This window comes from Carassius auratus, unplaced genomic scaffold (genome assembly GCF_003368295.1).
Source record: "Carassius auratus strain Wakin unplaced genomic scaffold, ASM336829v1 scaf_tig00215781, whole genome shotgun sequence".
Lineage (NCBI taxonomy): Eukaryota > Metazoa > Chordata > Actinopteri > Cypriniformes > Cyprinidae > Carassius > Carassius auratus.
In genome coordinates this window covers 118,626-235,574 of record NW_020528242.1, presented here as the reverse complement: position 1 = coordinate 235,574, position 116,949 = coordinate 118,626, and the positions used below count along the sequence as shown (strand labels likewise).

At 37.0% G+C, this 116,949-nt stretch overlaps 11 protein-coding genes, 3 non-coding genes and 1 pseudogene across 23 annotated transcripts; 5 read left to right on the top strand and 10 right to left on the bottom strand.

Annotated features, from left to right (window-relative positions):
- Window positions 1–9,701: 9,701 nt before the first annotated feature.
- Window positions 9,702–15,082, bottom strand: LOC113095773 (mitochondrial fission regulator 1-like). Its single transcript, XM_026261145.1, has 9 exons — window positions 14,914–15,082; window positions 14,352–14,392; window positions 14,234–14,252; window positions 14,033–14,140; window positions 13,439–13,548; window positions 13,074–13,285; window positions 12,533–12,890; window positions 11,468–11,614; window positions 9,702–11,331 (listed from the first exon to the last, which is right to left on the bottom strand). Exons 2-8 carry the CDS (start codon window positions 14,369–14,371, stop codon window positions 11,503–11,505), a joined length of 939 nt encoding a protein of 312 aa, XP_026116930.1. The 5' UTR covers window positions 14,372–14,392; window positions 14,914–15,082; the 3' UTR covers window positions 9,702–11,331; window positions 11,468–11,502.
- A 299-nt stretch (window positions 15,083–15,381) lies between these two features.
- LOC113095748 (oxidation resistance protein 1-like) lies at window positions 15,382–27,912 on the top strand. Its single transcript, XM_026261109.1, has 15 exons — window positions 15,382–15,659; window positions 16,350–16,570; window positions 16,671–16,834; window positions 18,425–18,492; window positions 20,034–20,186; window positions 20,369–20,500; window positions 20,603–20,787; window positions 21,116–21,447; window positions 21,579–21,726; window positions 21,866–22,040; window positions 25,876–25,986; window positions 26,110–26,262; window positions 26,434–26,529; window positions 26,648–26,721; window positions 26,859–27,912. The coding sequence occupies exons 2-15, from the start codon at window positions 16,509–16,511 to the stop codon at window positions 26,992–26,994; spliced, it is 1,989 nt and encodes a 662-aa protein (XP_026116894.1). The 5' UTR covers window positions 15,382–15,659; window positions 16,350–16,508; the 3' UTR covers window positions 26,995–27,912.
- On the top strand, window positions 22,054–24,880 carry LOC113095750 (uncharacterized). The gene is made up of 2 exons (XM_026261110.1): window positions 22,054–23,637; window positions 24,349–24,880. The coding sequence occupies exons 1-2, from the start codon at window positions 23,350–23,352 to the stop codon at window positions 24,832–24,834; spliced, it is 774 nt and encodes a 257-aa protein (XP_026116895.1). The 5' UTR covers window positions 22,054–23,349; the 3' UTR covers window positions 24,835–24,880.
- Window positions 27,913–28,247: 335 nt separating the features above from the next.
- Window positions 28,248–31,780, bottom strand: LOC113095759 (selenoprotein N-like; annotated as a pseudogene).
- morn2 (MORN repeat containing 2) lies at window positions 31,724–33,887 on the top strand. Of its 4 annotated transcripts, none has more exons than XM_026261155.1 (6): window positions 31,724–31,969; window positions 32,134–32,184; window positions 32,283–32,389; window positions 32,815–32,951; window positions 33,055–33,145; window positions 33,572–33,885. In XM_026261155.1, exons 1-6 carry the CDS (start codon window positions 31,963–31,965, stop codon window positions 33,662–33,664), a joined length of 486 nt encoding a protein of 161 aa, XP_026116940.1. In that variant the 5' UTR covers window positions 31,724–31,962; the 3' UTR covers window positions 33,665–33,885. The 4 variants fall into 4 exon arrangements, with proteins under 4 accessions (XP_026116940.1, XP_026116944.1, XP_026116941.1 ...); XM_026261156.1 differs by having other exon boundaries at window positions 31,725–31,969; window positions 33,055–33,153; window positions 33,572–33,883; XM_026261159.1 differs by lacking the exon at window positions 32,134–32,184 and having other exon boundaries at window positions 32,241–32,389; window positions 33,572–33,887.
- Window positions 33,888–34,179: 292 nt separating this feature from the next.
- Window positions 34,180–41,536, top strand: LOC113095782 (rho guanine nucleotide exchange factor 33-like). 2 transcript variants are annotated; one of them, XM_026261153.1, is made up of 15 exons: window positions 34,184–34,388; window positions 34,584–34,612; window positions 34,951–35,115; window positions 35,828–35,925; window positions 36,102–36,208; window positions 36,337–36,432; window positions 36,574–36,700; window positions 36,913–37,045; window positions 37,138–37,239; window positions 37,632–37,724; window positions 37,904–38,115; window positions 38,201–38,269; window positions 39,074–39,680; window positions 39,809–39,945; window positions 40,035–41,536. In XM_026261153.1, exons 1-15 carry the CDS (start codon window positions 34,367–34,369, stop codon window positions 40,150–40,152), a joined length of 2,115 nt encoding a protein of 704 aa, XP_026116938.1. In that variant the 5' UTR covers window positions 34,184–34,366; the 3' UTR covers window positions 40,153–41,536. The 2 variants fall into 2 exon arrangements, with proteins under 2 accessions (XP_026116939.1, XP_026116938.1); XM_026261154.1 differs by lacking the exon at window positions 38,201–38,269 and having other exon boundaries at window positions 34,180–34,388.
- On the bottom strand, window positions 40,656–58,145 carry LOC113095780 (mitogen-activated protein kinase kinase kinase kinase 3-like). Of its 4 annotated transcripts, none has more exons than XM_026261149.1 (33): window positions 57,889–58,145; window positions 55,586–55,643; window positions 55,225–55,315; window positions 53,740–53,804; window positions 53,588–53,643; window positions 53,456–53,503; window positions 53,077–53,119; window positions 52,919–52,991; window positions 52,686–52,817; window positions 52,413–52,475; window positions 51,817–51,898; window positions 51,601–51,720; window positions 51,149–51,227; window positions 50,976–51,034; window positions 50,849–50,889; window positions 49,924–49,962; window positions 49,664–49,717; window positions 48,473–48,527; window positions 48,109–48,382; window positions 46,988–47,058; window positions 46,553–46,594; window positions 46,319–46,403; window positions 46,137–46,216; window positions 45,802–45,862; window positions 45,575–45,692; window positions 45,403–45,461; window positions 45,135–45,238; window positions 44,878–45,049; window positions 44,667–44,735; window positions 43,936–44,028; window positions 43,795–43,865; window positions 43,495–43,550; window positions 40,656–43,417 (listed from the first exon to the last, which is right to left on the bottom strand). In XM_026261149.1, exons 1-33 carry the CDS (start codon window positions 57,982–57,984, stop codon window positions 43,330–43,332), a joined length of 2,697 nt encoding a protein of 898 aa, XP_026116934.1. In that variant the 5' UTR covers window positions 57,985–58,145; the 3' UTR covers window positions 40,656–43,329. The 4 variants fall into 4 exon arrangements, with proteins under 4 accessions (XP_026116934.1, XP_026116937.1, XP_026116935.1 ...); XM_026261152.1 differs by having other exon boundaries at window positions 48,208–48,382; window positions 57,889–58,144; XM_026261150.1 differs by lacking the exon at window positions 49,664–49,717 and having other exon boundaries at window positions 57,889–58,144.
- A 3,260-nt stretch (window positions 58,146–61,405) lies between these two features.
- On the bottom strand, window positions 61,406–63,965 carry LOC113095769 (60S ribosomal protein L13a-like). Of its 2 annotated transcripts, none has more exons than XM_026261137.1 (7): window positions 63,875–63,965; window positions 63,168–63,240; window positions 62,608–62,673; window positions 62,430–62,531; window positions 62,144–62,229; window positions 61,913–61,972; window positions 61,406–61,658 (listed from the first exon to the last, which is right to left on the bottom strand). In XM_026261137.1, the coding sequence occupies exons 1-7, from the start codon at window positions 63,893–63,895 to the stop codon at window positions 61,449–61,451; spliced, it is 618 nt and encodes a 205-aa protein (XP_026116922.1). In that variant the 5' UTR covers window positions 63,896–63,965; the 3' UTR covers window positions 61,406–61,448. The 2 variants fall into 2 exon arrangements, with proteins under 2 accessions (XP_026116922.1, XP_026116923.1); XM_026261138.1 differs by lacking the exon at window positions 63,875–63,965 and adding an exon at window positions 63,617–63,868.
- LOC113095795 (small nucleolar RNA Z195/SNORD33/SNORD32 family) lies at window positions 61,792–61,868 on the bottom strand. Its single transcript, XR_003288416.1, has one exon. It is a non-coding gene; the product is annotated as a small nucleolar RNA Z195/SNORD33/SNORD32 family (small nucleolar RNA).
- LOC113095796 (small nucleolar RNA SNORD50) lies at window positions 62,301–62,376 on the bottom strand. Its single transcript, XR_003288417.1, has one exon. It is a non-coding gene; the product is annotated as a small nucleolar RNA SNORD50 (small nucleolar RNA).
- LOC113095794 (small nucleolar RNA Z195/SNORD33/SNORD32 family) lies at window positions 63,324–63,411 on the bottom strand. Its single transcript, XR_003288415.1, has one exon. It is a non-coding gene; the product is annotated as a small nucleolar RNA Z195/SNORD33/SNORD32 family (small nucleolar RNA).
- Window positions 63,966–64,346: 381 nt separating the features above from the next.
- LOC113095770 (ATPase inhibitor B, mitochondrial) lies at window positions 64,347–66,533 on the bottom strand. Its single transcript, XM_026261139.1, has 3 exons — window positions 66,400–66,533; window positions 65,836–65,948; window positions 64,347–64,702 (listed from the first exon to the last, which is right to left on the bottom strand). The coding sequence occupies exons 1-3, from the start codon at window positions 66,466–66,468 to the stop codon at window positions 64,561–64,563; spliced, it is 324 nt and encodes a 107-aa protein (XP_026116924.1). The 5' UTR covers window positions 66,469–66,533; the 3' UTR covers window positions 64,347–64,560.
- Window positions 66,534–67,290: 757 nt separating this feature from the next.
- LOC113095768 (CAAX prenyl protease 1 homolog) lies at window positions 67,291–72,627 on the bottom strand. Its single transcript, XM_026261136.1, has 10 exons — window positions 72,234–72,627; window positions 71,878–72,024; window positions 71,442–71,528; window positions 70,522–70,638; window positions 70,266–70,418; window positions 70,039–70,180; window positions 69,751–69,929; window positions 69,568–69,672; window positions 69,169–69,312; window positions 67,291–68,724 (listed from the first exon to the last, which is right to left on the bottom strand). Exons 1-10 carry the CDS (start codon window positions 72,339–72,341, stop codon window positions 68,500–68,502), a joined length of 1,407 nt encoding a protein of 468 aa, XP_026116921.1. The 5' UTR covers window positions 72,342–72,627; the 3' UTR covers window positions 67,291–68,499.
- A 1,289-nt stretch (window positions 72,628–73,916) lies between these two features.
- LOC113095735 (zinc finger protein Rlf-like) lies at window positions 73,917–85,472 on the bottom strand. The gene is made up of 8 exons (XM_026261088.1): window positions 85,143–85,472; window positions 81,505–81,659; window positions 81,234–81,315; window positions 80,118–80,253; window positions 79,662–79,864; window positions 79,424–79,560; window positions 79,109–79,250; window positions 73,917–79,022 (listed from the first exon to the last, which is right to left on the bottom strand). The coding sequence occupies exons 1-8, from the start codon at window positions 85,356–85,358 to the stop codon at window positions 74,094–74,096; spliced, it is 6,000 nt and encodes a 1,999-aa protein (XP_026116873.1). The 5' UTR covers window positions 85,359–85,472; the 3' UTR covers window positions 73,917–74,093.
- A 495-nt stretch (window positions 85,473–85,967) lies between these two features.
- On the top strand, window positions 85,968–97,001 carry LOC113095736 (aftiphilin-like). 2 transcript variants are annotated; one of them, XM_026261089.1, is made up of 10 exons: window positions 85,968–86,155; window positions 90,451–91,864; window positions 91,956–92,128; window positions 92,351–92,471; window positions 92,666–92,722; window positions 92,873–92,971; window positions 93,056–93,086; window positions 95,076–95,168; window positions 95,575–95,695; window positions 95,850–97,001. In XM_026261089.1, the coding sequence occupies exons 2-10, from the start codon at window positions 90,485–90,487 to the stop codon at window positions 95,983–95,985; spliced, it is 2,211 nt and encodes a 736-aa protein (XP_026116874.1). In that variant the 5' UTR covers window positions 85,968–86,155; window positions 90,451–90,484; the 3' UTR covers window positions 95,986–97,001. The 2 variants fall into 2 exon arrangements, with proteins under 2 accessions (XP_026116874.1, XP_026116876.1); XM_026261091.1 differs by lacking the exon at window positions 95,076–95,168 and having other exon boundaries at window positions 85,971–86,155.
- Window positions 97,002–116,949: the final 19,948 nt, after the last annotated feature.

Below are 116,949 nucleotides of genomic sequence, written 5' to 3'. Positions count from 1 at the left end.
TATAGGGGGTTTGGAGAGGATCTGGCTCCCAATTAAGGTTTAAACTTTGAAGAAATTCGAATCAAAAGATAAAGACTATTCTTAAGTTTGTGAGTGTCAAAAAAGGTGTATTCTTTTTGCTTATGTATGCTTATATGTGCATAGTGTACAATGTGTCATTTGGGATGGAACTTTTGATTGCAAGTTTATTCATTGTGAGGTAAATTGAGATTTTGTGTAAAAATATGCATTCAAGAGACAGAGGACCGACTAGTGTATCTGTGTATTGATGGAACTCTCAATTTCTTGTATCGGCTACATGGATCATTTATGGCATTCTGCTTTTATTTGGTAAATTGGCCTTGACTCTGCTGTGTAAACACACCAGATGCAACACAGTTTGGAGCATCCAGGAGTTTTGTGTATTGTAAATATCTTTTAAAACACATCACAGTCTGTTTAGTCAAGGTTCTTGGTCTGATTAATTCCTATCATTATTTAATTAGTCTCACCATATGTGAGAGATTCTTCTACATTAATATCATATGAGCTGTAGATCCAGGGCGTTTTCATGCATTCTAGAAATCTCCAGTCAAACTCATCATTTATTTTCACAGATTTGGTGAAAAAATAAGCAAGAATGACCAATGTAATGTGTTACAGTGACATCAGATGTAGAAAAATATATCCATCAGCTGTGATGGCAACAGATGGCATCTCATTTATATGAGAGAAAGAATACGAGAGCAGTGGAAGAAAGCGAGGAAGGGCTGTAATTTTCATCCCCAGCTGCAGGAGAGGAGTGAAGGCCACGGGAATGGAAATCAGGGTCTTAATTATGGAGGACAGAAGGGTTTTACTCTATTAGTTCAAGATCTCGCACAGTGACACCAGTATTATCTTCTCCTGGAAATTTTAAGTTTAATCTCTCTTAACCTGACTGCTGTTAAATCTCAAATATTTTAATAGTCCACATATGCCAGACACATTTTTATAAGCTGATTTGTAATAAAAGTAACAAGGTTGTCTAAGCCTGCAGATTTGCTTTATTCAACATCAAGAAGATCAGGCCATTTCTTTCAGATCATGCTGCACAACTCCTTGTTCAAGCTCTTGTTCTGTCCAGGCTGGACTATTGCAATGCTCTCTTGGCAGGTCTTCCAGTCAGTTCTATTAAACCTTTACAATTAATCCCGAGCGCGGCAGAAAGATACATTTATAATGAGCTGAAAGAATACGTCACACCTCTGTTTATCAATTTGCACTGGCTACCAATAGCTGCTCTTATAAAATTCAAGGCATTGATGTTTGCCTACAAAACCACCACTGGCTCTACACCTTTTTTACCTAAATGTATTACTTCAGACTTATGTGCCCTCTAGAAGCTTGCATTCTGCAAGTGAACGACGCTTGATTGTGCCATCCCAAAGAAGCACAAAGTCACTTTTACGGACTTTTAAATTAAATGTTCCCTCCTGGTGGAATGACCTCCCGAATTCAATCCGAGCAGCTGAGTCCTTAGCCATCTTCAAGAATCGGCTTAAAACACATCTCTTCCATCTTTATTTGACCCTCTAACTTTAACACTCACTATTCTAGTTATATTCTTTAAAAAAAATCTAACTACCTTTCTAATCTTTTTGTATTCTATTTTCTTTTCATTTATTATGCAATTGTATGTGTGTGTGTGTGTGTGTGAATGTATGCGTATGTATATATATATATATATATATATATATATATATATATATATATATATATAAGACCTCTAACACTAGCTTGCTCTATTCTTCTTTTATTCTATCCGTTTTCTTTTTATTTATTATATTATTGAAAAGCCCTTGCTACGTTTACTGTGTTAAGCTAACTGAGACTTGTTATAGCACTTGTTATATCATTGCTTTTTGTTGTTGTTGTTGTTGTTGATTCCACTATCCTCATTTGTAAGTCACTTTGGATAAAAGCGTCTGCTAAATGAATAAATGTAAATGTAAGGTTGCGAATTTATGTCAATCTAGAGGACGGTTAAATTATGGCTGTACTTGCCTCAGTACAACCATAACATGGTTAATGAATGGAAATGGTTATGAATGTCATGAATATTTGTATTTTAGTATTTTTATGTGAGATAATTAGTTTAGAGTCCTTCAAAGGTCCTTATTTCTCAAAAATGCATTACTCAGAAAATCATGATGTACTTTTCAGACTAATGAATTACTTGAACACGCTTCAGTGTCTCCTTCAGCTAATTTCTCCTTGATCTAAAATAAATGTTTCATTTGTTGGTTACAATATGACATAACTGCTCAAGCATTTCCCCAGTGATGAGTCTATACAAAGTGATCAGAGACCGATTTGGCATTGCTTTGAAAATTAAATGGCTTAGAATCAATCAGATATCCAAGCATAAATACAATTACTACTGAGCGGTTACCTTAAAATATCTGACTCTAAATATAACTAGGCTCATGTTATATATCAACAATAATTTTCTTGTCATCTGTTTTAATTCTGAACCCTGCTAAGTTTAGTGTCTGAATAATGGACTGAGGTTATTGCACTCGCTGCTTGTTTGTCAGATGACTCAACATAAACAGAGAGAGAGAGAGAGACAAACAGTTAGACAGAAATCCACTGTGACGCTGAATATTTAATGGCATCCCACATAAGGTGTGACCGCAGTATCACAAAAACAGGAGACGATCGGTACAGTGTTAGTCTGAGGAGTACAGTATCTTCATGTTCTGATCTGTTATCCTAATGACCTGAACACACTCTTGAATATCCTACTTGATGTTCCTCATCCTCAAATCAGTTTAATTTGACCTACAAAATGATGGTCATTTACTTGGATTTCATGCCAGTTCAGTGCACAGCCTCATTGAACCGTCACTCTCTCTCCATCTGTTGAAACAAAGACAGAGGGAGATGTTAAAGTCTCAGTAAAAGAGTGTGATGAAACTGCTTTCGGGATATTCCATCTGTTCTGTTCAAAGCTCCACATGAATCATGGAGTCACAAACATTTGTTAAAATGCCTTTAAGGGAAGGCACACACACACACACACACCTCTGCAAGTAATGACATTTTACTCTAATCATTTTCACCAGGGCTGAGAGATAAACAGGTCACTATGCTACAGTCCTAAACACTTCTGGATGAAACTACATCAAAGCAGAGAGCAGAAAATAAGACATTTTAAAGGTAAACTTACAAATATTAAATGCCACACACATATCCATATGCCAGCAGAGCACAAAAAAGCTATTTCTGTGTGCAACAGTTTGATATAGTTTTATGAAGGTAAACATAAGGGTAAAAACAAAAAAGCACAAAATTTTAAGATCCCGTTAGAAAAACACCAATACTTGCCGAAACAACAGCTGATCAGCCACAAACATCTCTACAACACAAGCCCAACACACAATCCAACGGCCTCAGTGCACAATGCAATAATGAATAATAAAAACCTACATAAACAACAAAACATTCCGACACACAGTTAAAGAAGCTGAACACACAATACAACATCCCCAACACACCATGTCCTCTAAAGCAGGTGATGGTCTGTCCTGTGAGTAGATGAGATCGTCTAATGAGAACAACAGTTAGAAGACAGAGCAGACATCGCTGGCTCCACCAGAGGGCGCTAGATCGGTGGACTCATTGGCTCACAACAGTGTGAGAGACAAAATTGTCAAAAGGTTTGTTGATTTGATGTACCATACAGTGATCCCTCCCTGCAGTCGTCAAAAATTCCCTTGCATAAATTGCTGTTTTTGGACATTATCAAAATAATGACATCACAAATGCAGTGAGCACTTTGTTTCACAAAGAACATGAAATTAAACAGCTTAGATGTTAAGCTGAACTCAATATGAACCCAAAACAAAGACGCCCACACAGTGAACAGGGTCCTCTAGCACCACTGTTAGAGAGTCAGAACAGCAGGAAAACTCTGGAATGTGCTAAATGGATTTCCTGAGAACTTCCCGAGAGCATTAGTACCAATTAAACCGCCCCCTAATGAGGGATTTAAGCCTGCATCCCAGCAGGAAAGAGAGCAAGAGAACAGGAGAGATGGGGGCTGAGAGTCATGACTAACACTGTAAAGATTCTTCAGGTAAAGTTCAATGCTTTCAACAGCCATCTCTGAGTCCTAATATGCTGGGGGGGGGGTCTTCTTTTTTGGGCAGGTTAATATATGTTTTGGGATAGCTTGCAGATACATCAGCCTGTGTTGTTTGTGCCCCGAGCCTTACATATTGGAGGTAAAATAGGGTGCAATAATTTGGATATGCATATGCATATTTTGCAATAAATGTAAAATATATTGTTTCGGTAGCACTTTATTTTACAGTCCTGTTCCTTATGTACATACTGTGTACTTATTATAGTAATTACAATAACTATGTAATAACTAGGTACTTACCCTAAACCTAACCCTACCCCATGTAGTTACCTTGTATTACCAGAACTTTCTTAGATAAGTACACTATAAGTACACATACTGTAAAATAATGTGCAACCATTGTTTCTTTATATAATCAAACATCTTTAAATGAATATTTTAATATTTACACATTGTTTTTAATTTATGTATTTCACAGTGCTTTATGTGATTGTAGTTATTTCCCTCAACAGAGCTGTTATGTACACAGTATTCTACCTTTATCTTTAATGTCAGATTTTCAAATCCTTTTTATTTAATTATCTATTTTTGCATCTACTCAAAGTTTTTAAATTGTTCATAATTTACCTCAAGTCTCTAAGCTGTTACCTTAGTACCTGTAGCTCAACTTTAATAGTAAAAATTAATCCATGATCTGCTGTTCCTGGAAGTGCATATTATTAGTGCATATCTCTAAACTGTTTTGTCATTTGTAACATCAAAGCACCTTAATGAAGCACCTTATTTTCTGTTCAGTGCATTGAGTCAGGGAGTGAAGAACGATATTTCCTCCCATCTGAGGAGCGTGAGCGGTTCTCTGACGCACAATGAACCCCTAAGACCGCTCCGCTTGTTCAGGACATCGCTAATGAGACTGGAGCTAAAAACAGCATGCTGTGTCTCTACCAGAGGGACATCCTTTCTGTCACACACATATGTTCTTGGCAGAGGCTTATTCACAAACTTGCATCCATGCACATATGCAACAGCTTAGAACCACCTGTGCAGTTTGGGCCTTACATATTGGTACATGTTCACATGTCACTTCTCCAAAATCATTATTTATCTGAATTAAATGTATTGGTTACGATTGACACAGCAGTTGTTGGAAAACTTTATGGAGTCCTAATGCAAGCTGAACCAGTGCCATAACAGTGTTAATCAGGTTTGAACTGTTGGTCTGGACTGTCTAGCTTCAGAGCAGATGCACTGCGACACAATTATATGTTGCATCTTAGCAGAGTTTTAGGTTTTGTATTACTTGACATGCTTGTGAAATTTCTGATTCGGTAAGTCAGTTTGCATTTGAAGCCTGGTTTACAGTTCACATTTCATAGGAGGATGCCATGTGAGTTTTCTAGAATGTACATAGACATGTAAATATTTCAAATGTTTTGCATCTATTTCATCACTGGTACAATAAAGACAGGGTAGCACTGTGAACTGCACATGTGAGTATATTATGGAAGTGAGTGGGTGACTCTGAGCACAATTACATAATGATTATGACTACTGCTTGAATTTTTTTGTTGCATTTTCAGTCTGATTTTTGATTTTCTTATTTATTTATTCAGAACAAAGCACAGCTGTCAGCTCTAATGGAAAGACTGACTCACGAACCAGTCTGTGATTTTATAGCACATTGAAAAATATATATCAGATGATGAAGTGTCACTAAGAATAAACTGCTTAAACAAACAAAGCTGACTTTTTTGCAATTAGCATTTTATTTCATACACATTTTTTATTTTTATTCTGTATTAATGTAGGTCCATATGGTCAAAATTTAGAGAACAAAATGAAAATTTGCTTTGCTAACCCCTTTCTTTATATGATTTGTTTGAGCGGCTGGACAGTTTATGCACATGCTTAAGTCAAATAAGTGTTGTGTTCTCATAGGGACATGGGATTATGGAAACCCTAAAAGGCCATTGATTATTATAGTTTTCTTGTTTTCTCATGATCATGACTTAAGTTGTTTTTCATTATCATGACTTGATTTTCTCGGGATCTCGACAAAACAAAGTAGTTTTCTTGACATATCCGACCCATAATCTGACAGCAGTACTACCGTAGATTAACAAAATAAAACAAGTTTCTGAAAAAATAAAGCAGTAGTTATGACATCAAATCAAAAAAGTTGTGATAATGAGAAAACTACTTTTTATATAGGTCTTAGCATATGGTTTTAATTCAACCTGCATTATGTTAAAATCCCAAATGAAAACCTCTTCTATTCACTCTGCGCTATTATGAAATGATGGCAATATCTCTCACCCTAATACACTGAAAGAGGGCAGATAAATGTGACACTTTCAGTAGGTACTTGATGAAACCATCCAAAGATCAGATCAGCTTGAAGCTTCACAGCATACTTTGATCTTCTGGAGCTGTTTTGTTGTTTTCAAAACTTGATCACGAACAATAAAAATCTTGAAGCCAGTAATTCATGATAACATGCCAAGAAAAATCACCTAGTTTGTTTTCACCCTCTCCGTCTGTCTCTCCTTCTTCCTCAGATGCATGGGTGGAGGCAGATGGCTGTATTCAAGAATGAAAGGAGGTTTAATCATGCAGCTGACTACAAAGGGTGTAAAAGTCAAATTTTCACTTATGTGTTTATTAAAGGCAAGAAAAAAAAACAGTATCAAGCTCAAAATACTGTCCAATAAATCAAAGACCTGTGAAACTAGGACATATAGTATGTTTTCCAAATACTGTCTGGGACTGCTGACGTCGCTTAATATAACACACACCTCCACATCAAACACATATCTGCTAACAAAGCACTAGGAATGCTTTGAAAGCAAAAGTATTTATCGTTTCTATTTTGTTCACAAGACAAACCCATCTTGAGACTGTTGATATCTCCCAATGTAACACACACCTCCGCATCAAACACATATCAGCTGAAACACACTTGGAAAGCTTTGAAAGACAAAGAGTGTTTATCCTTCTATTTAGAGCAGAAGACTAACCTCTTTATTATCATGTCTAGTGATGCATCATGAGAAACAAATACATCACATTTGTGCTTGGCAACAATTCTCTGCCAACTGACAAACAACATGTTTGCACTGATTGTGTACTGTGTTTTTGATGCACCAGTGTCTACAAGGCCATTCACAGTCAGAGATATAGACAAAACACATAGGATTCAAGCATACAAGGATTAAACCTTGTACAGCTGTAAGGATGCTGACAAGTGTATTTTGTGTGAATGTTAGTAGCAAAGAAAATTGCTTGTGCGGGTTACTGTAAATTTACAGTGTATGGAAACACAAAGATTACTTTGGGGTAGTAAAAAGTATGAGATCAAGTATGGGAAATTGCTTCTGTAAAAATGCTTTTATAATTAATTCATAAAAAAAAACATTTTTTTTAGGAATTAAGTATAATAAAATTATATTTAAATAAAAATAATATTGCAAATAAAATAAAAATTGTAAAATATTAATTGGTTTGTTTTCAACTTGCTTTAATGACATTTGCGCTCAAACTCAAAAGTCCCAGTGTTCTCCAGCTTGATTTGAGATGATCCAAACAACAAGAGTTTACTGTCAAGGAAATATACTTATTTGAATATAGAGACCTAGAAATATTGAAGAATCTTACATATTTTCTCATAATCATGAAATCTTCTGTTTATTTACAGATTCAAGACCCCTCTGTATATGCAAACATTATATTTTCAAACCCTTTTACTCTTCAACAGAAATCTTTTTGTAATTTCACAGACCATGAAAAATTAATCACTGTGTATGATGCAAGTCTTTGAAAAAAGAGAAACTGTGAAAAGAAAACAGACGAGAAGAGCACCATGGGAAAGTATAAAACTGACTTAATTTTTTGAGGCCTAATGGTCTCAACTGGTCCAGCGAAACTCTTCCACTGACGACATGTTGCAGTGTGCAACCATAAAAGAGCCTTTCTGACCTGTTCAAAAATGCAAAATGTATTATTGAAGACTAATAAATTTTTCATACAGAAGGCGCCTAGGAATATTTCTGTCTTTTATTCTGGGCCCATTACATTACTTACATAGGCCTCTGTGCCACTACTGCCACATTTAAATGCATAAAAGAAGCATGCCAGAATTCAGACCCTGTTTTGTCGCTAAGGAAATTTCTTTATTGGAAATTGGTTTGTATTCTTAGAGTCAAGCTCCAATTTAAACCATGGAGACTCTGTGCTTCAAGTATGTTTTAATGTTGAATCACCAGCTCATTGTGGGTGAAAATGACTCCATTGGTAACATGAGACTACTTCAGTCAAAAACTACATCTGACACTGAAGACAGGTTAGACATTAAGAACTCTGGTCTTGAAACGGATCACAAATGTGTTTCTGGTGACTGAAGTAAAGAAAAAAAGATGCTTTATTTGTTTATTGTTCACTAGATCTCATTAGAATCTTCCAGGAGCTGGTCTAACAACTTACAACATAACAAAACCTGAAATTCATTTAATCTGACCAGTAGGCTATATTAAAATGTAAACATGTTTCAGCACGTCGATTTAGCAGTCGGGATAAAATTCCCGGGTTAAACAAAAACAAAAAAAACGTTTGGTAAACTTTTGAGCAGCAGGCTAAATTACAGTCAATGTCACACAGAGGTCAATATTTATAGTCTCAAACAACGCCACGGTGTCACTGGACTCTATTAAACAAAACCTCCACAGACATCTAAAAATCCTTTCCGATCCAAAATAGACAGATTCTGCTTTCCAGAGGTGAGGTGTAATAAAGTAGGCCAAGGACTGCCACAGAAAATAGACTGAACACTGAAACTGGCCTGGATCAAATCAGGTCTTTGAGAAAAAATTAAAAAAGGAGGTTAACTACAATCTTCGAAGTCACGGGCATCCCTGGAGAGTAACGTGAGGCCCCACGAGCACTGATAAATCCAGGAGATTCAGCTGTAGAGGTGGAGCGATCTCATTATTTTACCTGACAGGACACCAAACTCAAATGCTTGCTGGCATATTGATCAGTGTCACTGTCACTGAAGAGAAACAGTTTGTCTTAACAGGAAATGTATCGTTTTGTGCTATCCTGTGGCATTGAGACTCGAGAAATTATTAAAAGTTCATTATAACCTTAAAAATGGTCTGTGAGCACTACCATAAATAATAACTATTTAAAAAATCAGTATTATGTTCCATCTAATATTTCCGGTTAAGTTTTTCCTAAAGCACATGCTAAATGGTTCAATAAAAATGCAAAATTATTGTACTTATAAATATATGTATAAAAAAAATTGCTGATTTGGTGCACAATCAATGTTGCAAACAGCTGTTCTGCTTAATATTTTTGTGGAAAACATAATAAACTTTAACAGTGATCCTTTAATAAATATAAAGTTCTTAATAACAGGATTTACTTGAAATCTTTCGTTACATTATATATATATAGTCATTATTAATCCATTTAATGTGTACTTGCTGAATACGAGTATTGAACGGTAGTATGCTTTATTTGATTTTAGACTGTAAAGAATACCGCCTCCATGTGGCCGATGATCGTCATTACATTGAACAAAATACAGGAGTTTTTTTATTCTTTCAAACCATTTATTTCCTGTCTGACGTATAAACAGTCAATATGATTTCCTTATTTGACAACAAGCAAACACACAAGTACACAAGTTTCTGTCTCTCCTAAAGGATACCATGGCTCTGCAAGACTGACCTGAATCAACTCAAACTTGCAGTGTTTACTATTGTTACAACTATAAATGAAACCCAGCTGTCAGAATGAAAGAGCAGCAGACAAACATTTTACCCGTTACTGACAGGTACAGGAACATTCGTTAGTATTAGTATTCAGCGCTTGATATATAACGGTTTATATTACAGCTCTATTCACTCATCAGCATTGATGGTAACAAGTCTCGTTTGAGAATATAACTCTTATTATAAAGACATTTGTACTGTAAACTAGCAAAACTAATTTAGGTAGTCATTGCTTTTAATGATGTTGTGAGAGTAACTATAAGTAATACTAAAAGCATTTCGCTGCACTGGAGCATTGTGGAGTTTGACAAGAAATGTTTTGGATTAAAAATACCAAAAGCTTCCAATGCAATGTGTCAGACAGATGAATACAAGCTGCTGCAGGCATGTCTAAACAAGAATGTGAAACAAATAAAAAATGGATTTTGGACTTAGATTCCCACTTTAGTGAGTGGTCATGGCACAAAAGCAGAGTATGCATTAAAATAGCTGCTTGTCAGAGTATGCAAAAGGAAAAAAGCATCCTTCATCATCATATAAAACATGAGGCGTCCTCAAAACTGGCTTACAGTCACACCCAACACCACATCACACACATGCGATTCAGATTTTACATAAACATTTACAACCTGCCTGACACAAGCAAAAACCAAAAAAAAAAAGGTATTTTCCCATGTGCTTCCTGAAGATAAACCACACGCATTATGAATTCAAACTTATGTTACACTATTTGCTGAACCACATCAGTTTTCTGCCACAATATACACTTCAAAATTCTGTAGGGTAGAAGGGAACATCACAGAGCGCTAATGACAAGTGAATGCAATCCAAAGTCTTCAGTGCACATGCACAAAAACCATTTAAATAGAAGAACTTCTTTTTGTTTAGTTTCTAAACCGAGGCAAATGCATGTCAGTATTTGAACATCAGATCACGCATTAAAACAGCTTCAAGTATTACAGGGTTTGTATGAGGGAACGTGTAAGGCAAGAGAAAGACTTCTACAGCTCCAAACTATACACATCTACAAGACGACAAACTGGAACTGGGCTCCTCCAGGAATCTTCTGTGGTTTCATGGCTTGAATAATATGGTGTGAAATGCACTTTTTGTTGATAAACTGTCCTACTGAAATTAACAAAAGGATGATGGTGAAACAGGAAGTAGTGCTTGGATTTCACAAAATATATGATGGAACAAGTGAAGGCTCAGTGATCACTGATTAAGGATATGCTTATGGACCCTTATGAGTACACACAGACATTACAAACTTGGCTGCTCACTGCAAGTTGGAGTGTGTATTTACTAATGAGAACTGCTTCTTTTTCTTCCATTCATGTCACAACAGCGCAGCATTGTGGGAGAGCTGAGGAACGCAGAAGATCTCCACTGAGTTTATTCTGAGGCTTTATGGGGTTTTCATGGCAATGGTCCACAGGCACAGGCCTATTGACCCAGTGGGAAAAATAAGATAAGACTTAAGTACATAAAAATTCACAGCCATGTTTTATTCTCTTGGTTCTGTATGTCAATCTCCAGCTTTAAACCAAAGAGAAAAGCACTCCATGCAATTTAGCCTTACATGGAGAGTCTGCTGCCAGGGTTTCGGATGATTGATTATTTCCTCACACTGATGTCATCATCCTTCAGAATGAATTTCTTCCTCAATGCTTCAGATATAAGAGACGCAGAATTTTCTTCCCTTAGTGAGATGCAACCACGGTTATATCTAGATAAGGTACACAAAAACATTATTTACTATATTTATTAATAATAACAAACAACAATAGGTATTTATATGCTGTGACTATTCATTAAAACAGTAATTATTAGTAGTATCAGTGTATCATCATAAATTTAATACAATAACATTAGTTACTATATTAATTCATAATAATAATATGAATCAACTGATCATTAGAGTAAAAAAAAAGGTAATGTCACTATTAATTTGTAATAATTATTGTTATTACCATTAATGTAACACTCAAAACACAATAACATTTACTATATTAATCATTAATGTCAACCAATCAAAAATAATAGGCATTAACACACCATTACTAACTACATATGTTATTATTTTTATATAATAAAAATAAAAAATAATAAACATTAATATAATAAATAATATGATAACTATTGATTTATAATGTGTCAATAGTAATAATATTAGTATAGCAATTTCTGATCAGTTATTATTAAAATCACCCAAAACAACAACATCATTAAATATATTAATAAAGAATATTAATAACAACAACAACAACAAAAAGCATATATTGATATATCATTACTATTTACTTAATTATTTTCTATATTATTTAGGGGTGCTCCGATCACGATCAGCCGATCGTTATCAACTGAGAAGATGCGCAAATAAATGCTGAAAATGAAGTGGATTTGCGCATCTTCTCTATTAACAACGGCTCTTGTGTAGTAACAGCTGCTCTATATGAAATCACGCACCTGAGGGTATTTACTGCTGATTAGAGAACCGGCTTTACTGACGAGATGCGCATTAACAATCGGCCGATCATGATCGGCGCACCCTTAATATTATTATTAGTAGTAATATAATATTAATACAATTTCCACTCATATACACTGTACAATGAAAAGGCCTTTACAGAAGAACTAAACTCACTTTTCCTTGCTCATCTTCATTCGGTTCATGTCTTTCAGGATGTCCATAACATCAGCGAAGCTTGTGGATTTTGAAAGAGACAAAGTGTCCTCCTCTGGCTCTCGGAAGTCCATCGTAGGGCGATCGAGATCAAAAGTTACAGATGCAGTCATGGAAACAGGTGGCACAGGATCAGGCACTAGCTCGGACACCTCCTCCTCTTCGTCCTCTTCCTCTTCTTCCTCCTCCTCTGTGACATCACTGATGACAAAGGAGGCTGGAGGGGCTGGCTGGTAAGCAGCTGCCTCAAAGTGAGCCATGGAGAAGCCCACACTAGTGTCATCAGGGGACAGCAGGTCAGGGGTTATGGGATTCGAATCTGAAACATTTTAAACATTTTTATGAGGGACTACAAGACAAAACCTTTACAAGCAAATACAGCAAATTGACTACATTTCTGGTGCCACTTGAGCCAAATTCCAATTTATTATTAACTTACCTTTGTCAGAGGTTTGTTTTGTAAATGACAGATAATTAAATGAGCTTTAGTCAACTACTAAACCTGATTCTGAAGCAACAATCTTGGCGATTTGGGCTCGGAGTCGACTTAGCTCATCTTGTAAAGCTGTAGTGCGGTTTAAAGCGGTTACTCCTGGTTTCCTCAGACCCTCGACTCGCCTGCCTTCTCGCCTGAAGTTTGGCACAGACGAGTTCCTGTGCATAACCAGCATTGGAGTTGGCCTCCACTCATGCCTCAGGGGACGCGTGTCACTCCTGACAAATAGCAGGACAGCATTGGTTTAAAATTAATTTTCATCTGAGGACCAAACACTTTCCAATTCTGCTCTATATCTTACATAATGCCATTTTTAAAACCCTGTCAACTACAAAATCAGAGGAAACTGCCCAGCACAACAAACCATTTACCTGACTCTGGCATAGGTCTCCTCCTCATCATCTGCAATCCAGGCAATATCTGCTAATGTAGGCACCAAAGGACCGTCCATAGAACGCATTGGTGGAAGGCCTGGGAGTTCCTGGAGAACACATGTACGCTATTCTGTCATTTTTTGTTATAGAAAGAGTTTGCTCAGTCTGACTTTTTGGGAAATCTTAGGAGGATTAGTTTACAACATCTGGGTGCATGAAAGTATGTGTGCGTTTATATGGGGACTTCCCCATATAAACGCACACATACTTTCATGCACCCACCGTGGCCTAATGGTTAGAGTTTGACTCCTAATCTTTAGATTGTGGGTTTGAGTCTCGGGCTGGCAATACCACGACTGAGGTGACCTTGAGCAAGGCACCAAACCCCTGACTGCTCCCCAGCCGCCGCAGCATAAATGGCTTCCCACTGCTCCGGGTCTGTGTTCACGGTGTATGTGTGTGTTCACTGCTGTGTGTGTGCACTTTGGATGGGTTAAATGCAGAGCACGAATTCTAGGTATGGCTCACCATACTTGGCTGTATGTCATGTCACTTCATTTCACTTATATGAACAATTTTTTATTCCCATACCTGGAAACATGCCCTGGGACAAGGTTTAAGAGGCAGCGTCGAGCCGATTCGTCTCACCACACTACGAGTTGATCCGTGTGGTTTATTTTGCCATATAGGGATTACCTCCTGGAGAGCAAGCAAACAAAATTTATATTCTAAAAATATATAAACATTGAGAGAACATGAATAAAACAGCTGTTTAGATGTTCATCTACTTACGGCTTCTGTTTCCATTTTGCTAAGAGTGAAGAAAGAAAGCACCACACCTTGGATTGTATAGTAGGGTTTCGATTATTATTATTATTAATAATAATAATATTATTATTATTATTATTACAGGACACTTAAGATGTTCATCTGGGAAGTGAGTTCCTTTGCCTTGGAAAAAAAAAGCGAAACATAAAGATATGATGTACAAAACGTGAATTTTTGTCAAGGAATAATGTATGGCATTACAGAGAACACTTAATGATGTTTTTGCAGTTACTGCATACTTAATTCTTCTTTTGTGATACAGTATGGAAATCAAATGATTAAAGAAGTCTTAAGCACAGCGTAAATTTTGTTTAATGACGCTCAACCGCTCTATTATATAATTGATCTATTTACGTAATCAAAACTTTAAATCAAGAAGTAACGTAAATATTCAGATATATTAATACAATTATATAAGAATAAACAAGAAAATGGGCAAGTAAATGAACAGGAAATTATGGTAGATATGGTATAAAAAACATTGCGAACTGGGAAAATAAATACAATAAAACCCATCATGTACGCAAGGTAAACAAACCAAAGGCGTCCTGTGACCCTAATTCCTATTTTTAGCATATTAGCTAACAAACGATCTAATAATGTGCATCTGCTAATTATACATTTGGAAGAAATATAAGCCATACCGTGCGTGGTCAGATTAGACGAATTTCTTTTCTGCACAGGTGCAGATTTCTCTGGTTTACTGGTATTGTGAATCGTCCGGGCTTCCTTTCTCCCCGTCCAGTTGATGTTAGCTGATTAGCTGTTAGCTCAGCGCGCCCCCGGCTGATTTGCAAGTAGTGCACGAGTAGAGGAGTCGGAAGTGCTAGTGGTAGCTTCGTCCTGTGATTGGTTCGAATTCTGCATTTATAATCTCACAGTCCAATAGAATATGGCCCTAATTGCAAAATAAAAGTCCACTTGCGCGTAAAAAGTTAAAATACAGCTTTTAAACAATTGGATAGTTTATATAAATCGCAATAGATTTAAGATTTAATGCTTAGAAAGTTTAAACACAGAAGGATTTGGTTTATGATTTTTATATATATACATATATCTATATATATATATATAACAATAATAATAATAAAATAAAATAAAAGTCACTGCAGATAAAGTTGATATACCTGTTTAGCTATACTACATCGAAACGTAGATATATAAATTCAACTCTGTTGAGAGAGAGATTTTCAGTCGGTGCATTCTACAACGACATTTCGATTGTAATTTGACCATTTAAGAGAAATTTCGAATGTAATCGGGCGGTCCTTGTTCCATTATGTATTGACTGGTGACAGATTCACTGCAGCAGCATCAAAACCAATTGACAAGCGAATGATGCGGATCGTCTCGATCAGCTGGGAGTCATATGGGATCATTAAATACCGAGGTAAGACAAGTGCATGTCATTAAATGATTTGAGATCATTATAACCCAAGTTTAATGCTAAGTTTAGAGAATAACAAACACCAGCACAATAAGTGGTCCGACGTTAGGATTACTGCTGAAGAATTATAATCAGGACTGATAACAATGATCTCTCAAGGATTCAGTAAAGTGAGTGACATCGGACATTAAGTGTTTATTAATAATGTATATATATATATATCTGTCAATAAGGATGCTAGACACAGAAGTGCGACATTGTGATGCAGCTCAGGCCTGCAGCAGCACATTAGATAATATCAACAACAATCCACAGTCTTGTGCTGGTTTGGGCCTGATTATTGCTTCGACATTGAATGACTGAATTAGCTTTAAGCATCTGTTTTCAGTTGCTTGTATATGTGAAATAAACCACATAATTACTGGACATGGTATTTGCTGTAATATTGGGCTCAAGTCGGCCTAAATCTGCCCACCTTTGCTTTTTGATAGACTGTAAGTATTTCTTGAACATTAAATGTATGTATATTGATATAAAGAGAAAATATCTTTCAGTCCACAAACCTTTATCTGCGTGTTTTTTTCTTACCCTTAACCAGACGTGTATATACTAATTAAATATAAAAATAGTATATACAATAGATAAGGTGAATCAAACCAAATGGTCATTGCCTTTCTTCCTCTTATATTGCAGGTTTTCTGTAGAATGCAGATAATGTTGATGAGGATGATGAGAAGGAAGGAAGATTTCCAGACGCTGACACAACAGTGGGCAATCGTTCTATCACTGATTCTTACACTGGAAGGGTAAACATTTTGACTGGCCATTTCTCATTTTCAGCAGTCAAACCTCATGGACCTCAGAGCTCAGAGAGACAAGAGCAGGGCCAGCTACTTTGGAAATGTTAAGAACAGGTAAGCTTTGGCTGGGTTTAAAGGAACAGATGAAAATAGAAATCAATCGATGTGTAGATCCAGCTCACAAAGAGACTCGTGTCATTTTTTTTTTCATTAGATTGGGATCAAAGCTGCCGGCTGGTATTTCTCAGCCTCCAGGCTTCATTACTGCTCAGTGTTCCATTGGTGCTCAGGGTGCACTGGGGAAGAGTGCTGGACAGGAATGTGTCAAAGGACATCACCAAATCCGGAACCCCAAACTAAGACAGTACTATCTAAAGGGTATATGAATGACCATTTAAAATGATTGACAATTAACTGATTTGTAAGGCACCTAACTACACACAGGGATGTGATTATTTTGGATGAACCCAGAAAAAATCATACCCCACGGGCTAAAGTTTTTTTGTGAGAATTTGAGATTGCTTAGTATTATAAAATTCACAACTGTTATGATGTAATTATATAAATACAGGCTATAGTCTGACACGCTACATGTATGCTGTAACAGTAGTGTGTTTTCAGTTTCTATTCACTGTAGATGCTAGTTGCATAGAATCGGTTTAAAGCTGCGATAGGGAACTTTTGACGCTCTAGCGGTTAATAAACAGAACTGCTTGCGTCTTGGGGAAGAACTTCGTAGCCGGAGCTACTTCTCTCTGTTTATGTCTATGAAGAATCACAAAGGTACTGGGTTACTCCGCCGCGGTACCCCCGAAGCAATCTAAAATAGTCCGAATATAAACACTTATTATAGGTGCACCCTAGTGATTCAGGACAAGCCAAAAACACGGTTTGGAAAATGGATTCATGGTGTACTCGCTTATTATGTACATTTTTCTACATTTTGAACACAAACAAAGTTACGGACCGCAGCTCTGATTGGAACGCAACATTCGTCACTAGAATCATTTATAAATCTGTTGCTGTTTACAAAGAGAAGTTTCAGAGTCACACGATTAATGTGAAATCTTCCTAATATGCTAATTTGCTGCTCAAGAAACATTTACTATTTACTATTATCAATATTAAATACTGTTTTTGCTGCTTAACTTTTTTGTGTAAACAATAGTCCCTTTCAAACAGTAATACCAGTAAATTGCTGTAACATTACCAGAATTGTTTTTAACTTATTTACCTCTAAAATTACTAAATTACTCCAAGGGCATTCATGTGTGTGTGTGTTTTTTTTTTTTACTTTAGTAAAAAAATTATTTTAGTAAGTTTAAATAAGCAAAACTCAAAATGTGGTATACTTGTTGGTATAAAAATAGCAAATACATGAAATAGGAATGGCCACTAGATGGCGGTAGTAGGACTACTCACTGACACCTATTTAGACCATGAGGCTTTGTTTCATAAATTCATTTTAAATGATCTGTTTAATAAAATCAGCAAAAAGTTGTGAACCGAGTAAGAACCGCTAGGGAAATATGGAATCCATGATTAAGATTTAAATCTGGGTGAGGTGCCAGCACGGAGTTTGAACAGTTACCATTGTAGTATAATGTCCTCTTAATGAAATGGTTATTTAAACAAAAATTTTATTGGGCAATTTTTTTTTTATTATGCCCAACAGTATCAAATGCCTTGGGAAAATCTAAACTAAACTGTAAAATGGCATTGTGCATTTAAGCCAACTTGCAGTTATATCACACAGTAAAAATTCCAATTTATATTATTTAAATGAATTATCGGTATTTTGAATACCATACTTTGATTCAACTGTGACTTTAGGTTTAAGTTAGTTACTGCTTCCTAAACATTCTCTGTGTCTTTAGTTTAAACAGCTGAGGAAAGTAACTGAGAAACAAACACAATCTGCTTTCACTCTAGTTGATGCAGCTTGTGTTTTGCATTTTATCTTCATAGAGGCGGCATTTCCAGCTAAAGATCCAGCAACGAAGGCTTTGGAGTCATGCAAAAAAATTCAACATGGAGTGAGTAAAGTTTTTAAGCTCATTCACACGCTCCATCACCTTCATAATCCTGCTGATATATGATGATAGAAGTCTCCATAAATCTAACAGCCAACATTATGTTATACATCACTGTCATCTACTGATAAGTTTAGAACAAAGGTTCCTGAAACACTCCACGCTGTCTAGTCATGCTGGAAATATCTCTGATGAAATGGTCTGAATGGATATTTCAAATAGAGCATGGAGATTTTACTGCAAATATAAAGGGAAAATATCGAATGCAAAGAATGTGGTAACTAATATTTCATTATTTAAAATGAATTTACTGAATAAACTAAAATGAATAAACTAGGTACAGTAAACTATGCTAAATCTGATGACCCAGCAAAATATTTCTCCTCTCCTCTTCGAATAGTGTTTCAGAGTTTAGAGTTTTCTGTGGTTATTAATGTACACCAGATGAGATGTGTTCCAACACTTCTCAGATTCTCAGTTTAACTTTTTGGAAACAAACTGACTTGCATTAGTGTGCTATGATGTGTGCCGGGTTTAAACAGTTTCAAGTCTAGAAATGATTGTCAAAGTGCTGAAGGTTTAAAGTTAAAACTATGCTAATCATTTGTGATTTACATGTTATCAACCAATATTTGCATGTCTGGGGACAGCGGTCTGTAGCAAAGCAACAGCGAATGGAAAATTAGAGTTCGGACAATCAGATATTGCACTGTGCACAGAGTTCATTGATTCGTGTAACAAAAAGAACTCCTCCTTTTAGTCTATGGAAAGAATAAAACCAGCATTGTTTAACACAGGTTTTCTTTTATATTGTCCCTGTGTACTTTATATAATGCACATTCAGACATATTTATTATATTTACTTTTGTTATACACTACTGTTCAAAGATTTGGGTTCAATGTTTTTTTATGTTTTTGAAAGAAATCTCTTATTCTCACCTAGGTTGCAATTGTTTGGTCAAAAATACAATAAACAGTAATATTATATAATATTATAACAATTACTGTACTATTACAGTTACCAAAGACTATTTCTATTTTAATGAATATAAAAATGTAATTTTATTCCTGGGATTCTATTACTCCAGTCTTCAGTGTCACATGATCCTTCAGATATCATTCTAATATTTCCCTTAGTTTAGTAAGCCTCCCCCACTCAACCTCACAGGCCAATAGGTTGTCTTTACGGTTCAGATTCTTAAAAAAAAAAAAAAATTGCATTCAAACCCATATTTTGTGTTTTATGTATGAGATCTGTCAGGGCAATTCTGCTGCTTACTTTCTATAAATGCACAGGGAGACAAACATAGCAAAGGAAAATAATCCAAGGCAGGAAGTAACAGTGTCCTATGATCCCATTTGCATGAATTCTTCTGCATCTGTGTGATTGGCTCATAGTTTCTGTCTGCTGTGACTCTGTCCAGTCATCTGATGTTAGAGGTCTATGAAAATGGAAATGAGGGGGCGCACAGGAGTGTGAAGGGAAGGGAAGTGAAACCGTTGTCAGTGTGACTATGTCTTTCCTTGTGAACCACCTCAAACAGTTACCCAAGAACAAGGCCCCAACCTCTACAGAGACGGCAATGGACCTGCATCCTAGACAAGAGCAAAGACTCAATCCTGCACTCGGCAGTGGTGTTGTGGGAGCAGCGACCCTTTTGTCCCCTTCCACAGATGCAGAATATGACAAGCTGATGGTGAGTGTAAAAGTTTGTTTGTTAATGCATTAGGGTGTAACTATAGTAAACAGAATGGTAAATCTCAATAGAGCTGGTCTGTAGCACTAATGGACAATTTAAGCTCTTTGTGATGCCATTCTGTAGTGGTTTACAATAGCTTTTTTCTATTGCATTGTTCGATGTTTATTAATCTCTTTTAGGATGTGGAGGCGGTTCCTTTACCTGATGGAAATGTATGTCTATTGGCTCTCCCATCTGAATGCTCTCAGGTGGACGGAGCAGCCGGCATGTCTTGCCTCAAACTGTTTTCTCGTTACATCACAGACAGAAAGGTGAGAATGTTGTGTTTATGCTATGCTGTCCTGTATTCCCATTACATTTCTTAAAATTCAGCATAGTCAACTTCAGACTGTCCTTTCTGTTTGTCGGACTAGGGTGTGGTGTCTGGAATATTGCTGGTGACGTCCAATAAGATCTTCTTCGATCCTCAAAAGTCTCACCCACTCGTTCAGGAGAATGGCTGTGAAGAATATGTATTTTCCTGCTCTGTGGATGATCTTGCCTCAATTTCCTTCTACACGGACATCTCTCACATTCACTTTAACAAGACAACATACAGGTGCTTCCTGCTTTACTCCTTGGATGCTGTTTCAGAAATTAAATAATTGTCATCTATTCTGCCATTTTATTAAATTAAGTAATTGAGTTTTACTGAGATTAACACTTAACACAGTATTTTAATGTTGTTGTGTTTTAACAAAATCTTTTAGTGTTTTTGTCATGTTGTTCTGTTACAGACTATTATTAGAATAAATATATCACAATAGTCCTCATGACAAAAATTGTTACATATTTCTTGAATATTATGTGCATTTCTTAGATGTGTATTAAAACGCTTTAAAATATATTTTGTAATATTATATATATACTCCATTAACCTCTTCCAGATTTAGCAGGTGTAAGCCATCAAAAACTAAAAAAGAGCACAAGAAAACCCATCAGGCAGCATTAGAGGCCGCTCCTGCTCCTCCCAAGTGCCCTGTTTCACATAATACGACAACAATTTCGGCTGTAAATCCTGAGAAAGAGGATGAGGAAGGTGGAGAGTCAAGGGACATGGCCAAAGCTGAGAGACAGGTGACTTTGGAGTCTGGTGGAATGCTAACAGCGGCTGCTACTTTCTGTTGTGGAGGACCAGACAGCGCTGAGAGAGGAAACAAAGCATATGAACACACAGACAGAACAGAACAGCAATCATATTTGGAAAGACAACTGTTGGGTAATCACTTTATTCAAGAACTTTGATATTTAACTTGTACTAAATAATATAAGCAAGGATTATGAATAAAAGTAAGCATTAGCTTCTTTTTTTATCACTAAATTCACTTAGTTATTACTTTAACTCATCAGGTACTTGTGGTGCTACATCCAGTAGTGGTATAAATGGATCTCTGATGTTTGTGAGAATTCGACACAAACTTCAGTATGTGAAAAAAAAGGTTTTCTCAAAACCTAAAATCCCCTCCAGAGACGCCTGGTTCACCCTGCATCAGGAAAGGTACTTAACCCTTTCCTATACTACACAGTGGTGAAATGAATGGAAAGACAGGGCAGAGATGTGGTGATAATGTCATAGCACAAGCTTCTTCATCTCACTTTGTTTCTTCTCTCTTTCTGTCTGACATTTTGTGCTGTAGATCAGATGAGCTTTACGCTTACCTCAGCCAGCATCGGCAAGATCTGTGCATTCTGGAGGGAGGTGAAGAGGATGAAGCAGAACGTGATGAAGAGGATTTTGTGCTTCTGGATGAGGAGGAGCAGGAGGAAGAGGAGGGGTCTCCACGCGAAGGCCAGGCCGGGGAGGACTGGGAGGTCAGTCATTTACTAAATGCTTGGATTGGGCAACTCATACTTTGCACTTTGCAAATATGTATATGTGTAAAGGTCATAACTCACTTGTTGTTCTCTTAAGATAATTGCGCAACCATGTTCATGGACTTGTAGTTTTGCTCCTATGACAACCAAGTCACAAAAAACTTGGATTAAAGTACATTTAAAAATACAAAACCGTTATTTTTAAATAATGTAGAAATATTCCATAATATTACTGTTTACTGTGATTTTGATCAAAATAAATGAAGCTTTGGTGAGGTTAACAGACTTCTTTCAAGAATATTAAAAAAATCTTACCAACTCTAAACTTTTGCACATTAGTTTAAGTCCGTATGTAAATAATTTGAGCTTTAACTGTAATGTTTTGGACCTTAAGTTAGCTCTTACAATGAACTTTTTACATGCTTAACATCTTACATGCTATACATTTTATTTTCACAAATAGAAATATTAATATGATATGAATTATTAATATGATCTTGTAAAATTACAGGAAATGTTTGTCTCCTCGGATCAGCTCTATTTATTGGCAGTAGGGTTGTTTTGGGGGCTTCTATAGCACACTGAACAGCTTTCTTTTTTCCTTACATGTTCTTAGCTTAAATTCTGTATCCGTTGACCAGAACACAGTCCACTTATCGAAAAACTTTTTTGTTGTTGTAGTTGGAACTTGGCTTAAATGTCAGGTCATACCGATCTTTTTAAGAATTTTTTTTTTTTTATAATAGAGCGCCAATAGTCGTGACTTTCCAGCACTGTCAACACTCGCGTCTACTCGGCCGACGCTGGTCTTTTAGTTGTTTCGGACTTTCGGTAACGCACCTAAAAACAAGGGGTGATAGGGCGTTCTCTTCTCTTCAGTTGCCCCAAAGTTATGGAATTCTCTGCCTTCCGAAATGAGAAATGCACCATCCTTGAAAATGTTTGAATCTTTACTTAAAACGTATTATTTTAAGGAAGCATTTGGGTGAAATATGATTTTTATGGTTGCTTATGTGATGTAGGCTATTGTATGGTTTTTTTATGCCTTGGATACTATTTAAATTGTTTTTAGGTTTGTAAAATTGTTTGTAATACTCTCTGTATTGTGTTTATCATGCTAATTTTATCTATCTTAATTTTGCTTATGCGAGCGCTCTGAAATTTTACTTTTAAAAGCGCTACAAGCGTTATTATTAATATTACTCTGCGCGCAGCTGTGACGTCAGAGCGTTATTGCGCGCGCTGTCTCCGAGTCCGCGAGGTTTCGCGCGTTCACACGTCTCACATTTTCGCAACTTCAGCAAAAATGAATAACTTCGAGAGAATATTAGCGGAAGGATCACTCTATGATCCGAGTGTGCGCGATCAAAGTGACCTCCAGTGTATTCAGAAAGCGTGGACCGAAGTCGCTGCTGGCGCGGGAAAAGACGAAGCAGAATGCCGTAAAGTGTGGAAGAGTTTAAGAGACAAGTTTGTGAGGATCAAGAAGAGGGTCCACGCAAGACGCAGTGATCCAAGTCCTTACACGATCATAACAGAGCTGGGATGGTTAACTCAATTTGTTAAACATCGGGGAACAGCCCCAAATGTGAAGGTAAGAAATACATTTTGTTATCGCTAGACAGCTGTCTGGATGGATAGTAGCATCCTAGCTACCTGGTCTGCTTGTATTGATTGAAAAAAAGTGTTCAATGTTGTCTTCTACATATTTCTGATTTTCTTGCATGATTGTTGCTATGAAGTCTCCAATAAGATTCATTTTGTAAGAGCAATGGAGACAAAATCATGTCATGTCAACAGAAAGTCACTCATGTAACGTTACCTCATTCATGGAAACTGTAAATCCGTTTCAGTTTACTAGAGTGTTGCACCGTGTATTGCACACATCGTAAGTCACTTTAGTAAGTTCAGTCACACGAGCTGTTTTAAAGCTTGTTCGAGTTAGCAACAGTAACCAAAGGGCGGGGCTTGATGAAACGTCTAATTTACTGTGCCATAAAAGCTGAAATTTACCACCCTTTGACAAATCATTTGATTGTTTTAAATGACTTCTGTGTCCCTTGAATATCATGCAGCAATATAGAAATGTACCCTTTTACCTTAATTTTTTTTTAAGATTATAAATGCCATTCATTCTGTTGACACATACCAGTCTTTTCCAATAATTTAGTCAGCTTAAACAGCACCTCTTTTTTAAAATCTGTTTCAAGCTTGCAATATGGAAGAAAATACCCGTTCGGTATGTTTATAACTTGTTTCTTTTATAACTAAATGTAATCACTTTTTTTTTTTTTTTTCAATCAAGGATTTCCGTAAAGTATTCTCCGTTGAGGAACTAGTGAAGACAAACAGTTTCCCAATCTCTCTGGCTTCAGGGACATCGGAGACTGTGACTTCCGGCAGCCCTTTACCTCTGTCCCTCAGGCCATCATCGCCTCTTCCACTCGCCCCATCTACTCCTCTTCGACCCTGTCCGTCACCCAAACGCAGCCCCTCGCCTTGTTCAATTTCAGTTTTCCCTGCCCCAAGCATCTCCCCCTGTTCCGATGCCTCGCCATCTTCCACTGACATAGTACCTCAGAGAAAGTCTGCCACTGAATATGCCTCGCTGAGGAGACTGGAGCAGCTGGACTGGGAGAAGGAGAGGGCCATGCAGCAGGACAGTGAGGATCTCAGATTCGCTGCTGTCATTGCAGACATGTTGGCAAAAATCAATCCTCAGCTGAAGTCTGAGGTTAAGTTCAAGATCTATCAAATACTGTATGAGGCTGGGCAAAAAAAACACACGTAACAGATCATTTTTTTACTGAGACTAACATTGACAATTGTTTATAGGAAATAATATTTTAAATATGTATTTTGCAAATATATGTATACTTTTTTGTGTGTGTTTATGCAAAGATTTAAATAAAAATTTGAAAATATTTTTAGTTTTATTTGTACATTTCAACAAGTATTTGTGTATTACATATTATTGCATATTGAATAAAAATTTAGTTAATTTTTTTTTTTTTAATAGAGAACAGTTTGGTCAATTTTTTTTTATTCTGTATAAATATACTAAAATATATAGTAGTATATATATATATATATTTTTTATTTATTTAAAATGTGAAGCCATAAAATGAACCCACATGTTAAAGAATTTTGAATATGTAGATTTTCATTTTGTGAGGTTTAGTGTATACTTTAGTCCTATGCCATAAAAATTAGAAAAATGGTACAAAGCAAACAGTACCACTAAGATTACCGAGAGCCAGCAAAATGGAAATTTATTGAATGCTTTTTTTTTTTCTTCTTTTTTTTTTACATAAACATTGCATTATTGAAAGTGTGTATAAAGATAATCTTTATTAGCACTTTTTGGTTCTGAATCAGAATTTCTTTTTCTTTTTTTAAAGATCAGATTATAGTTAAAACGGTTAAGTATTGTAGTTTAAATTAAAATTAATGTTTCTATTTTCAAATAATGTAAATGTAATTTATTATGATGGCTATTTCTCCAGTCTTCAGTGTTATATGATTCTCCAGAAATCATTCTAATATGCTGATTTGGTGCTCAAAAACATTTCTTATTATCAGTTATTAAGGTTTTAATGGGAATCTTGATACTTTTTTCAGGATTCTTTGATGAATAATTTGTTTTAAAAAATATTTATTTGAAATAGTCATTGTCATTACTATCTATGTCTTCATTATCAGTTTGATATATTACCATTGATCAATTTAATGCATTATTACTGAATAAAAGTATTCATGTATTTGAATCAAAAATTATTTTTACACCATAGTGTATGATTTAGTGAGTCATTCACATGTTGTTCCTGTACAGATGGTGTCAGTGGAGGAGAGTGGGCCGAAAGTTTCTGTCTCTACTGAACCAGATGGTTTGAGTCATATTCTGAACCAGAGTGTTATTCTGGATGCCCGACAAGTTAGAGAGGTCAGTACGCAATAACACACATGAACACTTATTTATAGTTTAAGTCATTCAGCTTTGCAAAATAAAGATCTGTCCTGATTCTGGAGGCCTGGTGTGTTTAAGTAGTAAAACAACTTCTCTCAGATCGCAAAAGAGCTGCCGCCTCGTACAATCGGACACACGTGGCAACTTTCCTACAGCACAGACAAACACGGGGCCAGTCTCAAGACTCTTTACAGGAAACTCAGCACCACTGACTCACCTGTGCTGATTCTCATCAAGGATCACAACCAGCAGGTCATAAAAAATTTTTTTACAGTTCTGATCAGAATGGACATCTGAAGGTCATTGGTCACTGTTCATGTGATTTTAATTCCCCACGATACATTGAAATACTTCTTCCACTTGTATTTTTTTTTAACCTAAAACAGATATTTTGCTGTTTTTTTGGATTTTACTACTCCACAGGTTTTTGGAAGCTTCCTCTCACATCCGCTGCATCCTAGTGATGCATTTTATGGCACTGGAGAGACCTTCCTGTTCCTGTCTCATCCACGCTTTAAGGTAAATTCCAATAAAAACATATTTGAGAATATTTTGTGTCACCGAGGGAAACAAATAGACAGGTTTACACGGATAATATCTTTTAAACACCTTCAACTTTAAATTTGTTTCCTTTAAGTGTTTCCATTGGACTGGGGAAAACTCTTTTTTTATCAAAGGAGATTTGGACTCTTTTGCCATTGGAGGAGGAAGGTACATATTACTTTTCTACAAAATGTGAATGTGCAAATCTGAATGCAGATCAGCGTATTTCTTATTCCTCATTTGAGATTTGGTAACACAAAAGCTTGTACATTTTTTTAAACGTAATTTGTCTCTTTTCATCCCAGTGGTCACTTTGGTTTGTGGGTGGACGAGAGGTTGTTCTTTGGCAGAAGCAGCCCCTGTTTCACCTTTAATAACTGCAGTTTGTCTGAGACCAACGACTTCACGATCCTGGAGTTGGAAGCCTGGACATTCGGCTGACACAACTAGCATTGTAAATAATCCAAAACATAATGATTTAGTGGAAATATGGCCATTAACAGAGAAACTAATTCTCCACAGTTTACTGACACCTGCAAATCAAAGGAAAGAGAGGATTCGAACTGTGAATGCTGAATATTCTGCCTGAAGGGAATGAAAGCTCACCTAACACTTTAACACCATGATGAAGAAAACCTGTTTAGTCTTATGATTAAGAGTCCAGTTCATTATTTGAATATGTGCACTTCATCGTACAAGATCATTTTTGTGTTCAGGAGAATTCTACGACAGAATGAAGGACTGTCTACCCAAATAACATGATCTAAACATTGTGTTTGTTCTAGTGGGGTTGATCGCAGATCCTGCATCATTACTGCAGCTCTGGTTACAGCTTGAATATTATTATGATGAGGAACTTTTTTTTATGTGTTAATTTAGGACTCAACACAAATACGCAACGCTATGACTTCACAACAGCACTAAATAAAGCCTCGTCTGCTGTTAGTAAGCACAGCATTGGCTATAAACACTGGTATAGGCATTAGCTTAAACCCACAGTTGTACTTTTTTACACATGGAGAAGGTTTCTCATTGCTCGAGCCAAAACAAAACCAAGATGACTTTGACTGGGTGGGTGGAATTCCACACAAACCTTAGAGTTACATGTTTCAAGTCTCGAGAGGCTTTTGGTGTCAAGGTCTTAAGTACCCGTGTGGATAGATTCCTAGCCTGTAGGAAAATCTTCTTTCTGTAGTTAACTTTTGCAATGGTAATTACATCCATACCATAAGTTATCTGTACAAAAAGTTCTTCTAAAAATTAAAAAAATTATAGTCTTACAAAACCAATGCAATATAATACATGTGAAAACACAATATTGAAGTGTTCATTGACTTGTGACCTAATAAAAAAATTAGATTAACAACTGTGTTTAATTTATATATTAAATAAAAAACCATTGTATTTATTTGACAGACACTGACAGAATTGAATTTACACAAACCTGCAGTTACAGGGATGTTGTTTCTTTCACTACCATTCAAAAGTTCAGTACAAAATTGTAGTTTTTATTCAGCAAGGACACATTAAATTGATCAAGTGACAGTAAAGACACTTTATTTTGAAAAATGTATCACAATGTCTTACAAAAAATATTAAGCAGCACAACTGTTTTCAAGGTTGACCTTTTTTTTTAGCAGCATTTTTTTAAATAATCATGTGACACTAAAGACTGGAGTAATGGCTGCTGAAAATTCAGTTTTTCCATTACAGGAAACATTACATTTAAAAACCTAAAGATAAATTGTAGTAATATTTTATCATACTATTGTATTTAGATCAAATTAATCTTGGTGAGCATAAGAGACTTGTGTCAAAAACTTTTTTTCTTCCGTGTACCTTCCTGTTTATACTCTGGTCTTCAGCTTAAATGTGGTAGAAAGAATCAGACATGAGTACATGTGAACGTTTTGCATTATAGAGAATTTATAAAAGACAAAAAAAAAAAAAATGCAGGTTTGATATATTAGAGCCCAAGGCAGCTTTCCTGCAGCTGTGTGGTTGAGCTAAACTCCAAGGCTTTGTGTGTGTTTTAGCATAGTCCCAGTATTCTGTTCGGACACAGAAAAGCAGACATTGCTTCCACACACTTAAACAACAACATCAGGCCTGGTCTCACCCTGACTGGGCTTTCAGACCAGACCATCACAAACTGTCTAAATGAGGAAACCACAGACAGGACCGTTCTGTGTCCTACAGAACTATATGGAATAACAAAAAAGAAAAAAAAATGCTGCAAAACATAAGTAACTTTGTACGCATGACACAAAAGTGGTTTTATCAGATCAATATACAACAATGCCATTTCAGTTCATTAGTCTGAACAATAAATTACATTTGTCACTCAGGAGGTTTGCACATAATGGCAAATTTTCTATATTAAAATATATGACTTAATTGATATTGTGTTGTTATGTCCGCCCTGAACCTAACACATAAGGAGCAAGAGATGTGTAAAGAACACAAATTAGAGTAACATCTGATGTAGCTGAAAGAATCCTAGATCTCTAGCTTTAAAACCCCTTCTGACCAATGATAAACACTGTCAGAAGATATCATGATACAGATAAAGTCATGCTGACCATTATGGCCAAACTTAACTTTTCCAGAATTTCTATTCCATGTTATGCCTGCTTCTGGGTGTATTACCTCAGCATGACTGGTCATCCAGGGCTCCACAGAGCAGGATGGAGTGAACCAGCTTCTTCTCTGCATCAGCTCTGCTAAAGGCCTCATTGAATGGTAAATATAGCGCCTTGCAGAAAGAAATCCCACTGATGAGATTGGAAATGATAATGACAACCCTGCAAACATTTCTACTTGTGTGTTAAACAACCAATATCACAAAAAAACTAAGACATCTCGAAAGAACATCTGTAGATTCTTAAGAACAGATTTTAAGTACGAATCTGTCATACAGGAAAAAGGTTGAGAATTGAGAGTAAGGGGAATCACCTTTTTAAATGGGTACATTGTGACCTCTAGGTGTCTGGACGCTGCTTCTCTGCTCAGCTCTGCACTCCAGACAATCTCCTCAAACACAAACTGAATGGGCTCTCCTCCCTCCCCTCGGCTGTCAATCATGTCCCCCTGCTCGTCATAGATCACTGAGGGAGTGGAGGGACCTTCTGCCCGGAGCTCCATCTAAAAACATATATATGGCCCATTTACTTTATGCATTAATGCCATGTATTGTTTTGATTCAGAAGCATAAATAAAAGCTATAAAGCATGCAACGAAATGTCAGGAGAAGCATTTTCAGCATTATGTATAAGACAAATCAAAATCCTCTGAAGATAAATATAAGCACTAACCTGGGACAGGACGGCAGGTATCCAATATCCACCTCCATGTTGCTGCTCTCACTAGCTACATAAAGCCACTCCATGTCCACATTCAGAGACCTGCCATATAAAACAATCAACTAAGGCTGCCGGATAATGTATAAACTGAAAATCTGAATTATTTTGCTCAGAAATTATAAATCGCAAGTATAAATCTCAAATATAGTCATTTGAGAAATGTCTTCTTACGTTTCATCTAAAAAATGATTGCCCTTACACAAATGAAGATAATGTCAAGTCATATGCATGGTTTATTTTATCTCATCTAATTTCCTTATTTTATTTATAATATTGTTTAAACATTCTCTAATCTCTATATTAAGAACTAAAATAGTTAAATTTCTAATTATTGCAAATATCTAATAATCTAATATATTTCTATTAATATGGAAACACGTGGAACCAGTGGGCAAATATTGCAGGCAATCATGCTAAAATAATTGAGAGAAACAGAAATCATGATCACTGTTAATTACCCAGCCCTACACTCAGCACCTTAAAAGTGTTAGAAAATCCAGTTAGGAATACTGGAGGGATGATGTTACCAGCACACTGCCCAGGACTGAACCAGAATAGAAAAGTCTTGAACATCATTCAGCTGGAGCTCAGCATGGATTCTGTAATTAGTAACACAATATGATCAGACTCTGCTGGAGGCTCACAATAAAACTAAAATTAAAACTGAAGTTACAATCAGATTTAAGCAACACACACAGTGCTTTTCTTCTGGATTTTAAGAAATCCCATTTATTCTTGATGACAAAAACTTTATCCAAGCATGGCAGCAGGTTTTTTTAACTCACCTGAAAACAACGTCCCTGTGGAGCTAAGCGAGATTTCACAAAGGGCCGTTGGTGGAACATAGCTACTCAGCACAGAGTGGATCAGTACCTGGAGACAAATTAAATAATCAAAAACTCTACCCACCAACTAAACAGAAAAGGACAACCTCGGATCATGTGATTCAGCTCAAACATCTAAACTAATCCAAACTCATTTAAAATCCTTAAAGGTATATTTGTACCTCTTTGCCTCGTGGTGTGGGAGGGTGATAGCGGTTGTTGGGAAGGTAGCCGGTGAAGATGTTCAGTTCGCTGGGAATGATTCACTAAGTGTCGACCAGGGCAGATTCATCACTGGGTGGCAGAAAGACCATGAACTGCCTGGCACCTAAAAAACACCTAAAGAAAGATGTCCAGGTTCTGTATTTACAGAGAATTGTCAATGAATAATCATCACCCTCTTTGAACTGTTGCCATCTGGTCGACGCTACAGAGCACTGAGCACTAGAACGACCAGACACAGGACCAGTTTCTTCCCTCAGGCAATCCATCTTATGAACAGCTGACAATAACGGCGAACACACTACACTTTATATTTATATACACACACACTTTATTTATCTAACACACATACTTAGTATACACTTAAATTTTGCACACAATATATATGTACATACATAATTTCACTTTGTAATATACCTGCCTACTATTGTCATTTGTATATTGTCATTCACTGTCTACATATTTGTATTTTTATTCTTTTATTATGTGTTTTATGTTCTGTCGCTGTCATTCTGTTGTACTGCAGAGCTTCTGTCACGAAAACAAATTCCTCGTATGTGTAAACATACCTGGCAATAAAGCTCATTCTGATTCTGATTCTGATTCTGATCAGTTATATCAACTCATTTTATATTTTACAACTTGCTTTCAATCTCCATAAATTAATTTCAGCTCTTAAACACGTTAAATTGTTGCTCTGAAATCAGAAGAGCAAGATTCCAAAGAGAGGCAGACTAAAAAAAAGTCCTCTTACAGTCCATATCTTCCTCGACCTGCTGCAGTGTGTGAACCGGTTTTGGATGGGATGTAGGATCCCATTCCTGCTACCCACGCTGGATAGTGCGCGCGAGGAGTGAGGTGCGCGTTCACCAGATGGCAGTACAGGCAGCGCGTGACTCAAAAACATTCAGACGAAGAAGAGTTGATGACTCGTTGCTATGGAGATTCTGTCGCAACCACCCTGTAAAGAGTTTCCACTAAAGCTAATTAAATAAAGCATCATGTCTGGTAAATATATTCATAACAAATATTTTTATAATTTATTATGTAACGTTATATTCTAAATATAAACACTTGTCACTTGTCAAATAACTTAAACTCTACTTAACTTAAGCTCTAACTTCAAAATATAAAAACCTCCTTGATTTAACATTACTGCTCTTTGTTTGTAGAGATTACAAGTCTTAAAATATCTTACATTTTTCCAAATGGAGACAAATATGGTGAGTTAGCTGACATCTTATAACTTCTCTATGAGTGTTTTGTTTTATTTATCCAGCCCACTAAACAGGTGTGTACCCGTGTGTTTGTGTGTGATCAGAGGGAGAATGCTGTCGTACTTCAGATGGTGTGGTGATGAGGAAAGGGTCTGGCACACAGACATCAGCCTCTGGAGTTACTTACACTGGAGAATGGGACAATGATAAGGTGTGTGTGGGATGTTTTTCTATCTATCTATCTATCTATCTATCTATCTATCTATCTATCTATCTATCTATCTATCTATCTATCTATCTATCTATCTATCTATCTCTCTCTCTCTCTCTCTCTCTCTCTCTCTCTCTCTCTATATATATATATATATATATATATATATATATATATAATTACAATATTTAAGTAACTCACATTAACTTTAATCTCATGTGCACTAAAGCTAACAAAGTCAGTAACATACTGGAGCTTTAGTTACCTAATCTCATGTCATAGCCTACTTTTCGATTTTTATCTCAGTTTTGAGTGCAACTAATTTTATGAAATCTAAATTCAGACATGCGACAACTACCTATTTTACTTATTTTATTATGCTTTTTGTAATTATATCTTGGTTACTGGTTTAATGTGGCCCTTAGATGAATGGCAGAGGAACTCTTACACACCCTTCAGGGGCGATTTACAGCGGCCTGTTCAGAGACAACATGTATCATGGCAAAGGAACATACCGATTTCCTGATGGGACAGAATACACAGGAACCTTTAACAACAACAGGTGATACAGTAAATAATCAGTTCTCCAAACATATGCAAAGCAGGATTCAGCATCATTGTCATAAGAAAGGCTTAAGTGTCATAAAATAAATTTGTTTTTGCAGATTTGAAGGTGAAGGGGAGTTCACAGATTCACAAGGACTTGTGTGGACTGGGATGTTCCGTAACAAAGCGGCACTGGGACTGAAGCTCAAAGTTAACATGTGACATGGACACAAACACACACCATTTATATGAATACAGCAACAAAAATAATAGTAATAATATATATTCTGTCCTTTTCTGATCTAGATGACATAGATTAAGTGCTATAATGTTAAGTATTTAATCACTTTACCAAACTGAACTTTAAGAAGTGATAGTACAATATGAGCATCTTATCAAGATTATGAAGCGAGCATTTGAGTAAACTTGATTTCTTAGAATTACCACCCGTGGAAGTACTGAAAAAGATCTTATATACACCGTGATGCATTATCACAGCTAGCGGCCCTGAGGCATTGATCAGATCTGGTATACCAATAAAATAACTTCAGTTCCAGCAGCATCCACTGAATATCCAGAACACGTGTTCCCACACACTACACTTCTGAAAGAATCACTACTTTGTTTTGTGCACAGGGTGAGAGGAATGTGATTCTCTGTGTACAGTTCAGCCATTGGTGGAGCGCATCTCCAAAATACATGAGCATGCATAAGCAGCAGAGCTCATGACTGCATGAGAAGTCAAGAGTTGTGTAAGACCGTGAAGCTCAATTTCCTGTCCTCTGGAGTGAGAACGTGTTTACTGTGGATCAGCACCTCGGCTGGAGATCCACCGCCTTTCATTTTGCTTCTAATTCTGCTTTAAATTAACATGAAGCCCTAGTGTTCAGTTAAATCTGTGTTATTTGTTTCAATGTTCTACCTCAATTAAATTTATGACTCAATGTTCACTTTTGAGTTTTTGACAATATTTTGGTGGGAGTTTTTGTTCATATGTCTAGCAGATCCTTTTCAGAGCTCATACAAAGTTCATTGCAAAATGGAAAATTGGTCTTAAAGGTTGAGGAGGAAATTTAATCGTCTGATTCTGAGCCATAAAAATGCTAATAGTCGTCTCTATCTTTCTCTCTCTCTCCCTTCATCCATCCACTTACTGTAAAACAAGGCCTCTTTTTGTTCTCAACTTCATCAGACTCACATGTTTCAAAGAGGAGGGGAAGAGATAGGAGGGACAGATGAGAGAGAGAAAGACAAAGTCACAGAATCAGAAAGCTCTCCTGTCATTTCTAACCATATCAAAACATAGAAGTGTGACATTTCATTGGCTTGTAAAACTATCAGTTTGAGCAAAGAAACTCTACTAGAAAGGATCCACACCACAGAAGAACTCAAACGACATTCCTGGATTTGGACCTGGAAGACCATCGGATCATGGAGAATGGCAAAATAGAGGGTAAACAATCTTTCTGTCATGTTTTCATCATTTCTTATTTACATGAATAATTGGTCATTAACAGTGAAGTCAACTTTCTATGGATGGCTTTTGAAAAGTTTTCTTTCTTGTACTTGTATGTTTCTGTCATTTTCTGTGTGATAAAAGTCTGGTTTCGGTATGAAATTGTGTTTTTGTGTGTTCTTGCATTTACAGGTAATGACATAGATGCCATAGACCTTCAGGTAATCTAAATTGCCCTCTCTTACTTCAAGTTTGTGAAAGCTTTCTCATGATTTGTATGAGTTTGAGTGTGTTTGCTTGTGACAAAAATAGGTATTCTGTTTTAAGCACACTGTTTCACTTAACACTAATTCTAATCACACACACTCATACAGTTACTGCTATTAAGATAATAAAAGTCATTGAGACAATGAATTGTTAATAGGAAGCGTGTGACTGAACACAGGCCACATTTAGCTTGACCCTACCTAAATGCTATTAAGACTGATCTGAAGCTCCTGTTTAATCTCTTGCTATCTGGGTTTGTTTCTTATTGAGTATTGGTGACCTTTGACTTCAGTTGCAGGCAATGTGGGTGGAGCTAAAATCAGGAGTTGGAAGTGTGGTTGAAGATTTTGCCAACCTACGGCAAACCTACAGCCGCCTGGAGGAGAAAGTCTCCACCTATCAACAAGAAACTAATGACAAGATGCTGTCTCTCAGAAACACACTTAACACATTACAGGTTCTAACAGTTTTATTATGTGATTTAAAATGAGTGGATAATCAATATCATTTAAATAATATAAGCAATTGCTTAAAAGTTTGGGGTCAGGTCGATTAAAAAAAAGGAAATAAATAAATACTCTTACTTAGGATACATTAATCTGGTCAGAAAAGACTTTTGAACTTTTTATTCATTAAAGAATCATTAAAGAGAAGATCATTGTTTCCACAACTGTTTTCAACACAATATGAAATGTTTCTTGAGCATCAAATCAGCATATTAGAATGATATCTGTTATGGATCATGTGACACTGAAGACTGGAGGAATGGCTGCTGAAAATGCAACTTTGCCATCACAGGAATAAATTACATTTTAAAATGTATTCAAATAAAGAACAGGTATTTTTAAATTGTAACAGTATTTCACAGTTTCATTGTTTTTACTCTTAAATGAATGCAGGATTGTTAAGATTTATTTCAAAAACAATAAAAACATCTCATCAACCCCAAACTATTAAATAGTTACTATAACTATTGGTAGTGTATATTATGTATAAATTAATATATTTTTTATATAAAAAAACTAAAATATAAATTGAAGTTTTGAAATTCAGTTTTTTGAAGATGTATTTCATGCATTTTTCTGCATAATCATTTCAAAATACTGCTTATATTTTGATGACATTGTGTATTCCATTTTTATTTTATTTTATTGTGTATGCATGTGCAGGAAGACATAAGCACTGCTCTAACGCAGCTCTCTGAGGTTAGGAGTAAACAAAAAGACCTGCAGGGGGACCTGGACCTCATGCAGAGCACTCAACACAGGTGATACACTGTGGCTGCTAAGTTCTTAATATGCTTAATGTTCTTCTAAAATTCTTCTTTTTTTAATTCATGGTACAGTGTTATTAAACATTAGATGCAATCTTAAATGCTTAAGTTTAAGACTGTTATGTACCTTTTTTGAAAATCAAAATATATAAACGTGGTATTATTGGCAGGAAAGGCTCAAGGGGGGAGGGATCAGTGGATGGCCACGCCTCTCTAAATAGCCAAACAGAACTCAGTCTCATTCAGCATTACATAAGCAGCCTTTCAGCCAATCAGAGTGAGTACAAATTTAGTTGGATGTCTAATGAATGATGTTTTGTACTATAAACACAAGTGTCTAACAAATGTAAGCTAGTCAGAAATGATAGCATGGTAGATGACAATAATTTGCTTTTTTGTGGTTAGACTCTTTTCCTGAGCATGACAGTCAAAAGAAGTCTCCATTGTGGAGGGAGAAAAAAAACAGCCAAGATCTGAAAGAACAAAACTACTCAACTATAAGTGAGTGGAGTGATATACAGCAGAATAAAAGTGAACATGCTTTTATTTTTCATTTATCATAATATTTTAAGTGAAAAAAACTGAAAAAACAAAAAAGAAAAATGAACAAACAGTTTAAAAATGATGCCTTTTTATTTTCAGCTCAGAGGCAGACTGCAGCTCTGGAGCTGTTGGAGTCTGAGAGAGTTTATGTGTCATATCTCTCACTCCTGTTAAAGGCCAACATCAGTTTTAACTCCTCGGAAAATGTCAGCCTCAAAGATAAACGGTAACTATGGATAACTTTCATACTTCAGTGCTAAACAGAGACTTTGTTTGTAATAGTCTGCTGTGGAACAGATATAATATAAAGCAGATCTTCTTTTCTTCCTCATCTCTTGTTGATTTTTGTAATTACATTTGATGAAGAAAATGTAACGCGAAACAGTGTTTTGATGTTCATGATGATACGTTTTTTTTCTTTTCTTTTCTTTCTCTCAGGCCTTTCCCTCCCTCTCTACGCTTCTTGATTCAGCAGCATCTGGAACTCCTTCACCTCCTGCAAGAGAGAGTTCTTAAGAGCCACTGGCAAGGAATCATGGGAGATGTATTTCTAAGACTCACTAGCAAAGAAGTAAAATATTCTAAAAAGTGAAATTAAGCTACAATCAATTATTCTATCATGTCCTAAAGTCCACTATTTAATCTCAAATGTTTGTTTTGCAGAGTGATTTTCTGGATCATTATGTATCATATTTACGGGACCTGCCAGAATGTTTGACCGTGGTTACTCTGTTCTCCTCTTCAAAATCAGGCAGCTTTCTAGAGGTATACATACACACATTATATATTTAATAAATACAAGATTGAAAACTTTATATAAGTGATTTATATATATATATATATATATATATATATATATATATATATATATATATATATATATATATATTTATATGAGGCATATAGATACAGTGTTATGCCACAGAAATGATAAGAAAAATAACAGTACATAATGTTTCTATGAATTACATCTCTGTTTCATTTTCACCATATTAATAAATAAGATTATTTAATATTTGTACATTTCTGTTAATATTATTATCAATAAACCCAGATCATTTAGTTATTACATAAAAAACAAGTTTAGGTTACCTGGCATACATTTGAGATTAATCCACATAATAGCTTTCTTATTTGTTGTATGTGTTCGAATCCAGAGTGACATCACAGGGGATGAGACACATCCGTCTCTACACTCTCTGCTTCTACAACCTGTCCAACGTATCCCAGAATACCATACGCTCCTCCAGGTAATCAAACACATCTTTATGGTCATACTAACAGCATATAGGCATGTTTATTAGTTGTGCATGTTTGATAAAGTGACTCTTGTGATGGTATCATACCTTGGTCAAGCAATGCTACATAAAAACTGTCTAATCAAGAAAATGCATGTATGTGTCCGTTTGTATACTGCTGTGTTTTACAGAGTCTTCTACAGCAGACAGAGTCAGAGCATCCAGACTATTACCTGTTACTGGTGTCTGTGCAACAACTCCGATATTTCATGACCCAGTACAGCCATCTGCTACAGCACAACCAGGAGCTCCTCACACACAGTCATGCCCTGCGAGAACACACACACAACCTGTGCACACACCAGCAGGAGTGGCCCCAACACACCCGAAAAGAGCTTAGCAGGTAAGTTCTAATGAAAAAATAATATGTTTGTTTTTGTGTGTGTGTGTGTATTGTAAGGTTTACTGACTCTTGTTTTTAATGTCAGGTCTACAGTGAGACAGCTGTATAAAGTCGACTATGAGAAAAATAAAAAAAACAACACCAGTGCACAAAAGTGAGTAGATAGATACACAAATCAAATACATCACAAAATGAGCTCATGGGTTTTACTCAAAGCACTTTTAAAGCTTTTTTTCAATGCCTTTATTATGCCCTTTATAATGTTTTTTTTTTTTTTGTCTTTTAACTCTTGGCCCAGAAATTCATTATTACAATATAAATAAGCCATCATAAAATACAACTAAACCAGAATTTAAACAAAAATTGAAAAAACATAAACTATTGTTATATTTATTGCATGAAAATCAACAGTGACAATTTTCCTGTAAACAGTGTCTTTAGTGAAGAGTGTTTGAGATGAAATTTGAGACACACAATACCATTCAAATTATTGTTTTTTTCAAGGAACTAATACTTGTATTCATCATGCATCCATTAATTAGATCAAACGTAAACAATAAAAACACATTTATAATGTTACAATTTCGATTTCAAATAAATGTTGCTCTTTTGAACTTTCAATTCATTATAGAATTCTGAACACATATAACCATTTCCACAAAAATATGAAGCAGTTTTCAGTATTAATAATAATATTAAATCCTCATATTAGAATGATTTTTGAATGAATGAAAATTCAGCTTTGCCATCACAGGAATTACATTTAAAAAATATTAAAATGGTAAAGTTATTCTAAATGTTAATAATATTTCACAATATTACTGTTTTGACTGTATTTTGATCAAATAGATGCAGCCTGGATAAGCAAAAGCGACTTTAATGTCCCTTTCAAAAACATTAAAAAAGTGCCCGTAATTAAACAAACACCCTTATACATGTTCTTTTTTTGTTTTGTAAGTGATCCTTCTCGACGTAACAAACACTACCCTGACTTCGAAGCAGCACCCTATCACTACGACCCAGAAATCCCGTCCCCTGACTCCTTCCTCTCCGACTCTGACTCTCGCCACAAAGCCATCTCAGTTCCTCTGCGCAGAATTCCAAAGACCGAGGGAGCGGGATCTGGCCTCTCTGATGCTCTGGGTGCGCTCTTTCCCTACAAAGCTGGAGGCTCTCGCTGCTCAAGCCCGTCTCATTCCTCTGACTCCAGCATTGATATCGCCTTTGTGCATTGTAGTCCTTCTCATAGTCCACCTATACAGTCCCACAGTAGAGGGCGAAGTGCTGGGGGTGTGGCTTATAGGTCCAATAGGGCCTGTGTGTCACCTGACTCAGCAGACATTGTGAGACCACACCCTCTACAGGCAGTGCAGAGAAAGAGCAAATCACTGAACGGCCTGCAGATGGACAGTATTGATACTCACGCCCACCAGACAAAAACTCCTGCCCACCCGAAGGTGGAGCGCCAGTCAAGTGGCAAATCAAGAAAGAGACCCAGTAGTCCAAAACACAGATATGAGACACACACTGACACAGAGGAGCAGCCGCAACTAATACATCAAAAGGTACACACACATACCACCCACTAAACATTAGAATTGTCCATAAAAGCTGAAAATTAAAAGCTAATTGATTTAGTATGCATATATTTACATGTGAGTGTGGGTGAAAGCTCATTATGCTTGTTCCTCAGGATCCTAGAGACCTGGTGTGGGAGGAGCTCAAATTGAGGGGTGTGTCTGATGACTATGACCACACCCCTTTGAGTGAACGCAGTAGGAAAGAAGGAAAAGGGTTTAGGAACTCCTTCAAAAAGCTTTTCAAGAAGAAGTGAGTTAATATGAGGAGACACACGGCTACTTTGCATGTACACAATGTCCTCACATTTTAAGTCATGATACTTTGTGTGTGTGTGTCAGGTCTAGTGGCGATGGAAAGGAGAAGACAACAGTAAAAGCTGAGTGTCAAAGCAGTGGAGAGCTGGAGACCACCAAAGCCCCTCACATAGGAGACATTGACAGAGGAACTGCTGTTTAAACTGTTTTACTAAGTGGTTCTCAACTGGTTTTGCTTCCGGGTACAGATATAAACTTCATGTGGTGATCCAACACAATACCACAAATGCTAAGACTTGTGTTTCGCTCTCTAAATATTTCTTGAAGGTTGAGGATTTCATGCTTTCGGACACAAAACATTTGCATGATAAATAAATGATTAATATCATTTTGGCCAGAAATGTGAAAACATTTGGTTCTTGGATTGTTTATGAAAATATATACTGACGCATATAAACAAACAGGCACACTTATCCATCTTTTGTTCAGTTTATGCTGACAGGATGCAAAACTATGTCTGATAAAACGTAGAATGTTAATCACTCATAAATAAAAATACTGTAATAAATACATTTTGTATACTTTACAAATAAAAATGTAAATACATTTGAATGTAAATGTAAATAGTTACAATTAAAATAAAACAATAATAAAGTGTGTGTGTATATATGACAAAAAAACAACATCATTCAGATGGATTTGATATTTTTTCACCTTGGTTTAATGTGTTAAATCTCATAAAAGAGTTCCACATTTGAAACAAAATATTGGCTTTATACAGTCTGTAAAACTCATTATTTACACTATATACAAGACGTGCATCACATCACACAAGAGACGCTGCTGTAGTGAACATGGAGTAGTTTGACACACATTTGTGATTCTTTCAAACATACAGAGTAAATGGAGATTAGGCTCAAACACAGTATATCTTAGGTCTTGACAAAAATGTGACAAGACCAGGGTTTAAAACTGCTATTAGGGAGATACTCTATTTGCAGTAGGGTTTTAATGGCGCATGATCTATGTAAGAAATTTTAATGCATTTTAGAGGTAGACTTGACATGCTAAATTTGAGCATTCAGCTTAACAGAACTTGATTTTGCAATTTTTACACAAAAATAACAGTATTCAGATATGATGCCATACAAAATGATGGAAATGTGAGAAATCTTCACTGACAGCTACATTCTAGAAAGAGCTCTTTTTCTGACTTCCCATTTCAATTTTTACACATACTGCATTCATAAGACATTATGTTGTCTCTATTCTGTTTTCAGTGAGCCTGATAAATAGGATTTCTTAGTTTGTTATACTTGTACTCTTGACATCAACTCACCCATTAACACACACACAGCACGCGGAGAAAAGCACACGTGAGCAAACGTATTGTGCAAACCTTCAATAACAGTGCTTGGTAATGAACTAAAACATGAAATATAAAAACTCTAAAAATTATTACATTCCCATTAAGTGGCTCGTGACTGCTTAATCTGGAAAGCATCTGTGGTATACAAACATCGTAAAGACGTCTTTCAGACATCGGTTTTACATACATTCTAAATCATAAACATCTTAAAAAAAAATCTAAACGTCTATTTGACATGTGATTGGAAACGTCGGACGTCCTATAGACATATTGCAGATGAGCAAACACTCTTAAAAAAATATGTCTTGCAGATGTCAAATAGACATCTCGGTGGTGTACGTGTGCTACCACGGACAGTATTGGGCAGCACAAATGGTCTTACTGTGGTATTATCATGGTTTCTTGGACATTACTACAGTAATACCGTGATATTGTTTGGAGTACCGTGTAAATACCATAGTGTGTGACTAAGGTAATCATTCAGAATATATATATATATATGGTATTGCCATCTTATACCAACACTATACCATGATAAAGACACAGTACTTTTATTAATAATGGAAATGAGGAATTAAGGATATTACTAATTAAATATGAATTATCATTATTAATGAATGATTATACTTTGATGAAAATATGTATATTGGCTGTTAATAATTCATTTCATCATTCAATGCTTAATCCACTGGATGTGGTACCAAAAAATCCTTCAGTACTTAACCTCAGTTTGAGTAACATGAGTGGTGGAATAATGACAAGATAACATGGCGCCCCCTAGTGTATATAACAAAATGATTTTTGTATTTAGCAACTAATAAGCAAAATATTTAGCTTCACTGCAGGCTTTTTTTTCATCTTCACAGAAACATTTTTGTATTTCTCTGTGCTGCTTTTTCATAGTTTTTGTATATAAATGTGCTAGACTGCTCTGACTTTTGCTCTAGCGTCTTTCATAGCATCTTGCAAATTACATGCCGTCCTAAAAACATGGTTCTTAAGAAGTTTAACTTTTAAAAAATGTGTCTCTAGAAGTTTTTTTCTTTGTTTTTTTTATTCCACTGCCCTGTTTCACATTTTTAGACACAAAAAAGTGCATTCTGTATGAATGTCCACTAAGATGATTAACATTAATAATTTATAATTTAATAGAATCGTCTGCCCTAAGATTAAATTTTGTCTGTTATTGTGCTGTTAATATCAAAATGTGAACCTAATGAGACTTACTGAATTGCCTTAAAGTGTAGTTACATTTACAGTTGTTTAGCAATTTTTCATAAGCAAAATCCAGTCATTTCAATAGGATTTCTCGTTAGGGTGAAAGACTTCCACACACAGATTTCTGTGATTAGACTTATGTATTCTGATTAGACTTACGTATTCTTGGTGAACTGTATTGGTATTTTAAAAGAGAAGAGCTGTTTACAGGGCAGTGTCACTTCAATACTGAAAGCTACAAAGCTTACAAGATGGTAAAACACCTGCAAATCATGGCAGATGTAAAAGCCATGTTATTTGTGTCCTCTTTTAGATAATTGTTGTACTAGACTGTTGTTTTCAAATGAGTTCTCTCAGTCTCACAGAACTGATGGTTGTGTATCAAGGTGTCTCTGAAGAGTTTAGTTTGCACTGTTTTTGTGTACTGAAATTAATCTATAGTAAGTTCACACAGTTTGCAAAAAAAAAGAAAAACTTTAAACTGGTACAATACCAAAAGATATCATGTATTAACTATAAATTAATTCAAATGATTGATTTGCCGTTACATCTGCTTGTACTGAGGTATCGATCTTATATCGATACGAGGTACCAAGGGCTGGTATCATGCCACACCAAAAAATTCTGGTCTTATAACGTATCTGTAGTGTTTAATTTCAACGGTCTTAGAGTATGTTTTTTTTTCTGTAGTGTTTTGTTCAGTAGCACTATAAATGAAAATGAGGTGTATAAGTCTCTGAAACATGTACTCTGTAGCGTGCATTATGTAGTGTGTGTTAAGGCAGTGTGTTGTCAGTAGCTGTTCTCGTGGCCCGCGAGGATGTAAAGATTACTTTGAGCTGTAGGGTCTTCAGTCGGTTTGCTTTCCAACACCACCACTCTGAGACAGAGAGAAAAATGTTTGTAAGAACAGTGCTGACCCATGGAGGTCCAATGTGTGTTCTGGTGAGCTCTCACCTGTCCGCACCCAGCAGCCTGTAGATTCGCGAGTTATCAGAGATCTCCTGAGTTATCTAAAGCAGAGAACATCAGCTACCATCAATCACTCTAATCACAAAAGATCTTGTTTTGCCCATAAAATGTGGCTAAAATGACTGCACCTTAAAGCTAAGAGCACTTGTTACTGACTATGGTACATCACAATGTCGGGAACATTAAACCATCAAAATTCACTTTTGCATAATCACCACTTTATGGTTCCTAAAGCAAAACTTGTTGAAAACCACCAATTTATAAAACCAAAGGCACAGCACACACCTCACTGTTTTTAAAGCTTCTTCCCTGCATTCCATGCTTCCAGAACGCTAAAACACTGTCCTGCAGACACACTTGAAAAAAGACAAATACATTATTATTAATCAAAGCTCACAAGCTCTCTTCTGTTACTTTAGTTCTTACCTATTGCCTCAATCTGGAAGTTAAAGGTGAGTTCAGTTGACAGCTTTCTGTTGGATTTTAACCTGCCCTGTAAATTCACCAATTTTATACACCCTGCAAAATACAGAAATAAATTATGAGTAATGGCTTCCATGAGCTGGAACTGCTGGATAAAGCAAAAATGCAAGAGCATGTGCAAATGCTTGTTTGAACATGAATCTGTGCTCCACGAATGTCAACTGAAAAAAGATCCTGTGTGAATTCAGAAACCATTCTAGTTTTATGAGGAGATTGTATCTGTGATTTTATCATATTGTATCATATTTCATCATGTATGATGTGATTTTATCATATTGTGACTAAAATTAGCTATAACTGTGGCAAAAATCACTGTAATGCACAGCTTTGGGTGTTTTTTAGGTTTTATAAAATGGCGAAAAGAACATTAAGTACAATTCATTTGTATTATATACTATTTATTAACGATAATAATGATAATAAAAAATGTAATCTATATCATTTATATTTGTAATATGTGTGTATTTATGTACATTAACTATATTTGAAAGAACTGATTATACTATTTTAATAATTACAACCAATTCATTCAAATAATATACTTAGTGTAAATATATATATAAAACAATAGTGAATATCATTATTATTTAAACTGGTCTAATATTTAATATCAGCAGAGTATTATATTAAATATCAACATAACATATTTATTATAAAACAAAGAATTGACTTACGATCTAGACACACTAGGACGGTATCTCTCTCCAGCTGAGTCACATGAATGACACATGTTTGAGGTGTTACTGGAAACACACAACACGACAAGCATTCACTCAAATCCCAAGAAAAACACTCTTAAAACTTCTTTTTGGCAATGCAAACCAAGTAAACTTGTAAGTAAAAGTTCCGTTTTGAACTGAGACACAGTGAAACTCTGATACTGACCAGGCTCTGTAAACACCGGGTTGGCAGCATTGGGATCAACAGAGCCAAACGTGACCACCTGATCAGGATGGCTTCCTTTACTGACCGCCACACAAACCAGTGGATAATGCTGCTCAGGAACCACCAACATCTCAAAGATTTCTAACGGGCACGGCAGGGTGAGGTCTATGCTCTGGACAGACAAAATCACACAGGATTATTCTCTTGTGCATGGACGGGCTTTGTGTTTCTCAGTGTGATTTCTCTTTCACCCTTACCTTTATCAGCATGAAGCGCTGCATGGCTTCCACCCATTCAAACAGCACTACGCTGGACTGGAACGCTCCACATAAGTACTTATGACCGGTGTACGGGTTTCGCACTAAAAACACAAATACACAAGTATGTTTCATTTTTGATTTTAGATATGCAAAAAAAATAAATGTGCAAGAAATCTTAAAACATGCAGTGTTCTGATCATACAATTTGGTATATGCATTTCAAAACATAAGAATATAAAGTGCATGTGAGCGCGTTTATACTGACCCACACAACATTTTTGACAACCCCTCGTATCTGGTATTTTATTGGACACAGCAAACTTCCTGAAAGAAAGGCATTAACGTGACAGCACTAAAATGCAAATGTTGTGATTTAATAGGACTTATTTAATAGACATATTTTTTTAAAGAAGTTAAAATATGAGCCTGGCTCGTACCGTGGGATGATTTTGTCAGGGAATTTGTATGTTGGTATGGCTACGGGTAACTTCTGCATTTGTCGAGCTTGCTCAAAAAGCATCGTCAGGTTGTACGAGTAGAGCTGAGATGCTTTACCTGTGGAAAACACATAAATATGTGCATAGAATTAAACTATGGTGAAGATAAAACATTCAAATATCCTTCAAACGCATGGTAATTCTTTTCCTTCTTGGTTTTCTCTCACCTGATATTGAAAGCAGCCAGTTGTTCATTACATAGACCCACGTGCACCTCCGTGGAACCAGCTGTGTGTGATTCAACAAAATCACATTTCAAATGATGACTCATTCATTTCCTTTTCTGAGCAAACATATTATCATAATGTACATATATAAAATCTATTTATAATTTTATTATACATTTTATAAATACTGATGACATTTTCATATTTATAGCTTTTTAAAATATAGATGTATATACGATTATATGATTTTTCATATCTATATTGCCAAACCTGCCTAAATTAATACTAATTTTGAACCTCCACGCCAAAAGAAAACCCTAATAAAAGGCTCTGACCTGTTCCATCGTGCTCTCATGGATTTCATTTAGATTGAGGGTATAAATTCCTTCCTCTGCACCAAAAATCAGATACTGATCTGAAAAAGAGTCATATGGGAAGCACATGAAGTTGAAAAAACATAATCATTATAAGTATGTTATTTAGGAGCATTTCATTTGAGAATGCATGAGTTTCTTACCCCTGGTGTTTGGGTTTATCCAGGAACAGGCACAGTGAATCTTTAGGGGACAGCCGTTAAACACTTTAGAGAAACAAGCTCCCATCTACAAAACAGAAACAAAAATCAACATCACAGCAGCACAGCTGAATTATGAATCCAAGTGTGTTGATGCATCTTTCATGAAAGAGAGAAAGAAGAAAAAATAGTGAAAGTTGGAGAGATAAAGAGAAAAGGGAGTGCTGGATGACTCACAAGTACTTTAGGGGTCGGTGGGAGGCCATTACTGAATGGAAGCTACAAAAAGAGAAACAGATCATCTCTGTAAGAGGCTTGTGTAACAATCTCAGTTGACCATTTCATCACTATTTTTGTTTTCCCATTTAATCAGGGAAGAGTATTAACACGGCAATAAATGTAAAGTCAGATCGCTCACACAAAATGTATATTATCTACTGCATCTCCTCCTGTCTGTAGCACAGACAATTTAATAATTTAATTACGTCTTAGAACAACCATATATGACAATAACATAATGAAAGAGGCAGAGATATTTTCTTTACTGGGCATCTGAAACATTTTGATGAATTACTATGCGTTTTATACAAAATAGGTAATACAAAAATAACAAATAAGGAAACATCATGTTGTATATATATATATATATATATATATATATATTAACAATACCTCTAGATTAGGTGAGGGAAGGGAGGCCAGTTTTTCTTTCTCTCCATTCCCCTGGACAGAAACTACATTACCTGCACATAAACACTCACATTATATCTGTCCTTTGAAAACTGAAACCACGAAAACAAAGACACTCCTATGTAAATCACGTTCTTTATAGATGCCCCAATTTAACATCAAAAACAAACAAACATGCTGTTTGCCTGATAATGTTTGCACTAATATTACCTGCAGAAAGCAAGCAGTACACAGAATTTGTGTATTTTTTTATTAATGCAGCTGTTATTGAGGTAATTCAGTAACTGAGTATTTCAGGCATCTAGAATTTGCAAGAGGCTGATTCATTTGCGGCTATATGTAAATAACTAGAGGAATAATAAAAGTAATTATTAAAACTCAAAGTTAAAAAGAAGTATGTTTATATTTATGGTAATAAATAAACTAAAATAATAATAAATATCATTCTGCAATATTACTATTCTCAAACCTGGTTGGCTTGTCTTCCAGCCTGGTCCTACCTGGTTTAGCAGGCTGGTTTTAGAGGAGTTTTTTTAGCTTGTCAGGCTAGCAGGCCATCAGCTACTTCCATCTTAAGACATTCTAGCCAACCAGTTTAAGCTGTTTTTTTTTTTTTGTAGTGCAAGCAGCATAAGAGACTTTTGTTTAGCTAAAATAACTGGAAGTGAATCAAACCATAAGCCTTGCACATTCAAATTAAAATAGGCCATGTCCATTCTAAAGCTAAAAATAAGGTGGATATTCCCATGTATGTCGGATTAAGATAGTCTGCTGCATCCTCAAAAACTAGGCAAAGAAAAGAAAAAAGACTTGTGCTGTTCAAGGTGTATTCTGTGCTACATTGTGGTGCACGTTTGTTACCTTATTTGCATAATTTATGACATGAATTGAGTTGTCAAACAACACAATCTCACCACTATACCACACACACCCATCTACAAAGCTCTCAACTAACCTACGGTAAAGCTACAGCTATCTATGTTAAGTGAAAAAACTAATGCCACATGAAAAAAGTATTAAAAAGCACAAGGAAGAGAGAAAGACTGGCAGGGCTGTCTACCAAGCACAGGAGAGCACGTTCAAGTGGGCGGTGCTTAGCTTACTTTGTTCTTCTTGTATTTCAGCATGAAGCCATTCCCAGAACCTATAAATCTCATCATCCAATGCTGGCTCTGTCTGATCGTGCTCAGATGGTTTGTTACCTAAACTACTACGCCTGTGTGCAGGCAGGCGTGGAGGTGGCGGCCTGGGAGGAACACAGGAAACCGTCCGAACAGGAGGGGTGGAGCTTGCAGAAGCTGGGGAACGTTTAATGGTCCCTTCTCCGGTATTTTCCTCTGAGACAGTACTGCTCTGACCGGGAGACAGAAGCTTTGGCTAGGAAGTGATAAAGGTGAAAAGAGACAGTGTGAGTTACACACTATGTCAAAAGGCACGTTTTGCATAGGAAAAGTGTGTAACTTTTACCTTGGGTGGCAGAGGAGGTGGTACTTTAGGTCTCATGGTTGAAGTGGAGTCACTGCTGTAAACGCAAACATACAAAATCATTGAAATGGTTTCTAGCCATGCTGCTAATTTGGATGTAACACTAAAGCAGGATGCAAGAACCAACAGCACAGTTTTCTTTAAAAGGTGGAAACATACAGAGATACAATCAGATGAAGAAAGAGACCTCATATGCAATGTCAAAAATGGTAAAGAAAGCAAGCAAGAATGATCTTGTGAACACAAGACACACAAGCTGGGTGTTAAATATGCTCACATACAACATAATCTAACCAATCCAGAGCAAAGCTTGGGAATATTTTGAACTTCTTAGTGTTTGAAGTTCCAGGAAACTCTGTAGGAGAAATACAATTCTCAGTTGTCCTCTGAAAGACTTTTTACATTTTCTAAAGAAAATGTGCTTGGTACTATAGTGAAAAAAAAAAAAGCAAGCACAATGCTACACCCTTCTGAGAAGTTGTCAGGCTGTTGCCATGTGGTTTCTATGGTGTCCTACGTGGTTGCATACTGTCCCAAATAAAAAAACTCCAGCACTAAGTCTCTATAATACTCTTCTCTCTAGATATGAACCAGGTTTCATCTGTTGGAAAAGTTATGTGAAAATCTTTGGGAATATCATATGGCAGACAAACATTGCACGTGTAATTTTATAGAAAAGTAGTAGCTTATACAATCGTATTAAAGTTGAGACATATTCTCCCCTGTTGTGATGTACATCCAAGTGAAAAAGCTTTTCAAACTAGCAAAAATGTAGGACTTGATTTTGTCCATCAGGAATTGATTGGATCATTGTCGTTTTTTTAATGTCTGTGGTTTCAAACGAGTGACAGTTTGCTGTAGAGGAGGCTTCATTGTAAAGACAGCATGCCAATGCACACATCAGAAGATAATGTTGTTTGCGAGGGTGAGGGGAGGTCAAGGTTTTTGAATAAAGGTTACAAAGGCACATGAATTTAAAAAACAATGATGTGCATTTCAATAATGATCATGCATTTGTGCACCAGCAAGCAACTTAAAACCAGACACACTACTAAATAAACAAGCACATCCTTCAATCTCACATCTGGTTGACACTAACAGACGGGGAGTCACGGATGACCACAGGCGTTTTTGGATGATACGTATCTCACATTACATCTTCCTCTCACTTACTGCAAATCATCACCTTCATCCTCCTCCTCATCCTCTAAATGTGTCACATGACCCCTGAGAGAGATGAAGAGGGTGAGGCTAAGAAGGTATAGCAGTCAGAGAAGAATGCAGAGAACACACACACAGAAACACCCCCCCCCCCCACACACACACACACACACACAGCAGTAAGAGCTTCTCAGTGCCAAGCAGAGGAGATGAGATTAGATTGCATGGAGGTTTGGCTGACCAATCAAAAAAGACAGGAGGAGGAGCTGTACCTTTGACTGAGCTCCTCAGCAACAGATTTTAATAGACTCCTACAAAAATAATGAATAAAAGACAGAACTAGTTTTACACATTGTATAAACTAAAGATGGATTGTGACACCAAAATATATTTATTCAAAAACAAAACTACTTGATTAGTGAAGTTGTTAGTGAAGAAGTTTTATAGTTTACTAGTGATGCTGGCTAGTTTTATACTTTCCTTAATTTCTTTATTTTTATTTTTGTTCAACTAGAGACAAAGATTATAGTATACTCAAGACATGTCACTCGTATATTTTTGAATGGGGAAAAATGCAATGCTCAATATGGCCGCTCAATCGCAGGACGCCCTGCCTTCTGAATGAAAGAGCGTGAGCGTGAGCATGAGCGGGTCACTACAGCTGCCGTTAGAAGTCCCGGCTGCTAGAGAAACAGTCAGCACTCTGAGACGTGCTCTTAGGACTGTGCATGGGCACTGGCTGATGTACGGTAACCTGAAAAATAAGCTTTTAATAGCGCTATTTGAACAAGAGTAACAGCATTTATGACACAGTTGTTGTCAGATTTCTTTGGTTATTTCAAATATGAAATTTGGCCGCTGAATGACAAGACTTTACTAGAGATGGGTCATGATGGATTCGTCTAGTAATCCAAAGACTGACTAGTTAATAAGTCAGGTTGATTAGTTTTAGACATTCCTTCATATTTTGTTAGTTTGAAATAGGGATGGGTCCCAAGTAGTAATCCAACAACCAACTAATTGATTTTTTTAAGGTTTAGACTTGGTTTTCGACAATCCATTTTATTCTTCAGTTTTGCTCCTTTAAACTAGGAATGGATCCAAACAGATGGCCTATCACCCATTTATCCATCAACTTTGCTTATTTCTTCATTCATTCCTTATTTTGAAAAACTCACAAAAGCATAACACACTCACTTGTTATTTCCCAGAATGCTTTGGGACTCTAATGGTAGATCCTACATGAATAAAAAAAAGACAGTCAGACAAGTTCTCCAAACAAACACACTAAATAGCAATAAATGAATGGCATAATGTCACAAACCATCTCATGATGCGGTTGGGTTTCTTTTCTCAGAGGTGGGTCGAACTTCACCTTATCAACTAGAAAAGGGACACACACATACTTCAGATTTCTAATTGTGCCTTTAAGTAGCCTGAGAATTCTTGTGCTTGTTTCAGTTCAGTGAGTCAAAAGCTAATTGAGACATGACTTACAGTTGATCTCAGAGAGAGTTTTTCCATCTCGTGAGCTCCTGCTAGTTGAGCGGATTCGATGTGGAACAGACACGGGAGACTGCCAACACAGAGACCACAAATAAAGTTTAAAAACTTGAAAGCTGAAAAAATCTTAGTTACATACATACCTTTTGGGAATATCTGTTACAAGACCCTAATCTGTCCTCAAGACAACACTGCAAGCCACTGCTGTTATGTTTCAAAACCAATAAACTCACATGCATTCATATACACACACAATCACATATGCACACTGCAGCATGGGTAACTGGACACACTAGTACCTGGCAGCTGGCAGAGCCAACTGTCTGCCCTCAATTAGGATCTACATCTAAAGAAACAACCAATTAGAGATCAGTGCTTCAGTTTAAAGCTGAACACGGTTTCCCACTTGTTAAAAGGTAAAGAGAGAGTCAGCTACATAACATCACCTCTGGGTCAATGTCATCCTCCTCTTCTGCATCACTGTGTGTGCTGTGGTCAGGGTTGTTGGCTTTGTCCAGTAGCTCAATGGCAAGAGTCCGGCTAAGCGGTTGAGTAACGAATGGGTCCTGCAAAAAGAGAAGTTATGCAACGAAAACCTACTGAATGATGGTGGATAACTGGAGCCAATCATAAATGTTCTCTAAAGGAAGGGCGGATCTTACTTGCAGTAATCTGTCGGCTGTTGGTCTCTTCTTGGGATTTTTGATCAAAGCCATTTTCACAAAGTGATGGAAATTATTTGTCCTTCATGAGCCAAAACAAAACAGGTGACTAAGTTTTTTTTTTTAAATACTGTAATTATAATCTAAATTTGAAATTATAATCACTGCCTCACAACTGAAATAGTGAGGTTTAAAAAGCAGAAATGTGAAGCTTCTCTTATGTTTAAATAATTTTAGTGAATCAGTAAAAAACTATTTATATTTTGAGCTATAAATCATCTTTTTGTGAAGTGGGAATAATTTTCTTTGTGAATGACCTTCTGGAATGACTTATTATTTCTGTGTGTGAAATTCACTCTATGTATGAAAGTACATGTATATATGTCAAAAAAAGTATATATATGTGGAATAATCGAAAGTTACAGTAAAGACATTTATAACGTTACTAATTATTTCTATTTCAAATAAATTCTGAATTTTCTGGTCATCAGAAAATATAAGAAGCATCTCTTACATTTTTAAAAACATCAAAAACATTTCGACAAAAATCTTAGCAACCCCACAATTTTGAATGAAATGAAAACATTTTCAAATACCATTTTACTTTGTCTTTCAGCTTAGGTGGTTGGAAACTGCCCTTGGTCATTAGGAAGAGTGCTCTGAGAAGGGGAAACACAGCAGAAAGGACTAAAATAAAACAAATGTTGAAACGCGGGAGAAAGCTAGACTGTTAACATACTAAAGGTGTCCTGTATAATATGTATTAAGTACAAAATTAATTCATTAGGCAGAATCTTGCATGTGCAGCAATGGATTGCTCATGCTGGAGCACACTGACATTAAATGAGTACAAGTTACAGGACACACACCTCATGGGGTGCAAGTCGAACATTGGCGGCTCCAACTCGGCCAGCTCAATTGCTGTGATGCCCACGGCCCAAATATCACACAGCTGATTGTAACCACCTTTCCTCTCAACTGCTGCTACCTCAGGTGCCATCCTGCAGAGAAAGACACATACAGAAATAAATTCATACAGTACAATGTCTACAATTATTAAAACAAGTCCTGCCACACGAGAGACAAAGGAAGACTGACATACCAATATGGAGTTCCAATGAAGGACTTTCTTTTTGCTAAAGTGGCTGATATCTGAGCTGAAACTCCAAAATCAGCTGAAGAGAGACAGACAGCAGTTGTGAGAGTGGAATTCCTAGTAAATGGCAACTCCAAAGGTGTTCAGAGAAAGTGTTTTCTTACCTAGCTTAACGTAGCCATTGTCTGTCAACAGTATATTTGCGCCCTATAAAACAAGAAGAAGAGCCACAGTGAGCAATTGTGAAATATAACAAACGAAATAAAACCCCCTTTAAAACAATCCTGGTCATTTATCATGGCTGGATAACTATTTGATTCAGACTACTTCACTAATGAATCACTTAAACCAATTTGTGAACAAACAAACAAAACTGGCTTAACAAGTCCATGACTTTCCATGAAATTCCCTGAAATTTCCATGTTATTATCAATTATTATTTTTGCATAAGTCAAGAGGGACATGAGGGCTAATTATGACAACATTGAGTGGAATAGCCTCCTTAAAGTGAGATTTTATTGTGTTTTGACGTCCACTTTGTACCTTTATATCTCTGTGGATCTTGCCTTTGTTATGGAGATAGTAAACACCCTGAAATGAACAGAACAATCCATATTACCACTTGAATCACTTGAAATGAGTACTTTTAACTGTACTAAATGTGTATGTATATACCTGCAGGGTCTCCCGACATACATACGCAATCTGGGATTCTGACAACGGCCCGGTAACTGTGAGATACAGATAGACGTGTATATGAGAGACAATGTTGAACAGATCAAGATGACAAATACATTGTAAACTCCTATTTTGATGGCAATAATTACCATGGTAAATATCCTGGAGTGAGCCTCCACCACAGTATTCCATGCTGATCCATAATTTATCTCTCCTGAAATATTAAGACATCAATTATCAAATCTTTGTCGTATCAATTCTGTCCACAAGAGATTAAAATAGGTGCACGTATAAATTGGGTTGTGGCGTGTATTTCAACAGGTAGTAAAAAATATCAACAAAGTTAAAAAGAAGGAAGTTTTTTTTTTTTTTTTTAAATCTTGGTCAAAGTCTCTTATGCAGCTTATGTGTGAAATATTATTACAATTTAAAATAACTGTGATGGTAAGGCTGAATTTTCAGCAGTCATTACTCTAATAATTAGTCTAATAATTAGTCTTTAGTGTCACATGATCCTTCAGAAAGGATTTCTAAAATTTCTAACTATTATTATCAGTGTTGAAAACAGTTAACAGTTGCTGCTTTATACTTCTGTGGAAGTCCGTTTTCAGGATTCTTTGATGAATATAAAGATCAAAAGCACGGCATTTATTTGAAATAGAAAACTTTTGTAACCTTATAAAATCTTTACTGTGACCCAAAACTTTTGAATTGTTATGTAGTAGACATGTGCTGGTATTCGATATGCGATATATCACGGTAATGAATATGCCCGATATTGTTACTGTGGGCACTTCTAAATACAGTGAATAATTATATATTACAAATTGTAATGGTCAAATGGTCAAAATGCACAACACTGCTGTATGCTGCTTGAAAGACGCATGAGCCGCTCTGATGTAAAAAAGCACGCATGAGAAGCACATGGAGGAACACGTGAGAGACGTGCTGTTGTTTTAAAGTGTTTTAATTCTTTATTGTTTATTCACACTTTATATCAGGGCCTCATTAGTCAACATTAGTTAATTCATTAGTTAACATTAACTGCCAATTAAATATTCTTAGGTATTACAGTATTTAAGAACACATTAAAATCGAAAGTTGCAACTGTGTTATTTAATGAGCTAACATCAACTAAGACTTGTATTTTTTAAACAAAGATTAATAAGTTCTGTAGCAAATGTAGCTATTGCTCATTGTGAATGTTAAAGGTTAACTAATGAGGTTTTATTGTAAAGTGATAACTATGGATCTTTATAGTTTAATCTTAACTTTTGCACTTTAATCTGTGTAAAACTTTTAACTTTATATATTTTCTGTATTGCTTTATCGTATTTAAATGTTTAGTTATTATTGTTATAAGAAAAAAGTTATTTAACCTGTTATACTATATTATGACCATTTTTTTAAACGAAATATATATACTGTAATAATACTGTATACCGTAATGAAAGCATTAGCAATTAATCCCAACAGGAAAATTTGATACCAGCATGTCCCTAGTTATATAGTGCTTGTAAAACCGTAAGTATTATTTTGCCCCCCCCCCAAAAAAAACAGATGCCTTTGTACTACACTATAAAATTTATGACACGAAACAAAACCGGTGTGTGATCGCATGCGTGTACATATACCTGAGGTAACTGCCAAAATATGCAACAATGTTTGAGTGTTTACAATCTTTCATCATAATAATCTCCTGCTGCACCACATCAAAGTCCTCTCCTGCAAAAATCGATTCACAAAATAATTCAGTAAAGAAACGTGTTAAGTGTTAACAGACCAGAAACCATGGGAACTGTGATTTTGTACTAAAATGTGCAGTATGAGAACATACTGCCTGAATTGAAAATGCATACACAATCACACCATTACAATGCATGAACACACCACAGTTGTAATATTTAACTATTCAAGTATAGATGGACGGTGATAGGGCACTATCTAGAGGTGGTTAAGCAGCACAGTGTGTGCAGCAGCATTGGGACGGCTCACCTGGCTCTAGTTTGATGACTTTGATAGCAGCCAGTTCTCCAGTGTTGACATTACGAGCCTGGAAATGGAAAGCATAAGAGTCCGTAAGCCCAAAAGCTGTGGAATAACATGATTACAGTAGTTGTATGGATCTGACTCCCATTAAAAGATCGATCTGCTCCAACAAATCATTAACACTGAGAGGCATTAAACAGGTTTCCAAAATATTCCCCTCATTTACCATTGTTTGGATATTGAAAGCTATGTTGTTTAGACTTCTTAGAAAAACTAAACCATACAGATGTCTGTGCACATTACACTCTTAAAAATAAAGGTGCTTCGAAAGGTTCTTCAAGCGATGCCACAGAAGAACCATTTTTGGGTTCTTCAGATGTTAATGGTTCTTTATGGAACCATTTAGACAAAAAGGTTCTTCTATCTATGGCATCGTGAAGCACCTTTATTTTCAAGAGTGTAAGATGGTATCTGGAAAAAGTATTTTAACCCACTGGTTAAAAAAATGTGGGCTAAATATGCTTCGAATATCTACAGAGCCATTCGGTGACATACAAAATAAAATTTAATGACAGCAAATGAGATTGCTAAATTTAAATGAACACTTGTTTTAGAAAATGTTTCCTCAAAAAATAATTTGAGAACAGAAATAGTTAAGTATACAATGACAAGTCTGTTGCAGACTAGTAAAGAAGTAAGAACGACTTCCGTTTTGAGTCCAAATGTATAAAATACACACACACACACACACACACACACACATAAAAGAAATACTTCTTAAGCATCTAATCACAACATTGAAATGTAATTTTTTTTTACAAATCTAACAGACTTCAAACTTTTAAACAGTAGTGTGTTTTTCAGGAATTTCTAGAAACACACACACACACACACACACACACACACACACAGAATTTTGCATATTCTCTAACAAGTTAAAGCACAAACACACTCACAAAAGCCTCATCTGAAAGACCGAACTGACGGACATCTGTCTACCAAACAGAAGTGAGGATGATTTCATCAGAGACACAAAGAGAAAAAGAGATATTTTCCAACACTTCATCTCAGTTTCATATGAAATTCCAATCAGCACTCCAAGTAATAAGGAAAAGAAGCAGCTGGTGAAATGTGTGTACTGATGTTCACAGAACTGTGATGGCTGTCAAAACTAGGACAAGGAGAATATCGGATAACTTTCACATGCACACACACACACACACACTCGCACAGTGCCTCACCGATCGCAGTGAGGCATTTCACTGTCCATTAATATACTCAGGGCTGTTTCTGCTTTATTATATTAAAAGAGCTAATTGATAAATGTAATCAGGAGGAACATATGTAAGCAATCAGAATTATATTGCATGAATAAACCAGATTTTATTACTGACTACTATAGAGGAAAACCTGGGCAAACGCTGCCAGAGAATTTGTGAAACCCCATCATATTTTCAAACCCCTGGGAATATGGGGCCCAATCTCAGGTCTACTCTCTGTAGAGCTGGCAGAAAAATATTTTGCTTGTTGGTTTAGTTATTCTGGTCTTACATTTCAGACATGTCAAAATGAACCCATTCCATTCTCCACCTACATCAAGCCTCTGATTGAGTGAACGTGTGTGAAAGGCATAAACCCAAAACACACTCTCACCCATGCACACTGTAAAACCCCAGGAAGAGGGAACAATTACAAACAAACAGGATGGACATGTGGGTAAACACACTCACACAGACCCACTTGCAATTTAAAGTTAAGCTACTTCCTGTCACCAAAGGAAGTCAGACTCATTAAATGTTTCTTAAGAACATGATTGCAATTGCTCTCCCCCTTAAATCCCAAACACCTCGCAACATCCCTCAGTAGTGACCATCTGCCACTGCACAGCATCTGCAACGTATTGGTCTATTCTTGCCTTTGTTTATGTTACAAAGAACATAAAGAGTTGCAGGACTTTGAGTTTGACAGCCCTGCTGGCTCCCTCTGGTTAAATAGACCTGCTAGGCCCTGTGCATTATGAAAACAAAAATTTCTACACCCTTTTAGGATATTACACCACATCCGAGTTGCAAAATTGCTACAAAACAGATACACTCTGGTCCAGCATAAACACACATCTGTTGTCTCCAGCATTCACTGGTTACACTGGTCAGTTAAGTGACTGTGTCTTAATCCCTAACGAGCTGTCTACCTAGAAAGAATTTTCTGAAAAACATAGGCGCATTCTGACAATTAGAAAACGTAAATGATGCCAAAAATACAGTCTAGGTAGGAAGCTCACTAAGTCCCGAGACCCAGTAGATCTTTACCTTGTACACATCCCCATAGGTTCCGCTCCCGATCCTCTGGATCAGCTCAAAGTCCTCCTGAGGGTTTCTTCGCGACAGACCCAGGCTTAAATTCATTGTGAGGGTCACCGTTTGAGCCCTCCGGTTTATTTACGTGTCCCTGATGTCAAAAACGGGAGGAGGTGATTATCGCAGAGACATACAGTAGCGGAGGGATACGACGGTCCAGTCCCAACGAACTACAACAACATGGCCTCCTGTGCGCATGCGCAACGCGACGGCCTGACAACATACACACTGAGGATGGAGACATTTCTACACGTAATAAACCGAGAAGTGAATATACACCAGAAACAATTTAAAAATCTTAGCCACGCTTAAAATGTATTATTATTATTTTAATAGACAGAATTGTATTTTTTGATTAAGATAACATTATTTCCAGGCAAAGCTAAACATTTCGTTGTTATTTTTTAACTAAGCTATACATAAATACAACTAAATAAGATTACATTTACATTTTATCATTAAGCAGACGCTTTATCCAAAGCGACTTACAAATGAGAACAATAGAAACAATCAGATCAACAAGAGAACAACAACAGTATAGTGTACAAGTGCCATGACAAGTTACAGTTAGTCTAGTACAGAACGCATAGCCAGGGTATATATATATATATACATAGGCCTATATATTTGTTGGTTAAGTGCTGGCGAAAAAGATGAATCTTTAGATGTTTCTTGTAAATGAGTAAAGACTCCACCAGCTGGGCACAGTCCGGGAAAAGGTCAGTGAGGCTGATTTGGAACTTCTTTCAAACCAAACCTACACCCTTGATATAGATCACCCTTGACAAATTTTAAGTTGGCTAAACGGTCAGAGATGATGAAAGAGGAGAGTCCAAAGTTTGTCTAAACCCATGGCAGAAGTAGCTGCACTCATCCTTCCATTCCAGATGCTTTATATGGATAAGTCTATATCCATACCTAGAAATATAGCATTCTGAACCCACATACAATGTGTACAGTTAGTCAGATGTGAATGGTGTGTGTGAAAAGTAGCATGTGGAGTTTAGAGTATGTGATGTGTGTTTACCTATTGAATTCTCCTGAGCTGCTTCCAACAGCACAACACCAACTCCACACATTGAGTCTAAAAATCACACAATCATTCAGCTGTGGACAGAGACAAGAAGACAAAAACTATGAAAAAGAAGCTGTTATTTTTCTTGTTTTGTTTTGTATGAGCTTTGTGTTGTTATTTTTTCCCCAGCTATTTTAAGTCATAAAGTTATTTTTAAATGAACACTTTTTTTCTCAATTATGCTGACTGTGGGGAAAAGGAATTTAAGATATAATGTAGTTTATGTGGAATCATTAGCCATCGTTTGGAATGTCCTCTCCAGAGGATGCTTGAGAATTCCACATACACTGCATTATATCTTAAACTGATAGAATTTCAAATGTTATATGTAGAGATACTTAGAGAGGGATGCCTACAATGCAATGATCATCAATAAATACACATTCACCCATTTACACAAAGAGGCAATCCACAAAGTAATTGTAAACATATCGGATCATAAACATTTGAATGCCTGGTTCAGTGTTTGTTAATGCATTTACTGTCTTTTTTATTTTATTATTTGAGTGGGCATAACGCAAAAACAGGCTCTCTTAGTTCTACCTTCCACCCAAGATCTTCTTTGATGACCATCCCAATGATTCGACTTGAGTCTCTAAACACAGAAACACATGTCAGGTTTATAAATGCACTAATATTTGTATCAAAATATAGTGGTGTCCAGATTTGACACCACCAATTAAAATGATTATTTTTAGCATCTAAAAAATCTGCTGCTTTTTGCGGATGATGTTGTCGTGTTGGCCTCCTCAGACCAGGACCTTCAGCGTGCACTGGGACGGTTTGCAGCCGAGTGTGAATCGGCTGGGATCAGAATCAGCACCTCCAAGTCCGAGGCCATGGTTCTCAGTCGGAAAAGGGTGGATTGCCCACTTCAGGTTGGTGGAGAGTTCCTGCCTCAAGTGGAGGAGTTCAGGTATTTCGGGGTCTAGTTCACGAGTGAGGGAAGGATGGAACGTGAGATTGACGGACGGATCGGTGCAGCTTCTGCAGTAATGCGGTCGCTGTACTGGTCTGTCGTGGTGAAGAAGGAGCTGAGCTGTAAGGCAAAGCTCTCGATTTACCGGTCAATCTACGTTCCTACTCTCACCTATGGTCATGAGCTGTGGGTCAAGACCGAAAGGACAAGATCCCGGAAACAGGCGGCCTAAATGAGCTTTCTCCATAGGGTGGCTGGGCGCTCCATTAGAGATAGGGTGAGAAGCTCGGTCACTCATGAGGAGCTCAGAGTAGGGCCGTTGCTCCTCCACATGGAGAGGAGCCAGCTGAGGTGGCTCGGGCATCTATTTCGGATGCCTCCTGGACGCCTTCCCAGGGAGGTGTTCCAGGCACGTCTCACCGGGAGGAGGCCCCGGGGAAGACCTAGGACACGCTGGAGGGACTATGTCTCCCGACTGGCCTTGGAACGCCTCGGGGTCCCCCCAGAAGAGCTGGAAGAAGTGGCTAGGGAGAGGGAAGTCTGGGCGTCTCTGCTTAAGACGGTTGCCCCCGCGACCCGGCCCCCGATAAGCGGAAGATGATGGATGGATCTAAAAAAATCCATGTAAGATGGACACGGGTTTCTTATCTACTGAATACCTAAATAGGTAAGTGATGCACTGAAAGCTTCTCACAACCTGCTGACTGACTAAAACCCAATGTGATTTCACTAATGCAAATGTGACTTGTTCATAGTACTCAAAGTACACTTTGCTCAAAAGGACAAACAGCCTCTTGTGTCATAGTGTTTAGATCAGCTAATTAGTAAATGTAAATTAGTAATTGGGTATATTCGGTAGTGGTACTCCACATTAAAGCTCGTCTCAGTCTTTAAGTGAAAGACATCTTTATAGGCCCAACTGGAGTTAGCCTGATTAAAATTTCAGGAAAAAAAACAAAAAAAAAAAACAAGGGGAAGCATCGAAACGCGAGTCTGATATTAGCGTTACATATTCAACATCAAAATAAGATTAAAGGCACACATAAACTCACGGAAAATACATGTTTTCCCCCTTTTGCATTTTTAAAGACTTCATTTGACAAATTTGTTTTCAATATTTCCCCCCTACACAATGTAGCTGAAACCGTTATATTTCTCACTTTCATGAAAGATTCAATGTTTACAGTGCCTATGCAGAAAACTAACAGGTTACATCGAAAGTCACTTTCTATTTAGAAGAGCAAATCTTACATGTAATAAAAACTGATTTAAAAAGATAAAAATAACCAGAGAACACATTACAGGATTAAGTATAAATTGACATTAAACCCAAGCTTAAAATAAACAATACTACATATGAATGTTGTATCAACCAAGCATAATTTAACACTTCCTTCCAGTCTAGTCAAACATAACCCATGCAGAAACCCAATATGCCATTTGAAAAACATTAAAGAAACAACTCACTCAAGACAATGGTTTCTATAAACATTTATTTGGACTGGCTGCAGGGACAGCTCAAACAAGGACACCATAATGTTTAAGAACTTTAGTATATTCTGCGATTTTGCCTTCAACGTTCTTTTCTGCCTGTTTGGTCAGCTTGATCGCAGTTTTTGTCTTTGTGTAGCGCAACTTGGCCTTCTCCTTCCTCTTCTCCTCCAGAGTGGCGGTGATAGCCTGGTACTTCCAACCAACTTCATGAGCCAAACGTCCAAGCAGGGCAAACTACAATTAACGAGAAATCAGAAAGAGGTTACTATGGGGCACAACATTGTCTTCAAATCAAAATCCAGAATTAAAAATGCAGGAAAATGCGTTTTGAATATTCTTGACATCTTAGGGTAAGTAGCTGCTGCTTTTTGTCTCAGTTGGTAGTGCATGAAGTGGACTCATGGTCGTTAAACTCATACTTACTGTGGAAACATCACTGACAAGCAGCAATTTCATATATTGAAAAAAAAAAATTCCACAAGACTTACTCTGCGAGTGGGCTTCAGACGCACAATCTTTAGGGCAGCTGGGACGACCATGCGTTTTCTCTGTGGAACACAAACACATGAGAAACCACAAGAAAAAAAACGACTTCTGACTACATAAGCAGAAATGTCTCAGTTTTAGATGGGTTTGTTCTCAGGTGATATTCAAACAAGGCGGTTTATGGTCATCATTGACTATGAATTTGTGAAATAAGCAGTGTCAGAATAAGCTACCTTGTCGTAAGGAGGAGGGATGCCATCAAACACTTTCAGCCTATCCAGAGCAGCCTGACCCCTCTTGGTTTTATGTGGAAGCATACCTGTTCAAGAAAGTCAACATTAAATCTACCCATCCACTGAAAGGGTGAAACATCACAAATGATTTGTGACAAACTCAGTAGTCAGATCCGTAGATTGGTATCATCAAACTTGGCTCAGATTCGGGATAATGGGGTTCATCATTGTTTGAAGTGCAGCCATTGTAATGCATCTGTGACAGCCAAAAAAATAATGATCTCACCTCTTACAGTCCTCCAGAAGATTCTGCTGGGGGCTCTGAAGTGATACGGTCCACGGGAAGGGTTGGTGTTCATCCTCTTGCGGAGAAAAGCCAAGTACTTCACTGCACACAAACCATCCCATTTACTACCGATGATCAACAGTTTCACATTAAATCAGTGCATTTAAAACATACTTACATTTGTTGCGGTAGAAGTTTCCAGAGATATTGATACCCTCACACCTCACCACCACAATTTTGTGGCCTGTAAATAAAGCATGGCTACTTAAAATTATATACACATACGAGACAAACAGCTGTTGAAACGCACACTTCATGCACATGACTGACAACTTTGTTAAAGTCTTAATGACACTTCACCCAACTTTAGCAAGAAATACTAAGTTACTATAGGCCATTTTGTTGGGCGAAGGCGCCTGGCCCAAAGTTAACTTCCAGCCTGTGTTGGTTTACCAGTCTGCCTACTGCGCCATCTACAAACACAAGTGACGAGTAACGCTAGACTGAACGCTTTAAAGCACCCCCTGCTGGCAGAGAATACATTTGACTTGCTTTTTACGCAGTAAAAGTATTTAGCTTATCAAAATAATCTACACTAGAGCGACTATTTAGCTGATGTTATTGCTTATTTGAAGGTCTACTGGAAGTTAAGTTAGGGCCACAGAAGCGCGCATGCGCAGTAACATGTGTTGCCGTTGAAACGGTTTATAAATTACATCTCAAAAAGCCTCAACTTACCCAGCAACACTTGCTTGGCCACAATAGCGGCAAGACGACCGAGTAGATGGCCCCTGCCATCAAGGATCAGAACCTAGGAGTTAAAACAACAAAACAGATTTTGTAAGCGCAGAGTAACGTTTCATAATTTCATATGCGTCCATCAGAACGTGGCTTTTTGTCTCAGATGGTAGTGCACGTAAAGTATTCTCATTGTCGTTAAACTCGAATACTAAACTGTGGATGCGAACTCATCACCGACAAGCACGTCTGACGCTAGCCTTGCGTTTTCCATCAGATAACCACGACACCAGCAATATTTCTACACATTTTACACAGCAAGACACCACATTGGACAACGTTGCAGTTTCTCAGCTCATTACAGTAAAATGCACTTCTTAACACAGATTACATACATTCTTAATTTACCTACATATCCTGAGGACACAAGTAGTTTAATTTTAGAGTACCTGAGCATGGACTGGAACTCTAATCTTGATTTTACAGACCCACGAGTGTTACGATCACTACAGGCCTGTTACTTGCAGCAAGACGGAACGCGCGTGTAGACACACTTCTCTCCAAAATGGTAATTCTACCGCGTATGACGGAATAACAAAGCGCAAATAGCGTCAGGTAACGTTACCTACACTTTAGCCCTCAAATACTACATTATCTCGCCAAAGAAAAGCGAGATGTTTGATGTAAATCGTGCCACTCGAACGCACCTTATTGAACCGGTCCGCCATGATGAGGGAAAAGAAAGACACGCGGGGCCGCCCGACGTAAAAGACAGGGGCAGGGGCGGGGCTTTACGCATCATCGGAAATGACGTGACAGTGAATAGTTTGAGATCTGATTATTATTTATACTGCCATTAGCTGGATCGCAAATGAGCTACAAGGGCTCTAGAAATGTTGTAATAATTATTAAAAGCGGACCCAGTCAAACTGCATATTTTAGATGTTCCTTAAATTTAACACAGCTGATTGGCTCATTATTAGCATAAATACCTGAAATGGGTCTGTCAGACAATACAAATTTCTGTTGCAAGACACCTCCAGGAATAGCGTTGAAAACTCTTGTATTTGGTACAGTTTGCCTTAAACAACTAAAGTATCTTATAATTTACAGATGAATATTTTCCAAAACCAAATGAATTGTTCACCAAACACATTACTGATACCAAGACACACATTCATATTTGGGACACAATTTAATATTTATTGTGAAGAGGAGAAACTGCACTGATTAAATACACATTTTATTTCAGTGTTCAAGTTCTATCTGTATTCCAATATGCTTAAATCTCAAATTCTTAATAAAAATAATGCATCTACAATTATTTAATCCCATTTGAAACATTCTGTGTGGGGCACTTGTTTATGAACTGTAATGTCTAGAGTAGCTAGTCTCAGTCATCTTTTTTAAGTTTTCTGATTTTGCCCTCATGGCGACTGATTTCATGTTGTAATCTCTCGATTTCCTTTTGGTGGTGGTCAATCTCTTCCTGGTGGTGTCTTCTAAGAGCAGCCAGTTGTTCTTGCTCTTTTCTCCTGTGAAGGTGATTGAGGAGAAATTAGACATGAAAAAAGTGGCTTTTTAGTGGCTTCATTTTGGTAAATAACTCCAAATAAATCCTTCTAAATAAACACTGTGTGATCTTTATAACTGCATATAGCAGAATCAAATACAGAGATGGCTGATTTAGCCAAGAGGGTGTGGCTGCAGACTTACACTTGAACTCTCAGACTTGCATTCTCAGACTCGCACTCTCAGACACTTGCACTTACGCTAGTGACATCACTTGCAGTCTTTATTTTTTATTGTATTGAATTTTTTTTACTTTTTGTTTGAATTTCCTAACATTTTATAACAGTAGCCAGGTGGCGAAGACAAGAAAAAAATAAACTAAATTACAATGTCACTTGCAATCGCTACTTGCACTCTCTGCGACACAAATCGTGCTTGTTGCCAATGGACACAAGAAGCTGTGGTGGTGAATAAATGCAACGCGAAAAGTTCTGGACTCGTCTGCTTGCCTGTACGGAGCTGATCCTTTTAAATTCACTTAATGCAATTCATAATGCACGTTGATATTTGCTGATCTGTACGTTGAGTCAACAACAAGACATATAGGCAAGGCCGACTGAATTGTCTTATTCATCTTAGTCTGTTATTAGGCCACATTAAGTGTTCACATTGTGTTCATAGCCATCTGCTTGCCTTGTAGTACATTAAATAATAACTATATATCGAATTTGGTCTTTTAATTGAACTTAACGTATCCTAATACATTATGCCATATTAATTGTTATATGCAAGTGACGTTGCTAGCGGAAGCACAAGTGTCTGAGAGTGCCAGTCTGAGAATGCAAGTAGCGATTGCAAGTGACATTGTAATTTAGTTTATTTTTTCTTGTCTTCACCACCTGGCTACTGTTGTAAAATGTTGAAAGATTCAAACAAAAAATTATCAATAAATAGAAAAAAAATAATAATAAAGACTGCAAGTGACGTCGCTAGCGGAAGCACAAGTGTCTGAGAGTGCAGCTCTGAGAATGCAAGTCTGAGAGTGCAAGTGCAAGTCTGCAACCAGAACCTTCTCGATTTAGCTAATAACCACATAAGCAGTAGAAATCTAGTGTGAGGGATGAAATTCACAATGGGATCATACAAAACCACTCACCTGAAGTACATCTCCTCCTCGGCTGCTTGTTTCCTGCCGAAAGCACCTCCTGCCTCCCTCACCGCTCCTCCTCCGCCACCTCCTTTCCCAGCACCTTTACCCAGTTCTCCTAGCTTTATAGGAGAGAGACACAGGCACAGATTGCACGAAACAGAATTGTTTATTATGCAACCTGGAAGTAGTAACATGCACAAATTTTGATATATATATATATATATATATATATATATATATATATATATGGATTTATTTAATACATAAATTTGTATGTGCTGTACTGCTACAGGGAGTTTGCAGTTGAAAGCTCAAAGAATGGAGAATGATCCTGAATGAAAACAAAGGGGTCATAACACAAGGGCATTCTGAAAGAGCTGCAGTTATTGCATAAAAAAAATGTTAATACTTTTAACCAACGCTGTATGATAAAAGTACATATGGCGTATTTAATAAACCAACACAGGTGACGAAATACGTAAACAGACTGATAATGCGTGATGAACGGGTTTTATTTTTTAATTTAGTATGTTAAAAATCACTGGGTCAAAATATTTTATACATATGTACCTGGTCGGAAGACATTCTGATGTGTGTGGTCAAAAAAGTCCTTATATTACGGGTGAGAAACCTCGCCATTCTCTTCAGACGCTCATGCACGCAGTGACATAAGCGTGCGCTCCTGACTCACGGGGGCTCATAACAGGAACCTACCATTATTAAAGCAAAAAGATACAATAAAATGGTCAGCGCCGTGTTAACTCATACACTTTACATACACTAATTCTAGTGTAATTTATAAAGTTAGCCTATTCTACTATTTTTTTTATATTGTACTAAACAACCCGAGAGATTACAGGATATTTTTAAATGCACCCAAAATGGTACAGTCGATAACCGCGGCCTGTAAATTGAGCTGACGTGCGCACTGACTGCAAACACGAATATCACATTATTTTATGCATCCATGTAACTCCGCAAACATTTACAGTTGGACTTAATTTCTCAACCCCTTTGACCGTCAAGACATTCTGCTGCAGTTAACCAAATTATGAATATAATCAAACCAAGGCATCAGTGAAATTTATTAATACCTTTATTAAAATTATTTGAACGATTGGGAGCAAAGAATAAGACTCTAAACATTCATGTACAGATGTATTAAACCCCCAAACATTAAATTCTGTACAGAATCTTTTATTCCCACAATTAACAGCACCTGAAGTGCTCACAAGCTCATAGGTTCAATAATAGTTATCCGTCTATGCAAATTAAAGGAGATCACATATAAATTTGATGAAAATACTACAAACAAAATTATATAAATCAAAACTTAATTTTATTTTTGCAGTGTAAATGTAAAAATGCGTTTCTCCTTGATCTTTCTGTCCCCTTAAGGATGTGAATAAAGCTGATTGGGGTAAAATTGACTGGAAACATTAAACAAGCTTACACCAAAGCTGTTGTGATCGGTTTTATTCATAGTGATGCAAAAGTTCATCTTTCCAGTCCAAACATTCCAGATGTCACAAGACATATTCCTTGTGGAACAAATTTGAACATACAGCCATATAACTCTCTCTAAGGATTTGCTATGGTTTAGAGTTTATTTTCAACAGGTGGACATTCCATTGACTCCACTCTGCATTAATCCATGAATGTGTCAGTTACTGTAAAAGCCTTGAGAGTTCAACATTTTGACAAGATCGCATGCCTAATTTAACATTCTTAACGTGAACAAGAATCCTCAAATGCAGTATTCACCGATATAACAGAACTCTGATATTATCAATGGTTTAAATTCTCTGAGGAAACGGGGGAAATGTGACCACATAACATAATCTACACATATTCTCATAGCAACATCTTGCACACTCAGGCACAGAGGGAAAATTAACTAAATAAAACAACATTTCGAACCACTCATTAAATATTTTTAAAGTCAACCATTCCCTTGTATGTTGCTCCTATGTCACAAAAAAATATATATTTACACAAACATTCAAACCCAATTAATTGGTAAAACAAATACTTTTTTTTTTTGAAAGAACTAAAATTGGAATAGACATTTTAATTGGCTTAACTGAGCCGTACAAGTTGAGAATAGCAGTCTCATTGGGTAGTACATATAATTTTTCATCTGATCAATTTAATTTCACCTGACTATACTGCAGACAAACCTCATTCCTGTTTCACCAGACAGACATTATTTAAAATAAACCAGCTGGCACTCAGTATTAAATGTAAGAATCTTTTGGTGTCATATGTTGCTGAGGGCCCCTCTGAGATGTTTTAACCTCCTCGCTCTCATGACTCAAGTGGAGGACACTAAATTAAAGTCGAAATACATGGATCTAAAGAACTTGTGGGGGCAAATCACAGTTAAAATGTCTAAACAAACGCATACTGTATGCATGCAAAAGGCATACTGGAGCACTCAAAACAAACATCTTGAACACAGAGTTGTATGAAGCAATCTAAAAACAATTTAGACTCCTTTCCAGGCGATAACAAACAAATGGAAAAAGTAAAATACTTAAGAAGAGGAATTGAAATAAAAGAAAGGGAAAGAGAGCGAAATAGGCATCAATATCAGATGGCCAATAGAGGCCGGCGGAGACCCTTTCTTGGGGGAGCGAGTGATGAATGTGGCACCCCCTTGCAAAGCCGTCAGTCTTGCTTGGGTCCAGTGAGGGCTCTGAGCCGCTCTAGCAGGGGAGGATGGGAGTAATGCCACATAGAGAAGAGCCAGTCTGCTACAGGGAAGCCTAGGTTGTCCTTATTGAGTTTGATGAGAGCAGAGTACAGCTCAGACGATCGGCCCATACCGCGCGCAAATGCATCTGCCTGAAACTCAAACCGCCGGCTCAACACCGTCAAACAGAACGACAGCAACTGAAGTAGGAAAAAGAAGATGAATTGGATCAGAAAATGGAATTTCCAGAAAATGGTTGGATTTAGATATACATACAACTTTATAAACAATTATTTAAATGTACATGCGATAAATACAGTGAAAGTTCTTTTTGTGTGTCCACCTTATAAAATAAGATCTAAAAATAATTTTCTCAAAAATCTGGCAGGCCAAAAACACACTTACAGACAGGTTAGTGTTACAGTATTGGCATTTTGGTGGTTCCTTGTCATTTAATAAATGCTAACGCCCTAGAATCAATCTTGTATGGCTATGTCACACTTTTCACATACCCCAGAAAATGACCATGCCTTTTACAAATGTACTGTAATGTCCTAAAAGTTTTTCTACACAGAATGTGCATAGTTAGAAAACAAATCCCTGTGTATTTTTCAAAAAGAAAAAAAGAGAAACGTAAGTTGTACCTCATTGTAAGGTGAGAAGATAAACTGAAAGATGATCATTAGCCCGATAAGAGTTGGTTGGGTGTCATGAAAACCAAATGCCATGAAGAGCTCTTTTCGTCCAATCAGGACAGCAAAAAGGAAGAAGCACAGGAAGGAGTTCATCTGTAAAGAAACAGGGAGTTAACATCCTCAAATTATGATCCACTGTTCAAGCACGCTTAAAATAATTTGCTTATGGTGCGTTATGTTTTCATCAGCTACTGTTCAACCTAATAAGATTCTACCTTCACAACATTGCAGAAATGTGCAGTGACAAAAACAGCTGATAGGAAGGGAATAAAATTCCAAATGTAATTTTAGGAATCTATAACACTGGAGTTGAAGCAGTAAAGCACAGTCACACAGCAAGCAACACACCTGGCTTATGACAATGTTCTTGACTGTATGGCCTAGTTTCCAGTGTCCCAGTTCATGCCCAAGAACTGCCAGAACCTCAGGGTTACTGCAGCCTTGTTTCTTGTTCTGAATACAGACAAAAATGTAAACAACAACAAAAACCTTTCATCTAATTCATTATTGATCTGGCTCGGACTCTCTGACCTTTGGTTTGGATTTGCTCTCATTGCTCGCCGCTTCATTCTCCTCTCCCGTTCCTGGCTCTTTCTCTCCAGCTTTGTTTAACGGGGAGTAATCCTCCAAAAGTGTGTCAAACAGCACAATGCGCTTGTTTTTGAAGAAACCATAGAAGTAGGCATTACTGTGGGAAGATCTCTTTGAACCTAAAAAAGTGAGCACAGATATATTATGGGAAGGGAGATTATATTCATGTACTATTAAAGTTCTATAGAAAAGTAATAAAAATTAAAAGATTAATACAGCTTTCTGTACCTTCCACTACATAGACCTTCGTGAGGGGGAAGCAGATGGACTTTGCCATGCTCTCGATCTCACTCTTCAGCTCTCCTTCTGGCAGTGGAGTGAATTTATCAAACAGTGGGGCGATGTAGTCTGCGTAGATAGTCACCAGAATCTGTGGAGCAAAATAAGAGGGACAGATCAATTCACTTCTTTTTCTCATAGACAACACATTCATCAAAAGCCAGGAAAAAACTGACCAGAGAGACAATGAGTGTGAAGAGCCAGGCATAGATGAAGAAGTAATCACCACCGATCTTGATGATGTAGAGAAGCAATGATGTCACTGGCAACAAGATACACTGAGTCACAGCAAACTTCTTGAGAGCGTCTTTCAGGAAGAAACCCAGTGTCTATAAAGAAGGGACAGAAGAGACATTTCAGTATATTTTATTTAGTTAGCTTTATTCCTGCTATGACAGAGAGAGCGAGAGATATGAGCAAGACTTTATCTACCTGCTGGTTGAATCCATGCTTCTCCTCAATAACAAATGTGCTGTAGAGGCTCCAGGGAAGGCCAGTGAAAGCACTGAAGAGAGTCGCCAACATCAGGAACACCAAAGACTGTGAGATCTGAAAGAAAGATGACCATTTTAAATAATGCAATGCCTTCTGGATGTGTTAACTATTTAGTATATATAGAATGCACAGTAAACAATTTATTTTTACTAATAAATTGATTGGATTGCCAAAGAAAGACATTTGCATATTAAATATCCTTCAAAATTAAAACAACCACTTACAAGCTACATGAGTTCATGTGATAACGGGACAATATCTACTTTTTCCAAACACACATTACACGACTTTTACGTAGATTCCTGCAGACTGGAGAAGTCAATGCTATGATTTTGGCCAGACAGAAAACTATTGCATGACAGGCGCAGACTTTTTTTTTCTTTAAGGTCCAAACTATGATTCCATTCAGTCTGAGAATATCACACGTTTGATATTTTTAGCCAGCTTTAGAACACATACAGTTTTCTTTAGCATCTGCTAGCAACAAGTCACATGTTTCTGTGTGAGGCTGTTGTGTTCAGAACAACTTAAAAGTCTGGTAGTGTGTGACCCTTAGTTGTTTAATGTGTGATGCCCAGATTTTTTCACCATTTAAAAAAAAAAATCGAAAAGCATATCATACCTAATATCTTAAAATTTGCTCGAAAAGCTGTGTATTGCATTCCAGGCTTCAGTTTCACAAAGTTTAATTCAGCTGACGTTTAACATTAAATTATACTGACATTTGAGAACAAAAGGGATTACCTGTTAGAACTAGCATCATATTAGTTGGGATAGATTTTGCGGTCCAAAATTCACACATAATGAGAACAAATTCTATATAATTCCACTAAAAAGGTTCCACAGAATATACCTACCTCATACTCTGGACCAAAACCAAACCGAGCTGTGAGAATCCCGGACACTTTCCAGAGGAATGGGATTCCTCCCAGGAGCAAAATCAGCTACAAAACAGAAGTAAATTAAACATGCTCATAGAGGAACAACCAAATGCAAATGGGGTGAAAAAAAAAAGAATCTTGATTGGAGTTCATTAAAAAGGAAAATAAAAGATATGCAGGCTTAATTCGAACGAAACCATAAGGTGCATTTTTTCCCTTCCCTGAGCACTCATGAGAAACTTGCAACTGAAACCTACAGATGTGGAGATATCTTCCTTATACTAGTTTAAAAAACAAGAACCAATCAATCAATCCAAAAAAAATAAATTATAAACAAAAAAAAATATTAAATAAACTTCACTATTTAGAAGTCTGTTTTCATTTAAAACTTTGAAATTGTCATGAAGCTCACCGTGCCCTCTGCCTCAGAGTAGAGTCCTGACCAGAAGCCAAAGTTGCTCTTGTCCAACTGATAGAGGCGAGACTTTTCAAAGGTCTCTGAATCCATTATCTTGCCCAGCTCAGTGGGCACATGCATTGTACTTCTGTAGATCCTCCTCTGTGACAGGCAAAACGTGAGTTGGTTTATACAGTGTCCAGAGTGGTTCATTGTTTCACTAAATCACAATGCATTTGTACAAAGCTCTAAAATGAGATTAATTTGGATTTAAACAAAGTCTACAAATTAGAATAGAACAAGGCATAAAGTGTCTGCCTTTTAATGTTTTCCGAAAACATAACCAAGATATGGAGTAAGCATATACTCACCTGCCTACATGCGAGGTAAGCCTCCCAAATATACACGGTCCATGAGAAAACAAGGACAGCGTAAAAGATTTTGTCTTCAACTGGTAATGCGAGAATTTCCTGCAGCATTATTACGGCTCGGTAGTTATTTTTTTTGCAGTGCACCGTTAATTATTATCTTCGGGATTTCCAGTAATTCTGTCTGATAGTCATTCAAAACAACAGATAATCTTCGTACCTATTCCAACCCAATACGAGACTAGAACCCTACAAAAATGTGTATGTGTTAAGCCCATATATTGGAAAACGACATAAAGGGATACACAAACCACGATTACTCATGCTCTATCACTTCCTTTCCCCATTCAAGGGAAATATGGTGCAACTAGAAACTGTGTTCGATCGCACACAACAGCACAACGAAACGAGTTCCTGGCTTATTTATACAAACAGATACAGGTTAATCAAACATTATGTTTAGATAAACAATTCCACAACAGTGAAATTTGATACTGACAAAAGTCAGGGCTAAATACACCAAATAAATAATTATCATAAAAATTACATGAGTTACTTTTGTAATTTAAACATATTTGAGTGACGTTCTTTTACTTTGTGCACCTTTATGCACGTGGGTTTCATAGTACTATATCTTAAAATAAGATGCAAGTTGAAGAAAAAACTAAAAAGCTAAATAAAACCTATAATTATATTTTATTGTGTTTCGTTTAAAAAAAGCACAATATCTTAGTTCATGCAACTCGTGTATACATCAAGGAGAGAGCTAACGAAAGATCAGGTGGAAAAAAGCTAAAAGGTAACTTCATGTAGATAAATAAATGTATTTCTCGATTATATTTTTTCATACTCGACAAAAAAACGCTTTGTGAGACGAAAATATGCAAAACAATGAAGAACAGCGAGTCTGTGGCAGTGATTACAATCCAGGCAGTGACCCTGGTCTGTCTCCATAGACACTACAAAACACTCAGTGGACGAGGACCAGTCTTCAGAGGAACTGACACAAAAATTATAATAACTACTAGGTAGTGGAGTTGTGATTTCTATTTCTAAATGTAGAAGAAATATATATTTTTTTTCATTCATACTGCAGAACTGCAATTATTATATTTTCATTCACAGACCAAAATTAACCAGGATATATATATATATATATATATATATATATATATATATATATAAACTACAATAATACAAATGTAAAGGTATGGTAGCTGTGATTTCCCTCCAAGTTCATGCTCCTGTTTGTTCACCAAGTGACATGCATCATACTACAAAAAAAATGGGGCAGGTTTGCACACTGCCAGCTCATGTTTCTGGGACAACATTACAGATGGTAAGACATTGGAAACTTGGCAATTATTTCATATTTGCTTTTCTTATTTGAAGCAAAAAGGTCCAAATCCAAGCATATTGGAGAATTTGCTTTAAATTACATTGATGTTTGTTTTTGAGTATGAATATCAGTATGTATGCCAGTCTCCTGTTCAAAGATTACCAAACTTTTTTGTAAGACTCATAAACAACCAATGGTGTTTCCATTTAATTTGTAAATTGAAGGAATGTATTTGCTATTCTAATTCTTAGTGTATATAAAACCAATTCAGTTTAACGTGGATCATTTGGAGTCATTTACAATGATTGGTCAGGTGTGTATACAAAACAGAATATGCATTTTCGAAGTAATTTGTTGTTCTTTTTATTTGTCCATATTTACAGATATAAACATTCACAACTTAAGGTACCTAATCCTGGCAGCAAAGAATCAAAACTGTATCAATGATATAAAAAAATACTATGAAAGTCTCAAATAAAAAAAAGTGGGCAAGAGCTTTAACTGCCTTGGTGCCAAACAGAACCTTATGCTTTAGTTTCAGAGGGTAAGAGATCGAGAATGGAGGCAAAGGACTTTGGCCTCTCTAGAACCACCACAGGCTTCAAGAACTGAAGTTGTTTTATAGCTTGGTCCCCACAGCCCCCTAAAGCTCTCTCCAAAATCAGACGAAGATTCTGGATAGAGGTACACTCTCCTTTAGACATCAAGTGCCTCAGAGGGGATGAGCGAATCTTGCGGCTTCGAGAGATTGGTGCTCCTCTTTGAGTATTCTCCTTAACAGAGCAGTTCCGTCTGAATAAATCATGGCGGCGAGGTGGATCAGGTCTGAGACAAGGATTAGTAACCACTGCAGTCCATGGATTTTCAAATTTAATCTCCTCCTCTTTATCTTTAATGAACTTCAAGAATGACGACTCAAAGCCCATAGGTTTGTAATTTCCAATGTCAAAAGCTCGTGGGGATAGACTGTGCATTACAGGATCCTTTGGGATGGGTGAAAGAGGAACTTGGGGTGGTTCAGAGAGTTCATTCTTCCGTCTGAGGGGCTGCCGAGTTGGGGTGGGAACTGATATGGAAACGGTAGAAGGAATGTTAATAGATTTACTGTCTTTGCCAGAGGGTTCAAGTGAGCTTTCATCAACAGCAATTCTGAGGGTAGATGGTGGAGAGAGGTCAAGGGGTGGAGGGCGAATAAGGGGAGGTGCTGTTAACTCCGACTCTGACCTGTCTTTGTGCCTAGGACTCTCCTCAGAAACGGGTTCTTCAGTCTGCCCACTTGACTTCGGAGAGCCATAGAGCAAATCCTCAGCACCAATAAGCAAACTTCTGTCGGGCAGTGGCTCCCCTGAAATCTCAATCACTTTCTGCCCCTTTGATTCGGTTTTGATAGAATGGAGACTCATTGGGAGTGATGGGCCACCTGAGGGCACAGGTTCAGACTGATACTCCATTTTGAGGACGCCATTTGGAATTCTGGTTAAATCAGGGATAGCAGACACAGCAGATTTCTTTTGTATTATCTCCTCTAACTTTTCAGCAGTGTAACATAATTTGTCCTTATTTTCAGTCAACTTTTTGCGTTTAAATTTGTGAACCCTAATATAATGTCGATTCAAACTATGCATGCTCATGACTACAGAGTCACAATTCTGTACCATGCAAGGGAATGCCACAGGAAGGCAGCGGTCCTGACACATCTGCAAAGCCTCCTCACGTGTTCGGAGGACAATCAGGTCAAATCCTTTTTTTCGTTTGATTTTTAGGTTCTTAGGCACTTCGTCCAGCTCCTCCTCTGCAGTTTCTTCAATTGACTGAAAGTTCTCATCAGACCCAGAAATTTCCTGATCCTTTAGGCAGCATCTCAAAGGTTGCTTGAGAGGCAACTTTTGAGAATCTTTCAATGACTGGGAAGAAGGGGAGATTATTAACTTTGTTTGACATCCACTGTTTGACTCATCTTTTTTAGGTGTACTCTGGAGACGCACCACAAGGGAATCAGAAGGATCACAGTGCCTATATAACACATGCTTTTTATAGCTTGATTTAAACTCATTTGCAGATGTAGCAGCTGGATTAAGAGGAGTCTGGTTCTGGTGAAACTGACTTGTGTGACGCAAGAGGCTGCTGTTGAGATGGTAGGACTCATTGCAGTTAGCATAGGTACACTTGAACCTCGGTATAGGCTCCTCTGATGAAGCCATCTGTCTTTTTGTAATGTTCTTAGACTTGCAGGGCATTTTTGATGTAATTTTCTTTTTGTTAAAGTTGTGCTCTCTACGGTAGTGTTTAGTAAGACTGGACAAGTTGTTAAACTGCTTACTGCATCCTTTGTGTTCACATGGGAAGCACAACTGTGAGCGGTTATAGTGATGCACCAACTGAAGGTGGCCAACAAGGGCATTCTGATTATTGAAGGCAGCATTGCAATTTTTATGGACGCAGTGAAAGGGTTTATTGTATTTAGTGAGAATGTAGCTCAGATTCCCTTTTGCTACCAAACGGCGACTTCCCCTAACATCAACATTTGAGTGTTTTACATCAGCATCAGTTTCAGAAGGGACTTGGATTTTCACTTCGGCTTTAGCTTGTCCATTTTTCCTACTAAGTTTGCTCTTCCATAACCGATAATCTTGTTTTTGGCATTTCAGTTGCCACATGTGTTTTTCTCGTCTTTGGGTTTTAGCATCATCCATCTTCAAAGACTTCTTCCTGTTCCTCACCTTAGATGATGACACCACAGATTCTTTATTAACTAGCCTTCTTTTAAAAAAGCAGCTCATCTGCTCAACAACAGATTTGTTTATGTGATGCATTTGTATATAGTGGATTCTCAATTCTTTTTTGTTTCTGTAGCTCTTGGAGCAGAGATGGCACTTGAAAGGCTTGAATGTTTGAGATTGAAACACCTCCATCTCTTTCACCTTTTCCTCAGAGTAAGCATGAATCTTAATGTAGTGCTGCATTAAAGCACGACTAGTAACACTCTGGTAGTGGCAACTTTTAGCTTCGCAGGTGTAAGGTTTCGTTGTGGCCTGCACAAGGAACTCGCTATGTGGTTGATTGTCCTTCAAGACAGAATTTTCAGTGTCTTTAGGATTGAACCTTTGAGACTGAAACACCTCCATCTGTTTAACCTTCTCCTCAGAGTAACCATGAATTTTAATGTAGTGCTGCATTAAAGCACAACTGGTATGGCTCTGGTAGTGACAGCTTTTGGCTTCGCAGGTGTAAGGCTTGGTTGAGGGCTCGCTTTGAAGTTGCACTTTCTCTGAGTCTTTAATGTTGTCACGTGTTTGTGGCGAATCCGGCTTGCTTGGCAGCTTCTTTGAATCACTACTTGATACTTGAGCTCTCACCTCATTTTTGTTGTTAGCTGCTTTGGCAGGTGACCTTGCTTTTAAGGTGGGTGTACAAGTGCTCTGTGAATTACGGATAGTATATCTGGTTCTTGGAGAATTAAGGCTTAGTTGATTCAATCCAAGCATGATCTCAGTCAGTGCTGCCCCAAGTTCCACATTTGAAATGGTTGCGTCACAATCTATGGACTCTGGAGCAGGTGAGGGAACCTTTTCGTGATTAGATTCCTCTGTAGATGACCTTCTTAGAGCGTTATCCTGACCACTTTTTTGCAATTCTTTGGCTTGAGTCTTAGAATGCTTTGCTTGTACTTTCTGATCCTCCTCATTTAATTCATCTGGATGAGCAATTCTCAAGTGCTTCTGAAGTTCTCTTGTGGTAGTAAAAGTCCTCCCACAACTTTTTAAGCCACACGTAAATTTTCTACCATCAAAGCAGACAGCGACACATGTCAACGAGACCTTAGAGTCACTGTTAACCAAAAGCTGTGAAGAACTTGAACCTTTTGTGATGCCCTTCTCTACTTCCACCTTTGACCCAGAGCTTTCCATAACTGGGAGCAAGAGTTTTCTTTTAATTTTTCTCTGTGTCTCAAAGTCTTTCTCTGTAAAGGTGATGCCATGGGTTGCCAAGTGCTGAAGAAATTCTTTGCGAGAGTAGAAAAAGTTCTTGCAACCTGGGCTGGTGCAAGTGTAAGCAGCATCACGGAAGTGCTGTGCCTCATGGTGGTAGAGCTGCCCAAGGTCACCATAGGAGAAACTGCAGCCTTTCAGCTCACAGCCATAGGACAAATGGAACCCATGGCTATGTTTATGTGATATAAGTTCATTGGTGGTGTCAAAACGGGCACCGCAACCTTTGACTACACAAATGTAGGGAAGATCTCCATAATGGACCCAGCGGTGCTGGCGATGGTGATAGGGAGTCATGAAGGTCTTCCGGCAGAAAGTGCACTTCTCCCGACGGTCTTTCATTTCAAGATAATGTTTCAAACTGGGATCTTCACTATCATGTTCATTTTTGATGTGCACACCCAAATATTTGAAGAGTTTAAAATTTCTTGAGCAGTTACTGGCTGGACACTGGTAAACATCACGATCCTGTAACTTATAGTGTGTTTTAATGTAGTCAAATGTAATGTAGTCATTTTCTACTTCATTATCAGGCACACTGGCAGCTTTTTCTAATATATGTTCTAATACAACAGGGTCATGGGTAGACTGATAGTACATGGCAAGAGAAGGGTCCAAAGGAATTTGACCCGGCTCTAACTCATCAAAACTATCCTCCTTGAAATATTGTTTTGGGTCCACCTTCTTCTTCACTTTTTTCTTTTTCCAGTGACCCTCTGCAGAAAATTGAATGTGTTTTTTGGAGTGTGGCTCAAACTCCTTTTTACTTTTAAACTTTTGTAGACACACAGGGCATGTCCACACATCATCTTTCATGTGTTTTCTGGCATGCTGACAGATTCGTGTCTCCACCACTTCTTTCTGGCATATCTGACAGACATATTTCTTCTTCTCATGCTCAGATCTCTTAGAGACATCTTCTGAGTCTTTTTGCCCCTTTCTGGTTTCTGTTTTTTCCACTGTCTGCTCTTGCTTATTAGTGCTAAATACATTAATCTCAGAATCACCTTCTTCCTCCTTCCCAACCTCTTCATTCAAAACTTCTCCAACATTACACAGCTCCTCAGGTACTGCTACATTCTCTACTTCTTCCTCAGGTTCCAGTCCCAGTAATTGAATGCAGGAGCGCTTCAATGTCTTCCAGTCCCAGAATTCAGGGTCAAAGGGCCAATGTGCTTTCAGAGAAAGTAGCAGCTCACAACGCAGGGAATTTGGGACAATGGCATTTTCCTCATCATATTTTTGATCAGGGCGTGTGTAGAGCTCCTCAAGAACATCAAAGGCTTCCTGAACAGGACATAAGAGGAATTCTGTGAGCTGACAAGCCCGTATAACCTCCAGATCATCAGGGAGGAGACAGGCAACAGCTTTGCAGACCATTGTTTTTGCATCTACATCTTGATTTGGAAGCCGAAGAGCCTTCACGCACAATTCAACTGAAACTGCTAGGCCAAGCAGCATTGCCTGAAAAAAAATGCAATAGACACAAAGTTAGGAACAGCTTAGCATACATTAAAAGAAATAACATGGGAGGAAACAGGTCTATTCACCTCTGTCTGAATTACACGAATGAGGAAAAGGAGATGGTAGATAGTCCTGGCAATGGCTCCAAACTGGAGGCACCGTTCAATAAATGATTCAAGGGACACATCAATTCTCCTCTGCAGTTTGCTCCAGACGAGGGTTAACTCCCTGAAAAAAAACCACAGGAAAAAATTAACTTCATTAGAGATGGCATTCACATGGAAATCTAGATCTCATTTACACATGGTATTAGCATTATCCCCAGTGATCACTTCACAAGTGAACAAAGCTAAATACAAGTACAAAGAAAGTCCAGTGTATTTTGATTATAACAGGTATACCAGGAACAGTCCAAGTTGTCCTGCTGTAGCTGCTGTGTAAAATAAGTGGTGCACAGAATGAAGGCTGTGCTCTCTTCTCCCTCAGCATCCATGTTACAAATAATGTCCAGGACATCTTTTGCATCTATTCTAGAAATCTTACAAAGCAAGGGAGATATAGAAAAAGAATGTAGTTTATTAACAAAACATATCATGTGTGATTTATCTGCCAATCGTTAAAGAAATCTGGGAACTTTACCTCTAAAATTGCTTCCTCACTAGGCAGCAGTTGGCACAGTTGAGAGACAAATGTTTGGCGAAAAGTAGACTGGTTAGGCAGGAGGCTACAGTTAGCACAGGCTTTGTTTAGGATCAGCGCTTTCTCTACCTCCCCTACTTTCTCCAGGTGTTTAATGCGCATTTCCATGAAACCTTCTCCCTCCAAAGAAAGATACGCATTCACTGTTTTAGAGGAAGACAATGATAAGTAAACAGCTGACCGTGTCTCACAGCAGATATCAACACTGTATTAATGTCGGTCTTTAGATAATACATACATTATCTGGTAAAAATTAATAAAATGTCAGCCTGTCAACATAGCGGATTAAACCAACAACAAAAGTTTCAATCAATCTCTATATGAAAGCAGTGACATGCAAAACTTGTTTACATTTATTGTGGGAATAAAGAGCAATATTAATATGGTGTTACTCACCTTCATCTGGGTCTGTTGACTGACAGGTAAGAAGTGAGACGAGGACAGGATTATTCCAAGCTCCACCTTCACCTGTGATGTTCAGCAGGGCATGCAAATCTGTGCTGCCATACTGCAGCATGGCCTCATGGGCCGCCTGAACAAAGAGTCAGACCACAACAGACCTGAATTAGATTCTCTATGAGGTATTGTCAAGAGGAAAATGAGAAACAAGAGACCAAAAAATGCAGATGAGCTGAAGACCGCTGTCAAAGAAACCTGGGCTTCCACACCACCTCAGCAGTGCCACGAACTGATCACCTCCATGTCACGCCGAATTGAGGGAGTAATTAAAGCAAAAGGAGCCCCTACCAAGTATTGAGTACATGTACAGTAAGTGAACATACTTTCAAGAAGGCCAACAACTCAAAAATGTTTTTTTTTTTTTTAAATTGGTCTTGTGAATTATTCTAATTTGTTGAGATTTAATTGAGAGTGAATTGGTGTTATTAAATGTGAGCCAAAATCATCACAATTAAAAGAACCAAAGACTTATTAAACTTCTTCAGTCTGTGTGCAATTAATTTATTTAATACAAGAGTTTCACAATTTGAGTTGAATTATTGAAATAAATGAACTTTTCCACGACATTCTAATTTATTGAGCTTTACCTGTATGTGCATCTGCGAGATAGAACAGGAGATAGAAAGCATGATTTCAATACATAAAAAAAGATGGAAAACATGGAAATAGTGTGTCATTTTCTTTGCCCTATTGTTTGTTATATTTATTTGCTCAATGTATTCTGGGGCTTTAGTTCTTTTAATGTTGTAGGTAGTCTAAAGTATAACAAAAATATACATCTCTTCATTGTGTTCAGGCCCCCCAGGATGAGCGAGCACATGTAAATCCGTCCCTGGTCCATGAACACCACTACAGACTGTCTTTCATCTGTGACAATGGTCTTCAATAGGGGGCCTGGCAATTATGGTTTGACCGCTAAAAAAAGATTCCCCTAATCTCCACAATAAGATTTTTTACCTCTTAGGATCCAGAAAATTTAATTATGCCTCTTTGGTTCAGTAAAAATGTAACTTTTGATCTATAATCACACAATAAATTCAACTTTGATCTTACCTGAACTGAACCATGGAACTGCAGCCATGCTTCCAAAGGTATATCATTTTGAGGCACTGATAACAACAATTCAAGGCAACTCCTGCAGACGATCGCAACATTTGGAAAAAATAAATCATTAAAAACTACATGATCAGTTGCAGCAGCAAAAAAACTGGACATAATTTTGTTTTTACAAATGTTTGTGTAAAGAATTAAATGACGGTTACAAATAAATTATGGATATTCATTTTATACCTTTATATATTAGCATTCTAAAAATAGCACTTACAATGCAAGTCTTTTGAGCACAAGGGCAACATTTGGGGAGTCGTCTGTGAGATGCGGCCTGGCAGCAGCAAAACAGTTAATTGACAGACAGTAGACCTCCAAAAGAGCCAATCCATGTTCCACTGAATTCCTGCTTCCAGCGTAATGCATTAGAGCCTACAAGAATAAGTGAAATTAACAAGATCATTAAAAAAAAAAAAAAAAAAAAGCTATTTTAACACCACACATATATGATCTCCTGTACTTTTATTTGCGAGTCAAGTGCAATTTACTGCTCTTTAGAGGTCTAACATATTTTAAAATACACTAACAAAGGGCTGCGCGTACTCTAACCATTTTACAAATTCTGAGCAGATGAACACTACCGTTCAAAAGTTTAGGGACAGTATGATTTTTATTATTATTCAAAAGGACCCATTACATTTTTCAAATGTAAAAGTTTTTAAAATATTACAATAGATTAACACATCACAATTTCCAAAGGAGCATGCGACTCTGAAGACTGGAGAGGATGTTTTTTTTTTTTTTTTTTTTTTTTTTTTTTAACAGTTATTTTAAATTGTATTAATATTCACAACATTATTGTTTTGCTGCATTTTGATCCCTGAATGCAGCTTTGGTGAGTAAGTATAAGAGACTTTGGTCAAAAACATAAAAAAAAAAAAAAAATCAAATAAAATCTTCTGAGGGCTGGTTAATTATGCTCAAGAAACAAGACAAAGGTGGATGAGGCTTGACTTCTGCAAAGAGTCGACAAGGGTCTTTTGAGAGCCTGGCTCTAACAGGTTAGCATGCTTTCTCTACCGCAAACCTACAGGTCCACACAAGGGAGGATGTGAGGAGAAACCCCTGATACATCACTTCCACAGTACTCCATCTGTGCTGAGGCGCACTGATTGGACCATAGGGATAACTACAGCACAGAGCAACTCCAGATAACCTCATATACACATGCAAACTCCCCGTTCACAAACCTCAAGCCTAGAGGATGTTAAATCCCAGCTGATATCTTATTATAGACAGAGGAAATGTCATGCCATATTTAACCTATAAAACTAAGATTAGGTGAGCTCCCTCTGGGTAATTGGGTATAGCCCTGTTAAGCAGATTTACCCTGGATCTTGAGGAAGAAATATTTATATATGCCTAGTCTAAATAATAAAACACACTGCAGGACATTGCAATCTGCAGTTTCGCAAGACTGTACTATTGACCTCACTGGGTCAACAGTACAGTAGCATATCAGTAGCAGTTCCGTTCAAGGTTTATAGCAAGCAGCAAACTTGTTTCAACTTGTTTTCAACCAAAACATGGCTGCTCTGGTGAAAACTAAGAACTCCTTCCCGCTTCACAAACATCTGTCCATGGGTTAAGTTTCAATCAGAAAGAAGAACCCATGATGCACACATAAGGAGTGAAAAACCAGTTTATTAATACAATTTTTAGAAAATTATCAAATATATTCCAAGGCGGGTTAAGGTAGGGTGTGGCATATGGCATCTGTCAGGATTGAGACTGGCTAGAGTGGTTGCCAGAGCAACACTGATGCTGAGGAAGGGGCAGAGCTGAGGTTTTAAATGTTGTCTGTCAAACCTAAATGGGTCCTTTAGGTTCCCAATGGGATATTGTTAATGTGCTTGTTATGACCAAATTACAAGTGCAGCACCAACACTGAAAGACAAGCATTATTATGGTGTTATGGGGACATAAAAATTGTCTTTGTTTAACTGATGTGTGTTGTCACAAATAACAGTTATTCACCGAACAATGATAAAAACCTCACCAAAATGCAGATAAAATGCAACAAAGTTACATTGCAAAAAAATGTACTTTCAAAGTGAAAAGAGGCCCCACACTTAACATTCCTGAAAAAGTTACACTTCTTTTTAGAATTTAGATCCAGATTGTTTGTGCTATACAAAGTTCGATTCAGGAGTCTGAAAGCAGTTCACATTGAATTTGTGAAATACATGCAAACATTCCAAAATTTCAAGGGCCATTTTAAAATGAATCGAACAGAGGCCAGTTCGATGGTAGTATGGCTTGTTTATAACACAAATTGGAACACAGTGCACTCTCATTAAACTTAAGAATTGTATCTAACAAATCTGCTGTAATGTACAATATAAACAATGACATATCTCCACCATGTGTCATTGTTAATATTGTATGAATATGACAGAACAAGGAGCATATACACTTACGTAAAAAAAAATGTAGGGCCATCAAATTTTAAAAAGGTCTCTTATGCGCACCAAGGCTGATCATAAGACAGTAAAAACAGTAATGCTGTAATAATTTCAAATAACTGTTTACCATTCTAATATTTTAAATATAATTTATTTCTGTGATGGCAAATCTGAACTTTCAGCAGCCATTACTGCAGTCTTCAGTGTCACAAGATCCTTCAGAAAGCATTCATATATGCTGATTTAGCACACAGAAACATTTATCATCAGTGTAACCATTTTTGAGTTTTTTAGGATTCTTTAATAAATATAAGAATATAATTTTTTGAATTTAATTGAATTAGTAATCTTTTGTAACACGGTAAATGGCTTTACTGTAACTTTTGATCAATTTAATGTGTCTTACTGGACACAAGTACTCATTTCTTTCAAAATAAAGGAACTGTACTACTACTACAGTCAAATGCAACTCAATGTGATTCCTTAAGCAGACAAAATGAAGGCTTGAGGGTTCAACGGGACTGTGATGAAAGTACAGTACAGTAGATTTAAAAAATGTGATTAATCTATTTTGTAGTAAAAAGATTAAATTAATAGGGCTGGAATTTCTCTCTCTCTCTATATACAAACTATTTATGTGTAGCTGAATTAAATCAATAATAATGTTTAGTGTTGCCATAAAGTTTACTGAACACAAACAAGTATTGTTCACTGGCTGTTAACTTTGACAGAAAATACAATTACTCTTAACATTCAAAACGGCCCTAACCATCATCAATACTACATGATTATATTCAAGTGGGCTGATTCCATAAAAACAACATGGTGTGAATGAAAATTAAACCCAATCATAACTAAAAATAGATCCGAGTGTGAATGCAACGAGAACTGGGTCTCTTAAAATGGGTCTGAGTTTGGATTCAAGCATGCAAACACTCCAAAGCTTGATTAGTAGTGACACGTGACCGAGGGGCATCAAAGTTAGTAGAGCCCGAGTACAGAACACAACCGAGCCCCACCCAACTAACGCACTGTGGACCCCCTCTTCAAGATATACCTGTTCCAAAAATGCATGGAAATCCCGTTCCAAAAAGGCCGTCTGAACCGATTCTTGAACGTGGTTTTAAAGACCACAGACACACACCATAAACTGAGGGCAAGGGAAGCCGTGCAACACGCTATACAGTATCAGCTAGCTAACACAACCAGCTTGCTACTTGAAATTGCCAACTTAAAGCTTGCAAAGCCTCAAAATTTGCTGGGTATAGGGCGTGCATGCCAACACAATTGGCTTTCGATAGTTTTGGGTTTGCATGGCTCACTAAACGGCCAACACGTCGAGAAAACATCCACGCATGGTTGGTCGCAGTCTCAACTTGCATCTTGGTCGGCTAACGCGAGCCACCACAGCTCGTTACATATAAACAATTCGCATACATGCTGCGCGTACCTGGCAGAAGTTATTGCAATACTCCGTAGACGATTCTTCAGAAACGTCTTGCTGCCGAAGCTCGGCTTCGAGTTGCTGAAAGGTGGCTTGCAGACCCTCCATGGCGAAAAATGTGTCCTCGTCGAGCAGCAGGCTCTGTCGGCCCCTTAAATCGAGCTCCGCTTCTGCGTTCTCATCCGCCATGTTCAGTGGCATCCACGGCGCGTACGCACACATGCAGTCATGTGACGGAGAAGGGCCTCCTGCTCCAGGTGGGACTCCCTCTGCAACGTTCACTCACACACAGCACGTTGACTCCCCTTGCTTTGGATATTTGCTTTTCACAAATACAGGTGTTTTTTTTTTTTTTTACAGAATGAGGTGCTTTTATAGGCTATATACTTTATGACAAAAGATGGCAAAAAATAGACTAAATTCCTTAAAAATGAAGGACAATGAATATTATATTTCTGGTGATTAATATTATTTCAAAATTATTTTACAACAGTGAACTGGAAAAAAATAGTGATATTATTTTAATCGGGGGTAGGGTTACAGATGCATTAATGCACAAGCATTAACTAGCTTATTTTTCTTGGTAAGCTCATAAAAATAATAAAATATAAAACATACTTTTTTTCTTTTTTTTTTAAGTTGTGTCCTGCTATTAGCTATGACTTACATATACGATTCTGTATTAGTCTAATGTAACAAAGGATTTTTTTTTTTTTTTTTTTTTTAGAATTTGTTTTTCTATTTTTTATATATATAAAAAACATGTAAATAAAACGTATGTTGTCTGCACCTGCTCCGTGCCGACAGGGGTCGGTAGATCACTGACTGTGACCTAGCAGAGTGATAATAAAGGTCTGGCTCCGGTTGCATGTTATTGGACACGGAACTCCGGATGAGCGTAGAAACTGGCAGTGAGAGCCAGTTTAACTTTACTTAGACGAGACGGGACGAGACGATACTTGTCCTCTCGCTGAACAGGATCGGTGCCCGTCATGATCATCCATAGCAGATAAGTGACGGTAAGAATAATGTTGTCGCTGTTGTCACTCCACTCAGATCACAGGACAAGAGCGTCTCCTAAACAATTCTATGACAACGTCGATGGGATTACTTACTTTATTATTACTCTTGTGGCTTAGTCCTGATAACTGTTATTCTGAGGTGGATTAGAAACCACACCGGCTGATGACAGTCACGTACTATAATACCAGAACAGATCTGACAGCTCGCGCAAAACACTTCCGCTAGTCGAGTGCACGTTAAAGAAATATTTATCTAAAAATGAAAGCGTTGTCATATTCATTTTCAGACTCAGATTTTTCCAAACATGTATGACTTTCATGGAATACAAAGGCTGAATGTCAAGGCAGAATGTTAGTCTCAGTCCTTTCACTGTCATTATATCAAAAGATGCGATGCACCTAAATAGTGGCTGTCAGGTTGTCAATTTTACCTCTATTGAAATTTTTACCCCTGTCCGATTAACAGCCCTTTTTGTGTTCCAAAGACAAAAACATATATAATCTATGCAATTCAAATAATCTGTATTTAATGTTTATTTATAATGTTATTCTTTGTTATTATATACTGTTTATTCCTCTGTATTTAGAAATGAAACAGGAGGGCGAAAGACTCCTGGTTTGCATTATTGTGGTATCTAGTTGTCTGCCCTGTAGCATGACCCAGGAGTCACGAGTCATTTATGCATTGCCTTATTTGTCTTCTGCTTCTACATATTTCAGTCAAAACACTTGTTAAGTAACCGTCAGGTTACTCCCATATGGCACAGTCCTACAATCATTTGGCTAAAATTATGCAGATAATCTAATGCATGGGTTTGGCCATTCCAGTGATTTTTGTGAGGACAAGTGTTACTGCTACAGCATACAATACCATTCTGGATAATTATGCTTTTAATGTTGTTGCAACCATTTTGAAGAGTCCATAAAGAAATTATTATTTTGATATTTTAAGTGGATTTTAGAACACATATTGTAGTTCATGTCATGCATATAGCCACAAGATACATGTTTCTATGTGAGTTTTATGGTGTGATTAACCCAGTAACTTTGTTTTGGTAAGCCTTTTTCTGCAAGCATCTGAGAAAACAGTGCGTCTGATTTTGCTCCCTTGGTGACGTGGCAAAGGGATCTCTTATTAATATAACCGCACCTTAATCTTTAAGTTTCCACTCAAGGTGTTGTCATTTTGATTTTGCAAGCAACAAAGGTTTACCAATTGTAATGGCACGGTGAAAGTTTGAGCAAAACATGCAAACTTAGAGTCCCAGCCTCAGAGGAGACAAGAGAGCAGTGGAATTAATGATTTATTTACTGTATATAGCTGCTGCCACACAGACATAAAACCTTCACAGACATAATCGACTGTTTTTGTAACTCGTGTGTTTTTAACGTAAACTTGTGTGTGAGTAAGAATTTAGTTTGGAAAAGGGGCGGGGAGCAGTAGCTCATTTGCATTTAAAGAGACAGGCATGAAAAACAGGCATTTTCAAAATTATATAATATCTGTGGGGTATTTTGAGCTGAAACTTTACAGACACATTCTAGGGCCACCAGAGATTTATATTACACAAAGGTGACATATTATGCCCCTTTTTACATTAAGTCGACAAGTGTATAATGAGCCTTTACTATTCAAGTCTGTTTTTTCAGTAAAAAACTAAATTACTGTAAAAAAAAAAAAAAAAAAAAAAAAAAAAGGTTTTGTAAAATAATAATAAAGTAGGATTCCCCAAGGTCATGGACAACCTTGATTTTCAGTTTTCAGTCATGGGTATTAATGATTTCTTGACCATTATTAAAAAAGTCATAGAATTTCTACAGTGAATGTAATTGTTTACTATTTATGTAAGAAATTATTTCTTGTGAGTGTATTACCTATGGTTATAAAAATGACTGAAAAATTCATTGTGTAATAGGTTCATACTTTGAATGGCTTTTGGAACATATTTATTCTCAGCATAAACTTAAATGTTTCTGTTTCAGAAAAGCATAGGCTGGTTAATCTCAGCTGTCTTTCATGGGTGTAGAAAAATACCCTCTAAACTAGTATTGTGTATTGTTGCTGGACAACACTATTCTAGTTGTTTTCAATTGAAAGTTGTTTTTAATGTTGGATTAGGCTTAATCTTTGTTTCTTTATGTTTGGAAAAGTTTTTGTCCTTTAATGTTTGGTCTCCAGCTCTGAGTCTGTGCTGTTTGTCTGAGGGCACAAAGGAAGTGGATTGGGTTTCCTCATCAGTTTACACTCCCTTCCAAGAGCACATATCAACGTTTACACAGTGTGCATGTGTATATGAGCGTGTCTGTTTGCATGAGGCAAACTCAGTACTCTAGTATGTGGGCTAGTAGGCAAAATATTTCAAATCATAAATGCCTGAAGTGTGCTTGTGTAAAAGACTTCTGTAGGGAGATTTGCACACTGTCGTTTTCCAGAATCAAAGAGCATCTGTGCAAGTTACTTTTAGTTATGAGTAGGCAGAAAAACATCATCTTGCACACAAACACACACACTCAAACCGCAGTATATGCTACTGTTCAAAAGTTTGTGGTCAGTAAGATGTATTTTTTTACTTATTTGAGATGAAATAAATGAATGCTTTTATTCAGGAAGGATGAATTAAATTGATCAAAAGTGATGGCAACATTTTTTTAATTGTTTCTTTTTGAAACAACTGTATCTATTCATGAAAGAGCCCTGACATTTTTTTTCAAGGTTTCCACACAAATATTAAGCAAAACAAGCGAAATTAACATTTTTGATAATAAGAAATGTTTCTTTAGCACCAAATCAGCATATTCTGAAGGATCATGTGCCATTGAAGACTGGAGTAAATACTGCTGAAATGCATCTTTGCCATCCAAAAAAAAACTACATTGAAAAAAAAATATTAAAATAGAAAATAGTTTTAAAATTGTAATTATTTCCGTGATTTTGATCAAATAAATGTATTCTTTTTGAACATAAGAGATTTATGGGCCTCAAATGTTTGAATGGTAGTGTAGTGTAGAGTATGTAGGTTACTGTGTGACCTAATTTAGTTTTTCCCCAAGTCAGATTACTAACAGTGTCCATTAGATCATCATGCCTCATGCATGATGCTGATACAGGCCTTTGTCATTGGAACTGTTATGTAAAACAAGAAAGGGAGGCAAAAGGATAAAGTGTTTGAAAAACTAATGGTGTTTGAGTCTTTCAGTGCTCACTGAAATGTAATTGAGGGCATTGCATTGATATTGATAAATCATTAATATCAATGCTCGGTCTCTGAGCTGTTAATGCTCTACAAGTTTAACTTGAGTCCTAGAATTGTTATCCAGCTGTCACCTGATTATAATTTTGTTTAAACTGAGTGTAGATCAGCTAGCTGTGTAAAACAGTACAGATTTTTGCAACTTGACAAACTTGCTTTCACTTTCACAATTGTGACTGTGTTAGAAACTTTCATAAACAAGGAAACGTGAACCTACTTGAAACTCATGTAAGGTGAATTTGCACATGACCACAATTATTGATTTTCCTCATTGCACCACAGTTGTACTTTACACCAGGTTAATGAGTCTACAGACCATCGGTTAAATATTAGTAGCTGTATACTTTTACCATCGTGTGAGACATGTCAGATCCTTTGAGGTTTAAGGACTAGTCAATAATTGCAAGTTATGTTAGTGCCGATATCCGCGTGGACAGCCAACATTGTGCTTCAGATGTTTCGAGTTCGAGTCCCGGTTCATTGACCTTTCCTGATCCTGCCCCCTCACTCTCTCTTCCTGCTTCCTGTCAGCTCTACAGTGTCCTATTATAATAAAGTAAAAAACAACAAAAATTAATCTTTAAACTAAAACAATAATTTCAAGTCATTTCACTGCTCATGCACAAGCTAAAAAGTCATGTTACTCTTTGCAGCTTTCTTTAAACCGTGCCCTAGATTTAGCCCATGAAAGAGGGGTCACATCTAAAGTGCTGGTAAATAATAAATGGGCTGCTCTCTGATCCAGCAGTGCTGACTACTTCAGCCTGAAGCCTTTCACAAGGTTTTTTTTTTATTTATATATTTTTTTACCATTGTATTATTCCTGCTTTTAGTGCTCAGTCATAAACTATACTACAAGACCTAACTGCCAAGGAGTGCACTATTATAAGTATTAAATATGTACTAAATTCAGATGAGGAAAAAAAACATAATGCTAATTGAAAAGAGTTGATAAAGTAATTTGAATGTTAAATTCATGTCTCAAACTTTCTCAAGTTTTCTGTAATTGTCTTTCTGTTTTATACATTTATTTTTCTCTAGGGGTGCATGTGGCCACAGGTGGCGCAAGAAGAGCATGGAGCCGGATGTCATCCAGCTGTACTCTTCCTCTCCTCCTCCACTGGATGAGGCTGGAGAGGAAGAAGAGGAGGATGAGTTTGGGGAGTTTGGGGGTTTTGATGGTGGAGGGATGTCCTCCAGTCTCTGTTTCTCAGAGCTCAACACGCTCACAACATTCAACCAATCAAACGCACTGGAGGACTCCCCACCTGACCTGTACATCAAATCCGTGCAGAACGTCACTGTATCGGGGAGTGGATGGGAAGACGAGAGAAAAATGGTAGGAGAATCAATCAGCAGTGTCGAGAAAACAGAGAAGGAATCGTCTGACATTCTCACAAATGGCATGATGTCCTCCAACCTACAAATGGAGGTCTCTACTGAAAATGGTCAGAACTCTACCTCGATACTTTCTGATGTCCAAAACAGCAACATGGGTGATGGACACAGCCTCAGTAATGGCTACAGTGGGTCTTGTGCAAATTCAGAGCAGGACAAAGCTCTTTCCATCTGCTTAGAAAGCACAGACACTGAGGAAAGCTCTAGACTGGATGTCAGTGTAGCTGATGTGTTAGAAAGAAACCGGTTAATTAACCAAATGGACAACATGTCAGACTCGAACAATCACTTATCGCTTAAAGAATCTGAACCTGGAGAGACAGAAACCATACTGGAGTCATGTAGTGACTCCCAGTCGTTTACTTCCTGTGGAGATGCACAAGAGGCTGAAGGTGAGCATGAACAAATGGAGAACTTTGTTGTATGTGGTGACGCAGGCTGTCTAGACGGGTCTGCGAACTGTGTAGATATAACTGAAACAGAGACGACCCCCTCACTGGATGTGGATGTAATCGCTGACACACAGAGCGGAGACACAAGGGAAATTCATGGATCATCTGTAAAAGCAGAGCTTCAAGTAGATGAGGAGCTTGAGACACCCATGGACTCCACAGCCGACGAGGATTTTGGAGATTTCAGAGATGCAACTCAGGGTTCAGACTTCAGCCGAACTGAATCTATCACCCAGGAAGGATTTCCTGAATTTGTCACTGCAATGTCCAGGTGCTCCACAGATGATGAGTTTGGTGACACGGACACCCTGAAGGACTTCAAGGACGACAATGAGCTGGCTGAGGTATCCGTGGATGATGAAGTAGCTTTTTGTTCAGAGTTGCCTCCTAGTGACAGTTTTGCTGACTTTAGTTCAGCTCCGTCTGGAGGAGTGGTGGTGGGAGGCGAGGACGGGTGGGCTGCATTTCGACCACCTGAAGCCACTGAAGAGGGTCAGGACTCATGGGCCACATTTGAGGATGAACAGAGTGCTTACCTGGGTAAAGAAGAACAAAATGATGAGACTTCATTAGCGCCCTCTAGCGACAACCTCCAGAGTAGCACTGTGAGTTGTTAGATGTTAATCACAGTCAAACATTTAAAATGTATGTAAGAAGTTTAAATGAACTGCAACCTGTGTTTTGTCTCCCTCACAGGCTGATTTCAGCTGCAAAATACAGCATCTCTTCAGAACCGCCTTCCCTTCAGACATCCGTCCTGAGGTCAGCGGGGTCACTGAGGTCTTGCCCCTCCACAAATTCCTACAGATTCACGATCCTCAGCAGCAAAGGGATACAAGTGGCTCTCAGGAGTCAGAGACTCATCTTGGGTACAAGCTTCTCAACTGTCAGGACTCATATACTGAATTTGCTTTCAAATGCAACACAATTCAGTTGATTTTATATCTCACAATTGTGACTTTCTTATTTTAAACTTTATCTCACAATTATCTGCACTAAACAGACTAGTGTTTAAATATGTCCTGTGTGTTTAGTTTGTGTATAGTTTCAGAGAAAGATATAAAGCTCATGGTTCTCTTTTATTTCTGCAGGAATGCATTAGCCATGTGGCGCCACCTTCAGGACATCCTCGGCTCTCATGGCCTCAAATACAAGTGGGCTGGTTCCCATAGCAACAAAATACTCCTGGATTGGCTAGGAATCAGGAATATTGTGAGTTCTTGAAAGTACAGACATGCAATATTGTTAATAACAAGTGCTTCTTCTCTGATGTGAAGTATATTGCTAGTTAGTGTACACTAAAACCAGACTGTCACAGGATTTAGAGCTGATTCTAATTATTTTTTATTTTATTTTTTTACTATTATTGATTTGACTTTTTCACCATCTTCTTATTCCTCTTGTAGTTGTTCACTGGAGATACAAAGCAGCCAGTGATCGTGCCTATGTTTGCTGCTGGACTGGTAAATAAAGTCCTAAACTTCACAAAAACATCCACTGCCATTCGAAAGTTTGCTGGCATGATGCTTTTGCTAAAGAACAATTTTAACAATTAAATATATATTTTATCATATACGTTTTGTTTTCACCAAACATCTGTCCCTTCTTCTTAGGGAATGCTGGAGCCCACCAAAGAGTCTCAAAAATCTCCAGCCTCCCCTGCACTTTCCCCTTTTGCTCCTGTGGAGAGTGGAAATATTCTATGCACTCAGGTGAAAAGTGCAGAAATACACATAGATATATAGATACAGATATATTAGTGATCTAATCTTCAGTCTTCATGTGTTATCCTGCAGGTGGTGTCCTCTTTGGCCATTAGTATTGATGGTATGTCTTTTCGCCGTGCCTCCTTCTCTAGAGTTCAAGAAAAAGCCACTTGCCACTCACGGCAGAAATCCTACTCCTGATGCTTTCCCGTTTATCCCTGTCTGAGCACTTCCTTCCTCTCTCATGACGCACTTTTCTTCTCTCCATTTTTCAAACTTCCTGTCCCCTCACAATTCACCCAACACTTAGGAAAGTTTCTCTCCTGGTACTTGTTTTATCAGTGTTGATTTAAAACAGGACCAACTTAGCATTAGCAGAACAATTTGAGAAGTAGCCATCAAAATCTTGTTTATAATCCAAAGAACGGGGAACTTTTTTTTCCCCCAGTTGTTTGTCTTTCTTCATGAAACGTTATTTAGTCAGCAAAGATATAAATCCATTCATCTTAGTTTCCCTTTTAAATGTTCATTTATATTTATATCTCACCTCTCTCCCCTCTTGTTCACTGTTAAAGTCCAGACTCTTGTCACAATGCTGTCCACACACAGAGAGGCTGAAATATACTACCTCAGACTAGAAGTATGCAGCTTCAACTGTGATTTATTACCTTGCCATTATATGCAAGATTTGAGATAAAGAGAATTATACCCATTATCAAGTTCTCATTTGTGTTGTGAAAATACAACCAAATTGGTTCCTGTGCACCAGCTACTCTAGGTTTGACTAAAAAAGAGATTGCAAATCTTTTTTGGAATAGCTGACCTTATTGCTGGTGCTTACTTGAAGCCATTGCACAGCTGGCCTTGTCTACAATTAAAGGGGAAGCACCACCACATTTTCAAAGATTTACATACAGTAAATATTTAATATTGTGAAGGTTTAATTTGGTAGTCATTTCTGTTATACAATCAGTGTAAATGTATAATTTTGGTTTCCCTCTTTTGATTTTATTTATACTGTCTCAAAATCCACTGTGACCAGCAGTGAAATATTCATCGATGCACTTTTTTGACCAAGTTTTCTTGCATACTGTGATATACCGCTTTTGCTTGATTTTAAGCAAATGTTATGGGTTCAAATACAATGCATAATGTTGATTACCACGGAAAATAATTTTGACTTCTCCCTTCTTTTTCTTATAAATGTTTTTTGCTTAAAATCACTTACAGTTTATTATGGCTGTATTGTTTTAGGGAATTGTGTATTTGAAGACCTTCTCCCAGTGCAGTTGCCTTAATATTTTGCTTTTTTATTGAAGATTGAGTCAGTTATTTTTAGAGATAAATAATTAGCATTATGCCACAAATTTTGTCAAGCTTAAATGAAGAAATACACAAAATTTCTTTAACCAAAATTATTGCCGCTGATTTTTTCTGTTAGGTTGCACCAAATTGTTATTAAATATATTAATAAACATATTATACTACAGTACTATAGTTTCTCTTTTCTCTTCATAGTCTGCTTTCATCTCCTGTCTTATTCTCTTCACTTTTTCTTGCCCTGTCGCTCCTAATTCAAATTTCCTGGAGATTATCTGCTGTTATACATGTACACTATTGTTCAGAAGTTTGGGGTTGGTAAGTTTTTTTTTGTTTGTTTGTTTCTTTTTTTCTTTTCTTTTTTTTTTAAGAAAATGCAGTAAACACCATTCAAAGTAACCGTTTCTATTTTAAAATATTCTTCGGGGTTACATGATCCTTCAGAAATCATTCTGATATGCTGATTTTGTTTAATAATATTTTCTTAATATCAATGTTAAAAACAGCTTCATATTTTGGTGGAAAACATGATCAATAAAATTCAGGATTCTTTGATAAATATAATGTTTGACTACATCTATTTAAAATATAAATCTTTTGTAACTATGTAGAAGTCTTTACTGTCTCTTTTAAACAATTTAATGCGTCCTTGCCGAATAAAAGTATTAATTAAAAAAATTGTACTGACCCAAAACGTTTGAATGGTAGTGCGTAAAATATTGTTAATATATTGTGGGTATGCTTAACAACTAACAACATACTGCCCTCCATGTTCTGCTGTCATGTGAAGCACTAGATGGTGGAATATCAGAGCTAAATTTGGACTATTTTGGCTCTGTGGAAGAATGTAGCTCAGATAGTGAAACTGACACTCCACTACCAGGTTAGAACAGAAAGGGTTTTTCTCAGAGAAGTGAGTGGTTTGCTGTGAAAGCTTCTTTCCTTCCTGTTCTCTTGTATCTGTGATTTCAAAATCAGTCTTTAGTGAAGCTTGTCATCTTTAGCATTTGTAGTCTAGTGTTCTGTCCTTGGCTTCCTCTCTCTGGACTTTCTCACAGCATCTGCCTCTGTGAGTATCTCTTTTTTTTCTTCCTTTAATCGAATACACTATTGAGTGATTTGCTTCTGTGTTTCTGGAAAATGATATTGAAAGGTAAAAATGATCTTTAAAATTTTTCTGAGATCCTGTTTACATAGTTACACTGTCATCACGATGAACTGTAAGTTTTAAGCATGACGGAAATGAAAACAATTTTTCTGTACATTTCATTATGTACAATATGTTTTAGGTGTTGATCCAGAGATATATGAACTGACTACAGCTAAAATGGAGAACACCACTGGTCGCAACATTGCAGATGCATTTACAAAACTCATGGAGTCTATGGAGAAAACCAGAACAACAGCCAGGTTAGAAATGTGCATGCATGAATACATACACTTTTGACATGATGAGCACAACTATATGGCTACTTTACAGCTAGAGAGGTTTAGAAAGGTCAAATAGGTTGTAAATGTGCTGCAATTACTGAGAAAAAGCTCATTCTTTCTGTGTGTTTGACAGGAAGCCAGAAAGAGATGAAAAGATAAGCGAAGAGGCAGCAAAAGTCATCTCTCTTCTCCCCGACCTATCCTTCATGCAGGCCAGGGTCCTAATGTTCCCCTCCATCCTAACTCCAGCAGCCTTCACATATGACTGAACACAGCTTCAGTCAGTCACCTTGCAGCCTCATCATTCATTGGTTTCAAAAAACAGCTCAAATCACTGTTTGATCCATTAAAAAAATTAATTACAAAAAAAAAATTACATTTAATGTAAAAATGTAATCTTTTAAAAACTGCCTATTCCTTCACTTCCACAGTTGTTAAATTTGTTTAAACTGGATTGAATTGTCCTGGAATATGTGAAAATGTTGCTGATGATTTTTCTTCAGCAGTAAAGACACTTTGTCTTTAATATACTGAGTATTTAGAATAGCATATTCACCTTTAATCTATGATATATTACTTGTTTGTTATGGTTTTTATTTTTGAGTGCAGTTTGTGAAAATGACACTTTTTAATCAATGAGGTGAAATGCAGAATTGCACATTTTAATACTTGAAACCAGAGACTGTAAATGAATACTGACCCCTGGTTGCTATACAGTATATATATATATATATATATATATATATATATATATATATATATATATATATATATATGAAATTATAAATATTTTAGTATGTGCTTTTCTTTTTTATTTCTCATTATTTTAAATGTCATTCAGTTCAGTGCTTTCTTTAATTGATATGTAACTACCTGTTTTTAGGCAGTTTTTCACCTTTATCTTCTAACCATCCTTACTTTTTTACTTCCTGTAAGTTTATTTATTTAGTTTTACCACAACTGACAAAAACACAAGAAGAGACTATATTATAATACAGTTTTGATCACTTCAGTAACTAAGGGAGATGCTTCTTTCGGCATGTCTGCTTTTTTAGTTGTGTTTTGGTTGTTTGTCTTATTATTGTACTGTCACTATTATTTTTAAGGTGGAGATTTCGCACAATCAGATATAATATGAAAATGACAGAAGTGCTATGACATCTTGAAGAAAAGATGTTTGTACTGTTTCTGTGAAGAAAAAAGTGTGTAAAGGAAGTAGTGTCTTTGTCTAATGTTTTAAATTGTATTTTAAAGTTCAACAACAATAAAAAGGCACAGAAACTAGTATTCTCTTTGGATGGTATTCTTTTCTCCTGTATGTTCACATTAGTGCAATATCAGTACTTTATCAATTTAAACTTTAGATATATGACTTTTCTTTTCACCTCTCTCCCATAGTTTTTCTGCGTATCTATGTCTCATGCAAATGAACATGTTTTTACTAATCACAGCTGTCTGAAGATACTCCTCTGAGGAAAAGACGCAAATTAGCTGAATAATATTTAAAGCTTATTAAACGTGGCCCCTAAGCCTGTACTACTGTACTTGCAGATACCATCACTCAGAAGCGGAACGAGAAATGACCGTTCGAATCGTTCTAAAGAGTCGGATCTTTTCATTTGAATCGGTTAAACTAGTTTAAAAAGCCAGTGAAATGAAAGTAAAAATTATAGCTTATCACTGCAGATAAGAAACACAGCTATAGTATTATTACAGTTCTAGTAGGCTATACAGCTTAGCAAAAACTACTTTAACCAAGAGGTTTTTCAAACAATTTTAATATTGATTTATTTTAAGACCAAATTCTTTTTAGCTTCTAATTCTAAATGACTTTTATATTTTATGTTCTATGTTTTATGTTTTATGTTCTGAATCATGGCTGCAACAAACTGATATTGGACACATGGAACTAAACTAAACACCCTTAGCATAATTAAAAAGTAATAAACAGCTTTTTGTGCCTATTTATAATGACTTTATTTGGACTCTTAAGAGCATGTACATATGCCACGCGATGGCGTAATTGCGGCAGGACGCAAAATAACTTCTGAATCGAGCTTGAACCAGTTTTTTAAAACGAACAGCTCAAAAGAATCGATTCGTGAAAATGAAACAGACTCCCCATAACTAGTGAACAGTTTCAACAGACCGCTTAAACCAAGAAAACATTTTGTTGCAATTGTAAGTTGTTATCACCGAGGGATTTATTTATTTAAGGTGTCTGTTGCATGTGTCTAGAAATGCAGCATTGAGACATCGTTATTTTGCCCACCTGTGTACCACTTTTGCTATGATTGCTATGGCTTTTTGAGCGACTTCCTAACTGTCCAATCACAGACATCTTCTGTATGGCTTCTCAGAATCGGATTGGTTAGTGAGGAGAGGCAGACCGCTCAGGGGGCGGGTCTTGTCAGTAAACTAATAGAAGAGACAAATAACACTCACCGCGACTGTTTCATCTGTCATGAAATAACGCTGCAGCCTGCGACAGTGAAGACGGTGTTTCACAAACGGACAGCTGGACTGTTGATTTAATCAACGTGATTTTTCTTCAAGGATTGTAAAGCCGCCTTGGTATAAATTTATTTTTCTTCCTAAAGTTTGGATAAATATGTTTTAACCGTTTTAACGGCTTTGCATGAAACTTATTTCATCCTCTGGTATCTTGTGCGTTCTAAACTGTTATTACTTAGCTTTAAAGTTTAATTAATTAGTTATATTATAATTGAAACACTGATGGTTGCATGCAAATAGGTAAATAGTTGGAAAGTATGTCTGAAGGACCTAAACAGCTCGAGAAGATCCTGTCAGGTGCTGTGACAGGGAGGCGCTTAATCCAAAACAATGAAGAAATTGAAAACCAAACCAGTTCAGCTGTTGTAATGAAACTGTCAGCTGATTTCCACGTTGTCTCTTTTCTTTTCACATCACCTTAAATATTCTGAGAACTGTAGATGGATAAATTTATGACATTTCCGAGATGATAAAAAGTAGAAATATACTTTAAAATAGGCCTATGTGTTTTTTGTGTTTGTTTTATTTTAGAAATAATAATAAAAAATGATGCCAATCTTTAGTCAGAATAACAGCCTTTTAAAAAGACTCCAGAGTCCAGACGGTAAAATCACCAAAACATTCTTTACTTAAAGGCACAATATGTAAGATTTTCGTAATAAAATATCCCAAAACCACTTGCACATTGTTATATATTTCATGCAGTTGTGCACATTATCCCAAGTTCCCAAGGATTTGTAAATCCAGAGAAATTCAGATTTTAAATAATGGCTTGTCCCAGTTCATTGTCACCTAGCAATCATTTTCCCGGCAACACATGTGGACAAAATGCTCCTTCAGTTAAAATAATACATTACGGCAGTTGCGAATAAAATTAAATGAAAAGTGTTGACTGCAGCATTAAATTTAGATCTGCTCAATGTTGCACCATAAACCCCTTTCTGCGTTTTAACAGTGTTGCGCATTATAAACAATCACACATGAGTTTATGAACACAGCGGCCAATCAGAGGCGTTTAGATGAGTCGTCGCTGAAACATCGCTGAAATTTTCTCATCATAAACAAAAAAATGCAGATGTACATATGATGTAAGTATAATCAGCTTTACTGATTATAAAGGGAGTTTTTTGAGAGTGCTTAAACCTGCGCTAGACTGAAGTCTGAAGTTCTTTGCTCGCTTTTTCTATATAATTTATTCACTGTTTGAATAACTTTGGAAGGTACAGGTAATAATTTTTTTTTTTAATTACATCCTTGAACATGATTCAGACGTCTCTGGATGGTGAAAACGACATCTCCCAGCATTCCACTCTCCTTCATAGCGTCATCCAGCTTCACCTTTGTTATTGTTTTGAAAATGTAACCTCTAAGCCATATTGTGCCTTTAAATGCTACAAAATTTTTTTTTAAAGAGCCAGTAAGATGAAAATTCTAAGCTTCCTATCACTGTTTATAAGTCCTGTATATTAGGTTTAAATCTATCCAAGGTTAAAAAAACATTGTAATTTTGTCAAAATATCATTTTAAAATTACCTCAATTCTCAGAGATCCCCAAACGGTTCGCGCGAAGCTGTTCAAAAGATTCAGTTTCCTTAAACCCCACCTTTCGGTAGCATACTGTGTTCTGATTGGTCAACTGTCAGTTTTGATTGGTTGTTCTGCACACAACTTCACGGTAAACAATGCCTTAGCATCTTTTTGGGGTGAATTATGTCTTATTCCTCTCACCGCGAAGCAAACAGTAAAATAAAAAACTTGAACAGTCTCGCTGCTTTTTCTTCTGTGTGGGCGTATTCAAGCCGCGCGCTTCAGTTTGAATCTGAATAGCGCGTTCAGCGCGGGGGCGTGGTCACATTAGATATAATGAAGGGAGACGTGAAAAACGGACATCGCGTTGTTTTCATATGGATTACTTTATCACAGAATATCTGTTTTCGGCAGCACTTGTTTAGTTTTGAAGTAGACATGTCAAGCTTTCTATAGATATCTCTCTCATGTTTCTTCGTTGAGTGTTCACGGAGTTACACTTCATTTTAATTACGAGTTTGTACATGAGGATCAGCACAAACAAAGGCTGCAGACAGTTCACATACTGATAAGACGCTCGGGAGAAAACAGACACATAACTTCATAATCATACTTCGCGTTGTGATTCGGAGATGCTCGTTGGTCTAAATAAAGTTGGTAATGAACCCTGTTTTATGGCCAAACGCTTTGAAAATCCCGCCTTGTACTCACCGAGATTAGAAAAGCAGTCGTCAGTGAAATGTTGTGAACACAACAAGGATTTGTTGTACTGCTCAGGTATTGTGGTAAAAATTAATTTTAGCCATTGGTTCTTCTGATCTTCATTCTTTGGCAGTGAAAATAAAACAAACTTGCCTTTACAATTAAAAACACACTGTCTCCTCGACATGATGCTATCACACCAACCAGAGCGTCTGTTTGGGGGGGGGGGGGGGGGCAGGTGAGAGTTCCGTTTCTCCCAAGACGGTAGGCGGAGATTATTATGCAAAGTGTTCCTAGTGACGTACATAGAGATGGGCAAAAGATTCGTTTCAGCGATTCAGAGTCGACTCCTTACTTTAGAAGCCAATAATTTTATAAATCGTGTACTTTTTGGTTTAATTACTTTGCACATTGTTTACACTGATGGACAGCTACATCCTACACTGTATGTATTCCCATCTGCGTGGCTTTTTAAATAATTTTAACTGGGGATGCACGATATTGGATTTCTGCCGATATCTGATATGCCGTTCATTTTCAACTCATTTTGGCAGATAACAATATGTAGGCTAATCATTTTTTATTTTAGTTTTTAACAAGAACTAATTTGTTAGAATTAAATAAACAATAATAAAGTTATTTTATCATGACAGTACATTGAAGATTCGAAAATAACTGAAAATAAACTATATATTTATTTACATGTGTTCCTGTAGCTCAATTGGTGAAGCAAGTTTGGGGGTTCAATTCCCCGAGAACACATGATAGGTAAAAATTGGTAGCCTGAATGCACTGTAAGTCGCGTTTGGATAAAAGTGTCAGCTAAATGCATACATTTTATTTAATATTTAATTTTTATTTTTATATAAATCACTGTATTTTTCTCAAATATGCTGTTGTAACTTTCAAATTGTATTTAATGATTTAGCATTTATATATGGTCTAAAGCAAAAGAGCTGATAAATGGTTTATAACATATTACACATTAATGAATAATTCAACAGGTATATATACAATTAAGTGTCATGTCTGTGATTTTATATATATATTTTTATTTTATCTTTATTTAATCAGAAATGCAGTCTTAATATTATTTGTGTATTTGGCTTTCATTTAATTAGAAGTAAACAAATATAAGGATCACAAATGAGGCATCATATTTGTGGCATCACAGTGTGTGACGTTGTTATAGACACCACAACAAATACATTTTCTTTAACACTTTTCAGGGTCTAAGCAGAATTAGTTTAAAATTATTCTAAGTGTCTCCTATTTAATTTTGTTTCTTCACATTTTTAAAGCTTATTTGGATGCATGTATTTTTTCTACTGTGGTTGAAAAATTTATTTTGAGTTTATTTCAATTTCTTTATATGTAGCACTTGGAAAGCAGTACTATGAAGACTGACTTCGAAGCCGTGAGTTGCAGCGCTGCAATCCACTGTCGTGATGTGTGTCGTTCATATGGGAAACTGAAAGTCCTCAACAATCTCAATCTGACAGTGCCTCAGGGCCAAATGTGAGTCCACCATTTTGGCTTTTTAAATGTGTTTTCAGGCTATATCAATCTTGAATGCTTACTTTAAGCAAGAAAAAATGCCCAAATTCTTACCTGATGTTCATGTAACATGACATCCCTTAGGAGTTCTCCACTAGTAGCAAAACAAACCTCTAAAATACTCCATACTGAAGGGCTAGAGAGTCTTAACAACTGGCCTTTGATCTGTGAATGTGATGTGATGCAACTGCAGAGGCAGCTTGAATTCCCTTTTATTTACTATATATATATATATATATATATATATATATATATATATATATATATATATATATATATATATATATATATATATAAAATCATAATTACCTGATCTTTATATCACCTTAGGTCTGACTATCTGTCCTCTTATCACCGGTTTATGATCTGATAAGACTGTTTTAAAACATTTAAGTGTCTTTGTTTCCTTTTTCTAAAATAATGCCTGGAAGCCGCTCTAACAGGCCCAGTCCACAGAAAAATAGACTTGCTCACAACTATCACATATCTCTCTGCCAAAGAATGATTCGGCAGTTTGTTAAAGATCCATATGGCTCCACAAAAGCTCTCCTAGGTCTGCACAAGCCTGGCATATAAACCAGCGTGAGGGAGGAAGTTCCTAAAAGGCATCCCTAAAAAAAGTGTCCTTTTTGAGTGTATTTTGAGTGTGTTGAAAAACATTTAGTAGCTCTTTTGCTGTTCTCAGCTTGATTTCCGTGTCTTATGTCTTTTGATCATTTTTATCTGCATTTCAGTTGCTTGTTTAGAATGTTAAAAAGGTTTGGAGATTGTAACATGTTTTTGAAAGATGACTCTTGAGCTTACCAATGCTATATTTATATCATCATACAGTGTAAAAAACTAACAAACACAAAAACAGGTAATACTATAAAATAACTATTTTATTCCTGTTACAGCAAAGCTGAATCTTTAGTGGTCATTAATCCAGTCTTCCAGTACTCCAGTACTCCAGAAATCTTTTCAAAGGTCCCGTTTTACGCGCTTTTTTGAAGCTTTGATTGTGTTTACAATGTGCAATATAACGTGTTCATGTTTCGCGTGTAAAAAAACACAGTATTTTTCACACAATTCACCTATCTGTATACCGCTGTTTTCACTGTCATAAAAACGGGCTGATGACTTCCTTGTTCTATGAAGCCTCTCCTTCAGAAATACGTAACGAGTTCTGATTGGGCCAGCGGTTCCTGTGTTGTGATTCGACAGCAGCTGAGAGCAGGCTGCCCTCCTGGTAACGCGATTGGACTAGTGTTGAAAAGCAAGTGGGCAGGAGCATGTGCTGGAGCATTTTTACGGATGAGATGAAAATCGCATTCGTTTTTTCGCACAGCCCTAACATCTAGTTAACAATGTTAAACAGCGTTGCCCTCCGCGTTGTTATAAGTTATAGAAACTGTTAAACGCACCAACTTAATAAAATACACTTACCGGTTGTGGTCCATAAACAAGGCCTTCTCCAGACAAAGAGGGAACTGCTCCATCTTTCAAGAATAATCTTTGTGCGAATCCGGCAATAAACTGATTTAGATTGAGAAAGTTGTCCTCAGCAAAATGTGCTGCACGTAGTTTTACATGTGGATTATAATTTTCGGGAACCGAGTTAAACATAAATTGTAACTATTAATCTCCAAGTACAGCGTCCCTGGGAAGACCAAACAAAGATGATTGGACTCTGAGATGAAAATAACAGCGTTTCAACGACATGGCGACAAACACAAACGCAGCTCTTCCTTCTTCTCCGTCGGAACACAACAAGGCCACGCCCCCTTTTTGTGAATTCATGTGGGCGGAGGTTAGTAAAAAAAAAACTGTTTTGGTGACGTCATTACTGCAGGAACTAGAGGGATGTAATCCAAACGGGTCGTTTTTTGTAGGCGAATTCTGTTAAATCAAATATTTCGCTTGGCATTGAACTTTGAGCTTTAGAATTTTACAGATATTATTTATACTCTAACAACAACATTACACACTAACTAAAAGTTTAAAACATGGGATCACGAAGAAGGGGACCTTTAAAATTCTTATTTGGTGCTCAAGAAATATATATATTTTTTATAATATTGTGAATGTGCTTCTGAAAATTTTTGTGTGAAACTGGGATACTTTTTTCTATGCTTCTTTGAATATAGTTATAATATAAATAAGTTAAAAAGAACATGTAGTGACATCATAAATGTCTTTAGTGTCACTTTTGATTAACTTTAATTTAAATATTAAAATATAATTTTTTTATTCAAACAGGATTCGAATGACTCGTAGTAGATGTGCAGAGGAGGATTGACTGGATCTTTGATTATGTGTGTTTCCTGTCCTTAGTTATGGACTGCTGGGACCAAGTGGCTGTGGGAAGACTACGTTGTTGAAATGCATTGTGGGAAATCTAAAGATCTCACATGGTCATATCACAGTGCTCGGGAAACCCCCAGCTTTCCCAGGACATGAAGTGCCAGGAAGTATGGTTGGATTCATGCCACAGGTGAAAGATTAGTAGAGGCCCGTGTTCACCCACAAAGACTAGTGTATGATTATTACCATAAATGAATTCTCTTGAGTTTCATATATTTTTCCTCTTTCTTTTTTCATCTCTCTGCCTTCAGGACATAGCTCTGTACAATGAGTTCACTATCAGCAACACACTATGGTTTTTTGGTCGAATTCATGGCCTTTCGTCTAAAGAAACAGAAACCAGGATGAATTTCCTCATTGACTTCCTAGACCTGCCACAGAAAAACAGCCTTGTGAGAAATCTCAGGTAAAATGATTTTTCATTTAATTCATGATTTTTTGCAATGATCAATGCAGTGATTTATTTTTGTTTTGTTGACCTAAAAATGAAAATTCTGTCATTATATATGCACCTTCATGTTTTTCCAAACCATGTGAGTATTCCGAAGTGTTACAATAGCTATTTGTAAGAAACAGACTGAAATTTAAAGGTGACATATCATGAACATCTGATTTTTTCCGGTTTTAAGTGCTATAATCCGGTCCCCGGTGCGTGAAAAAGATTAACCCAGTAATTTTGTTTTGGTAAGCCTTTTCTGCAAGCATCTGACAAAAAACTAGCGTGTCGGATTTCGCTCCCTTTGAGACATGGCAAAGGGATCTTATTATAAAATCACTGCCCCTTTATCTGTTTTTGCAAGCCACAATGGTGTACCAGTTCTAGCGCCATGGCAAAAGTTCAAACAAAGCATGCTAACTCTTCTATCCTTGGCTGCACAAACGAGCACATAACACTATTTAGAGTCCCAACCTCAGAGGAGACAAGAGAGAAGTGGATATATTTATGTACTGTATATTAACCTGCTGCCACACAGATCTAATATAAACATGCAATTTCTTTCCCAGCTGTTTACCTTCACAGACATAACAGACTGTTTTTGACTTTTCAACATAAACTTTTGTGTATTTAATAGTTTAAAAGCAATACCAATATTTCAACCAGTTCATTGCTTATCTGTGCTACTTATTTTTATATATATTACCATTTCTTTCATCTATTTTTTGTGCTCATTTATTTATTTATTTATTTATTTATTTATTCATATTTTTTTGCTATTACCTTTTTGTAATTTTTTTTCATGATTGAAAATAGGCTTCTAAAGGTGTCTGCAATGTTGAATTAATTTATTTGTATTTTTTGATGAATGTTCATAACTGTCTATTTATATACATTTATTGACTTTGTTCAGTGGAGGCCAGCGGCGGCGTGTCTCACTTGGAGCTGCTCTGCTTCAGAACCCACAACTTTTGATCCTGGACGAGCCCACTGTGGGAGTGGACCCTGTTTTGCGGGCTAAGTATGCACAACGTACCTCTGATTCCAGTATTCATCTGTCTTTACCTTCCACAGCATCTTCCCATCACCATTACTAAGCTTTTAATACATTCATACTAAAACCAACACTACCAGTCTGTCTCTCCTTTATATGTGTTTGTGGATGAATCTTGTTCTGCATTTTAAAAGCATAAGGTTTTTGCCTTGCACCACTCCTTTCTCGCTCTCTTCCTCTCTCAGACATCTCAACTTAACATTTTAGTTTACATTCATAACTGTGTCGTAAATTAAACTTCTTTAATATCCTGTGTTTCACTGCAGGCTGAAACCTAGACCTTAACACCTTACATGAATTAACCTTTGATGATTTAAAATAAACAGTGTTTATTTGAAACATAAATCTTTTGTAAAATTATAAATGTCACATTAATTTAAGTCCTTGCTGAATAACTCTTAATTTCTTTTTCTTTTTTTATCTTCAACCAAACATTTGAATGGTAATGTAAATCATTGCATGACATATTGTTGTTAAAGGAATTTAAGTTTACGTCTCACCTGTGTTATTTCCTGATCACATTTCTCCCCTTCTCTGTCCTGACACTTTCCACTTAGTATCAGTTTGTGATAATCGTGTCACATGTTTGCTTTTTGAATTCATTTCAGGTTTGATTTCCAAGGGAATGTTGGTACTAATAAAAAGTGTATGCATTGAAGGTTGGTTGCTTTAGAAAAAAAGCATCAGCCAAATGCAAACATATAAATCTCATATAAAAACAAAAGTCCCATTTAAAAACAAAAAAAGCACCACACTCATACAACAAACTCTCACCTTCTACAGAATATGGCAGCACCTGGTAGACATTGTAAGAGGAGGACAGGTCTCAGTCATTATTACGACGCATTACATTGAGGAAGCTAGACAAGCCAATACGGTAAGATACTTTCCTGAACTGACCACAAACCTGTAATAGTATTCACTCCTGCTCTTAGTTAACATGATGATCAGTTTAAATGTAGAGAAACAAAACAGAAGTGCATGATTTAATGGAGTCAATCTTGGATTTTTGGTGTGGATGAATCACTCTATTCATTTCTCGTTCACATTTGTTTCTGTAATCCCTTATAATAGTCGTGATTAATTTGCCAATGTACTTTGTATTGTGGCCTATTACGTAACCTCAAAACTAGCTTTTGGCAGAAATGTACAGGTGAGCTTTTATCTTTGAATAAGCAGTCATTTTCTTTACACTTAATTCTGGTTAGTGTTTTAAATAGACTTTCATAGTTTCAGAGTTTCATATTGCTGGTGTTGAGACCACTGACAAACCTGCAAAAAAAAAGGCACTGGTAGACATTGATTCTGGCAGGAGAATCAGGAACAAGTTTAATCACCTGACTATTGTTTAATTGTATTTCTCTTCAAAGTGTTGTTTTTCCAGTTTGTCTTGAGGACATGCCGCCTGTTGTGTTTGAAGCAGTGCATCATTTCCCTGTTGATGTATTACTCTTGAGTCACATGCACAAAAGACACAATCACAACATGCGTATTTACATTACACTCACCAATCCACAACAGTGACGTGAATTTCTAAATATGATAAGTATTTCTTAAACAATAATGCGTTTCTCCTAGTCTTGCTTTGCTTCAGTTTTCAGCTTCTCAGATTTTTCTCCTGAAAAACAAAACAGACCTTGGTAATCTCAAATGTGTTTCCTTTGGAGTTTCAAAAGAGTGTTACAAACTGTGCTCAGGATTAACAAGTCAGAGATCTCAAAATGAGGAAAAAAAAGACCAAATCATGTGAGCCATGTTGTCCGTATTAAATTATAGCTCTGCTACTGCTTCCAGCCAGCAATTGTTTAATTTTTTTCCTATTTTTATTTGTCTTTGGAAAATTTTGCAAGTGAATCATCTTAGACTGATTTATACTTGAATTAATAATTTGCTAAAGATGTTCTTATCCTCAGGCCACTCAATATGTAAATTCGTTTTTTTTTTCTTTGGAGATTTGGAGAAATGTAGCATTACATCACTTACTTACCAGTGGATCTTCTGAACCAACTCTATTATACCATTAGGTCTTCTAAGTTATAAAAAGCAACATGTGAGCAATGAAATCTGTTTTTCTCTCTCTTTAGGTGGGTTTGATGAGGAATGGTCGATTGTTAGCTGAAGGTCCCCCAGATGCTGTTATGAAGCAACACAATGCACCAGTAGGTACACACACACACAGGTCTCATATGCACAAACATCCAAAATTATTTGGTTAACCTTTCAAATGCATCTATGTGTGTGCATTAGACATTAGAGTGTGCGTTCTTGCAACTTTGTGAGGACTCTGATCAGATGGGCTCCAAACAGAGTCCTCAGGGCTGTCTACTTGACAGCAGCCCATCTCCAGACAGTATGAGAGATGAGAGCAGAGAGCCCATACTGAGAAAGCGCACACCAGAAGACATACCCAAATATAAAGTTACAACAAAGAGGGAGAAATTCACTTGCTCTAAAATACTGCATGCAAATATCAGTACAAAAACTGATATGAGAGCGAATGTGGGAAGCCATGCCATCATTTTCAAAAGTCTACATTTTGGTCCGTTTACACTGAAACGCATCCCCAGAGTTCTTGATCTAAAGATCAGAGCATTTTCGAAAGTCTCTGTCTTTTGAGGGTCGAAAATGATGGAGTAGTGTAAGAATTTTTTTTTTTTTATGAAAACGCACTAGTGTAAACTTGTCACCGACACTGGTTTTATAATTGTACCTAAAAATATGAATTTAAAATAGCATCTTTTGATCACAATTTAGACTGATGTTTTCCGTGGAAATGTTCTTGTGTCTCTGCAGCTGACTGGAAAGTGCGAGCCAGACACGTCATACCAAAATGGCGTAACATTGCAGCACTGATGATCAAGACGTTGGTTCGAATGAGGCGAATGCCAGGGTAATGATGTCCTAGTCAAACTATTTATGAAACCTTTGGACAGACTGTGATTTTTACTGTGAAGTTAGTTTTTTTTTTTTAAATGTAACACATTTATAACACCATATGTTATATTAACTTGGTGTTAAATAACCAACAGCTAGTTTTTGTGACTGCAAATTTGACAAATGTAACTTTTTCCTTTTTTTCCATCTTTTGGAAAGTCATAGAAATGCTATCATGGTTTTTTGTTTTGCTATTGGAGCAAATGGGATCCCAGCTATTATAAAAAACTTGAAAGTGGTCCATTTTTATTATTTCTTATTAAGCAAATTGAATAAATGGATGACTGCAGGAATAATTGAATGTTCTTAAATATCTAATTGTTGTCCTGTTGACTATCTTTTGCACTGTGCAGATATTTTGCATCAATGTGCGTTTTTTTTTTTCGTTTTTTTTTTAGATAATCAGAGCATTTTAACTCAAAACAATGCTTTGTGTGTGTTCCTCTGGTTTGTACTCAGGTCTATTTGTTTCCAGTTCCTGTTGCCTGTAATTCAGATCTGTCTGATGTGCTTGTGTATTGGTGGAGACCCTAAAGGCATTGATGTGGCTGTGGTCAATAATGAAAGCAGTCCCAGTGCCTATAGAAGATCACTGCTGTCTTTCCTTGACAACACAAGCATCTACCAGGTACAAACATTTGTCAAACACAAAATTAAAAAAATAAACATCCTATCTATATAGGACTAAACTTTGTCTGTTGACAGTATTTTTTTATTCCCTAAAATAAAAAAAGAATAGAAAGAATATAATAGAAATTATAGACAGACAGACTCTTATTCTCTTACTTCCTCATTTCTTGATCTCACTTCAAAAATTCAGAGGAACAAAAACAACTTAAAAAAACCTTAACATTTATTTTCAGTGTTCATTTCCAGATAAAAGAACAGTTTCCTGTTTCCTTTCTGCAGGTGAGCTTGTCTCATTCTGAAGCTTTTGCTGGTATCCGTAATGGGGAATATTGGGGTGTCATAGAGTTTGGGGAGAATTTCACCAGCTGTCTAACCAAAAGGTGAGCTCCATTGTGTAAAGAAATTTGTTATGAAAATGACCTGAAGATATTTTGGTGTTGTAACCAAAGAATGTCTGCCAAGTTCCATAAACCTGATTCTAAAGATCACCTTGAGAAAGAAACATATTTTCTCTGTCAAATAAGCTGTCTTTTGTTCTGATTGTATATATTTTTAAAAACCTATTTGGACCATTTGACTTGTTTGGCTAGTTCACTGCAAATAACCCATTAAATAAAAGTGATTAATTTACAACTTTGTCTTTAACCAATAAACACTACTGTTACCCATTACTGTAAGTAGATCTGTTTTTGTTCAGTCTCTTTTTTTGTTCATTAGAGGTCGACTTCAAATGTGTGATGATTTTTTTTTCTTAAGGTGTGTCAGATGTTCTTTAGACTCATTCCTCCTATTAAAAGTTCATTTACATCAGCTAATCATGCACACTCAAATATCTTATACATAACACAAACACCTGCTTCAGTAGTCAGAAACACTCGACTGCATCAGTGCACATTAAACATTAGGACTGAATATGCCATCGACTACCTGTATGAACTCCCTTCAGCATAAAAAACGTTCGTGTAAAAGCATTCGTGTAAACAATGTGACTTGTCAGTTGACAATGACTGTAGCAGAGCCACTGATGGAGAGAGTGTTGGGAGAGGCTGCGGGAGTGAATTTCTAAGGTGGAGAAAAGCAGGTCTGTCCTGCCTTTCTGTGTCAGTCTGTCCAAAGGTTTCTCAGTCATGTTTTGTGCATCTCTGTCCTGACTAGAACTTAAAATAAATTTAAATATTACACATATTTAGGTTTTTCTTTTATGCTTTAAACATGGCCCTGAAATGTAACTTATTGGCCCTTGTGAAATTATGCTTATTATTTTGTGTGTGTGCAGGATGCTGCAGCCCAGAGTCTCCAGAGATGTGGTTAATGGAGGATCAGTACATGTTTGGCTGGATCTGACCAGTGAGTTCTATTCACTTTTAGCCCAATCAATATTACTTTGCTTATGAATTCACATGATTACATATTATCTCCACAAGAGGGTGCCTTTTACGTCTTAAGGCAGCACACAGAGTATTAATCTCCTACTGTTGTTAGTTTTATTAACAGCTGAATAACTTTATGGCCTTTATGGTTGTGGCTGAATTGCTTTTCACAGAATTTTGCATGCATCTTCGGACATAAAGTGTGATTCAAAAGTCTGAGACCATTAATAGCTTATATTTTACATGATTATAATTAATCAGTTTAGATAATATGTAATAAAAACTAATCAAGATAATTTGAGTTAAAGCTGCAGTCCGTAACTTTTGATGCTCTAGCGGTTAATAAACAGAACTGCTTGCGTCTTGCGGAAGAACATCGTAGCCGGAGCTACTTCTCTCTGTTTATGTCTTTGAAGAATCACAAAGGTACTGGGTTACTCCGCCGCGGTATCCCCGAAGCAATCTAAAATAGTCCGAATATAAACACTTATTATAGGTGCAGCCTAGTGATTCAGGACAAGCTAAAAACACGGTTTGGTAAATTGATTCATGGTGTACTCGCTTATTATTTACATTTTGTAAATTTTGAACACAATAAAAGTTAGGGACCGCAGCTCTGATTGGTTGTTTCTTAACTGGAGCGGATTATTTCTGCAAATGGCAATAGGACCACTGGGAGGAGCCAGAGGAGCTTGATTTTCTTTCACAGATTATCTGTCTCATATTCTACTGTCAGGACATAATGACAGGTTTAACAAATATGTAAAAAAAATAAATGTTTACAAAAGTTACCTACTGCAGCTTTAAACAATGAAACTGTATTTCAGTATAACATTCTTACTCATTCATATTTCAGACCGACAGATTGCTCTAATGCTGCAGAAAAAACTCCATGAGGCCTTTGAGGTGAGTTTTAAAAATGTACATTTAAAGTTTTTCCCCATCCTTCAAATACATTAAACATTTTCCCTTGTCTTATTCTGAACTTTCAAAAGGCTTTTATCGAGACAAAGCTGGGAAGTTTGTCATACATGGTGGCCGTCCCTATAAAAGTGAGTACAGAGCACTGATGTTTATTTTTTCTTTATGTGTGCCTTTTATAACTCCATCCTCTCATTTATGTCTTCTTTTTCTTTATTTCTTTATTTCTTGTCTTTATTTCATTTCTTTACTTCTTTTCATTTCCTAAAATACCATCCTTATTTCTTGCTTTATGTGGTTCCATAGTTTGAAGAACCTATATATGGAAAAAATAACACAGATTTCACATCTTTTGTGACGCCAGGAGCAGTATTGAGGTAAACACACATGCATGCACATATATACCATTAATCACAACAGTAATACAGATGCACACTTACAGCCATTCAAAAGTATAACTGCAGTGCCAGATAATACTACTGCGTCATGTTGGACCTCTTCCAATATCATCTATCTCTCCTTTTCTTTCTCTTTTCAGCATCACATTTTACCTGGCAGTGGGGTTGACCGCTCTGTCCTTTGTGTTAGAGAGAAAGGAGGGGCTGCTGGACAGGTGCTGGGTGGCAGGTGAGACCGCTCACATCCACCAGATGGCCATCTTTTGATTTAGGGATGAATTCACTAAAGAATGAATGGAATATTTCAGCATATATTCCTGTCTTATTTACAAACCACCCACAAACCATTGACAACCCTGCACTTAGAACCGTCCTGCAGGATATGAAATTATGCATGTTATACACATAAAATAAGTTGGCACATTTCATTTTATCGGATTTACCACTTATCATCAAGACTTCATGAACTAGCATTTTTAGAGATTTAGCAATAGGGGGAGCTGATCACCCACAACAGCTAAAGAGATTTTAAATCACTTGGTGAGCATTTCATAGTATGTGTTTCAGAGATGTATGGGTGTATATGTTTCTTTGCGTGTGTTTCTCTGAAGGTGTGAGTTCTCTGGAGACAATGCTGGCACACCTCTTCTCACAGCTGTTTGTCATCGGTGTTCAAATCATCCTTCTGCTGATCTTCATCCTGTTGGTCTTCAAAGTGAGTGTGTGTGTGTGTTAGCTGTGTGTTTATCTCCCATAAATACTTTACATGTATGTCTCCAGGTTCAAGATGTGTGTGTGTGTGTGTGTGTGCTGTTTATTTCTGTTTGTAAGTGAAAGGGTAATTATATTTATAAGTAATATATACATGTCAACAGTCCGGTCCCAAATAGCATCCTCAGCCTTTTTTTCCGTCCTTGAAGTCTACATTTGGGAGACATAATATCAGATGAAGTGTTTAGTAGTCCACTGTGAAGTTTGCAGTTGTGCAGGGCTGTTCACAATATTTACACAAGACCAAAAGTAATCTAAAGCCAAATTTCAAGCAATCAGATCCTCTCATCTTAAGTTTTAGAAGTATAATTAATTTTTCTTCCTTTATTGACAAATAATTAGAAGTCTGTGAAAATGTGTCTGTTTTTTAAAGTATCAGCTAAATATGTTTATATATTGCCTTTCAGAAGTTTAGGGTTGTAAGATGTTTTTTTATGTTTTTGAAAGACATCTCTGATGCTAATGAAGGCTGCATTTATTTAATTAAAATAAAGGGAAGCTATTGTGAAATATTCATACAATTAGAAGACTTGGAAAAAAAGAAAGAAATTCAAACAGCTTGAACAACTTGAAGGTGAGTAAATGATGACAGAATTTTTAGGTGAACGATTCCTTTAAGCATGTCAAGACTGAGCAGGGCTGTTGTAGGGGGAATTTGGTTCTGTGAAAGCCTGTGCTTTGTTTATTTTAGAAACAGCCCTGGGACTGAGCCATATAAGTTTATTTATTCATAAATAATTCCTTGCTTTGTGTCTAGTGAGTTGTGCTTGACCACCGCAGCAACAAAGGGATTGCTTTGGGAACAAACCAAGCTGTATATTAGATTCTGTTTCTGATGTTTAACTGTAGCAGTAAAGGGTTGCACTGACTAGCAAGTGCTGTGTAATCTGCAAATAAGAGCTATGAGCTTCACTCAGTATACTCTTCACACTTGCTTATGATGTCTGGGATTGTCGTGCCGGTATGATCAGACACTATCAATGTGGATCACTTTTTTAAAACAACCTATTGTTAAATATTACACACACATTATTTTTGCAACATTATGTTAAAATGGTATGTTTCAAAACTTTATATGAGGGGTGCTTTCGGAGAACAGCATAGCGACTGAAATAGCATTTCAGAGGAAGTGGAGAGGGAAATTAACCCAGCAGACATTCTTTTCTACTTTTAAAATCAGTTGTGGCCTAATGCTTAGAGAGTCAAATTAGTAACCCGAAGGTTGTGGGTTCGAGTCTCAGGTCAGGAATTGTCAGTGTGGGGAGTATAACGCTCTCTTCCACCTTCAATACCACAACTGACGTGAGACCGTTGAGCAAGACACCGAACCCCCAACAGCTCCCCGCGTGGCAGCACATGGCTGCCCACTGCTCCAGGTATGTGTTCATGATTGATAACCACCAAAGGGCATTCCATCCTATTCCTCTGTCACTCAGTCTTGGACTTCATTTCCCATAATCCTTTGCCTAGACTCATCAGCACTCATTGTTTGCACCTTTGACTCATTAACCCTATTTGCTAACCCTATAGACCAATTTGGTGTTTATGAACGGTGATAATGGCTTATCTGGTTGCAGAAAATGAAAGTTTTATACTTGCAGTCTATGGAACCTATGTAATAAAAAATTTTTTGTCACATTTCTTAGATTATATTTCACAATTCTGATTCTCTCTCTTTTCCCCTCAGCTCAGAATCATGAGTTTATATCCCACACTTCTGGCTTTTTCCCCCCTCAGAATTGACAAAATTGTTAAAATCGAGATATAAAGTCTGAACTAGGAGATATAAACTTACATTTGCAAGAAAAAATTCTGAATTGTGAGATAAAATGGGTAAATGTTATAGGTTTACCTAGTTGTCTGTTTCATGCTATAACTGTAGGGCTAATACAATATGACCTTTATGAACTGCATATGTGAATATTATGTAGACCTATTGTTTAAATCAAATTCAAATTCATGAATCTAGAGTAATCATAGCAGGTTTTATCCATAATCTGTCAGTATAAACGTCTGCGTTTAGCTTCGTTTAGCTTTAGCTTCATCTTTGACGACAGTATTCTATAAAAAATGATTTGCATTCCGATTCTGATATCCAAAGGCACAAAAATATTTTTTTTTCTCTTATTCAATGGATTTTACCCGTTTCCCTCCACTTGTTCCCAGTGTTTTTCTGTCACCACAATGTGTGCACAGCTGCATGTGACCCAAATTGGTCTATATATAGCTTGGTTCATTCAGTCGGTGATTGTGAAGTCTTGGCCAGTGTCCAAGGAGCTTAATAGGCTGCAGGTTTCAGCATGCCCTACACTGAGGATCGCAAGGCCAGTATTTGTGGTGTCTTCCACTCCAGAGGCTTGTCCTGTCATGGCCGACTCTCCAGAGCCTTTCTGGAAGATGGCTGCCATGCCAGAGTCTCCAGCTGTCATGGACACTGAATCAGTGTTCCCGGCTATCATGATCGTTGCTCTTGATGCATGTAAGGCAGTGCCCAGGCAACCGAGACTGATGTCCGAGACTGATGTCTGTGTGGAGGACCCACCGCTGATGTTGGTTTGAGCGGCAGGCATCACAGTGGCCTCAGCACTCTCAAGCCCGGCAATTTCAAAGGTTCTATCACCCTCCGGTGCCCCTCCAGTTATGGCAATGGCCACTTTGTGTGTTTGGGCTGCACATTGTCCTCTGGCCCGTGAGTCTGCTCCATAGGCCCACTCCAGTCCTTGAATCTGTGCCAGAGTCCATTCAAGCCCCAGAGCTCAGTCCTGTGTTGGCATCAGCTAATGAGCTCCCTACCTGTCCTCTTTTGACAACAGTCTGTGTACTCACTACCTGTCCCGTTACAGCCATGGAGGCCGCCTTTGAACTCAGTTTGCCCTGTTATGACCATGGAGGCCATCTCTGAGAAGACAACTGGCTACTCTGAGAGGCCTGCCATGTTACGGCCAAGGAGGCCATTCCTGAACTCCCTGCTTGTCTTGTCAAGTCATCTCTGAACGGTTTGCCTGTCCTGTTGTGGCAACATTGGCAGTTGTTAAACCTCTGTTCTCTCTATTCCATTCCTGTCTGGGCCACCTTGGTGGTCTCCTGCCTCATTAGCTCCATTTTAGTGGACATCTGCTCAGCCTGAGCCATCTTGGTGGTCATCGGCTCTACTGTGGAGATCTTTTGTCACCACCTGCTCTGCTGTGGTTGTCACCACCCTGGTCACCTGCTCCTTTAGCTCCACCTTGGCTCCCCAATTTACCTCAATCTTTAGTCCTACTTCCTCTCCATGGACCTTGCCCTCTATCCCTCCCCCAGTTCTGCCTCAACTCCACCACCCTCCTGGACTTTTGTTTTGTTTTGTTTTGTTTTCGGAGTGTCTGGAAACCGTTTTTTAGGATGGGAGCTGTGTCATGAGTGCCTTTGATCAAAGCTGATCCCAGCTGGAGTGCCTTTGATTACCTCCAGAGGGTGCTCCATCCTATTCCTCTGTCATTCAGTATTGGACTTAATTTCCCATAATCCTTTGCCCGGACTCCTCAGCACTAATTTACACCTGTGTCTTGTTAACCCTGCTCACCCAGTATATACACGGTGAGTTCCAAATGGGATATATCCCCCTCCAAAGGGCACTTCAGAGTGAAAACAATATTGTCCGCCATGTTGAAGGGTCGTTCCAAACTGAAGTGCTCAAATCTGGCCTCTTCAAAGGGCTCTTCCGAATGAAGGATTTCGAAGAGCACAACTCATGGACACTTTAGGCCTCCATGATCTTTTGCACAGGGAAGTTGTTTGGGGTCACAGAGTTTGACTTCGTTTATAAATGTATGTATAGTAGGGGTGTAACGATTCACTCGTTTTCTCGATGCATCGATTACAAACCCTGTCGATTCATATGCATCGATCTTGAAATATGATTTTTGAATCATGAATCGACGATCTTGGACAATAATCGATTCAAAATGCTAAGAATCGAATGAATCGCGATTTTTCTATAGCGATTCAATGCTTTCAAAATGTATACACATTAAATTACTACACGCACAAATTAATGGAGACCTTGAAGAGTGTTCGTGAATCGTGCCTCTTAACTG

Coding starts and splice junctions, on each gene's coding strand:
- LOC113095768 (XM_026261136.1), bottom strand. CDS start 72,341: ATGCTGCAGGAAATTCTCGCATTACCAGTTGAAGACAAAATCTTTTAC. Junction 72,025..72,233: donor CTTACCTCGCATGTAGGCAG/GTGAGTATATGC, acceptor TGCCTGTCACAG/AGGAGGATCTACAGAAGTAC. Junction 70,419..70,521: donor AGCATGGATTCAACCAGCAG/GTAGATAAAGTC, acceptor CCTTCTTTATAG/ACACTGGGTTTCTTCCTGAA.
- LOC113095750 (XM_026261110.1), top strand. CDS start 23,350: ATGAATAACTTCGAGAGAATATTAGCGGAAGGATCACTCTATGATCCG. Junction 23,638..24,348: donor GAACAGCCCCAAATGTGAAG/GTAAGAAATACA, acceptor TTTTCAATCAAG/GATTTCCGTAAAGTATTCTC.
- LOC113095736 (XM_026261089.1), top strand. CDS start 90,485: ATGGAGCCGGATGTCATCCAGCTGTACTCTTCCTCTCCTCCTCCACTG. Junction 91,865..91,955: donor ACAACCTCCAGAGTAGCACT/GTGAGTTGTTAG, acceptor TCTCCCTCACAG/GCTGATTTCAGCTGCAAAAT. Junction 92,972..93,055: donor GAAATATTCTATGCACTCAG/GTGAAAAGTGCA, acceptor GTTATCCTGCAG/GTGGTGTCCTCTTTGGCCAT.
- morn2 (XM_026261155.1), top strand. Junction 32,185..32,282: donor TCCAAATGGAGACAAATATG/GTGAGTTAGCTG, acceptor GTGTGTGATCAG/AGGGAGAATGCTGTCGTACT. Junction 33,146..33,571: donor CACTGGGACTGAAGCTCAAA/GTTAACATGTGA, acceptor TTTTGTGCACAG/GGTGAGAGGAATGTGATTCT.
- LOC113095769 (XM_026261137.1), bottom strand. CDS start 63,895: ATGGCGGACCGGTTCAATAAG. Junction 62,674..63,167: donor GGCCAAGCAAGTGTTGCTGG/GTAAGTTGAGGC, acceptor CTTTATTTACAG/GCCACAAAATTGTGGTGGTG. Junction 61,659..61,912: donor GTCTGAAGCCCACTCGCAGA/GTAAGTCTTGTG, acceptor CGTTAATTGTAG/TTTGCCCTGCTTGGACGTTT.
- LOC113095773 (XM_026261145.1), bottom strand. CDS start 14,371: ATGAACATCTTAAGTGTCCT. Junction 13,549..14,032: donor GTCCCAGGGCATGTTTCCAG/GTATGGGAATAA, acceptor TGTGTTCTCCAG/GAACTCCCAGGCCTTCCACC. Junction 11,615..12,532: donor ATGAAGATGAGCAAGGAAAA/GTGAGTTTAGTT, acceptor TACCTTATCTAG/ATATAACCGTGGTTGCATCT.
- LOC113095780 (XM_026261149.1), bottom strand. CDS start 57,984: ATGAATTTAAGCCTGGGTCTGTCGCGAAGAAACCCTCAGGAGGACTTT. Junction 46,595..46,987: donor TTCCCTCACCTAATCTAGAG/GTATTGTTAATA, acceptor CTCTTTTTGTAG/CTTCCATTCAGTAATGGCCT. Junction 44,736..44,877: donor CCCGGTGTTTACAGAGCCTG/GTCAGTATCAGA, acceptor GTGTGTTTCCAG/TAACACCTCAAACATGTGTC.
- LOC113095770 (XM_026261139.1), bottom strand. CDS start 66,468: ATGGCGAGGTTTCTCACCCGTAATATAAGGACTTTTTTGACCACACAC. Junction 65,949..66,399: donor TCAGAATGTCTTCCGACCAG/GTACATATGTAT, acceptor TCTCCTATAAAG/CTAGGAGAACTGGGTAAAGG. Junction 64,703..65,835: donor GAGGAGGAGATGTACTTCAG/GTGAGTGGTTTT, acceptor TCACCTTCACAG/GAGAAAAGAGCAAGAACAAC.
- LOC113095782 (XM_026261153.1), top strand. CDS start 34,367: ATGGAGAATGGCAAAATAGAGG. Junction 34,389..34,583: donor GGAGAATGGCAAAATAGAGG/GTAAACAATCTT, acceptor TTGCATTTACAG/GTAATGACATAGATGCCATA. Junction 36,209..36,336: donor CAGCCTTTCAGCCAATCAGA/GTGAGTACAAAT, acceptor TTTTGTGGTTAG/ACTCTTTTCCTGAGCATGAC.
- LOC113095748 (XM_026261109.1), top strand. CDS start 16,509: ATGGACCTCAGAGCTCAGAGAGACAAGAGCAGGGCCAGCTACTTTGGA. Junction 20,501..20,602: donor GTTACATCACAGACAGAAAG/GTGAGAATGTTG, acceptor TTGTCGGACTAG/GGTGTGGTGTCTGGAATATT. Junction 21,727..21,865: donor TTCACCCTGCATCAGGAAAG/GTACTTAACCCT, acceptor TTTGTGCTGTAG/ATCAGATGAGCTTTACGCTT.
- LOC113095735 (XM_026261088.1), bottom strand. CDS start 85,358: ATGTGTGCGTACGCGCCGTGGATGCCACTGAACATGGCGGATGAGAAC. Junction 80,254..81,233: donor AGTTCCATGGTTCAGTTCAG/GTAAGATCAAAG, acceptor CTCTTTGTTCAG/GCGGCCCATGAGGCCATGCT. Junction 79,561..79,661: donor GTGAGGAAGCAATTTTAGAG/GTAAAGTTCCCA, acceptor TTGCTTTGTAAG/ATTTCTAGAATAGATGCAAA.